The sequence below is a fragment of the Poecilia reticulata genome, chromosome 17 (assembly GCF_904066995.2).
Source record: "Poecilia reticulata chromosome 17, P_reticulata-male-v2, whole genome shotgun sequence".
NCBI classification, from domain to species: Eukaryota; Metazoa; Chordata; class Actinopteri; order Cyprinodontiformes; family Poeciliidae; genus Poecilia; species Poecilia reticulata.
In genome coordinates this window covers 22,887,034-23,014,605 of record NC_088846.1, presented here as the reverse complement: position 1 = coordinate 23,014,605, position 127,572 = coordinate 22,887,034, and the positions used below count along the sequence as shown (strand labels likewise).

The window sequence follows — 127,572 nt, the reverse complement described above, 5'->3', positions numbered from 1 at the left end:
AGTCCGAGTAGGCAATGCACCTCTGAAAATGGCCAACTATGGACAGAAACACAAAGAAAGATTTGGTTTCAGTGTAATAAGAACGTGCTGCAGCCCAACAGGTTACGTTTGACTTTTTCAGGTATTTAACCTAAAATTCCCACTTCTTTGCACTTCTGTACACATATTGAAAGTTCAAATATTGTATTTCTTTCCTGTTGAAGCTATACGAGTTTTTGGTGGTTATGACGTTGAGAAACTCACATGGTTGTCGGAGGAATCTGGCAGCGATACAGGCGTTCTTATTTCGTTCACAAGTCTCAACGGAGGTGTGACAGGTTCCTCCGGCCCGACTTGGGACGCAGCGATGGCAGTCCAGAGCTCCGCCTGGAAACAGGAGCAAAGATTTCACTCTTTTGCTTTTTTTTTTTAGGGATTGTTAAAATGTGTCTAATTACATATGAATAATGATGTTTTATGCCAGCAACGTTTATGGATTAAAAATAGAAACATATTTACCGTCTCTTGCAAAAGTGTTCAAACTTTGAGTATCTCTTTAAGTATCTCTCTACTCCATTTTCACATCCAGACTAACATTCTTACCTGCTCGGTAAAATAGTTTGAGCTCAGTCAGATTGGTCTGAATAGCAATTTTACAGTCTTGAAACTGATTCTGAAATAGATTTTTTCACTGGACTTTGACTGGGCCATTCTAACATGAGCTAAACCACTCCACCTCTGCCCCAGTCTCAAATCTTTTGCTTCGTTGTAACAAGTTTTCCTTCACGTTTGGTTTGTTTTTCATCTTCTCGTCAATTCTGACCAGCTTCCCTGTCCCATGTAGAAAGGCAACCCCACAGCATGACACTGCCACCACCATATGTAACAATGAGCATTGTGTTGAGTGTTAGTATTCTGCTGCAGAATGTAAGAGTGTGCCAAAGTTCAAGCAGTGTGAATACTTGTGCAAGGTGGTGAACGTTGATGTCGTAATTTATTGCAGAAAGGTACTTCTCCATACTGTTGCATAGCAGCAGAGGTTGTATTTGTCCAGTGGACAATCAGTGACAGACTCACCAGCTGTAAACAGCAGGACGACGGCTAACGCCAGGATCAACAACTTCATCTTCCTGCTCTGCTCTGCAGTCTGATCCAGAGAAACAACACACAACATGAACCGCGTTTCAAAATCTAGTTTTCATAGCAAAAGAAACAACAAAAAAAAACAACTAAATGAATTCAAACAGTCTGTTCCTGTCAGACGTGAGCTGATTTCTGTTTTACAAAGTTCAAGTTGATCGGATTGTTAAACTGGCGTGTTCTTCCTTTAAACATTTAGATTAAAATTGTTGCATTTATTCAAATCCGTGTACATACCTCACTGGTTTGTCTGCTTCAGTTTCTGTCAACGACTGAGGTGCACACAGTGACCTTTCCTCTTTTTATACTTCTCCATACTCCAGTCCCGTCCTGGTTACGCCCCATTAGGTATAATATCTCTGTTAAGTCTGTGTGCTCGGCTCCTCACTCACCCTCGGTACACTGTGTCCAGGGTTTTCCCAATGCATTATGCAAGAGCAGTCGACTCCTACCTCAGGACGAAGTTGTCACAGATAACAATGTCTGCATTCGTCTTAGACTCGAATAAAGTTTAAGTAGGCTGGATGCGACTAAAGCCAAAGACAATGTGTGTTTGCTTTGGGTGGATTATGGCAGACAAAGTAGAGCTGGCTCACCTTCACCTTTAAAACGAACATCATATAAGAGTCAAAAGTTGGACTTCAAAATCCCTGGATTTTTTTTGTTGTAATAAATCTTTATCTGAGGCGTCTTTATAACATTTGGGCTGATGAAATATCTCTGAATTGGGTGCATCTGAGAGAAAATGTCACACATTGGCTTAAACTACTCCTTTAGTAAATGCCAAGTCCAATTAGAGTATTTAAATTTTTTTTTTTTTACTTATTTATTCGCTGCAGATAAAATTGAAATAAAACAAAGGAAAGTGAAAACAAATATTACATAGCCAAGATCCGAGCAAAATAAGTAGCTGGTCAAACAGGCAAGGGTCCCCAAGAGAAGTAAAATTCACACGTCAGGTTTATAAATGTAAATGTAGACATTAGAAGTAATGATAATTTAAAAAATCCTGTGGGTTTTATTTAATTATCACTGGAGCCAACTCCAAAGAGTTTAAACATTTTCAGCACAATCAACAATACCTCAGATGTGAAGATAAATTGTTTCAAACTACTTTGGCAGCAGCAATAAGAAAATTGATCCATATTCAAAAGTGTATGGGATCAGTTTTATAAAATAAGATGTGAATCAATATTCTGTTAATTCTGAAGATTGCCCTTCTTTTCTCAGTCAGTACAGATTAATGAGTTCTAGAAGCCACGCTCTAATACGAGCATTTTTTAAAGATGATTATTAGTATAAATATGTAACCTTTAACTAAAGTACAATGAATAAGCACAGATCATGTCCAGGCTATTCATGCCTGAGGCGTGGATGTTTTTCCTCTTTGCCCTGCTGTTCCTGCTGCGTCGCGCTCTCCTAAAGTGGGCGTGGCCAAGCTAATGGGAAGCCTTCACACCTGAGCTCCATCTCCTCATCGGACTGGCATTAGGAGAGGATTTGGCAGGTGTGTATGACATTTGTGTATTTGTGGTAACCTTCCAATGGTTTGCTCCTTGTGTCTGTTCTGTGGTCCAGATTTGTGCTCCTTGTTCTCACTCTGAGTTTCCTCTGCAGATGCTCAGTACTCTTTTGGGAAACTCCAAGGCAAACTTTCAGTGCCTACCTGGATTCCCGGTTTTCTCCACAGACTTCTGCTTCAAAGCCTCGCCTCAGGTCATCCTGTAATTATCACCTCTCCCTGCCTGCCCTCCAACGCAACCTCTGGACTCGAATGTAGAAACCTAGAAAGAGACATTCCTATGATCTTATTCAGCTCAATCATTTAACTCAGACCTCCTTTGTACCTCCACCAACGCCAGTCGCTCTGTGCCTCTCCTCCCAGAACATTTCCCAGACTTTTTGTGTTTAATAAATTTAACTGTTTTTACCAGCTTGCACAACCCATAAAGTTATAATTTAATATAGTGTATGATTTGCAAATCGTAAACAATAAGACCAGCTGTCTCTGTGACACAAGAATAGATTTCCACTGAAGGATTTTCAGAAAGTAGATTTTAAAAAGCTGCTCTGTGTGCTTTAGGGTCAATGTTGAAACAAGAATCGTTGGTCAACTGACAATCAAACTTTCGTTCCAGCCTTTCTGAAGGGAAAATTAGTATTTTGGGGGGACGACTGTTCCTTCTTGTTTTAGATAGTGGGTAATTAAACTGCTGTTTGGCAACCATAGCAACACAATGTTTAAACAGGGAGGAGTTGAATAACATTGGAGAAGCTGAAATAAAACCACAACTGGAGCCAATATCTAGTTTTTCTTTGGGATCAATAAAGTATTTTTGAATTTGAATCTGAATATGAGCAGATTTGCTCTACAGCAGTCTGTATATGAGTGAAGTCAAATATTTTTGGAGTTCACGCTCTACAGCAGGGGTGTCCAAAGTCGGTACTCGAGGGCCGGCATCCTGCATGTTTTAGTTCTCTCCCTAGTGGTTGTAACAAACTCCTCATCAAGTCAGTGTTCTGCTTAGGCCTTCTAATGAGCCATCATTTGATGCAGGTGTGTAAAACCAGGGAGAGAACTAAAACATGCAGGATGCCGGCCCTCGAGGACCGACTTTGGACACCCCTGCTCTACAGGCACTAAACGCTGCATCTGCTTCGATGCTGCATCCGTCTGAATGTTCCTTTCAGAGTGAGCTGTTGTAAGGCCTCTGATCACTTTAAATCTAAATAAGCTGCTGCTGCTGGCCACTCCCTCCCCCCAACTCAACACTTGTACTTGTACGTGAAATTGCTTCAAATATGTCTGTGCAATAATATAGCCATACATCTTTGAAAAACAGAAGTATAGCCTCCTGCACGCTCAACAAGAATGCAGAAAGTGGTTTAAAGATGGTAAGTCAACAACAAAACACTTGTCTTGTCCAGCAGCCATTGTACAGTGCATACAGCAGTAAAACCAGCTGACCAAACACCCTGGAGATAATCTTGGGTTGCTAGGTGACTGATGGCATTCTGCTGGGGTTACTAGGTAATGGGACTGGGTTTAGCTGGGATTGCTAGGTGAGGGACAGTGCATGCTGATGCGACGTTATATTCAGTAGGTTTTTGAAATAAAACACTTGTTTCGAGACATGAAAAAACATTACATTATTGCTAAGAAATGGCTCGGTGTTTTTTGAAAGTACTTCAATACAAAAAAAGGCTAAATGGGAATTTTGCATAATAGGTCCCACTACAACCAACAGACTAAGGACTGCCTAGAGGCCCAAATAACTATGAAGTAGTTCCACCCAAAACCTGGACAATTTATTTTCCGCAGAAGAAGTCTAGTAAGCAACCCATCCAAGCGCCCACCAACACTTTGCCTACAATTGCCTGCACCCTCTCTGGTCACCACCCCAGCCACAGCGGCCACTTGGACACAGTGCACCCAAGTCAAACCATAAGACAAAGGCCAGAGAACCCCCTGAAGTAACAGACAGAAAACACACACATATGGCCCCCGACCACCCACAGAAAACACAGAAAACCACAAACCACAACAGACCCAGACCCCAGAAAGAATACAGGTGAACACAGCAATATAGAGCCGCTTAACCTGCCCTGCCCCTAACTCAGATCATCACCCCTATGCCCAGTATCCCTTACCTTAACCCTGGTATAGTGTTTGATGTTGTGACTATGAGGCTGAATCCTAGGTTTTCACAGGTCAAGGTCTAAATTTATCCAGAAATCTCTGTGGATCAGTGGACGAGAAACATCAACACAGAGGGATCCCGAGAAAATAGCAGTGGGGCTATCTGGTTTCAACAGAGACATTCAGGTTGCTGAATAAATAGTTTGAAACTGCCTTGGGAGCCTCATTGGTGCTGCTTGTCAGAGGATGGTTTATTGTTAGAGTTGTTCCTGCCCTCTAACCTCTGCTCCTCCGGGTTGTTTTCCATTCCATGCCCCCTCATTTGGACGTGTCCCAAATGTTACACTGCAACCCCCGGCAAAGTCCAGCATCACTCCCAAAGCCCAATCAAAGCAGAATCTCACCCAGTCCATTGTTTTGCCCTCCTCTGGGGGCAAACTCCAATATCAGCAGTGACACATGTAAGGGAAAGTGTCCATTTGGCAAAATGTCTAAACCCCTCCATTGTTGTGCTTTTGTTGTGTCTGCCTCTCGATGCCGGCACTCTCTCTGTCCGCTGTATATATCTCAGAGTCCAAAATTTCCCCCTCTTGAATTGTGTGAATAGTTTGGAGGACTTTAACAGTGGAAAATGTCTCAGTACTCAGGAAAGGTGAGTACCAGTTGAAGGAGCCCTTTTCCCCAAAAATTGTTACTAATCTTGTTGATTTGCACAGATACATGTATCAAGACATTCCAAACATGTGAGACGGAAAAGTAACATTTGTGCAAAAAAAAAAAAAAAAATTGACTTTCCTTATTAAATGGTGAAAACAGATTGTGCTCTACGAGGGCAAATGCTTCACCGGCAGGAAGCTGGAACTCTGCAGCGACTGCGACAACTTTCAGGACCGAGGTTTTATGAACAGGGTCAACTCAGTCCGTGTGGAAAGCGGTGCCTTCGTCTGTTTCGACCATCCTGACTTCAAGGGCCAGCAGTACATTCTGGAGCATGGAGAGTACCCCGAATTCCAGCGCTGGAATGCTCATAATGATCACATGGGCTCATGCCGACCAATCAAGATGGTGAGTTTATGTGTGCGTTTGAAGGAGACCCCTGGGGCAGAGAAATATTCAGCCGGTAAAATAGACCGGCAAAAATTCAGCATCATTTGTTTGACAAAAAAAAAAAATGTTGGCCTAATTAAATAGCAGAACCTTACACACTACAGGTGCTAAAGAAGTGGTATTTATGGAAGGAGCTCCAGAGAACTCCAGCTCTTCAGAAACAGACTTTCTCATATCTTCCTCCACACATCTATAGGTGCACACATAATGCAGCTTCCGTCACGAAACGGGCTCGGTCATTTACAGAAAGACAAAGTCTAACCTTGCTGTAAAATGACTCAGCCAGGATGCACTTCTGCTTCTGTTTACCTCCACAGCACGGCGAGCACTACAGGTTGGAGATGTTCGAGGGAGACAACTTTGCCGGCCAGTGTGTGGAGCTGTGTGACGACTGTCCGTTTCTGCAAGCGCGAGGTCTGACCAAGAACTGTGTCAACTCCATGAAGGTCTATGGAGATGGAGCGTATGTATCTTTAACCCTTTCTTCCTTGGCTTTTGTATTGTGCTTTGTTCTGATGTGTTTTCATTCATCTTCAGGCATTAATGAAAAAAAAGTGTTTTTTTTTTGTATTCTTTTCATAATTACTCAAGAAAATATATTCAGACTGAAGAACATTTATGGAAACAAATTAATAGGACTTTATCGTGAAAACTTTAAAATATTATGCATATATAATGTGAATGCATATTTTACTACTTTACAATACTGTGCGATATCATGAAACTCTGTCTGCTCCTGTTCCTTTTGATTCTTTGTTCTTGACCGTTTAAACCCGTCGTTCTTTTTCATGTACTTACAAACAAAAAGCATTTTTAAATCAGAGGAGCATTAATTTGTTGGCCAATGCTTAAAAGGTTCAACTTCCATATCATCTAAAGAGATGAATTAGTTGTCTCACTAATTGGAAGGGAAAAATTACATCAAAAATATTATTAAAAGGCCTAAGAACTCCTACAATTTTAATTCAACATTGTACGTTGCATAAAATCCCAGCCTTTTTATCATTCCCTGTCTTGTATTTTATGGACTCTATAGATAATGGAGTGATGTTTTTACTGCTACATTCATTTCTCAGAGAATAGGATTGGGCCTGGAGCATTGCTGTGTCACCAAGAGACTATAACTGTGTAGCATTTTACTTTGTTATTAGATAGCCTAAATGTGGCATTAATGCTGTCTTACATTCATTTAGCTTTTCCAAAACATTTATGGAGCTACTCACTTCTGTCACCGTACACTGCATCTTGTGCTAGCATCCAGTGAAAACAAATAGCTGCACTTCCTCAGAATCCTTTGTGGTCTGATTGCTTGTTTATAATACTCTTAAAATCCAATTCACTACTCTGACTCTGAGAGATCAAATTTTAAAGAATCTATTGCTAATTTTCTTACAGTATCTTCATTTCTATCTCTTCTGAAATTGGTTGTTTTGGTTATAGTTTTCCAACTTATCGCGTTAATCACTTGTAAACATACTCACTTTAAGATATAAAAAAACTGGCTTCTTTCTGTGGCTTTACAAAATTGGAGGGGAAAATAATGACACTCTGTACATTTAGTGAGTTCCTCCTTCAGCTTGTACATTTTTTTTTTTACTCTCCAAACAGCTGGGTGTTGTATGAGGAGCCGAACTATCGTGGCCGCATGTACGTCGTGGAAAGAGGAAACTTCTGCAGCCATAAGGAGTGGCAGGCAGAGAATCCCACCATCCAGTCTGTTCGCAGGGTGGCTAACTACTTCTAAACCTGCCTCCACATGGGAGGCAGAGCGATCGACTGCTGACGGAGTAAATGTGCCACGCTTTCAGGATATATCTCACAGACTCTGTGGAGGTGTAGAATAATAAAACAAGTGGAAAATGTTTAATGCTGTTGTTGTATTTTTGTTATAGGTTATTCAGAGGCTGAAATAAAATAGTAATCCTGTGTTATTTTCACTTTTGGCCATTGTTTTTTTCCTCTCCTCTTTTGCGCTCACTCTGTGTGAAGCTCATAGTTAGCCGTAACATTTCATTGTAGAAAATGGCATCAGGCCTATTATTCAGGTAATTGCTTCCCATTATAAACCACACGTAGAAAACCTTCAAGTGCCGGGCTTTTCCTCATCCTAATGGATCCATTACCAAAGCTATATGAGATATTCTAAACAGCGCTGAGCACAGATTATTTGACATACTTGGATTTCGGTTGTTCAGAAAGACAGTAAAAGAAACAGCGTGCCCAATAATCATAAGACAAAATGTCTCAATTAAAACATAAAGCCTTGTGACACCCACACAGAAAAAAAATTGGTAGTCACCAGGCAACAGCAGGGAAATAAGCATCACCTTCACATGCGAGGTATAAATCAGAAGTGAAAGTGGGATATTGCACAGGTCAACAGTGTCGGTGCACCTGCCCAGGGGAGCTCTGCTACCACCTAGTGTCATTTATCTATTTTACTGCGTTCCTCACCTCGGGGCTTTCGGAGGGAACTGATTCAAACACATAAAGAGCTCTTTGCATTAAATTCCAAGCCGGAAAACAAATCCTATCATTTTTCACACATTTGTATTTTTTATTTTATTTTTCTTTCACTTTTGTTATGATCAAAACTTCCTGTGAATCTGGCCGTTACGCTGTTAGTTTGGTTTAGCAAGCAAGCTGTGATTAAAATGTGCAGACGTGTAACTTCAGTTTTTCATGATGGTTTTCACTCGTGCACTTATGCAGCTGACCAACAATAGATACAGTAAAATAAAAAATGTGCATTCTGATGAGGCTCCATCGTCAGACTGAAAGTAAAAACCTTTAAGCAGGCATTACAGATATATTTCACTGAGCCCACATTTATGTATTAAAAATGTCTTATTTATATTTATCTGATGTAACATTGTAATCTTAAATGTTGGTTTTCATTAGCTGAAAATCATCATAATTAACATAAATAAACGCTTGAAAACATCAGCCTCTATTAAATTGTTCTATATAATGTTTCATTTAATGAATTCAGTTTCTAAAATGAATACACTTTATCAATAATGTCAATAATTTATTCAACATGACTGTAATTGCAAGAGATTGACAAACTATACATTTATGTTGCCGAGGATTGTCGTTTAGAAATCACTCCACTGAGAGTTTCCCAGGACTCCTAATTCTTTTAGCAGGAACATTTAATCAAATATTGATGTGTGTGTGTGCGTGTGTGTGCGCGTGTACTCAGGAGTGTGCAAAATGCACTGGGGCACATATCTATAACTGGGTGTGAAAACAACCAATAGAAGCTTTTGTGTGATGCCCCCCCACATCATACTGCCCTGGGAAGAGAGCCATATCACCCGTATCATTCAGCAGTGACTAAGGGTAATACTAATAGATGTAAATCCTCAGGATTGTTTCAGATCAAAGAAGTGTAAGACTTTAATGCATTGTTTTTACACGGATAATTTAAGATGCAATGCATACAGTTTCGAAATAGCATTTAAATATTCATTGTTTTTTCTAAAGCTCAAAATATTGTGTTTTTTTTTTAATTTTATTTATTTATTAAGGAACAGTGGGCAAGCGATACTGAGGCAGAAAGGATGCCCTTGTTAAGTCCCAGCTGTGCCCATTTATCACAGTGACCTAACATGGACGGCTCAGTGCCATATTGGCATGAGCTAACACACAGCGGGTCGACATCTCAGAATCTGCTGAGTGACAACTCCTGTACGAGGAAAAAAAACCTTCCAGCTCTCTGCTGCCAGCTCAGAGGAACATCAACCTCCGACTCCCATTACACCTCAATATTCATTGGTGTGGAACAGAGGCACTCTGATACCACCTTCATGGCCAAAGTGTCGAGTTAGTCAGATAACTTGTGGTTATCTTGGCCAAATGTTGTAAATATATAAGTGTTGATGGGGCTGAATGAATCCAGGGAGTAAAGAATCAAAACATAAAAATGGAGTAGCTACGGTGTGTTTACTGCCTCAGACTTCCTCAGACTTTAAAATGACCATTGCAGTCCACAATATAACTGTATTATATTAGTATTAGCTGCAAAAAAGAAATACGGCTAAATGTAAAGACCCGGATTTACTGCTGTACCTAAACGCTACTGAGAAATTACGGTGTGTTCCTGCCTAGTAGCCTCAGGCAGCTGGGTGTTACAGTATGTCTCTCTCTCACAGAAGAAAAGGTTTTAAAAGTATTCAGTACCATGAGCAGTTAGTTATCCGACTTCCAAATCCCAGTGCGGACCCACAGAACTTTTTCACCCTGCAGACACAAAAGCAGACTTTTTTTTTTTTTTTACTTCTGAGGGCAGGAGGGTCTCTTTGCTCATATGGTTCCAATTAGCAATACAACTGATTTACTTCATGTCGACCTCTTTTAGACGCTTATCAGCTGCTACCGTTTGGATTTATACCTGTATATTCAATCTAATTTTAAACTTTAATCTCCCACACAAGCAAAATGTGAAAATAAACTGTAAACGACACAGAAATGCCAGAGAACACAAACTGACACTCGGCTGCGTTTGCTTTCATATTTTTTATTCATTTGAGCAGTAAAAATTCAAAGAATACTGGTGTACATGAAGAGATAGTCGCACATCGTCACTTTTCAAAAAATAATGGCCTAAGTCATTTTTGCCAAAAGTTATTATTTTATTTTGCCCAAATCATCTTTTGACAATCCAAAGCGAATGACTTATTTTTTACTTTTATTTTTTTCAAAATCACTTTTGGAAACAAATGACTTATAATAATATCTTAGGAAAGGTGATAATAGCGCACATTTTCTGTTTATGTTGTTAAACATGCAGGACAGTAATAGTAAGAGTAGACTGCACCACAGACAAAGCTTAGTTCATTATCATGATGAAAAAAATACCAGTTGTTGAATCTTTCTGTATGACAGTTTATTTATTACACTCTCATGCAGCCGCATCTTCTCTGTGCTATATGGATTGTGATATTAAACCATAACAGTGCATCCTTATGTTGAACAAAGATGTTATATATTGTAAGCACATCCATCTCTTCCTCCTCCTCCTCGCTCCTACTCCGACGGGCATTATCCTGTCCCTCTTTTACAATTCCTTGACCACAGCTGGCACTGACTTTGTTTGCTGTCTAACAGCAATAATGAAAACGTTTCAACTTAAGAAACATGCTAAGCACTCAGGAAGTGAACTGCTGAGTTTTTGTATTTTTCTTGACCTGCTAAGAAAAGCTATGTGGCCTAAGAATAATAATTTAAAAAGAACATGGGAACTAGATTAGACTATACACTCTGATATTATCTTTTAATTTTGCAATAAAGAAATGCGAGCCTTTTTCTGTTCAGCAGGTACAAATGGATTTGAACTGATTAAGCAGATTAATTATGCTGCAGCACAACTGACAGGCTACCTTTATTGTTCTGCGTGCTCTGAACACATCCAAAAACACAAACACACTTTATGCCAAGTTCTGGGATGGAAGTGCTTGCTAACCTGCTGCAGTGGTAGCTTGTTGTTGCTGACCTTGGTCCCTCCTCCACAGAAAATATCTGTCTTGGTAGATAAACAGTTGTGCTGCACTCTTGAATAGATTGAATAGATGTTCAAAACGTAGAGACGAATAATTTTATTTAAGGGCATCATCATTAGAAAGGTTGATCGCTAATGTACTCTAATCTTTTCCTATTTTTCACCCTATTTTTCAAAACTCAAAACCATTTATTATATTCCTTTTAATTCATAGATATGCAATATTTCCACAAATAAGTAGAAGTTTTTGGTCGCAATGTGACAAAACGTAACATGAAGAAACTTAAGGCACTCTAATTCCTTCTGCACAATGTCTGCATAATGGGGCATCATCTTACAAACATTCTTGGACTCTTGCTATGTTTGCATCACTAGTAAATATGAAATTGTGGTCACTACAATGTAAATGTTGTCAATATAAGTCAATCTGACAACAGAACCATTAAAGTAAAATAATAATTCATTGTCAGACAGATCACTTTGGACACATTTTGGAGAAACTTCATTTTGTGTTGTAGTTCTTATTCTTACTGTTAGCATTATTACTTTCTGTTTTACTGGAGTGCATGGTTTGTATTGGTTTTATTAAGTCTAATATCTTTACTTCCGTTATTCTTAACCCAGTTTGTTTAGACCTACGACTGTCTTGTTAATACTTTCAAAATAAAGTGCCATCAAGCGGATGCAAGTTGCATTTGACATAATTTCCTTCCAGTATTTTAATGGCACTGCACCGTTTCCTGCATGCCAGATTTTTCTTTCTACCAATGTCACACCGTTGTCATTAAAGCCATCGGACTTTTAATGAGCACTCTTGTGTTTTCTCTACCAAACATTACGAAAACAGAACATCTATCTTTTCAAGGTTTCGCTCAAAGCCTCGATCGTGTTACGGGGTCAATATGTGATAGCCGAATAAGGAAATGCTTTGTCTTGAGTTATACCCAACAGAACTAGTTAAAGGCAGTTTACCTATGACTAACTCTATTCCAAGGCCATTTGCTGCATGAACCGAGTGCCACTGTAGAGCCTCTAGTCTAGACGTCACAGAGAAGAATGTGAGCAACACCGTAATGGCGTTTTAACAATGTCCTCTTTGATTTCTACAATCATGGGTTTCAGCTTTTTAGAGCAAAGGAACTTCATTTGAAAAAAACTATGTGACATGAAAGTCTGAAAGAGAATTACGTTCTGCAACCCTTTATTATTACAGAGGATAATTTTGACACAAATACAGCTTGATTATTTCCTCTAATAGAGCTAAAGATGTCTTTGTAAATGGTGTACAATCAGAAAAGGTATTCAATTAGTCAAACGGGAAAAACATTCAACCATTACTCTTTTCAGAGAAATATTTTTAAAAGTGGTTTTCTTTTTGCAGGAGGAACTTAGGAGAGAGTGACCACGCCAATCCACCCTTAAACGTTTTATTACACCACGTCAAGTCAATCCTACCCTACAGAGGTGTAATACTGGCCTCACTGAGCGCAGTGACCAGAGGAGGGTAAAGAAGTCAAAAATTATACTCAAAAAAAAGGCTATTCAAGTACTGAGTAACTGTTCAATTCCATCTGATTTAATATGTACAAAATAATGTATTCAGACAAAAAAAAATGTAAAGTTGTGTGCATCTTCTGGTATTTCATATATATATATATTCAGGGGTGAAAGTAAGGGGGGTACGGTCGGGTACTGCGTACCCCTAAAATATTTAGTGGGGGTACACAGTACCTGCAAGAGAGGAGAGCAGCTATCTGCTGACTGTAAAGTCAGTGGATTCACTGTGCAGCTGTGACTGATTAGTTTTTCAAGAACAATCTAAAACACGACTTAATCAGTTAATAAATAACTTTTTTCTAATTTCCTATTGTTTCTGAACTCTTTGAGCTTTGCTAGAGCAGCGGTGCAACACGTTGATTGCGGAAGGTTTTGAGTCGATCTCAGCATGAGGTGACAAACTGAACGCCGCCAGGACGCTGAGAGCAGCACGTCCTCCTCTGATTTGGCTTATCAAAACGTTCATAACTTTATTAAATAACACAGGTCATGATGCTAGGCTACTGATTATCCTTCTGTCTGGACACAGGATCAATATTAAAAGCTAAAACGAATGGTTATATGCCAGACATGGAAAACTGGGATGCACTCCATGCCATGATGTTCAGAATTTAGGTCTCGGCATCTCAAGGTGTCAACATTGCAGCTAGTAGGCTGAGGGAGGAAATACAGCTTGATTTTGTAGCAATTCAAGAGCTACCCAGCTTTTATCGCTTCGCAAAAGAATTAATCGGCACAGAAACTCCAAAGCACACAAAGAAGCAGTTTTTATATATCCATCCATCCAATCAGTGCGCCGTTGTTCAGGAGCCTGAGGGAAGTGGCTCCACATTTAGAGCAGGAGTCGTTGTCGTACAACTCTCTCTCTGTGCCACCGCCAAACGAATCCAGCCAGACCAGCACAGACTCCAGCAAACTTTTGATGTCATAGTCCTTTCCCACGCCTGATGGCAGCTTCTTCTCCCTCAGCTCCATCAGAACTGGGGAAAGGTCTTTCTGACAAAAATGCTTGCCGGGCTGACGGACAGCTGAGAGGATGAGACTCCCACAGCAGGGGATGGACGATGCCTCCAGAAAAACCCTTTCCTTAGCGAGACACCGCTTGGTGACGCTCAGGTTTAGGATGCTCTGGAAAGCAGCGTTCACCCAGCTGTTCTGGAGCTCATTGGAGAACTTGAAGAAGTTCTCCTCCGCTTGTCCTCCCTACATCTGGCAGATCCGAGCCAATGCCAATGGCCTCAGATTTGGAGGCACTGAGCCTCATCCCAGCCGCTTCACACTCGGCTGCGAACCGCTCCAGTGAGAGCTGCAGATCACGTTCCGATGAAGCCAACAGGACCACATCATCCGCAAAAAGCAGAGATGCCACCCTAAGGCCACCAAAACGGATCCCCTCAACACCTCGGCTGCACCTAGAAATTCTGTCCATGAAAGTAATGAACAGAATCGGTGACAAAGGGCAGCCTTGGCGGAGTCCAACTCTCACCGGAAACGAGCCCAACTTACTGCTGGCAATGCGGACCAGACTCTGACACCGGTTATACAGGGACCTGACGGCCTGTATCAAAGACCCCCCCCCTCCCCCCCCCCCGAGGGACACGGTCGAACGCCTTCTCCAAGTCCACAAAACACATGTAGACTGGTTGGGCGAACTCCCAGGCGGACCACCACCCCAGTCTGCCAATCCAGGGGAGCTGCCCCCGATGTCCATGCGATATTGCAGAGTCGCGTGAGCCAACGCAACCCTGCAATGTCCAGAGCCTTAAGGAACTCCGGGCGGATCATTCAAAACCTTTGGTTGAAATGGTGCGTTAAATTCAAGTCTCCATTACAGACCAGAGAAAACTAAAGAGAATGCAAAGTTGTGTTCATCCATTTGAGGAGCCGGCAGTTTATCTTGAGGAAATAAATGACGACGCAGAAGTTAATTAGACTGTAACATGCGCAGTCCGCTGCTCAACCACTGCGGAAGCGGCTACGCTGCTGCGAAGAAATAAAAACCCCTGGAAGTAACTCATCCAGAAGATTTAACAAATGGAGCCTTTTTGGTGCAAGTTACCCAGGAGAGCGGCGCTCTGGAGGAGCTGCAGACGTAACATCTGTCCGTTTCGGAGAAGCGAAAACACGCAAAACAACAACAACATAAAATCCTGGTAAAAGCGCAAACCGGACCGCACAGGGTAAAACACTGACAGAAAGTGTTACAGAGTGTTTTATCCTGACAGATCCAACTGACTGATGAATTAGCGCAGATTTGTCTGCAGATGGGAACCAAGAGGAAATGCATTCAGACCCCAGCGGGTGAAGTGATGCTAATTTAAGTGAAGCCGCTTAATTTAATTTATTAAAAGTTATTGAGGCCTCAGACAGAGGTTTTTGTCTCTACGGAGAAAAATGTAGATACATTTATCTGCATAATTTGTGATGGGATCTGGATTCACGGTGAATATTAGCTAAACCGCATAAAATGCGGCTAAATAGCCGATGTTAATATGATTGTAATTTCACGGATTAAAATAGTACATGAACGATTTTTTTTTTATGTTGTCGGTCAAGATAACGGATAATTAAAAAAAAGTCTAGCGCCACCTGCCGCCCTGACACCAACTCACACACATCTTCATTCACAGTCTTACTTGTAACTCGATGTTTCTTTTCTTGGAAATGTTGATGTTAGCTTGTCGATGTCTCAGTTTTATTCGCTGGGAAAATCAATAAGCAGCTTGAGGTGACTCTGCTGCTCTCTAGTGGCGAGAAGCCGTAATGTTGGCTGGTAATCGGAATGCATTATGGGAGATGTAGTTTGTAGTCAATTCGTGCTGAAAACCTATTTGAAGTCTATCATGGGCCTATAAAACGCTGGGGGGGGCACATAAAATGACATGGCGGGCCACATGTGGCCCACGGGCCTTGAGTTTGACACATGTGCCTTAGTAGGTGTGTGTGTGTGTGTGTGTGTGTGCGTGTGTGTGTGTGTGTGTGTGCGTGTGTGTGTGTGTGTGTGTGTGCGTGCGTGCGTGCGTGCGCGTGTGTGTTTGTGTGTGTGCGTGTGCATAAAACGTTAGATTCAGGCACAAGAGATACACGTTTCCAAGTCTATTTTTCTTGGAATGTACAGCTGAAGCCAGTTCATGAAGGAGATTATGTTCATGTGTTAGAACAATTCAAAGCAATGCCTGACATTATTTACTGTATGTTCACATGATCTACAAATAAACCAGCAGGCTCAGCAGATACAGCAATCTATTTCTTTTCATATAAAGGCGACAGTGTGGGCTGGATGACTGAAGGGCTTCGCTGTTGGGTGCTTTAGAGACGAACACAGATGAACCCTGCTTTAGGAATGGATACGGTAGGCTAATATTAAACATTTAACCTTTCAAAAGCTCCAACTTCAACCCTTCTAGAAATGCGTGGACTATTTTTCAAAAGCCGCATTCCTTGAAGGAAACAAACTAATTTGAATGAATGCAACCATTTCTGCAAAGGCTGCAAACATGCAGCCAGTTATAGCAGAAGCTTGTTGGTGGCTTCACAAAGCATTTGGTTGAGATGCAAATCGCTAAAGGAAGGCCATTCAACCAAATATTTGAGAGAGTGAACAAATATTGACCCTGTCTGGACAAAAAAATGAATATGTACACACAATTCTTATTTTAAAATGTGCAAATACTGTTATTATGATTATTATTATTAAATAATTATTCATTCACATGATGAACCTATTGGTAGTGCAATAAGACTAAGCATTGTACTGAACTATATTACAAAGAAAGGGATTATTTTGTGCAAAAGAGCAATGGACTGAGGCAGAACAGTGAGGTGTGCAATATTACAAAACACAAATAAACAACAGATTAAATGGGACTATTAGCAACCAGAATATAAACTCAGTATTTATGGCATATAAGATTGTATTTTTTGAGTCAAATTAATCTGTGAAAAATGACAGACTATGAAATAACCTGAATATTTGGGAACATAATTGCCATGTAGTTTCTGTTTTAAAATAAGACAAGTTTCCTTTCTTCTAATATGAGCCACAATATAGTCCTTTTTTCCTTTTTTTTATTTTTGGTAAATTTAATGTCTAGCACTGTGCAGAGGTGAAGTGGGAAAATGGAACGAATGCATTTTAATTAGCATTTATTGTATCATGTTACTCCAAACTGGGGCAGCTATTTATAGATATGCCACTAATGCATAAAAGATCATTCAGACAGAAAAAAACCTCAAAAATTATCCTAATCTATGACCTGTGGCATCTTTACTGGAATATCACAAGAAAAATGCCAAAAAATTAAGATTCTACATTAAATGCATACATGTTTTTATTTATTTTGGATTAAACTATAATGTATATTGGACTAAATATTAGTCTATTCTCTATATTCTAATAGGGTGAGTTTATTATATTAGACTCAGTAGAGTAGATAAAGTTGGTTGCCACAACTGACACACTCCAGGTGCTGTGACTTTCTGACAGTGTCACACATTTGTCCATTTTGCGGTGGTTATTTTATGGATCATACACAGAGCTTTGAAGAAAGCTAGTATTTCATTACGTTTGTAGATCAGAATTGTTTTTACTCGGTTTTGTTTTGCATTAAATGCTAACACAGCAATAATCATTTGAAAATCATATATTGAAATCTGAGAGTAAAAGCTTTGACTTTATTTAGCTTTCCTCTAGAAAGCTGAAATCATACAGTAGTTAGCTAAAATGTTTGTCAAGAACTCGGATATGATTGGTTGAATTGGGTTTGTATAGGAATTTAAACATGCGTTCTATTGTTTGCATATTTTCAAGACTTAAAATGCTGTAAATTCCTTAGTTTCTGTGTCCGTACATAAAATCGAGGTAAATTATCACTTTTCCAAATTAATGCTTAAAATTCAGAGTGCATAGAAATGTATCTAATTTTGTATTGATTCGTTATCTGACAAGAATAAAAGACTTTTTTTTTAAAGACAGTATCTAGTGGAATATTAATGTTTCATCAACAAATGCACACTGACCGAAAAACACAGATGGGTAATGAAGCATTGAGTTCCATAGCAGGATTTTAAAAAGTTGCCATGAGGAACAGACTGCTAATCCTGCTTCATGAGTATTTAGGTAGATGACATCACAAGAGGTAGTTTTACTGAACAACGTGATAGATAAGTGTATTAAACCCACATCATGCACAATTTGAGCATTTTTATACACATTTTTATCTTCAAAATGTGTAAAACTATTACTAAAGCTGTAAACTAACATCCATTTAAGCAAACTGGCATGACGAGGTTTGTTTGTAGCACAAGTACAAAAGGATGAGCAAAATGTTGATACAAATTGGCAAACAGGAAAACTGTATTGAAGTTGCATTGTTGTTGTGCCTCAATATCATCAACCCAAACCACAAACAGGAACTGGTAAGACATTTTATTAAGTGATCTTTATAACAGCAGATTGTGCAAAACAGGAAATTGACAAAGACCCGACTGCACAACTGTGTTCTTATTGTTAAGGTAGCTGTGGAAGAGAAAAAAAAAAAGCACTACAGTCACTTTAACAACATTATAATGCTTATTTTCCTCAGATAAAAATCATCATTTGGGTTAGAATTGGATACCACCTTTCATCTAATTTTGATTGATTGATTTACCAAAAAGTCTGACCAGTAAAAGAAAAAAAAAAAACATAATTAAAATTTTGTTACAATTAAAAATATTCTAGCCCAGCAGCTTAAGTATTGTTTTAATTAAGGAATCATTATGTAGGTATTTCCTAATTATGAACAAACTATAAAAGCGTAAAAACTATCACAACCAACCGCGGTCTCCCTTAAACATTAATAAAAAAAAAATAAAACATTTAGGTGTAAGAACTCAAAAGTACAGTGGAAAATCTTCACATAGATAAAAGAAAGCCCAATTCCCCTATCGCTCGTCGATATAAATACACCGGAACTCACATTCCTCTTCGGCGCTATACTATTCAGCCTGAGTGTGTAAAGAAAACGTGATAATCATCGACAGGACGTCGGAATAAAGTCATAATTTGAAGAGATGTTTTTTTTTTAATCCGCGGTGTCGCGTTAAGGTCACTCTGTGGCTGCCTGAGTTCCCCCCTTTGTGTTTACACATCCGGGTTTCCCTGTTTGCAGCCCATTCCCCATTTAGAAGCCATTTTGGACACAGATCAGTAACATGCATGTAAACCCCCGACCGACCTCCCCGACGCAGCGGTGCTACTATTCCAGCGAATAACCTCAAAAAACAGCGTCCTGACATCGATCCGGACGTTTCAACTGCTTCGTGGAGCCGTTTCCGATGCGAAATGCGGCACCTTTTCGCGGACTAACACCCCGGCAGTCAATTAATCGCTCCTTTTCTTTGCAACATTGTTGCAGCGTCGCGGCTATTGATACGCGTTGTGGTGGTGGTGGAGGAGGAGGAGGTGGTGGTGGTGGTTAGGCTGCTGGAGGGACTGGATAGGCCTGTGGTCGGCTTGATCCTGGACTGATGTTTTTGGCCAACCTGAGTTTTAATGTTCGCGAAAGAAAGAGGACGAAATTTCTGTCCTGTATTTAAAGCGGAACATGTCTTTTTCATGGCTGACTTGCTCACTTCTTCTGGGAACTTTGTGCGCAGGTAAGCAGCTGTTATGTTCTGTTTTGTTGTTGTTGTTGGTGAATATGCGAAGGTTTCCGTCGAAAAAAGATCGCAATTGTCTGAAATGTCGACCCTCGGTTAAACTTTACTGGCACTGCCATTCAGCCGGGCTTTAAATCTCTCGGTCATAATCTTCTTTGACCGCTACTCTAATTTTCTCTCTTGAAATGTATTTACTAGAAGGTGCGTCTTTATTTCGCCCAAAGCTTAAAATACACTTAACACGATAGTTCTGTGTTAAGAAGTTGAACAAATTTCCAAAATTAAAACTGTTGCTCGCCTTCCTCAACGGTGGCAGGAATAGAAGGCAGCAGCTGCATCAACATCCTGAAACCTTATACACTATAAAAAAAGAACTTTGGTGGGTATTACGTTTTACCCATGGACATTTGTCTGTTTTATTCAAGAATATAAATTGTGAAATCTTAAATTCTAACATTCGCTACTTTTAATTTGGTAATAAATCCTACAATTGTTTTATTCGCTATGGATTAGCCTGTTATACTACACCATTTTATAGTCCTGCATTGACATTTATCTAATTCTACGTACATTTTGTATGTAGAAATAAAATCATTGCAATTCTGTGCGCTTGGCTTGTTGAAAAGTATTTCATGTCCCGTTCACTCTAAAGAGCTGATTATAAGTATTGATCAAACCAAACCAAGTTTAATCAACCTGCTGTTGGTAGATATTTATTGGAGTATGTGAGCAGATTATATGATGCTACTTTTTATCAGCAGTTGAACATTCAAATACCAATTGTCCCCTTGGTGAGTACAAATTGATGCACAAATTTCGCCAGTGGGAGCCTTCATACTTTTTCTCTTGGTGAAGAAAACAAACTTGTATTTTTTTTTTATTGCATTTTTAAACATAGTTAGATTCTATTGTCTGGATTCCTTGTCTTGAGTGCACAAACTGGGAGTCATTCTGATTTAGCAGCAGTGCTAATGCTAAAGTCAAAATTGCTAGCAAGCTGAGCTTTTACATGGCATCCTGGTAACAAAAAAGACAATGGTGTGACAAAAGAGAGAATTTCTTGTGAAAGAGAAGGGAAATATATTTCAACTGATACAAGGGTTATATGTTTTGGTTTAAATTATAACCTAAATGTTGTAATTTTGGGGTAGTTTATGTCTCTTAATTTACTTTGATAGCTGTGCAGTGTTATGATCCATAATCACAAAACAATTGACTTCTACTCTTGACTACAACATCACCTTCTTTACTATGAAATATTTATTCAACATTAAAAATGGTGACAAACAGTGCTATATGTTAAACAAAAAAATCTGCTGATATTTTTCAATGTAAACCTTAATGCTACATTTAAACAATGAGATGGAACAGTTTCCATAGTTTGATAAAAACCAGACATTTTGTGGACTAATTAGGCATGTGCTCATGTGCAAACCTATTGAAAACCTCATTTTTAAGCCTTTTAAGGCTGTCGACTCATACGTATTTCCAAACAAAGAGCTCACCAAAAAGTCTGTTATCGTGATAGATTGAAAAACTTAACTCATTCTTCAGATTTTATGTCTCAATTGTCAGTTTGTCTTTTTATTTTTGCATGGAAATACAAACTATACAATCAAAATGATCTTTACCATCATTCATTTGAATTCAATTCAATTAGTTGGTTATGTACCTTCTAAATAATATGCTAGTATTGTCATAATTTCCATAGTGAAATCAGAATCCAATTTTTAATGTTTAAATCCAACATTATGTTTTGCGAGTGTCGTTTTCCATCTCTTGTCCTCATTTCTGTTCTGACTACGGCCTGTGCGCGAACCTGTGAAAAACACTTCTGTCAGGATTTCATTTATTTATTGTTCTTCGGTAAATCTGTGGTATTTGATCAACACGGACAGCAGCTGATTTAGGGGAGAATTATTTTCGGCTCTGAAGTTACCATTACACACCCTTGGAACCATGTGAACTAAGCATGGATGATTGTTTGTTTCTCCCTCTCTTATTTAGTGAGTTTTTGTGACCGTTCGCCCCTCTTGCCCCACATGTGAATACACTATTCTGCCTCAGCTTAAGCTCAACAGATATATTTTTATGATCAATACATTTATCCTAGTTTTTTTTTTTTTTACAGCTGGTGTAGAAGCTGTTTTAGAGATTTAACTATCTCTGCCCCTAATACCTCCATGGCTTATAGACCCGGGCATGAAGAGTAGGAAGGATATATAAATTAAGCTGCTTCTCCAGAATTCATGTTTGTGGTATAAAAACCCAGTAAAGTGACAGAGGGGGAGGGAGGATTCGGGGGGGAATGATCTTGTAGTAAAAGTCCTCTTGGATCACGTGACCACAGATATCAGAAATGCCATCTCGGCTCAGTGGAGCATTGAGCATCACTGCTGTAAAAAGAGTGTAAATGAATGCGTCTGCTTGGCTTTAATATCTTTTCTTCTGTCCCTCCTGCGTAATGAGCATGGTGTTTGGTCATTTCATGCATCCCCTGTATGATGGAATAAAGTCTATTGTGTGCTGCTGGACAGCTAAATGTGTGTGTGTGTGTGTGTGTGTGTGTGTGTGTGTGTGTGTGTGTGTGTGTAATGGGTTGGTGGGGGTGAAGTTGGGGGATGGGCAGGCTCCTATAGGCAGGGATTTAAAGAGACAGGCTCTATTTTTTCCTTCTGAACAAAGATTGAGCCTGAATGTCCAAGCTATATTCTGACTGACGTTCACAACATGTCATCTGCTTCTGTACGCTGTGTGTTGAGTGTGTGTCCAACATCAGAGTCTGTAGGGACATTATCTACAGCTTTCTATTGTTGCATTTAGAGATTGGCTTCTCTTATCTCTTATCACATTTCAGCTGAGGCAACGAGCGCATTTATTTTAGAAACATGTCATTTAAAGAGCACATTATCTGCCCTTACAAACACCATTGCATTTTTACTTGGTGCCTTATAAAAGTATTCACACCCTTTGAATCTTTTCACATTGTAACCTGACATTTCAGTGTATTTTATTGTAGCTTTATGTGATGCACATGGTAGTGGTTAACTGAAGGTGGAGGGAAAATTCCATTTTTAAAATGTGTGGTGCATAAAAAAGTATGAAAGTATGACATTAATTATTCATTTAGCCTTTTTGCTCTGGCACACCTAAATAAAATGTAAAACTAATGAGGAAATGGAGTCCATTTTGGTATAAATAAAGCTGCTGTGTGACCATAAAGACCAGGCAACACAGCTGCCAGATCAGGGAGAAAATTTCTACTGTAGAATTGTTTAATAAAGAAAACATGCCAATCTTTGAATTAGAGCAACGCGTTATATCAAATTATAATCCTCATTGCAGTATCACATTTGCAAAGAAGAGTTTTGAATATCTTTTAATACATTTGGCCAGTTGAATGGGCCTTTAATGGCCATATTGGATGTGGCTGAGGTTCTAAAACTTATGGATAAAGTAACATGTCAAAATTTTGGCTCAGAAACATATCGAGTTATAAGGATTTCTTATCAATCAATATCAATAATTGTTATGTTTTTTGTTTTGAATATCTGAAATACTGCTAAACTTTTGCTGTGACATTTTCTGTTTATTTCACAATTTCCTCTAGAGTTGCTACACTCATTTTCTCCTTTCACTCCACTTCGTTTTTTTTAAACTATTAAGTAGTTATGATGCACGGTGACGGAACATGAAACTGCTGTTGCGTAAGTTACTCAGCAGGTTGTTGCTAGGTAACCAAATTGAGAGAGTTAGTTGATGCCACTTGCCTTGCTTCCTCTGCTTACATCCCCCAGAATGCTGTGCGATTCTGGATCAGAGTTCAGCGAAATTATTGAACATTCTGTCAGACGTATTTTCTATTGATATTGATCAAACGTCTATTGCAATATATCTGTTGTTATTGATGAATTGCCCAGCCCTAGTTCCTCAATATCATTGGATTTTTTCCTTTTCTTTTGGGACATTGGATCGCCAGTGAATATTTCCCTGCCGTCCTGCGATAATCTCATGATACACTATTTATCCACGGTCATCCATCAAAACCGACAGGCTGGGAAAAGTCAAACTTTAACAGAGAACTGGCCAAGAAGACAAGAACTCTAGAGGAGTAGGAGAGTCTGTTGCCAAATGTGTACACCAAAAAAAGTAAAAGCTGATTCTACAAAGTATTTGCTCAAGATGTGTAAATACAGATACATGCCACATCTACACATTTTGCAAAGTTTTGTAGCATTTTCTGCACATTACCTAATTATAACAAAGTTCAATGAGGGAATATTTTAGGAAAACATTATAGTAGGAGTAGTGTTGGACTGTATGCTAGGTTTCTATACAACAGCAGGCAGATCATTGTTCTATAGCTAATTAAATTTGATAATTTCTCTGAGCATTTAGCTTTTTTCTTCTCTCAATAGATCATTTAGTCAATGGGATTATGCTGAGCCAGTATTCAGCAACATTTTCTTAGCCCAGAGGAACTTCTTTTTTTTCTTGTTCATTTTTACCAGAGAGCTCCCAAAACTGGCTACGTGCCAGAGAGATGATCGTCTCTGCTCCACGATGTTTCGTTTGTAGCGCAGAGCGAATCCTGTGCCATTTGTCTCTGCTTCCGCCCGCTCCGTTTCAGTTCATTGCGATGCATTGCTGACCAAGACTTTCTGTCCACATCAGGGTACAGTCTGGGAGAGGTGGAGACCCGAGAATGTGTGTACTACAACGATAACTGGCGAACAGAGCGGACCAACCAGAGTGGATTTGAGCGCTGCGAGGGGGAAAAGGACAAGCGGCTGCACTGCTACGCCTCCTGGCTCAACTCCTCAGGGACCATCAAGCTGGTGAAGAAAGGCTGCTGGCTGGATGACTTCAACTGCTATGATAGGTCAGGTCAACACATTTGCATTTTTATTGTGGGGTGTCTGAGTTTTACCCAAATCAGCAGACAGCTGGGGCAGCAGAATGAGCATCTCCAGAATCCACATTTGGTCTGGGGGAAGTTGTCCCAACTCCATTGTTCAAACATTACAAACAGACGTCGATAGTTTCATAACAAATACAGATTTTTTTTGTATTCTATCTCTTTAAGCCTTGGTGCCTTGACATACACTTGTGTTGTGTTTCCAACATGTTTAAAATGCATCTTGACTTGTTTTTTTTTGTAAATTTGCAAAGGTGTAACATCCCAAATCATTAAAAGATAAATTCTGTCAGCTCGGTATTAAAAACTCCGAGAACGTTTAAATCATTCTTGTTCAATTATGGGACTCGTAAAAATGATAGAATATGTGAGTCACTTTTAAAAGTGGGCAGTATTTTTGTTTTAGATGCTCTGTAAACAACACATCTCCCTCCTATTTCTGCCTTTGAATAATTTGACATTCTAACCTTATAGAGAATGGCTCTGTTCTCTCAGCCAATCACTCCAGATTTTAGTGAGTTGGGAGAAATATTGGCTACAAATTACGTGAAATCTTTGTTGCTTTGGTACATTAGCTTGATTTTAACATGTTGTTAATTGCATTAAAATTACAAAGCCTTATTAAAGTAACTCTTTCCAGGTCGTTCTTCCAGCCCATACTGAAGCTAGGCCTTGGCATGCATGCATTTCTCACACTGTGACAGGTTTTTTTTAATCAGTAAAGTAACAGTTATTCCTATTGTTTAGAAGTTGATACACTGACTATTACAGGTTACGAAAAAATTTAATTTCATTTTGATGCTATAGGCTGCTCAAAGCAGTGTTTCTTTAATAAGAGTAAGGTATGGCACTTCTTTAGCGTCTATATCTCAGCTCTCACGTTTTTAATCCTGGAAGTATTCTTGAAACAGATTTGTCTGTCTCGTTAGTATGGTCAAAGTTATTCCCGTTTCCACCGCAAATTCAGGAAAAAACTCCAGTCACTCTGACACTTTGTTTTTTTCATTGAAAAGTCTTTTACATGAAAAGTACAGAGGATAGGCTGAAAATCATTTGGGTTACTGAAACCCAAAGTAAAAAAAAAAAAATCTTTCTATACCTTCATATATATTGCTTAGTTCAACTAAAAACAATGTTTTTCATTCCAGAGGGAATTTGCGCAAAGCAAATAATCATCTGGCCAGAACACAGTATGCTAAACAGTAAAACATAGTTTAATGAAATAAAACATAGTTTAAAAATCGAGTTCCTCGATTCATTTGATGAATCGTTGCAGTCCTAGTTTGAACTTCCTCCCCCCTTTCTCTGCTCTTTGGTCTTCTCAGCATCCGTGAAGCCTCCTTTTCAACTCCTCTGGGATTTGGGGCTGTAGTTTTTGAGATGCTAATTAGCTGCTCCCAGTTGTAAAAACAATACATCGTTGCTATGGTTACACATCATAACAACTGTCAGAAAGTAAAAGAGATGAGAGCAAAAATCCAACAAGCTGCACAGCATTCAAAAACTGAGAGAAACTGTCCAAACATTTATAACGGTAACTAACCTTTACGTAACTGATCGTTCCGTTATCTGAAAAAACATTTTTTCTCCCTGGTTGGTTTAAGATCGGAAGTTGCTGTTAGATATTTTAAGCAAATAAAGAACAGGAAGCATAGAGAAAAAAAATTCTTGCCAGTAGAATTTATTATTGTATTAAAAGTTGTAGTTTCTTGGAAGAGAAAACCTTGAACTCCTGGTTTTGAATGAAAACAAGAATGGGCAAAAATTGCATCTCTGGGAGAGAGCCAATTTCAGAACCTGTATAACGAGACTCCACTGTCAGATATGCTTCTGACGAAACAAAGGTAAATGTGCTGCTGCACATCAGCTTTATGTTTGAAGTCTTTTATTCTACTTGCGCAAGTTCAATAAGTTTGACTTGCGACAAAACACTAGAACAAGATGTGTGATTTATAGCAACTAAATGAGATTTTTTTTGTTTTGACAAAAAAAAAAAAAGTTTAACATAAATCAATATAAAATATAATGGTGCAGTCCAGGCTTGACTAGCCTGTATATTGCAGTTGTTAGGCTTGGACCCAGTGGTTTAAAAATGGAAAATGTCACAAATAGAATAAAAGTCATATTCATCTTAACCCGTGTTTTTAAAAAACTGAAATAGCCATCTAGTTTATGACACGCAGTGACTTTCAGGTTATTCTGAGTGTTGGAAAGTCATTTGCGTCTCTTCCTTTTTTTTTTTTCTTCCCCTCTGATACCTAAAGTACCTAAAGATACTGCAAAAATAAATTAAATGTGATCAAGGCTATTTTATTGCCTTTCAAAACGGAATGTTTTCAACCAGCTCAGTGAGAAGTCTTTATTTGTTGACTTTGTCAATGTAAGAAGGAACATCTTTTAAACATGAGTGTTGAATGTAAATACACCATGTCAGAGTTCGCATCCTTCATACCTGGACTCATTTTAATAGGTTGTTGACACACTGACAGCAACTGAATAGTACTTTGCCAGACACTTTGACAAGAGTTACTGAGATGTTTTGTGCTACATTATCTGATAGTCCACCAAAGGCGTTCAAAGTCACAGTTTGCGAACGAGAAGTCTGGTTTGTGTTCCTTTTGTTAGTGTTCAGAGGATTTTATACAGCAAACGACAAACTCCCTTCTAACTAGTTTCAGCTGGCTTAATTTATGAAACACCAAAAATGTATTTATTTTGGTCTTCTGTCATATGTTTTAGGCAAGAGTGTGTCTCTATGGAGGAAAACCCTCAGGTGTTCTTCTGCTGCTGTGAAGGAAACTACTGCAATGAGCGATTCACTCACCTTCCTGACTTGATTGGCAGCCGGAGCCGAGGTGAGTGGTGATGAAGCCAGCCTACGCACAGCGAACGCTGTTGATTATAACACGACATCACTTTTGGGTCATAGTGCTTTATTATTACGCACTTTAGCAGCTGCTAAATGGGGCACTGGTTACAATATCCACTTCTTTGCCAGTGTTGTCAGATTTTTATGGTGATTTTCTGTTTTTTAAAGACTAAAGTTGATCTTGAATATACATTGTATTATATTTTTTTAAATAGTTTTTTTTATTCCTAGTTGACAATGAAACAAACTGATGAAAACTAGGTAATAAATATGGAATAGCAACATTTGAGTTTTTAAGCTGGTAAAACTCTTGACTGGGATGTTGTGATCTTTAACATAGTGACTTATTTCACCTTTTTGATTGCTTAGTTTCTACGTGTTAAATTCGTCTTGCAGCGTAGCAGATTAAAAACTAATATGAAACATCTGTGCTGTCATAAGTGTATTTAAGCTGTTGGTGTATATTTTAGTTTTTGTATTTAATCTTGAATTACACAGAAGCTACTTGAATCTGTCACAGATGCATGCAAGAATAGGCTGCTTCTCTATACTGAGTCATTGTGCGTCACTTCATTAAAATCAGTATGTATGCTTGAAAACTCAGTAGCTTTGAAGTGCCGTAATATCCCACGCTGCATTTAATCAGTATAATATGGTCTACATTAGTATTGTAATTGTGCTCCATTGGAGTCACTCATATTTGATGTTTTCAAAGCTGCAGTCTCTCATTTTCTTGACAGCGACGGCTTCTATGGTTACGAGAGTAGTAGGGCTGCAGCTAACGATTATTTTACTAATCGAGTATTCTATTGATTAGTCTGATTATTGGGATTAAAAAAGGACACATTGTGCAGATTTTTCATTTAACCACTTAAATTTATTTTATACTATATAAAAATGAACAAGTAATTCAACTAATTCATTTAAAGTAAGAAAAATAAACATTTTATTGCCTAAAATGCAAATGCATAATTTCTTTAGTCTGCAGTTTAACATTTTGAGGCAAAGGACAGTTGGAACATATTTACTGATAAAGAAGGTTTTTTGTTAACTTCAATTGAAAATGTATACGTTTTGTACAATTATGGCTTAATTGCTACTGACTTAGTTGCTCTTTCGGCAAATAGCCTTAACTCTTATGCAATAAATGGAATAACTTTCAATAACAGATTAATTACAATTTATTTGATTGATTATTTCAGCTCTAAACGGTAGTTTCCACTGGTCAGTTAAATTTTCCTGAGCATGTGGGAGTGGACGATGCAGATTCAGTGTTTAACCAGGTCACTTCTTGTTCCTGCTCACATTTTCATATGGAAACTTTTGCTTCAGTTCTAAGTTTACGCTTGAATGTTTATTCTTAATTTGACTTGTTTGAGAATTTGGCTCATAGCATATTTTATTGCAGTTCCATTCTATCCTCCATTCCTGCTCATTTCTTCACCAGATGCAACAGGAGCAAATGGTCTTCTCTTCTGTTAAAATTACTATAAAAGTTTAAAAATATTTTAGAAACACCTCATCAGTGGAAAAAAAAAAAAAAGGATTCAAAAAAAAATATTGGCTGCTGCTTACATCACATTTGCTGGTGGCCTAACAGCACAAACAGTACACCATCAGGTATCTAGACTTTTTTTATTATTATTATTTGTACTGGTGCTTTAGTTATGGTGAGCTTGCATTCCCTGCAGAGTTACTGATGCATTTAATTTATAAAATAAAAGGTTCTTACAAGAAGTTTTATTGATTTTTTTTTTTTAACCCACAAGCTGTATTTGGTTAAGGCATTAAATGGGACAGCCCAATTCAATGATAAAGAAAAAATAGAATCCTGGGTTTAGTCTGAAATAATTAAAAGTACCTGCCCGAAATCTGTAATGATGACGCACAACGTCTGTTGGCTAGTTTGAACATCTCTAAGTGGTGATCAGCAGGTAAAGCACTGAGTTTATACTGAAAGCATCAACGTCAAAAAATAGAAACGTCATTTCAGCCTGCAAACTCATCAACAAACAGAATTTAAAGAATCTTGTTTTGAGTTTATATTTTACAAAATTCTATAAATGTCATGGACATGTGATTTGAATTAGAAAATACTTTCTATATAAAGGAAACTGCACCAAATGTTCTGCTTTCATGGCCAACGTCTGCTACATTCCTACATTAATTCATTAAATTAATGTTTGCGAGCATTATGTTCTGAGAAGTCTGTGTCAGTCTCGGCCACCTCCATTTATTATCTCCAAGATGCGTAAGTTCATGTAACTTTTTGGTGACAAAAATTAAATATTAACAATTTATTAAATGTCAGTTGATGTTAAAAGTCATTTTTTTAAATCAGTAACATCTCTTTTTTAAAACCAGGTCTCGTTTTCTTTGAGGAAGTTTTGAAAAGCTGTCTAAAGCGGCAGGTCATGTAGCCGACACTCTGAAATTGCTCTGCTTGTCGCTTGCAGTGAAAATTCGGCCTCCACCCCGCATGCCATCAATGCTCAACGTGTTGGTGTACTCTCTGCTGCCACTGTGCGTCCTGTCCTTGGCCCTGGTTCTGGCGCTGTGGATGTACCGCCACCGCAAGCCTCCTTACGGCCACGTAGATCTGAGCGAGGTGAGACGGGCCACTCTCTACTCTGACTTTTTTATAGAGATGATTGAAAATGTCTAAAATATTGCGTAACTTGCTATAGGTTCTTAATATGTAGCCCATTATATGTGTTTTTATGAGTTTAGTTGACTTGAAACTTGTCTGTTTCTTTGATCAGGATCCTGGACTGGTCCCCCCGTCCCCTTTGGTGGGTCTGAAACCACTGCAGTTGCTGGAAATCAAAGCCAGGGGGCGCTTTGGTTGTGTTTGGAAAGCACAGCTAATGAACGAATATGTTGCCGTAAAAATCTTCCCAGTTCAGGTACAATTGAATACCAAAATGCTGAAATTTTCTTAGAAATTTTTGATTTTCCATCCCTGTGTATTAAGTAATAAACCTACGGTGACAGAAGGATTTATTTGAACCAAAAATCTCTGAACACGAATGCTTGTTTCTGCAGGATAAGCAGTCGTGGCAGAACGAGCGGGACATCTTCTTGACTCCGGGGATGCGACATGAAAACATTTTGCGTTACATCGCCGCAGAGAAGCACGGAACCAATCTGGAGACGGAACTGTGGCTTATTTCAGAGTTTCATGAGAGGGTGAGAATTCAGTTTTCTATCTCTTTACAGAATATAAGCAGACTTCTACATGATGAAGAGTTGCTGGGTAGTTTTATTTCTTACCTGATAAAAAAAAAACAAAAACAACTAAACTTTCTAGGGAAGATTTTTAATTCATACCATTTGTGTCAGGAAAAACTACAGTTGTGTTCTGATTTATGCCACAATCTTTGCAAGTTTTTCTAAAAATATTCCTTCTTCTTTAGTTGTCAGCCACTTAAATTTGCTTATTTTTTTCTAACAAAGCCACTGAAATGGTAAATTTTTAGGTTACATAAACATCTTTTGCTGTGAATATTATTCAGGGCTTAAGTATCTATTGATTTAGATACCTTTGCATGCTTGTTACAATTAAAAATATCACCATTTTTGCTTAATTTCTGCCTAATATTGCAGTTTATTTACTTTACAATGGTGCAGGCCAGTGATTAGAATAGCATCAAAATGTTATTATATTTTTCTAATTTAGTTCAAAAAGCAAAGCTAATGATTTATACAGTTTCTTTGTGTATATATATGCTAAGCATGTATTTATAATGATTGGTATAGGCATTACAGCTAAATAAAACAAAAAAAAAAATCAGTTGATCATACATTTAGAATATCACACAAATAAAATAAGTAAAATAATTTAAACACTGAAGGATATGTTCTGTTGGAGGAAGACTGCCGGTCTGGCAGTTGTCTAGTAAAAAGTCATCAACATTCTTAACAACAAGCCAAAACTTTTCACTGGTAAAGATTCTGATTGTGTCAAAGTATAAAGAAAACAATGTTGAGCAGCATATAGGATTCATTGAGTGTTTCAGTTGGCTGACATTTCTGTGTTAAAAATCCAGAACTTTCTGACTTTGTGCTCTAATTAACAGAGAAATGAACTTTTGACTTTTTCAGAAACTTTAATCCATAATCAGCAAAACTAATGAACATACCTGATATACCTCGCATTTTGTAATGGATTTATGTTGAGGGTTCACATTTTCTGAGTCGAGTTCTGAAGTAAATTGACTTTCAGGTGCGATCCCATTTCATGTAGATGCATCTTGAACATTTGCTAACTCTTGGTGGGTTGAACAGTCTGTCTTTGTGGCTCCATTTTTGACAGCTTTGCAGCATCAGTCTGTTTCAAAATGGATTAAAAACCCCTGTGTATGTGTTCACACCTGACCTGTTGACCTTTGGTCCGTTTTGTGTGTGCAGGGCTCATTGACGGACCACCTGAAGGGCAACACTGTGACCTGGACTGAGCTGTGTCACATAGCAGAGACCATGGCCCGTGGCTTGGCCTACCTTCATGAAGACATTCCCAGCTACAAGGGGGAGGGGCCCAAACCTACTATTGCACATAGGTAAGAAAAGAAAGAAAGAAACTGACGAGCACTATTTCAGTTTAATGGATGACATGCATTCATTCCTGATGTGCTCTCATACAAAACCCTGTTCTTTTAACTTTTAATCTTCTACGAATGCTAGGTTTTAAGGACCTGCAGTTTTAAAAATGCATGTTTGTACATGAAAATGGAGCAGCTGTTTTAGATACACTACAAAATGTTCTAATGATTGTTTGGATGCATTGTAAGTTTAAGTCGCACCTCAAAGTCCTTGTTACAAGGAGCTACGCAAAATCTACCTACCCTTTTCAATCATAGATTTTGTACACTTCTCAATTCAGCTTTTATGATTCATGCTCAATGGTGTAAAGCATGTCGTATGCACCTCTCAGCCTCTCTTTGCTACCTGGAATAAGCCTTTGTATTTCAATTGGTTGTTAGGCTAGAATACGAATAGTATGCTGAACTGAAGTCAAGCAAAAAAACTAAAAAGAAATGGTGCACAATAGGCATGTATCATGACCTTGTGTAAAAATGCCATCATTTCAAAGCAGAACTTGATTGACACGAAAAGTTAAATAAGTAGATCATGAACATTTATTCAACAGAAAAGCAGCAGCTACTGAGAATGCTGCTAAAAGGAAATTACAGCATTATTACGACTAATAATTCTGATATAAAACAGACATGTAGACATCTGCTAAATTGATTTGCTCTTGCTCTGCATGTCAAATTGGTTCAAACTTAAGTAACAAAGCACATTTTTGTGTTTTCTCTGTATTATTGGCAGGAGAACCTTTTCTAAAATTACTTGCCGAAATGTGATTTCTTTTTAACTCCGATTGGTGTAGTTTTAGTTTTTCATTGTCGCATCTTTCTCACTAAGCTGAGAAAGTTGACGACAAAGTGGAAACAGTGTCAGAGAAAATGCATTGTCTTTGCAGAATCTTTAGCCTGATCATACTTGAGCCATGCTCACCATCTTCTTTTTAATTTTGTATTTATTAACAGCGTTAGTCCCACCTTTTGACACGGGACGTTGTATGAAAGAACCTAGACTGCAGTTTTTCAGATGGTGTAGATGCAGTTTGTCTTAAAAAATGACTTAAATATATTTTTATGAAAAGAAACGGATACTAGAGTATTAAAATTACACTCACTCTGTTTTGTCTACATCTGTTGGAGCATCTGATCAGAAATGGAAAGGTTATTTGGTGCATAATTAGTTTTGTTATGAATCGCTCCAAACATGACTTTTTTTCGACTGCGTTTGAAAAAAAATATTTTCTCAACTTCTTTCAAATACAATGGTTACATTCCTCTTGCCATCTCTGTTGGGTACAAAATTCTGCGCCGATTTGTTTTACATGAATCGCTTTTCTCTTCTCTGTTTGACGTATTTCGGGATTCATCCCCTTTAAATCTCTGATGGTTCCCGTTTGATTTATTTCAGATCAGATCTTCCCCTTTCCAGGTTGTGCTTGAATGATTTGTTTCCCTCTCTGAAAGCATCTGCATTAAATTATGTGACTGCTGTGACCAAACGCCTCCATTAAAAAAGGTATTTTAATGGCTGCTGTGAAATAAATCCTCCAGGGACTTCAAGAGTAAGAATGTGCTACTGCGAGATGATTTAACTGCAGTCATTGGGGACTTTGGGCTTGCTGTGCGATTCGAACCAGGAAAGCCTCCTGGAGATACTCATGGCCAGGTAGGATGAACTTTATGTTGGGTTTCTTATTATTGTCACCACTATACATGTAGTGCAATTTATTCATGCGCCTCAAAACACAAACTTCAGTGTATTTTATTTTGGAACCTCATGTGATAGACCACTACAAAATGGTGTGTTGCTTTCACACGTTCAATTGTGGGGCCACATTTTTGGCAATATCTCTCTATCACCTCTGTTGATCTCTAAAAAGAAAAAAAAATGCAGTTTTGGCCAGCCTTCTTTGCGAAATAGAACATCTCTACAGAATGTAGAATCATTCCTGCTTTTCAAGAAAGAGCTTCCTGTTGTTCCTGTTCCATAAAGGTCAGACCTGTGGAGTATGAAACCATTAGTTGTCATGTGAACAGATTGTTCCACCTGAGGTGTGGCTCTCTGCGGCTTCTCCAGAGTTATTTTGGACGTCTTAGCTGTTACTCTGATTAAGGCTACAATTACCTTACCTGTGAGTTTCAGTGGATGACCAAGTCTGTATATTTGCAGTCCTGCCAAACATTTTCTGTTGTGATGTACAAAGCTAGAAATATTTGATTCATTTACACATTCTGTTCATTATACATGGGGCCGCTGAATTTAATTCGTCATGTTTGACTTTATTTGAGGAAATTAAAGCATATGCTGGAGCAGTTTTTTTTTTTTTTTTTTTTTTTTTTAACACCTTCAGATTTTTGTTTGTAAAAAAAACGTGGAAAACCAAGTACAGGGGCATCTTTATAAATTATTATTGGAAATTAAATTTATTCCAACAACCCAATTCGTTAAGTAAAACATATTATATGTATTAATTACACACAGACTGATGTTTCAAAGCCCTTTTTCTGTTACTTATAATTTTTTGTTGCTGACAGCTAGTGAAAACACATTTAATTTCTTAGAAAATTAGAAAATTACATCAAACTAAACATTTTCATAAAGAAACGCATGCTTCCTGCCGTTTTCAAAAGGCACTTTTAATCTGACAAATGAGTCTGATGGGAGCATTTATTCTTATTTGAGATGCACCTGAAAGCACTACTTAGTGTTGGTCTAGAAATAATATCATAATGACAAACATTTAGGATTGTGCTTACTACATGAGTACTTTTACAGTGGACTATATTTGGAGCACCTCTTACTCATTTTTTGTACATTTGGTTGCTGTAATTTGATTTTTTTTTTTTTCATGAATCATTCAAACGACTTAAATTATTACAGAATGGGAGCATTGAGGAGTCTGACTCCCAAATCCTGGGGTATAATTTAAGAGTTTGCAACATGTCTGTTTTCAGAAAAAGCTGCTCTCGTTCAGACTATTTGAAATGCGTGTCTTTGTGAATTTGAAGATTGTTGAAGTCTGTTCTTCTTTTCAGGTCGGTACGAGGCGTTACATGGCTCCGGAGGTGCTGGAGGGAGCCATTAACTTTCAGCGGGACTCCTTCCTGAGGATTGACATGTACGCAATGGGATTGGTGCTTTGGGAGCTGGTGTCCCGCTGCTCAGAGACAGACGGTAAGTCAAACAGTGCAGGAATGTTACTTCACCAAAGGGTGAAAGGTCATCTTGCTTTAGGTGGTATTGGCAAACAAGGGGTTTGTTTTTATTTTGTCTGTGGAGCTGTCCAATCAGGGCCAAATACTCAACGTTAGACGTTATTTATTCTCTGTTCTGATGGTTGTTTGTTGTGCTTCCACTCTATCAACCTGTTGTTTCTCCTCAGGTACAGTTGGCGAGTACATGCTGCCGTTTGAGGATGAAATAGGTCAGCATCCTTCCCTGGAGGACCTCCAGGATGTGGTCGTGCACAAAAAGATGCGTCCAGCCATCAAGGACTGCTGGCTCAAACATCCGGTGAGTAATCATGGAGGAATTTCCAACTCCAGCACCAGGATGTGCTGCATCCGTATTTCCAGTAAATCCACTTAAATTTCACACTTCTCTGAACTCGTTATGTTTTTGTTCATCTGTAATGAATGGACTATTAAACTGATGAATGTACTACGGATGTAGCAAAATTTCCCAATACTTAAACGTCACAATATGCCTTGTCAAAGTGAATGCTGTCACTCTAACTGCAGTTGCTGCCTGCACGATTTTAATTACTGAAGTTTGAGCATTATGACCCCTGTTAGTCTCATATTTTGAAGAAACGAAGAACATGGTTTTGAATAGATTATAAGCATTTAGTATTTTACCTAAAATAGATGGGGGGGCTGAACCAATGGCTAGTTTGTAAGACGCAATATTACGGTGTGGTGAGTGAGAGCTATTATGAGCCCTGGACGGTAAGGTAGGTGCTCTCAGCTGGACACTCGGCTTAAGATGCTTATTTTGAGGTATAAAAGGAAGTTGTGTTGATGGAGTCTAACAAACACAGCGTTAATCTGGCTGACGGCGTACAGGCCTACACTTGTATATGATAGACATTCATTATTTAGAGTGAAATATTTCAAGCATTTATTTACATGTAATGTTGATGATTATGGCTTACACACAGTGAAAACTCCAAATTCTGTCTCATAAAATTATAATATTCATAAGGATAGCAAGCCACAAAAATGTAATTGCTGAAGAAGTAGAAATAATGCTGTGATGTTATAGATGGTTGAGTGGAAGGAAAAAGTTGGGTAAAAAAAAGGCCTGACAGGGATAACCACAGCCTTGACAGGATTGTCGAGCAAAGTCCATCTCAGTTTGTTGGAGCTTCACAAGGATTGTCGCCATGGCATTCTGGATTGATGCAGTAACTTGTGTAAAAAGTTCCAACCAGCTGTTCGTGCATAGAAATAAACAGTTTTCAGAAACTTGACATTTCTCTTTAAGATGTTCTTTTTATTGCTCTTCTGCATGTTTTCCGAGACACAGAAGTTTTTTTTATATCTATTAGCAATGATTACAACAAATAAGTGCTTGAAGTATTTCACACTGTGTAGTAGTATGAAATTCACTTTCTGAAATAAGTGACAAAAAATGTGAACTTTTTTTATATTGCTTTTCTAGATGTACCTGTAGGTAAAAGTAAAACCTTTTCGCTATTAAGCCGTTTATGTGGTACCACTTTGGTTATTAAATACTTGAATAGTGTTTATTAAACACTGGAAAAATACTCTAACTGGCTGTTATCCACTAATAGCACGAAAGTTAGCATCTGTTGTATAACATCCAACCAGGCCTGAGGTGAATGTAGTCTTTTACGTTTTTACCAAAGATGCCACTGAAACCTCCCGCTCCGTCTTTGATTGCAGGGCTTGAGTCAGATGTGCGAGACCATCGAGGAATGCTGGGACCACGACGCTGAGGCCCGACTGTCAGCCGGCTGCGTGGAGGAGCGCATCAGCCAGATCGCCAGGACGATAGGCAGCACTACCTCAGACAGCCCCGCCTCCATTGTGACGTCTCTCATCAACGAGGACCTACCTCCCAAAGAGTCCAGTACCTAAACGGGTGACACCTTGCCTCACCTGAGCTCTTGACTTTTCTTTTTTTTGTTTTTTTGTTGTTGTTTTTAATTTTCAAACCCAAACTCAGCGGATCTTCGTTAATATTTAACAACTCAGTCCCACCTCCCTTCCCTGTCACCCTAGCAACTTATATGCAGCTGCTATTTTATCTCAATACTGGTATTTTGTTTCTGTTTCATGTTCCTTTGTGTTTACTAACGCATCCATCTGCTGTAGTTGAAATAGTAATAAGCTATGCGATGGACACATCCTACACCCACCTCTGTGTCAAACCTTAAACGTCGTCGGTACCGCATGTACTTCTTTCACGTTTTAGTCTTTTTCTTTCTTTTTTTTTCTTTTTTCCTCATGAGTTGCTGTCTTTGTCGGAGTTCCCGTCTGCGGCCAAATTCTGGAAAAACCTTCGCTCCAAACCTCAGACAACACGCTGCACACCTCGGAGGAAACATTGAGACTGTTAAACAAAAATATATTCATCTTCCTCAGGGGTCGAAGCTTCTCGATTTATACATTTGGAGAGTGCTCCCTTCTTTCTGACCTGTGAATTCTTCAGAATGAGATGGAGAGAGAGCGAGCGGGAGAGAGAGAGAGAACGGAGCACAGCTTTTTTCTTTTTAAAGGGAGGGAGCAAAATCCAAACTGAGCAGTCACATTGGACGTTTTGGACTTTCTGAAGATTTCGGGCAGATGTCTTGTCCTTGGAACTACCTCTCAGGTATCCAGCAGGCTTCTTTGGAACATTTCTATAAGTTGAGAGCCAAGCTATCCAGCTAGCTAACATGGACATATTCCTGGATTATTATTATTGTTTTTTTTTTTTTAATTGCTAAAATTCAGAGTTACTCCTTTGCCAGTGCCAGGGGCATTGACGGATGCTGTCTGGAGTTGCAATGTTACACATTCTTAATTTTATCTGTATGCATTTGTGTGAGCGCGAGAGAATCCGAGTGATTTGAGACGGAGAGTGTGTGTTTTTAAAGTAAGGACGATGAACAGGTAATTGAGGGTTTATCCTTGTGATTGTCATGCATTCTTTTTTATTTTTTAAGTCATCTGTGTTTGGTTACTAGACTCAGTCGGACACGGGTCCACAGATACCTCAGTCACTGTATGTCATGCAAGGAGAGCTCAAATTGGTTGCCTTTGTCTCAAATGCAATGCCATAGTTGTACCATAATATGAATACCATACATTGAATGTCCGTTATGCTGCTGTGACTATTCCAGGATACTCAAGGATTTGTAGATGTACATGTATTGTTTGTTAATGTAACACTAACTATCCATGATATTATGTGAGGCTAATAACCTGTTTTTTTTTTGTGGGTTTTATTGTTTTTTTTAGTTTAGTTTTTTTAGTTTTGTGTTTTTCCTTTTGACTGGGTAAGCCTTCAGCTGCTTACTCTTCCAGACTGACCTCAGATATTCTGACAAGTACCTCAGGCTTTTTCTACATGTATATCGAGTTGTGTTAATGTATTTTATTGTGTTTTAGTAGTTGAGAGGATTTATTGCAGGTGGATGGCCTCTGTCTTTATTTGGATTTAATTTTTTCCATTTTTGATAGAACCTGACCACTTTTCACAATGTATATGCCCTACAAATGTAAAAAGAAGAGAGGCAGATTCCTGTAAATATGCTTATACACAGACGCCTAATACTTAAATATTATTTTTCTTTTATTTTACATTTTATATACAGGGGCATCTTGATAAATTTGAGTATCTTCGAAAATTCATTTAATTCAAATAGTGAGGCTCAGATATTATTAAAATTCACAGAAGGAAATATTTTATATTTGTATTTTAATGTTGATTGTACATTACAGCCAATGAAAACACAAATTGTAGTTTCTCAGAAAGTTTGACTACTACATGAGTAATAAAATTTTTTTTTAATAGGCAGTACAGTATATTCCCCTCAATACTTGGTCAGGACAGCCGCTGTGCCAATCTGTGCTTCTTTTTCTGCTATATGTTTTCCTTCCACTGGACTTTCCATTATTATGCTTCCACACAGGACTCTGAACAGTCAGCTACTTTTGCAATGACCTTTTGTGGCTTGCCCTCCTAGTGGAGGAGTTTCAATGACGGTGTGCTGAACATCTGCCAAGTCAGCAGTCGGCTCCATTATTGTGTTGGCCTCAACATGGCCACGACATTTCTGTATTAAAATTAAAAATCCTAAAGGTCACTAAAGAAAATGTCTGTTCAGTGTTTTATCCCAGCATTTTAATGGAAGGAAAGAAAAATGTTTTTATTAACCTTAAAAATACTTTTAATTGATTTCATTCAACGTTTTAACTTTCTGAGAAACTAGCGTTTGGGTTTTCATTAGCTGTAAGCTATAATAATAGGAGTTAACAGAAATGAGCAACTAAATTACAAGAACGTGTAACAAACCTGTAATTTGACTTTTTGATTATATTCCAATTTTCTGAGATGCACTTGTAAAGAATCAGGGCATTTGCAGTTCTGTTTTTCAGTTACAGAAAGAGATTTATTGACACTATTGCTACCAATCCATCTAAGTTATCTAGCCCTGTGGTTTCTGCTAATTTTAAGAGAAGTGTTGCTGATCTCAGTGGTTTATGATATTGACTCATCTTATTTAGAAGTTGTGAGGGTGGCACTGGCATTTAAAAATTAGCGTGTATATCACCAACAAAAAGAAAATCGAACAAATATTTTTATGGTTTGGTGTGGCGGCTTCTGTGATTGGCCACTTGTTTGAACAGTATTGCCTCAATAGTAACCTGCTGATGTGATGTTCTGACCTGTTTATAGTGATAGTTTAGCCACGTTGGACAACACACAGGCTCATGTGTTGTGCTTTGATTAGTGGTGTGGAAAGGTAGTGATTATTTTTCTTTCCTTAAAACAGTGGTCTGTAGCTCTCGCTGATGTGCAGTTTTGGTAAAAAGGAATTCTGGGGAAAATAATCAAGTCGACACTGAACAATGTTTTTGAGTGTTTTTTTTGTTTGTTTTTTTTTGGGAAAACCATCATTGTGTTTGTAGCCACATGACTGACTGATGCAGCACCGTCGGGATTCACGCTGACAGTGTCCATGTGCATGGTCCAAGGGTCCAGCAATATTTACTATACAGCAATAGTTAATAAACTCAGCTGTGACTTAACAGTTATCTTCTGCAGATCAACACAGAACAACTCCTCACACCTGGATCAACCTCTGATGGGCGTCTGTTGATGGGCAGGACAAAGAAAACAAACCCACACGTTTAAAACTTTAGTGCGGAAGCTGAACGTGGCCCAGGTGCTTTTTTTTTCGAATCGTGCCAGGCAAACGGCGCGTCATGTGGTTAAAATCTGCCGTGACCGCTTGTTACCTCCAAATGCTGTCTTACACCCAGCTCTTCTGAACCGAAAAAAACCATGTTACCTCATGCAGTATCTTTAGTAACACTTAACACGGAGTCAGTCTCATCTTCAACAAAAAATATATTAAAAAAGTCAAGTATTGTATATATATTTACTTGCTAAATGTAAAGGGTTTCTTCCTTTTCATGTGTGGATCCTGTGAAAGCAAAATCATAGTTTTTATTTTATTCTTTTTCATTTGCAGTCAGCATATTTTTTTTTCTCTTATAGTGTGAACGAATGTTGGAACTATGTGACCTTCCCTGTTTATGTGAATTGTGCGTGTGTGTGGGCGCATGTGTGTGGTTGTTGGTTGGTTTCTTTAAATCGGTATGAATGAAAACTATCTGTGCATTGAAATGCTTAGAACTATAAACTAGATGAGAATACATTCATCTTTTTGTATATGAAAATAAAGATAAATCCTGATAATACAGTTTAGTTGGATTTATTTTTTTGAATTTGTTTCATGATTAACTGTGTGAAGGTACTGCTACATTGCTGAGACAGTTGGAGTAAAACTAAGGTCTATGGGTGCTCATGTACACTAGATGGCAGCAGGGGTGTCAGCAGTGTTGGTTCTTAATTTTTAACTGGGACAATATTTGGAATGGATTTTGTTTTTTGTTATTTTCTTAAATAATCCTTTATATTAGACACATTTTTTATTACAGGTTGCCTGCACATTTTTCCATGTAAAACTGTCATATTTTTTCGAACAAAAACTTCCCAAATGTTTAGCCCTTTTAAAGTGTTCAAAGTTCACTTCAAATATACGACAGATGTTCTTTTAGTCAGATGTTATGAATGAATGTACAGACCAAAACAAAGTAGCACTTAATTGTGTTGTAGATATAAATTATTTATTTATATATACAAACAAATGGCTTTAAAATGAAAGAACACTTCTCAGACAAACTGATCAGAGCTGATGGGAAGATAATTGACCTTTTACCTCTGACAGTATTAAGATCTATTTCACTTTTCAGCTTAAACAAGATGAGTGAAGGTATCCATCAATAGAATCGTTCAGGGTTCATATACATTATGTTACATTTCAAAACCTATCCATACTTAAATTTCCAGTTTCCTACATTTCTATAGTATAAGTACAAACGTAAAAGCCTCCAAAACGACAAGGAATAAAGGACAGATTGAAAAGTAATGGGAAAACTGCTAGGTAAGATGGGTAATGTATGAATCATGGACAGAATTAATGCACAGATACATGGCTGGATAATGGGCTCCGGATGGATGACTGCAAGAATGAATCAGATTTAACTGAAATGTATTAACTTTGAAGTTTCTATATAATTGATTTAATTTGACTTCATATAGATATGTTTAAAAATAAATGCAATTAAAACTGAATTTAATAAATACATTTAATAAATATAAAGGCGATTAATCCATCCATCCACCAGGTGGATGGATTAATGGATTAGATTGGGAAAAAAAATCTAAACTTTTCCCAGAATATGTACATTATCCGACTAGAAAAAAAACCAAGCATACATTTCAACTCGTCTGTTCTGTTGACACGTGTTAATATATAAGTGTACTCCCTAAAGTTATCATTAGACGCTGTTGTTATTCAGATGAACCATAAAATTGGACTCGCAAATAAATATAGCAACACGTCTTTTAATCAGTTAATAAGAAAAAAGTGGTTTTCTACCTTTGACTTAAAAATCTCCGTAGGCACCTGAATGCACCAGACAAGAGAGAATTTAACCAATGAGAAGGCAAGTCATCCGTCACGTGACAACTAGACTAGTAAACTACGATTGACTCCAGAGTTGCTGATAGTCTGCTTCTTGTCGATGTACAGTTGGTTTTCACGAACGTTCTGCCTTTGTGAGGATTTATGTTTGCCTAACGGAACGTCCCGTGGTTTTCATTGCTTTGAACAAGATTTAAGACATTGTTTTGATACTTTTCTTACTACTATGTTTCTAAACTGCCTGGCAGGTGAGTTTTAAAAAGGCGCAGTTAACTGTGCCAGCAAAGCAGTTTCTGACCCGGTCGGGCTGTTTTCCAGGCGGTAGGCAGCATCACTTCAGTCGGCGAGAAATGAAAAGCTGAAGTATTATTGTTTTTAAGCTAGGGTTGTTTGCTTCGCTTGGTGACTTAACTTGTTGCTTAATTTTAATGAGTGAGAGCCTATTTTTGTTAAAAAATTATGATTGCTTATGTTATTTTATGTTATTAACGTTGGTTAGTTATAGTGAAACGTCTTCTAACGGTTGGATTTGCTAAATGAAACGAAGTAGAAACTGGTGTAAATAAGATGACTTTTATTAAAAAGGTATTTCTTGCATTGCATGCAAATAAATATTAACTGTTTTATTAACGTAACGTATATTAATCTGAAGTTGTACATCGATTTAAACAGTTTACAGCGCAACACTCAGGGCCGGTCCGAAGTTTTTTGGGGCCTGAAGCAGAATTTGATTATCCAGCACTGTGCTTAACTGTTTGGACAATAAACCTTAAAGTAACTATTACTCAAAATTGATTGCATGGCAGAATCAGTTCTGTTTTACAGTCACTTAAATCAGATTGCGTTGTTTGGTAAATACAGTTCCTTATAAAACTAATTCAGATTTAAAAATTGTGAAGTGAAACAAAAATAATGCATGGCGTTGCACATACATACATATATACACAAAGCTATGTGGAGGATAACTAACTAAACTAGAGATAAAAATAAGGATTATCTTGATAGTTGATAAATCTATTAGTGTTTCTCCATTAGTTCATGTCTGCTTTCTATGTGATTCACCATCTGGTCTGAGAACCGTATATCTTTAACCTCTCTACCTTTTTAAGTCTGTTCAGGAATGCAGACCTCCATAGTTTTACATATACTGTACTTTTAAACTATAAATTAAAATGATATTATATTACACAGTTTATTCTGCTTTGTGAAAAAAAAAATTAATTCAAAATGTGCCTGTCCAGAGTTTGCACACTCTGCTCGCAATTTAAATGCACAGGTATTGCAGTGGTGCTATATGATTAAAGAACAGCTCTGTTTTGCACAGCCTGCAGTCAGCTTGCCGGTGGAGAACGGAAACTGTAATGTCCCCACAACTTCCTGTCAGGCATTGCATATAAGGTGTTCTGTCTGTCTAAACAGTTTTTTTTTAGAGTCAAAGTTATTGGTTGGTCTTATTATTGCAGTCTTTCCCCAGAACACGCCATCCTCTATGTGAAACATGGTAGTGGCAGCTTCATAATGTGGGGCTGCTTTTCTTCAGCAGGGCAAGGAAAGGTGGTTCTACTTGTTGGGACAATGGATGGAGCTAAATATAGGACAATATTAGAAGAAAACCTGTTAGGCCTTGCAGAACAGATGGAGGTGGAGTTTCCTCTTCTAGCAGTGCAATGACATTAAACATGCAGCCCGAGCAACAGTTTAAAAGTTTACATCAAAGCATGTGGTTAGACTTGAAAGTGACCGCTCGCAGACGCTCTTCATTGAATCAGACTTGAGCTTTTGCAAAGACGAATGGGTAGAAACGCCTCTCAGTTGTCACGTTGTTCAAAACTAATCGTGACAGCTTTACAAGCAGAGCTGTAATTGCAATTCTCTTACTTTAGCTTCACAGTTTTGTCCTACCTTTGATTACTTGTTGGGATTTGTTTACATTGTGCATTAGATGTGACCCCAGCTTAGATGCAAGCTGTGGAAATGATTTAATTGTCAGCATTGCATTATTGCTGTTTTTACAAAACTACTTATCTATTCAATAATAAATATTTTGTATATATTTGTATAATTTCAAGCGAGACATCAGGCAATTCTTGAATCTGAATATCAATCCAAAAATGTCTGAGTGAATTTGAGTCTGCCCATTCTTGACACACATGATGAGAAAATACTTCAAATTTAAGAGCTCATTCAGTGTTCATGTTGTGGCGCCTCTAAGCAGCAGCCATATTTACTTAGGCCTCAGGCCAGCTTTAAATATACACCAACATAAACTCAGTTACATCAGCTCCTGTTTTTACCGACGGTGCTCTTTCTTTCAGCCGTCCAGGGACGAGGACACTGTGGTGAGTTCAGGGGCTAGCCGGTCTACTGTGCCACCTGTGAAGGGTGGCGGCTGCCCTGACTGCTGGGATGCTACGGAAGAGCAGCAGCAGTAGCAGCACCACCAGCAGCATCGGTGGAGGCACTGGGACGAAGCAGGTCCAGGAGCTTCCACGGCCTGCCTCCAAACCCCAAGAATCCGTATCGCCCAGATCCACCAAGACTTGGACCATGGGTCGCAACACCAAGAACCCCAACCCTCTGAGCAACATGGGCCTGCCAACCCGCCTCATGGGGGCCCCTGGTGTGGATTCGGATTACTTTCTGCAGCTACTAAATGATGTTAGGTGGTTCGCTGAGGTGCTTCTGAACCTCAAGGATGCTTTCCATCACAAAGGTGAGCTCTAATAGAGTTGGAACATGGTGTTTTTTTTTTCCTTAAATGTTATGTCTGTCGTTGGGACTGTTTGGGGAAATTAGTGTGAGTAAAGTTTATTCTTTTGGTAGTTGCCTGCTTTTGTTTTTGGTGACATTATTTTGGTAATTTATTTGGCAAACTTGTCATGTCTCACTGTAAAAGTAAAACTTGTATAACTTCATCTAATCTTTTTTATTTAAAACACAAAAGCAATGGTTAGTTTTACTGCCCCTAGAATAACATGACAAAGATTATGATAGTAAAATCTAATTTCTGCTTTGCATTTCTGAACTGCTACTCCAGCATTTAAACATGGATGTTCAGCTCCAGATGTTTACTTACATTGTACCTATTTTTCTGGTTGAGTGACATTTCATCAGTCTAAACATTTACAGTTAAAGATTGTTTTCATTAATACAATTAACATTTGCTAAATTCAATTTCTTTCATAATTCAAATTCAATAGTTTGCTCAGTATTTGGCAAAACCGTCTTTTAAACTTTATGACTTTGGTGAAACATTTTGGTATCAATTCACAAACTACTCACAATAGTTTACCTAAATTTGCCATTTAAGTAAACTAAAGTCAGGTTTGTAGGCCACCCTGAAATATTTATACCAGATTTTAATATTGAACAAAATTCACGTCAGTAGCTAATATAAATATTGTAAGTTAACCTGTCAGAAGCTAAGAATACAATATGATAATCATCTGGATTTTCACAAATTGTTCAGAGGCATGGGAAACCAAAAATTCGTTCTCATTATTATGCCAATTAACAAATAGAAATAATTCTGGTCATCCTAAATGACCTAAAGCAAACTATATTTGTCTGACTTAATGTCAGATGGAGACGTTATAATGTAAGTATCTGGCTGTGGCTGTAAGTACAAGTATTGACGAGGTGTTGTGTTAGCTTTCTTTGGCCATTTTCTCTAAAGGAAACTCAAATCTCAGTGTTTTCAGAGAGCTAGCACTCTGCAAGCAGAGTTGTTTTTGTCCAGATCACTGACAGGCAGCAAAGCGAACCAGTTGTATCTCTACTTTGCTTTAAGAGAAGCCACATACAAGGCTCTGTTAGGGCTTCAAACAAAACTGACACATTTTTTTGTATTGCTCCAACTAAAAGTCACAATTCACCATAATGTCAATCAGCCAGAATCTCCAGTCAAGACTCCAGATGTACTTTTAACACACCGAAGAACTTTCTACGCCGTCATCAACTCCACTCACCCACGCATTAATACTTGCACACAAATGCACAAAAGAGACAGACTGTAGATAGGAGACAGGTAACGCAATTTCTCTTTGTTTTCCTGCTTACTTGATGGCTTAACTTTTTGTTTGCAGACTCATACAAACATTCCACCCACACATATGAATATTATGGCACACAGTTGTATAAACACTGCCAGTGGGAGGCTGGCAAGTCTTTGTATAGAGGAAAGAAAAGGTTTATTTCACTATGAGTCAGTCTCTGTATATCTATAGGTTGCTATTTAAAAAGAAAAAGTTTCTTAGCTCTAAAGCAGCATTATGAAACGGCTTCATTTCAATCTGTTTAAAATTATTGATGAGTTGGATACTTTTTAATTAATAAGGAATGTTCCACTAATTAGGGCTTACGCCACCACTCTGCAAGATGCATACCCACAGAAACAAACATGCAGGGTCCGACTGTATATCGGGCAGAGGGAGTGAGTTGTTTAGTCATTCTTCTCGCTGGAGGAGTGAGAACCTTGGCTTCTGTTGTGCTGAGTATTACTCTGAGCCATCACCAAAAACATTTGGGGTATTCGCCTTTCAGTTAACAACAACCCCCTTATTCAGCAGGTGGGTGAAATCATACCGCACGACCCCAAACTGTCATTTAGACTGTGGCTTTTCACTGAATTTGTTTCCAGTTTCCAACGTTTTAGAAAAGCAAAATATTGGGTAACCGTTGCATGATGCTACCGCAATCGTGTAAACCACTTCCTCTTGGTGTAAGTAATCATTTTTTGTTTTTTTACCTGCTAAATGGTATCAAGAAAGTGTGAAGTTCTTCAAAGTAAATTAACTTTTCGATCAGTAGTTATATAACACGAGTAAACCGCTAATAATTCTGCCACCAGGAAGCAACTTATCACAAGTAAAATCTGATCTAAAAGCAGATTAGTCTGCAGATCAAGTGGCAGTCGATGAGTTATGGATTCCTCTTTTGAATTTCCTGAAGCCTTGTGCAGTGTAAACACTGGGTATGGTTAGCAGTCCGTCTGGCTCCTGCTTCCTGCTAATGGACCATTACCGGCAGGTTCCTTCGTCTCAAAAAACAGACACCCGTCATCACCTGTGTATATTTTTAAAGCTGGGTTGTGGAGTGCATGCGCTCTTCCTCATCAGACAGACACAGAGGTTGTCACGTGTTACTGCCAAACTGCAGAGGACCTGTGTCATTGAGGCCTTGCCTCATCCTTAATAAGCATGCTTCTAATTTGCAACGTGATGGCTCCATGGTTCAAGCTTTGCTGGTCTCTGTGTTTCTCAAGCGGTCATCCATCTTCACTTGTGCGTTCTCATGCTCCCATTCCACAGTAGTTGGAGGACATGTGGCTTTTGTCTGAAGGGTCATGAAGGTTCCAAAGTCTGGACAAAGTTACAATTGAAGGTCTGTTTTAAATCGCCATGTCTGAAGCCAAGGTGTAAACAAATGAGATGAAGAACAGACTCAGTGAAAGAAGGACTTGGCTATAATTGGATATTGTCTTTTATTTAGCTTCAGCCTTTTGTTTCTTATTATCCTCAAATCTTCATTTTTTTCCCGCCCTGGAAGTATTTTCCTGTAAATAAACCCTAAGATTTAAGCCTGAGAGACGTCATCAAAAATATTTAATAGGAATTATTGTTATGGCAAAGCTAATTCCAGGCAGCCCACGATCTCACCCTGTCAGATTTTGTGTTGTGATTAGCAGCACGTCTCCTATGATGTTTGCTTCAAGTATAAAACCACCTAACAGAACCAGCCCCTCGCTGCGGTTAAACAACGTTGCAGAGGCAACGTAGAGAGGAACGTGGTGAGGTTAGCAAAACACATAACATCACAGCTGCTTTGTTATTATTTTCATTCTCTGAAAGGTTTGTCACTGGAGTACTGTGTGAAATTAAGATTGTTTTGAGACCCTGCAGAGTTTCATTCCAGATTTCAGACTCTGTGCTTCACTTTGCTCTCTGTCTCTGAAAAAAAACAAAACAAACTTAGAAGTTTTGCTTGGAAGATGCTTATTTTGTCTCCCTGAGCTCCTGCTAGTTTTTAGCTGGAGGCAGCTGAAGAGGAGTCTGCATTTGGCTGATGGAAAACTACAGGGAGATTCATTGTTAACTGTAAGCTTATGTTAACTGGACTCATGCCATTTACAACCACAGTTTTGCGCTTGAGGTTTTTTTTTTTTTTTTCAGGGATCTGATTGTGATGTTGGCTTTCCCTGTCTTATGTAACTGCCCCCACAGGTCACTCTGTGTACAATAAGCTGGTGTCTAAAGACTGCGGAGGAATTTAATCCAAGTAAAAGGTTGATGCTTAATGAGTTATGTTATTGCAAAAGCCCAACAGCTTAAAACCTGTGTATAATTTTTCTTCTGCTTCACAATTATTCACTACATTGTGTCAATCCGTCACATGAAAAAGTGTATATTATCATGGAATACACACCACAGTGCATTCTAGATGCATTCTGAGGTTTTGGTGGCTACCTTGTGGGTACGCTGAAACACAAAATGTTGGCAGCATACTAGTAAATGTGCAGAAAACATAGTGACAGGCTTTTAAAAGATGCTAGAGTATTTTATCATCGACATAGTTTTCTTCCTCTGATTTTTCTGCTGATGTTTCTGAATGTTTGCCTACATTTGAAAAAAAAAAAATCCTTTAAAATCCTTTGATTTTTTTTTTCAGCAAACATATTATCAATGTGCAGAACTTGAATGCATGAGTCTTAAAATATAATATCCTACCCAATATGGCATCCCAGTAAGCTTTTGTAATCGAAAAATTGCACACAACAATATTGCAACACCACAGATTGTGCAGTAAAATCCCAGTGGATTTTACTTGCTTATAATGCAACGCTGTGTGAAAAAGTTCAAGGAGTATAATTAGTTTTGCTAGCCTCTGTAAACACCCATATGACCCTCTGACGCACCCTGATTTATGAACCCTAGTCTGTTGCTTTCCCATAGTTCTTTAAATGATCAAAATTGTAAACCGTGAACTTTACTAATAAAAAAACAAAGACAACATAACTTCATCTCACACCTTGTAAAAATACACATCTAGTTATGCGTCAAACCATATTGAAGAGAGCAATTGTTAAAAGTTATTGAAGTTAAATGTTTTATTTGAGTTGATTTTAGCTTTAAACTATTTAAAGAGGTTGCAGTTCCCACAATGGCTGGGTTAGCAAGAATTTAAGTCACGAAGAAAGAGCGTTAAGTGCACAGTGCTGTAGGGCTTGAATTAAAAAGAGATATGTAGGAGAAATGCCAAAAGTTCTTCATTCACAAATTTTCATTCCAGATTCCTTTCATTTGAATAAGACAGCTTTGTCAATGGCTTACGTCGGCATGAAGAAAGAGTCGTCTACAAGTAGCACCGTGTTCCCTTCCCCCCACTCTCCTGCATACTCTACATTCCTCTTAAACAAATGCTCGCTTGTAGCCTTCAATTGGCTAATTGCAGGTATGAGCCACGTTTTCTATAAAATAAATTTATATTTGTGTCAGAATCTGAAATTCAAAATGAGTATTTAGAACCTTGAACTCATGCGAAATGGGAGGAAACTTTCCCCTGTGTTGAAGTAATCTAAAAAAAAATGATAACACCTGCAAGACTCAAAACAGCACGAATGTGAATGAAGTCTATGCAAGACAAAACTACAGCACAAAAATCTCTGGAGAAAACTAAATAGTTTTGTTTAACAAGCACTCAATCCTTTGTTGGTTTTTACTATTTAGCTTTTCTTTTGTTTTTGTGCCCTCAAAAAAAAAAGAAGATAAAAATAGCATTAAATTTAGCCCTGAAATGTTCTTTTCTTTTCCAGAACTTGTGGAAATTTTCCAAGAAGTGTTGTGGTTTGCCCTCTATAGAGCCCAAAAATTGCAGGAATGTGTTTTAGTGTGTGGTGTACATTAGAGTCAGCCTGTATAGACCGCCGCTGCTGGGTGGGCAGAAGTTTTTAACTCCAAACTTCTCTTTATCACGAGGAAATAATAATCAGAACACTACCTTACATTGTATCACTTTCATATTTGCTTGAGAGAGATTAGTTTAACTCTTTTAATCTTCAGACGTCACACTGACACCGTTTCGCTTGACGGTAGTTCAAATATTTCAGTGCATTGCTTGCAAGTCCTGAAGTAGGAGTTAAAAGCTTCCAGTATTTAGTTTGTGATGTGGGTTGGACATTTGGTCAGAGATGAACTGTTCTAAAGGACATAGTTCAGTGCTGTGTAAGAAGAAGTGTTGAATGTCTTGGACTGAGGAACAAGTCCTGCTGACTCACAAAATAAAAACGTGTGTCATTGTTCAGCTGTGGGTGTCATCACGATGACGGATGGGATTTGGCTGAACTCCAGTTAGGCTGCATTGTCCTGTGCTTTAGAGTACCACAATGTAACTGAGTTACTGTCCTACATTAGGGCGCATGTTGAACACATTTGAAATGTTTTTGGGGATTTTTTGTCTTTTAAGGAGAGGCTAGTTTTTTAACTTCCTGTTTAAAAATGAGTTCTGTGGTCAATTATGTAACCACGTGGGGGGGGCGGGGGGGATTAATTTGTCTCCACCTCCTGACCTTTTCAGTGTATTTTCCTGCAGTGTTAGGATTTATACATTTCAAGCAGCTTAATTTATAGAAGCATAAATTAATCGAGTCACATTTTTTCTTGATTGGCTCTGATATCTTCAGATGAAATGTAGACAATTTTAGTTTTGCCATTTATTAAAATACATACAAAAAACTTCCTGTATTTTCAGGCCAAGTTTGTACTTTGATGCACTATTTTTGAGTTCACTAAAAATTATGTAAATGTAGGGACATGTGATTTGATGCTTTAATTGGGAAAATCTTTTAATTCTTTTTCGGTTGGATTCAGAACTGTTACATGTATTAAAGAACCAGCAGCATATTTTTGACTTTTGTGTATTGTTGGTGAAAGACAAGAATTAAAATTGGCCAAAATAGGAGTCGCCAATTCAGAAACTGATAACTGGTATCAATCAGGAAAAGCCTAAATGTCCTTTCCTGATTGGAGAATCCGTTTTAACACCGGATTCTCTGGCCGTTCAGCCACCACTGCTTTAAAAAGCCTTATCTCATCAGTCATATCTTCTTACATAAAGTTTGCCTGATCCTCCAGAAGAGACCACTTACAGGTATTAGCTTCAATCAAAAGAAGTCAAATGTAGCACATTATATCTTAACGGTTTACAACTTATTGGATAGATGGGAGAGATTTGTTGGGCAGTAACTTTCCTGTGTGATGCTGAAGGATGTTTTTGTGCAGGCTTGTGGTGAGGGTGTGTATCCCAGGCTTCAATTTATGGTTGAAGACGCTGGATTTTTATGTAGAACTTTGGTCATGAAGAGGATTGTATTTGACACTTGGGCTCCTGCTAGTGAAGGATGTTGCATTCAGTGGTACTGAGTTGAAGTTTTGGAAGGAGCTTTAGCTTTTTGGATGTGTACAAACACTCTTTACAATTTTTTTTCCTTCTTCAGGATAGAATGTGTTTAAGATTTGGCTTGAAAACAGGGATTTGAAATATTGGTTTAAAATTTGTTACAAGAAACTTGTATGAAGCTCATTTTATGCTGCATAGAAAGTTAAAGTTGGTTAAGACTTGAGTAAATAATTGAACTAAATCATAAATTAACAAAATAATTTATATTTTATAATTCTTGTTGGCGTTAGATTTAAATCCTATTGGTCTTAAAAATGCTTGAAAAATATATTCAGTTTCACTCACTGAAAGATGCTGCTATAATGTCTTTGCCAGTATCAAACATTTAGCTAAGCTTTAAAAAGCACTTTTGCTTTTTTTTTTTTAACAAGTCTTATGACAAACTGTTAATCAGACAAAGTTTTTTTTAATGGAGCAATCTGAAAAGTTCTCCAGCACATTTCCTCAGTCATTGATTAAAGCAGCAAGCTGGGGAAATTTTAAGTAGTTTAAAAAATGTCGAAGAAAAATGGTGATTTGTCACTTTTTGCCACAGGTTTCATCAATCAGATTAATACAAGCTATGATTGCTAGTGATTGGGAGCCATTATTGTTGAGTGTCATTTTTGAAAATTATAAATTTTTGAAATTATAAGCACTTTGAAGTTGAATATTTTCCATATTTAAGTTGTTTTTAAATATGAAGGTTGTCCATCATTTTAATGGATTACAATTTCCACCCCTGACTACTTGCTGCTGAAGTGGTGCTTTTAATCCAGCCTCCAGTATAGCAGCACAAACAGAACAGAGAAAACTAAAGAGAGTTCTATGTTGTGTTAATCTAGGCAGTTTAGCTGGAACGTGTTAAAGAAAAGCTATAAAAAGGAAAAGTAACACTGCTTACTCAATCGTTGCTACAAAAAAGAAGGCAGTAAAAGCTTACTTAAAATGATATGTCGAGTTTAATTAAAGTTAATTAAAATTGCATAAGGCTCGGACACAGTGCTTATGAACTTGGTCCAGTTCGGATGGGATTTTTTTAACACAGATTTGTTTTCCGGATGTGGACCAGGAGGCTGCATGTTCAGACCACAGTAGGTGAATTGTTCATAATTTAAGCGGTGTAGTTTGATTTAGATGTGTATATCTGTGTTATGTGTAATGGGATCTTGATTATCTGTTCAACTTATTGAATATTAATTAAACCAAATGAGAATTAAATGCAGCGGAACATCCCATGTCATTAGTAAGATTATAAAAGACGGAATGTTTTGGATGCCATCAGTCAAAATGACGGACCACGAAAAAGTCTTGCCAGCCTCATTTATTTGGCCTGTTGTTTCACCAGGAGATCTTGTACAGTCATATTTGATTAATTAAAATATTATTGAAATGTTAATTCAATTAAGTAACTAAGTTCACATAACATGGATTAATAACACTGATTTTCGTTTTAATTAAGATTATCTTTTTACAGTTAGAAAACATGACATTTGATTTAGAATATGAAGTCAGACCAATAAAAACACATTTTTAATACAGAAATGTGGACTTAATGAAAAGTATGTTTAATACCTTCTTAAAGATTGGTACTTTCATTCTGACAAACAAGCCTCATCACATATTCCCATTCTTACAACAGGATTGTAAATTGACGTTTGCAGTAAAAATGTCTTAATTAAAATACGGATGACCCATCATACCCCTCACTTCTGAGAGCATTTTATTATTATTCCTGTCTAGAAGCCCTTAAAACTTGTGATTAACCTTGAAGCACAGACCTCACACAGAGTCATAGTTAGAAGCAAGTTGCTGTTCAGATTGGTGTTTACAGCCTGTGTGATGCTATAGCTCTCTCTCTCTCCTAACAAGGTATGGGATCGATTGAGAACCACCCGGCAATGCAGCGTTTGTTTGGACAGAGGGGAAAATTAGTGCTGGGAGATGGAATCCTTACCAAACAATTCCACCTGTAGCCGGCAGCCCAGAAATGCAAGATGTATCTGTGGCGTCAATCCTCTCTCTTGTGTGTTGTTTGTGAGAGAAGAGGCTCATGGCTCTTCTCTCACCTTCTCTTACCTTTTTTGTAGTTTATAAATGCAATGGAAAGAAAGTGATCGTTTCCATTTAGAGGGGGCATTATGATGCCGCAATGAGTTGACTGATAACAGCAAGTTGTGCGTCACTAGTTTGGAATGTGGTACACAGAAACGCATCTGAAAAAAAAAACAAAAAAAATGAAATCATCTGATGGTTCAGGTGTCAATGTGTCACCCCTACACCATCTGAAATGGAAGAGGAGGAGGGGGAAGTAAAATGCCTCCTTGGTCTTTCAGTGAAGCCCTGGGGCTGTTTCCCAAGCAGCACCGTGTCAGTAGAGCTGCCAAGGCTTGTTTCATGTGGAGCAGATCGCGTGTCCAGGCTGGCCAGTTGATTGCCTGCTGTTATCAGTGGGGGGAGCAGAGGCTGTAACCTCTGTTAGGCCGCCTGGAGATTTGGATTAGATTGGTTCTTCTCTGCACCAGACTCAAAGGGAGCTGCGTCAGACACAATGGGACTCCCACGCACAGTAATTTAAGAGGCAATAATAATTTAAAAGGAACATGGTTGAGATGCTGCATGGTATTTCATTTAAGTCAGAAGTAAGATGTGTGCTTTTGCAGTAACTTGTCGTGACATGTTAGAGTGTGTCACCACACTGGGGATACAAATTGGTAGCAACGGAGATGATTGTTCTGGATGACTTGTTTGAGAAGTTTCTGTTGATCTTGAAGCACTTTGTTGTGATTTAGTGTTATGGTTTGCATGGTGAAGAAAGTTCTAAAGTTTTAAGGCCTGCCAATAAATCTTGTGTTTAAGGGGTTCCAGACAGATCATAAATACCGATTCCACCTTAATCTGTGTCTAATTGTTTTTGCCTCGAGCCTTTTTCTTAGAGAGTAAAATATGTTTTTTCCTCAATTAGTGGAAAAAATTGACAGCCCAACTGTTGGGAGCAATTTGGATGTCATTAATTTAGGAACACTGGATAAAAACGTAAAAATAGTGACTTAACGGGGTTTTTTTAACCATAAAATTTAAGCTGTCCCCTAATAGCTGACAGCTAGTTAATATTTGCATATCATTCTAAGAATTGTTTTTGTACTCTTTCCACATGATGTCTATGTTAAAAGCAAACCCCTGAAACAATAAAAAAGCTTGACTTTAGAGGCAACTGATCCATGTAGTAATGGAAAGTGGTTTTCATAAGGAAGATTCACTTTGAGGAGCTTATTAAAGCCAAAAATCCTAAAATTCTGCAGATTTCTTTACATTAAGTTACATTTTATTTTAGATGAACAGACTTTGACTTTGCTGCTCAAAGCAAACCATTTTTGAATTTGGACAGATGTAACTGTTCATTGTTTATGCATGTTTGCTTCAGTAGCGAACAACAGCTTGTGGTAAAAAAAAAAAAGTTGAACTACATGTTTTTGTCTGCAACAGTAAAATAATTCCAAGGTTGTTCCTGTTTCTCTGCCTGTCAGCTGTGAGTGGCGTTGTCAGACAGCATCGATTAGGAGAGGTGGAGAAAGAGTGGAGCTGTTTTTAGAGACAACGTTTTTAATAAACGGGAGCTCAGTCCCATAGAGAAACGGCTGAAATAAAATAATCTTCAAACGAGGCGAGATCCAAAAAGTACAGAACCCTGTGTGTTAATCACACTTTCCCAAAATAACACAGTTTACCAGGAATTTTAGTAAGCGCGCAATTAAAATGTTAACTTTGACAACCCTAATAAAAACTCCATAAAATTCTTTGAAGATTGTTGTTGTACCGTGACAAAATGTGGAAAAGTTAAAAGGGGGCATTCATACTTCTTCAAGGCACTGTAAATGTTGTAAAAAGAATTAAATATGTTCCTGTTAATACTTTCTCATTTAGTTAAGTAAACATATAAAACGGTGAGTAAAGAACATCTTGTTCTTGTAGCAAATTAATGGTTAAGATGCATCATGAAACGTGGCTGCAACTGATGTGCTTGCTGCTCCAAAAGCAGCAGGCAGATTTGGGCTGCGCTGGCTTTGGTAGGGGGTCTTCCTTTAAACGATACGCCTCAGCTCTGTTATCGCTGCTGGAACAATGGACCACCTCCCACACTAAACCTGTAAAATTTCCACTGCATCTCTTGATGACATGTTGTAGCAGAACCACTGACCACAGCCTTCGTGTGGAAGACAACACGACTCACACATGTATGACGATGTGTGAGCCTGCATGTCTGGAAGGCTTCATTACCGTTTTAGATAATGAAGTTCATCTTTGCTGATTTATAAAAAATTCACATTTAATTATTTTCTAAAATACGGAAGGAGTTGGGGCTTTAGTTCCCTGACGTCTGGTGCATGTTGTTACTGTAATAGATGTTTGAGGCTTTACTCTAATTAGCACATGACTGGTCTTTGTTTGCAGAAGGTCAGTATCGGTGGGTTTACCTTTCACTCTAAGGGTCGGCTGCTGTTTATTTGTTTCATCACAGCGGTTACCTGCTCTGTGTTCTGCTGCGTTTGATAGTGGGTGACTGTAAACAAAGGAAGGCAGATTCATCTAATTAAATTCCTGTTCGTAAAAAAGGAAATGAGTGATCCAAATAGCCATCACTTCTGTAATCCCACAGCAGCACCGTCAGTCATGCCCCTCTGGTTTCATGCTAAGTGCTAACTCTCAGGTGTGCATTTGATTAGGACTGGCTCTTATATGCTAATCACTAACCCACACAAATCTTTGATAGGAGAATCCTCAAAAGCCCGAGAGCTAAGCACTAAAGCCTTGTTGATCACGGCTGGAGGGGAGGGGGTTGAAAGGAATGGGAGGACATTTATTGAACATCCATTATCCGTGTCTATAGGGAAGCAAACTTCAAAGACGGTGCTGAGGTGTCACTCACTCTCATCTGAGGACAAAGAAGGAGTGAAACCCAATTTAAAAGACATTTTCCTTTATAACTACACAGGAAGGTTGGATCTTTCTAAATCTGCATTTATTATTGTTTTCATATTATTGGTCTCTTCTACAAAAGTACTCACATCATGGTAGTTCTATGTCTTTGCTGGAAATTATGTATGCTTTACACCAGAATGCTGAATTCTGGTGTAATTCTGGTGTATGTAAGAAGAAGGAGAAAGGGTAACACACACACCAAACCTTCGCCTTGTAACTCCCTCGGCAAATCCTTTTAGCACTCCTATAAATTCTGCCTCTCGTCTCGCCCTGCTACTCGCTTGGGTAGCCTTGACAAAGAACAGATGACTTTTCTGCCCCCGCTTATTCCAAAGCAGTAAGTTAGACATGAACTCACCTAATGTCTGGTGCCAGCTTCTACACCGCCTCTGCTGATGAAGCTAAATCAAACATTTTACATTTTTGCTTTTCGCATCTGCTTTTTTTGGTGTTTCTTGCGTTACTCATCTCGGCTTTTATTTTGCTCTGAAAGCTTTATTGTCATATAGAGAATAAGCACCGTGTAGAGAGCCAGGATAGTTACACAAGTTCTCCTTTAAACGGGGATTTTCCTTCTCGCTGCTGCATTTGGTTCCGCAAGAAACGGATGCCTTTCATAGCAGAGGGACTGACAGAATGTGATATGGTTGAAAAAGTGGAGAGAGGGCTAATCTGGACACATTTTATACATTCTTCTTCTCCGCTGTCATCTTGTGTAACCTCACTGGCGCTAAAGAAATCTTGCAAGATCTTTACTTTGCATGCAGCTTTTTCTCGTTTCGACTTCTTTTTTTATCTTCAAATAGAGACATAGAACTGTTTAATTGCTACCATATGTGTCAATTTACAACCGAGTTTACGATGAGTTTGACTTGATTTTGAGCTGTATGATGCAAATAGTGCAGAAAAGCACTATTTACAAAAGATCACTTTTTTTCAAATACTCTCCTTTTTAAGTTCATGAATTTCCTAACCATAGCTGACACAGCTCTACCTGCAAACAATACAATATTTCCGTTGTAAATGGTGTGAAGGGGGAAAAAAAAAAAACATGTGACATCACCAGCACTTGCATACATCTGTGTTTGTCTCCTAACCACAACGATCTCCTTCTTCCATTTTTGTTGCTTGAGGCTCAGATAAATAACAGCAGAGCATGTACTGTATCTTTTACCCGGAGAAGAATTTGACGATAAGGCATCGGGGTTGCCAAATGACTAAGTGATTGTGAAATATAGCATTTGGCTTTGGAAAATTAATTAAAGCCTGGCATGTTTGTGAATTTACTGTGTGACATTAGTTCAGAATTTAGATTACCGTGATTCAATCCCAGAATTGTGCAACTTGGTTTATTTTTCTCTCTCTGTTGTCCCCAGACAACCTGGAGGGTCTTCCGGAGTTGGTGCAGGAGCGCTTGGCAGAGCTGCTCCGTGTTCTCAAGACCGTCATCGGCAAACACCGGACCCTGAACTCAGCCGATATCCTTGGAGCTGCTGGCACTGTCATTGCGAAAGTCAAAGGTGACAAATTATTTTTTTTTTCTCTCTGGCAGATGGACATGCCAATGCACCCAAGCCCAATTCTAATGTTATCTGATTATCTTAGCATGAAACATATCGCTTGATCAGTCATTCAAAGTGAGGGTTCACCGAAGGACAACAGTTCAGACAAGGATTGTTTACCTTGTGTTTGTTAAAGATGTGCTGTAGATTTGGCACTGGGAAAATGGCAGCAATAGACTTTGGATTCCTGAAACAGCAGATACGTCACCATTTCTTGTCAATGAACTCAAAAAGTCTACTCATCTGCTGGAGATGTGACCAACAGACAAATTCCTCCCCAGACTTGCACTCGGGATCAGCGGAGGCAGCAAGGCTGTAATTTTCATTCCTTATTTCAACGTCTCCAGAGGCCTCTTTTCAGGGCCTGTCCATTTTCTGTCTTTTCTTCGCCTTTGCTAAGCTGTGAGGTATTTCGCTGTCTGGTCACCTATCCTGTCTCTGAAGTGTGACTTAGTCCTTAAGAATGCTCGTCTGCATTCTCTTGCCTTTTCAGATAAGTGTTGACAGTTTTCAGAATGCAAAAAGAAAACAAAAGATTTCCAATAAGGCTAAAGATTATTGACTAACTTACTTAAAACGTACACAGAAATAATTTTCTCAAGTTTTTTTTTTCTTTTTTACATTATGTTAAAATTATTTTATTCTATATTATTATTATTTTTTAAATGAGAACACATCTTTATTTTATTACACTTTTATGACATACACTAAAAGACATTAAACTAAATGTCAAAATATTTTCTGTTTTCTAACACTGGATAAAAATATACGTGAACCATGTTGACAAAAACATAAGGGATACATCACAGAAAGCTATGATGTGTGCTGCTGTTTTCTTCAATTTTCTTGCTCCTTTTGAGTCTAACTGTCCACAAGGGGGTGCCTTGCATTACCTGACTCCTCAAATGGACAGCCCTCATAGCCAAGCATAACACATAAAAGCATGACCAAACTGACAGCGACAAAGAGCCGGTGAAGGAGCATTCAAAAGACAGATGAATCAGTGAGACATGATAGAGGAAGACTCCATGGTTTAGATGATAACAGGCCCTGTGCCCCTCTCTGTGTTCAGCGTGTCGTCTTCTCACCTGTGTTGCTCTTTGAAGCCTGCACATGACACCTGGGGCATATGTATGGCTGCCATAGTGGCTCCTCCTTCTCCACACACATGGTTGTCTAACTAGTTCCAGATGAAACAGTGTCCACTCCAGCTGTTTTCCTTGTATTTATTTATTTTTATTTAACACTTTATGCAGACTGTGATAACTCAGGAACAATGTGATTGTAATTAACAGTGTACTGACTCAGTTTTTACTCCAGATAGAAGCTGCTATGTTGCTTTTTTTGTCTCACCGGTTGCAAATCAGGAAAAATGCAGGACCTTCCAATGAAAGCTTGAACTTCCTTTCTTTGCTAGTTTTTTATTCTCCTGTCAACTAAAAAACATGTGCAGAGCTGATTGTTTTTTTTTTCTGGTGTTTTTCATGTGTAGCCTATTCTAGATTCATCCTAGCTTCTTTAAGAATAACAGTAATTATTTTATACATTTAAGTCTTAGTGTTTTTAAATTAGCTCACAGTTTTAGAAGTGGTATTGCAAAAAGAAGACAGCAAAAGTATTTATACCTAGCAAATTTTGCTGGACGATAAATTGTCCCAGTAATTGTTGCGATATAGTTGTTTTGAGACCATTTTCACAGATGTACCATATTGATAATGATATATAAATGCAAGTTTGCCCTCTCAAAGACCAATAAACGTTATTTTTGTAAAGAACTCTTAACACTGGAACAGAAAGACATTTTAAATATCCAAAATAAAACATGACAAAAAAACCCCCAAAACAATAAAGAATATGAAAATAAGAACCACACACACGATGTCTGTGTAAAATTGCTTTTCTAAAAATATAGATATTAAAATGGACATGATCAAGCTCATTTTAATTTATCATGCGATTAATTGCAACAGGCTTATTGATACACCTTACCTTTTCAGCTTGTAACATTACAAACAGACTTTATATTTTTGTTGGGGTTTTATGTTATTGAACAATTCAAGATAAATAATAGTAAAATTGTAAAATTGTTCGGTAGTATAATTGGTATTTTTCAATCTATTTTCCAAAATAAAAGTCTAAGTGTTGCGTGTGCTTTTGTACTAACTCCACCTAACTTTGACGTCCGTAATAAAATGCAGAGCAACTGTGTGGACAAACGGCATCATGGCGACCAAAATACAACGCAGACAGGTCAGCGATAAAGTTGGGTATATCCAAGACTTTGAGTAATTTTATTAATGCTCATGTCCTAGTTTACAGTCAGTCATGAAAAAAAAAAACAATAGGCTGTATACTTGAATGATGCAGTTCCCAAATTTCAGCTATGACAAGGGAGGCAGAGGTCTGGAATCATTGTTAGACCCACAGGATGTCCTGAGGAAGAAGCCAGTGCAGAGCTGTGTGTTAGCATTCAGAGACGGGGAGGTGCACAACAGGGAGGCTCGCACCGCGCCTCCTCTCTTCTGGTGGCCTCAAGAGTCTCCCTGGAATGTGGCGCCGTTCTTGCCCGGGATTCCGTGACCTCTCGGATTTTTAATCACCCGTCCGTTACTGACATGGACTGAATTTGCTCCAATCAAGATAAAAATGGAGAAACAACAGCTCGAGAGCACTCTGGAAATTGAAAGTTCCCTGCTACGTATTCAAAATGCTGCATTTTTCTGGTTCCATTTGCAAAACAACAATACCGGGTGGGGGAATGAAGAGGTAAGAGCTGTCACGCCTGTCTGTAGTTTTTACATGTCACTGAATTCAAGCTGCGCGAGTGTTTCCTGTTGCGGGGCAGACAGGAAGTACTCCGCTTAGTTGGATTTCACTCACTGTGTCTTCGGTTCCTCTGATTGCTCACTGCAACTGTCATCTTCCTGGGCATAATGGTTTGTGTGAAGAAAGCGTGGTGCACAAGTTCACAGAGAATGTCAGCTTGGATGGCTTTCTAAAACTGCCGGGGACTCTGTCAACAGCAGCTTTCAAAAAGCTGCAGTTTTTTGAGTATGAGCAGCATGTATGATGGACCGACGGACTCGATCACTTTTTACCAAAGGAGGGAAAATTTGGGATTGTTTCTGAATATTCCTTGAATTTTCCACCTTGACGACCGTTGGGGCTTTTTTAAAAAGGGGCGCTTTGAATTGGTAGGATGACATACAGACTTCACACATTTCTTCTTCTTTAGTTTGTGTATGTTGTGCTTTTTTGTCATGTTCTTTAAAACTTTTGAATGTATGTAAATGCTTACTAGCTCTGACAGAAGCTAACTTCTTTAGTATGGCTTAGGAGGGTTATTAGAAAAAAAAACAGTAATAGATTTGTGCCAGTTCCAATTACTCTTCGTGAAAGCAAAGATTAAAACATGTTTTCTGGCATTCCTGCCCTAAACAGTCATTAGTTATGTTAGAAACAAATGCAAAGAGGAGTCACTGTAAAACAAACAAAGTGATTAGGAAATTGACATTTCAACCTTTTGGAATGGGTAACTTTAATAACTATAAACATCAGTCTCTGTTCCCCTGATGATGAAAAAGTCTACCTTTATTGTTAGCCATCCAAAAGCCTGCCAACATCGTGCTGAACAAACAGGAGCTGAAAGCTTAGAAGAGGAAAACGGAGAAACTGTACTGTAACACATTGAGCCTTCCTTTTCTCCTGATGTCTGCTCCATGTTGATTTGCTTCTTCACCGGTTTGATTAAACTAATAATTCCATAGGCAGACGGCTTCTTTTCATACCCAAGAAAGTTTCTAATGAAAATAGTACAAATACAAAATGGTAAAGGAGTACACTGGCAATGTGTTGTAGCCATTTGAAAGATTGGCTGACATGTCTCTGTAGAAAATCCTGTTAAACCCAAAATTGTTTATAGCCCTGGCAGCTTTAGCTTTAGATGTTTTATCAATTAGCAGCTTGTTCCTGATAAGAAGAGGAGACTGGCATCTTGTAAAACATGATGAAACAAAGAAGTGTTACAGAAAAGTCTGTCTGTAATGACATTTTTTTAAAATGTGGATGTAGAGAACTGTTTTGAATGTTGAAAATAATTTACATTATGGCATTCAGATAATTCTTATGATTGCTGCTTCTTATGAAGCTTTTTGTATGTGCTTTTATTTTGTTGATTCGTCTTTGTGATGAGCTAAAACTTTCTGAGTCTGGACAGCCTTCTCGCCATCACCCTAATCTTTAGCTCCCACCACAGTGATGTTGAGACTCTGGCTTGAATGTTTCACTCCTTCTTACTGGAAGTGATGTTAATTGTACCATCTGCCATGCATTTGAATAATTTTGGGCTTGACTTTATCTTTTGTAAAGGTTAGCCCAGAACGTCTGACAGTTGTAAACATTTAGTCATTAAAATTGAATATTTGATGTGAAAGAAGGCTAAAATGTTTTATTTCTTCCTGCGTTGCCTGAATTTCCCACTTGTGTTTTTATTGTTATTTTTTTAATGTGTTAAAATCCCATCGGCTAACCATGGAGAGCTCACATTTTTAAGTGGGCAAGGTCAGGAAAGCGGTTTTATGATTCTGATTTTTTTTGTCATTGAAGTTCTAGCTCACCTTTACCTCTCTCCCCAGGCATTAACTTCAAGGAAGTGAATTCAGAAAACAAGCAGGCTATATTCAGCGAGATACACACATCCATTGACACTTTGGCATTCACATTTGGCAATGTGTGAGTACTGTGGTTCAACGGCAATATTTTTTTTTGTTATTTTTGCCCCAGCTAAATAGAACCTGAAAAGGCAGGAGCTTGTTGGTCGATGGACTACTCAATCTCTCTTCTTTACCATGTTTACGTCACAGAGTTTCTGACTTCCTTATGGGAGATGAAGACAGCAGCTCAGGGTTGGGGATCCCCCAGACCAGAAGGAGCAGGGTGAGACACCACCTGTCTATTTTCCACCTTTCAGACCTCATATTAGTCTAATTTTTGTTTTGAAACATGAAGGTTCTCAAAAGGCACACTAATGGCAGCAATTTCACCCCGCCTCTATTTAAAAAGCCTCAAGACCTTGTTTTCTTTGGACTTAATTGGAGTGTTGAAAACCCCAGCTACTACTGATGTGTGACTTTGATTGTATGTGTGCACTTCCTCTTCCTTCTAATCTCAAACCTCTTTTTCACAGTCTTTTGACAACCTCTCTGTGGATCCTGAGGGCTACGTTCCGGAGAGCAGGGAACTCGCTGGTAAGTTAGCCTCACAATCACTTATTTATCTTTGAGCTATATTTGTGTGAAACACCTTTGACCTGAAATGTGAGGGGTATTAATGGCTCTTTTACAAAGCATGTAATTATTGCTTTATAGCTCTGGGCAGTCTGAAATGTCAGTTGTAGCTGAGTAATTTAGTCTTCTGAGTCTTGAATGCCTGAGGTAGACCCGCCTTAAACCTCGACTTCAGCCCCTGTTATTTCTGCAGCTCTTTCCACACTAGTTGCTCATTTCAATGCCTGTTGAAGAGTAGTACTGTGTGGCCGGCGGCTGAGAGGGTTGTCTATTCTGACACATAAAAGGAACATAATGCTACCAGACTGTGTCGAAGTGTTCCTGGTACTTTCATACCCTCCCAACTTCACTGATTTTGTTCTGTTTTTTTTAATCTACCTCCCCCCTACACGTACACACACGCATACGCATACATATGCTGGAAAGTGGAAGTGAGATGCATACATTTAGCTTTGGGGCATTCTAGTCACACCACATATGTGATGTCTGCTTCTTCTCCTGGTTCCACAGGCCCAGAGGTGTTGCTGTCAAAAGAAGAAGAGGTCGACTTGGCTCTACAGAAGAATGAGAGTGGGGTTGAGTCCGCTCTACTCTATGCAAAGACCTTGTCAAAGTACATTAAAGACCTCCTGGGGTGTATGGAGAAACGGCTGGCCATGGGTGAGACATGCATGACGCTGCTTTTGATGAATTTATACAACGGATGTGACAGAAAAACAAAATTATGATTGTTGGTCCTAAAATGTTTGAGTGGAAGAAAAATTAAAAAGTGCCTTGCTGATAAAACATGAACTGCTGCATTAAACTGCTGAATTCGGACGTTGAGCTGATGGAAGAGTTCAGACTTGGAAGATCAGTTCTTCAGTTCACTTTTATTTCAAATTGTTAATTTTCCATCGAGAAAATGTTTAGTGTTAAATTGTTCCTATTCAACAAGAGAGGAACAATTTCTTGGCACTCTTGATTTTCTGTAAAATCTGAAGAAATATAATAAATAATATTTGCTGTACAGTTCATTGATCGCTTTCTTCTTCTTGTGCTGATCTTTTCTGTCAGATATCGAGTATGCCAAAAGCTATGCCAAAATGGCTGAGTCTGCAACGACGCTCGCCAGTCAGCAGGTAACAAACTTAAGACTTTATTTGAGGCACTGGTCTCTTGCTGAATTGGTGTCCCATACAGTTATAAAACAGAGGGAATCAAAAACACATGAAAACGTTGCTTTCTCCATGTTTCCTACAGGATTACATGCCTCTAAGTGACATCTACGTTTCCACGTTCAAGAACGAGATTGAATACAACCAGCTGCTCGTTCAGACTGCGTTGGCTCTCCAAAGCAATAAATTTATACAGGTAAATGTTCATCATTATGTTAAAAAGAATTGCTCCGTAACCTTTGCATTTGAGTCTGCTGATTCATGTTGCCAAAACAAAACATTGAAAGCATCATTATGCTAGCGCTATCATCCATTTGAATCATTTTTAATACTTAGTGCAATGATGTAACGGCACATAAACATCAATTAATTTGTTAGTTTCTCTTCGTTTTTATTTTGATGACTCAAAATGGCTTGAAAGCTTTAAGTTTACAGTGAAGTTATCCAGAGACTAAACTTCTTGTAAAATGCTCTTTCAGTAACTCCACGCTGTTGTTTTCTTTGTTTACTTTCAGCCTCTTCAGGCTCGCAAGAATGAACTGGACAAGTTGAGGAAGGACCTTAAGGAGCAGTGGCAGAGAGAGCAAAAGAAAATGGTTTGTTGAAAGTCTCTGCACAGACACTTGAAACATACTTAGGAAAGCAAAGAAGAGCAAACTTTTCTTTTAGCAAACTGCTCTGCTAAGCTATTCTTAGAATTATACCATGCAGAAGAACAGAAGTGGTTGGTTTGTAGAATCTGTGATATCCCTCAAGCTTTTATGCTTTTATATGTTTTGCTCCACTAATGTTTATTTCATTGTTTTCATATCGGAATGTATTAATGTCAGTTTCTTACAGTGCTTCTTTACATGCAGGGCTAAAAATTTAAAAGGGCATGTCTGATTGTTTCTATGGTAACTGGTGTGTACATTGTCACAATAAATTAAATAACGTGGCAAAATCTTTTGGCTTTGGCAGCAAGAGGTTGACACAACCTTGCGTAAGGCACGAGCTTTGAACGACCAGAGGAAAGAGGAGTACAGAAAAGCCCAGTCGTCTACAAACCGCTCCCAGGAGGAGCAGTCTAGCACTGGCAACAAACAGTTGGAGAAGAAGAGAAAGCTTGAGGAAGAGGCTATGCAGAAGGTTTGCAAGGGTTACAACACAGGGGGATTGTAGTTTCACCTATTTGGGACGAGCAACTTCCATAAACCATTGTCTATTGTTTTTGAGCAGGCTGAGGAAGCCCAGTACCATTTCCAAAGCTGCAGGGCTGACGCAGGCGTCAAACGGATGGATCTGGCCAATACCAAGAGCACAATCCTCACACAGATCCGAGAGATGATCTTCCAGTGTGACCTCACACTCAAAGCTGTAAGAGAGACCAATTCATTCTTTCCAGATGAGAAATTAGCTGGACTGTTAAGGGATGCACAATATATTGGCACTAACATATCGGTATCGGTTAGATAAGTTAAACTAGGTCAATATTAACAACCTATACTTATTTCCATAGTTTTACCATTTGTTTCTGAAGGTGAGGAAGTTTGTCTTGTGACATTTGTTTGGTCATGTGACGGTGACAGTAACAACTAATAACATTACTAAATCTCTTCCTACTCTATGTAGATTTTCAGTCAGGACCGATGAAGATTCACTTACCTTAGCATGCTAAGTGCTTGAATTGTCGCCACAAGCAACATTATCTCCTGTTGAAAGATTTGTAAAGTATATTTAATAAATAAAATATTAGTACATATTGGTTATCAGCCATGGCAGCAATATAAATATCAAATATTGGTATTGACCCAAATTTTTCTATCAGTTCATCCATTCTGTTCAATAAGTTTTATTTGCTTCCCATGCAGTGATTAAAAGCATCAATATTTTGTAAAATGCCGACCGTCTTTGTGCGTTTCTTTTTTAATAGGTGTCAGTGAACTGGTTTCAGATGCAGCAGGTGCAGACAGTGTCGCTCCCAACCCACTTCCTGGCCCTGAGTGAGAATGCCAAGTTGTATGAACCAGGTGGATGCTATGCTAACTTTGTCCGGAACCTGCCTAGAAACCTTCCTAAAGAGCATCTTCAGCCAGACTCCTTCTCTGAAAATTTCAGGTAAGCTACAGTAACCATAAATGTTATTTTAATTTATGACAAACTAGAAAATAAAGGGAAGATTACTGGACATTCTATGGTGTGTTCAGGCTGATGTGCTTTGTTTGTTTTCAAGCCAGACATAACAAGAGCCACTTGTTCCACATTTTTGCTGTGTCGAAAAAATGCCAATGTGTCTTTTGGCTTTCTTTCAACAATGCATCTCTTTTTATCATTCTTCCATAAAGGCCAGATTTGTGGGGTGGAATGGTAATAGTTATGTTGTCGACAGATTCTCGCACTTCAGCTGCAGATCTCCATATATCTCTTCCAAAGCCAAACGATATAGTTTTTTGGTTATAATTGCTTGCATTGGATTTTATTTTCTAGATTCATAATAAAGGAGACTGAGTACAAATGTATGTCAGATGTATTATTTTCCTTCCGCTTCACAATTGCGCAATACTTCAAGTTGATCTTTCACATAAATATATGGAAGTTTTATACTTGTAAGGTGACAGTTTGTCAAAGTTTAAGCTTAATTCATACTCTTAAGGAGCTGTATTTGTGTATTTCTTGTTAAATTAAGCCTGGTTGACACATAATCTTGGGCTCTTTTCGTTTAACGTTGCTTAAAACAAACAAACATTTCTTTCAGTGTTTCTTCATAGCCTTCCCCTCCCATTTTAAAGTTGCTCAGTTCTTCTTTCAGCAGAGGTAGCAGTGAGTCAGAGTAGGAGGAAGAGAGACAAAATCTGGGAGAGACAGATCGCGTGTTGAATTTCTTGCCCTTCCTCAGGAAATATCTGTGTCGCAGGCTGAATGCTGCAGGGAAGATTGCAAGCGTGAGAGTTTGGCTCTGGTTTCGAGGTGCCCCCAAGTTTTCACTCTGAGCCAGACAGTTGCTAGATTTTACACAGAAGAATAAACAATGTTTCATAGCCCAGTTTAACAGCATGAATTAAGATGAGAGGTTAAATGTGTTATTTCTGTCAGATTTAATTACATATATCAAAACTGAAAAGAAAAATGATTGGAATGTGTGTACTTTTATTATTGTGAAGGTTTTTGCTCAGTTATGCAGTTTGCGGTAGTAATCTGCTAACTGGTCTCCTTTCAGTTTTTGTTCCTTCTCTTTTCAGTCAGACTCAGGTTTTACGTTAAGACAACTTATTTTAGAAACATAATTAATCACTTTTGAAGAATAAGAGAGGTATTTTTGCTACCTCTCTTATTCTTTAAGAAAAACTTTTTCTTATAAGTGACTTACCCCTAGCTATAACCAAATATGACAGTCTGAGTATAAAGGCAAATTAAAACAAATAAAATCTACTGGTCCATCCGTGTCCCCCTTCCTCCGCTCACAGTTGATTGTCTCATTATTTCCCTGAAAGGCCTGAACAGGAATTTGCTGTTCAGGCCTTTCAGGGACAGATGCCAATCCCAATGCTGGGCTTTGCCAGTACTGAGCCCCAATCTGACACAACACTGAAGTGAATTAAAGTCAACCTGATAGATCTGCTTGAAAACTTAATAATTGTAATCGCTACATTTTATCAGAATTTGTGATTTACACTTGTATTGTGATGGTGCAGCGCTCTATTCTCTTGCAAGTGATGTTTAAGTTCCTACATTTTGTTTCTCCTTACAAATGTCCTAACCGTAGTTTTTGAACATCAGCTTTTATCAGCTCCATTGAATAATTTTGTGGGTACCCAGTCACAATTCAGAAATGGTACAAATCTGGACCACCAGCTTAATTTTATGAAATAACAGCTGCCTTTTTTATTACATGTTTTGTTTTTATTTTAATTTCATAGAAAGTAGAACTTCCAAACATCCAGCAGCTTTTTTCTCCAAATAGTTTTGAATGCGCCTCTCACTAAATTTGGCTCTTAAACAAGCCTTTTTTGAAGAAAGACCTGCATCCTGTTTTGGTTTGTGATCTTAGCCTAAGTTTTTTTTATATAGAGCAGCAAATTAGGGAACACTTGGCCTCAGAAAGGTAGGAAAAAGTCTTTAAAATACGGCAAACTTGGAAATATTTCCTTTTATATAATTGAGATTTAAAATGATTTAATATTCCTTTTTCTGCTTATTACAATGTTGCATGTTTAATGTATGTTTAATCAGTTAAAAATGAAAAACTAGACAAATGTTTTGCATGTTAAGTGAGAAAGGAATAACATTTTTGTGACCCATGGGTTCATTCAACTGGGCAAATTTGCCTGTGTGACAAAACATTTGGACATTACAGACCTTAACTAGGATAAGAAAGCTACTTTAACTGTGACAATATGCCACCTGCAACATGCATAGCTTTATAATTTGTTATCCTAACCAATTAGGTCCTAACCACTGCTTATCCTGCAGTCATTGATGGTTCAACTGGTAACGTTTTATCCTCACAGGTATTTGTGTGGGGAAAAAAGCTTGTTCCACTGGTTGATAAACTGAGCTCTTTGCTTTCAATTTTGCAAAAGGTTTGTACTTTAGCTATACCCTCTGCAGCTCTGCTACACAGCAATAGCACAGAGAACAGAGTACGTACCATTACAAACAGAGAACCAATATAGTCTCTGTCACACAAGAAATTGCTTGGGAAAGGCTATGTTCACAGGAAAAAGATACAACACACATCCTGCAAACCAAATGTACATGCTGTTCAGTTGGAAGCTTGCTAATTGTTGCTTTTGCTCATTGTGGCTTTGCAGCTGCATTCGTTGTGCAAAATCAGTTGCACAGCAAAAATGCTAAATGGTTGCATATCAATTGTGGAAAATCTCAGAAGACCTCAAGCCTCAAAAACTGAAAAAAAGTAATCTAGATATCTTTTTGCCAATAATATAATCTTGCTAACCATACATTATAAATACCACTACATTTTTCTACATAGTTGCAAAACACCCCAACTGCAGTGTTCTAGAAGGTTTATGCTTTATTTATGATTAACCTGTATTGTTCATGTTAGTGTCTAGAGTTGGTTAAATTCATTCTGTTCTCGAAAATTAAATGCAATCAGTTTTATTCATTTTTTTCCCTATGTCAGTCTTGGTTCAACATAATGTAACAACGCTGGACTGACTGTAGGATGCTAAAAGGACAACTGCAACTAAAATCAGAAAGCATTAAAAATCAACTTTTTGATTTTTTTTCTTTCCCAGGTCTGGGTTTACCAAAAGGTCTCAAGGCAGCACCCATTCTTCCCATGGCAACCTGTCGCAGGGCTCCATTACTTCCTGTGACGTTTTGAGCGGAGACGACGTAGACCACTCTCTTCACCGGCCTTCAAAGATCAGTGAGCGAAGATCCAACAGCAGCACAGACATCCCAGGTATGCATGTCAGCACATGTGAGTTTCTGGAGTTGATTTTCTTTCTTTCTTTTTTTCTTTATGAAATAGTTCTTGCTTCAGGAGGTTAAACAGCTCATGACAACCTATTGGTTCAATTTGCTTCTGTCTTTATCAGCCTCAGAGGGGACTTACCCCGACTGCTGATTCATGGGAATGTTTGTTTTTTTTTTAAGTCTAAAGGTTGTGTGCTGCTTACTCATAAGTCTAAAATACGAGGGTGACTGAAAAACCACCAAAACAAATGCCGTTTTGTTGAACCTTGCTGCTTTTCTTTTGTGTTTCTGAAGCGCTGAGGAGCCAGGCGCCGCTAAGAGCCTGGACCTCCAACAACCAGGGCAGCCAGGGCGGGATGTGCAGCGACTCAGAGAGTGCTGGGGGCAGCAGCGAATCCAGATCCATGGACTCCCCCACCGCTAGCCCAGGCATGAAGATTTCACATTTATTCCCTTCTAAATGTATTTAAAAATATATAGATATAGATATATCTATATATTTGTTTTCATTTCATTAGAAGCTATTGAGGATGACGTATTATTTTGTAGATGTAATTGCATAAATTAAGATGAATACTTGACAGAGAGACAATTTGTGCAGGATTGTATCTGCAAACTATTAGAAGAATTATATCATTTCAATATTTTTTAGACAGTGCTTCTCTTTTTAGTAACGTATTGACTTTATGCAGGGGATAAATGAACACACATTCACTCCAAATTTACTTTCTTCTACTGCTAAAATTTAATGACACACTAATTACGGGTTGTTGTTTTTTTAAAAGCTTAATGTACTCATGTGACCATCACAGTTTCTCTTTTGTAGTTGCTGATGGTAGCTTCTTTTAATCTTAGTCAGTGGTAGTACATCGTAACCTTGTTTTTAATGACTGAACAGGTGATTTCAAGCGGCGGCTGCCCAGAACTCCCTCCACTGGGACCATGTCTTCAGCTGACGATCTGGATGACAGGGAGCCTCTCTCTCCTTTTGACAACGGTAGGAAACATCTATTTGTCCTCTTAAGTGTCTTTCACTGGTTTGCTAATAACAGCCTGCATATTAGTTGACATGGGGAAATAAAAATGTCTTGAGGGGATTGCATAATCTTCTCTCGTGCATAGCAGATTGCCTCATTGCACTGATCGGATGTCAGTTTTGCTACATGTAATATTTTCACTCCCTATGTTTTTTTTCTGTCTGCAGAGAATAATTGATTGGGGTTACATTAGTTTTTGTGCTAGGTTTGAGCATCAAATAAAGGGAAGAATGTCTGTACGGTTAGGTGACAGAAACAAAGCCCAGAAACTTCCCCAAAGTTAAGCTTCAGTTTTTTCCCCGGGAAGTTATGTTAGTTTTCTTATTGGGAAATGTTGAATAATATCACCTGTTTATGTGCTCTTTTTTATTTCCACTGCTAGGTCTGGTAGAGATGGTGACAGAGACTTTAGGTTCTCCTGGTCCTTTCCGAAATACTCAGATGTCAAAAGCTGCTCAGACACATAAGCTAAGAAAACTACGAGCCCCATCCAAGTGCAGAGAGTGTGACAGCCTGGTTGTTTTTCATGGAGCCGAATGTGAAGAGGTACAAGTCATATTACTTTCAACTAACTGTTAAACTTATGTGTCTTATTGTTGATACAGTTAAGCTAAAAATTATTCATAACATTGGTAGATTCAGGTGTAAAGTCATCTCATCATTTCTCCCAACATGTTTCTTCTGATTGGAAATATTGTTTTGATGGATTTGAATCAGTGGAAATAGCTGAGATTAAGGCAAACAGGCCCCTCAAACTCAAAGACATGGAGTTCAACAGCAAAGAGAAACAGACAAAATGCCAGTGGAAACTATAGACGCCAGTTAACTGAAGTGTCAGTCAGTTGTTTGTTTGTTCCAAATCTATTTTTTAATAAACTGTAATAAAACAAATACATTGTTTCATAATGTTTTGAGAAATGCCTGTTTCATTTCCTTTCAGGAACAAACTTTATAATTGAATAAACATGATTTAAAATCTAAAATTTGTCAAGGTCACGGAATATTTTGGACATAACTCTACAGATAGATCAGGACACAAGTGCTAATAAATTAAAGCGTTAATATTGTGTCACCTAAGTGTAATTTATGCATCTTTTTCCCAGTGTTCCTTGGCATGCCATAAGAAATGCTTAGAGACACTCCCTATCCAGTGTGGTCACAAAAAGCTGCAGGGCAGGCTGCAGCTGTTCGGTATCGACTTCGCCCAAGCAGCGAAGAACTGTCCGGATGGAATTCCCTTTATAATCAAAAAATGCACTACTGAGATCGAAAGCAGAGCCCTCAACATCAAGGTACTTTCATGGGTGTTTTATTCTCCTCAATAATTACATGATCAGTTAACAATAATCTTTTAAACTGGTTTATGTATAAGATAACTATGAATGTGCCTGTTTTACTCCTGTAGGGCATCTATCGTGTGAATGGGGCCAAATCCAGAGTGGAGAAGCTCTGTCAGGCGTTTGAAAACGGGAAGGACTTGGTTGAACTGTCTGAACTGTCACCTCACGACATCAGCAATGTCCTCAAACTCTACCTAAGACAGGTTTTTATCAAATTTCTACTGATTCCTACTGAAGATTTTTTGAAATTAATGATTTATGTAGACGCCTGTTATTATGTTCAGTTAAATCTTCAGCTGCTGTACCAATCAGAAATTCAGATACTCTCATCAGCATGAATGGCGTCATGATTTTGGGGTTTTATGATGCATGTGGGATGTATCATAAAACCCTTTCTAGTGAGGAATGACTCTACAACTTTTATGGGGTTTTTTTTTAAGTCTGACTTTATTGTGAATTTCCTCTAATTCATGCTGGTCCCAAAATATACATACATCCCCATTCAGACTTGGTAGGAAGTACCACAGGAAGTTGCAGAGAAGCAGTTTCAACTGTGTAGATTTAGGGGGAATTTAAAGAAGTTTGACTTGGTCATTATCTTAGTCATCAGTGCCACAACAACACACTCTCCCAGGGTTTTCGAAGGGCATTAAAAAACATAAACCATGTCGCCACACATTCATTTCGAGGCTGGTGTTAAACTTACTTCACCATGGATACTAGTCAATTGATATTTAGTTGTCTTTATAGATTTGGTTGAAGATGGACAGACAGTGGTGTTCTAACAGGAAAATTCTAAATATGCATTTGCATTTTAAATGTGCTTTACCATTTCTCTCAACGAAAGTGGTCCAATACGCTATCAGAGTTATGCAGTTTTAAATTAAAGTGGTTTTGAACAAACATTTCTGCCCTAAAATCAAATGCATCAACAGCCCCAAAATTAATTATATTTGTCTCAATATTGATGGTTTCATTCGTTTTCATCATTAAATAATTTTTTTCTTTTTTAATCGGAAGCATATAACTCATTGCAGTGTTATTTCCAACAGCTGCCAGAACCACTGATCCAGTATCGATTCTATAACAACCTTATTGGCTTGGCCAAAGAGTGTCAGCGAGCGATAGCAGAAGAAGCTGGTAAACCTCCGAGTTCTCAGACGGGAGAGAAAGGAGCACCAAGTGCCCAGATGAGCAGAGTCCTTTTGAAGATCAAAGATCTGCTGCGTCAGCTGCCCACAGCCAACTACAGGACTCTGCGTTACCTTATCACGCATCTGAACAGGTACGATCTGGAACTAAGAGACAGGCTTTGTTTGCTATGTCGCTCTTTTTGCAGTCACACTGACTCGCCAACTTCCTCATGACACACATGGGGAAACAGTGACTTCCCTAAAGATTGGCAGGAACTGTTAGAAAATGACAGCATAAAACCTGTGGTTTACTCAGTATCACTGAACTGGTTTTCAAACATACGCTGGCACCAGTGTGTCGTGTAGTATTATGTGATGAGCACGGAGGATATTTTGTATTCTTTCTTGATTAACATCAACATGTATTTCCAAGCTTTATTCTTGGCTCCATTGTGTATAATATTCATTGCACCACTGCATTGCTGACACGCTTTAAAATAACTTTTCTTTAAGTTTTTTATTTTAAAAAAAGTGTTTTTGAAGTCCCAAAGAAAATAAACGGACTAAAAGGAAATTACTTATCAAGCTCATTGCTCCCCTTTGCATTCCCAGAGTGAGTAAACTGGCCGACGAGAACAAGATGAATGCAAGTAACCTGGGGATTATCTTCGGACCCACTCTGGTAAAACCAAGACAGATCGACGCAGAGGTGTCTCTCTCCTCTCTGGTGGATTATCCATGCCAGGCACTGATGGTAGAGATGATGGTGAGACACTTTCACACGATCTTCGATGCACCTACTCCATCTGGCTCCGAAATCACCACCAGCAGCAGTGCACAAGCGTCTCCCAGACTGACCCCACAGGAGAAGGTGCGCCAGCTAAGCAGACACTCTACCTCACTAACGGACATCAAGGAGGTGAGGAGGAGTTAGACGGTCACCCTGACGGTGCAGTTTGATTCACATCATTCAGATTTTTGACCTAACATTATTTGTAAAGTTACACTGAAAGATGTAAACAGTTCATGGGATGTAAAACAACATTGTTAAAAATGACAAAAATTTGCTAAAAAAAAAACTGATTTAATTTAAATCCCTCCATTGTAGAGGCCTCTTTAAATAGCTCTAAAATAGACATGTTTGACATAAACATAAACTGTAGTATACTATCATTAAAAAAGGGGAACTTACAGGGAGAACAGGTGATAGAATGGAGGTAGTGAAATGGAAAACTCCAGCAATGAACAAAGAAAAACGGTGAGTTTAAAGACTGAGGCAGTTATGGAAAATGCCAACCAGGTGACCTAATAAGGGGAGATGAAAAACAACTGTGGCAGAATCCAAGCAGGGAAACTGAGGGAACAAGACTGAATAACACAGAGAAGCTAAACTTAAACTCAGAGAAACTATAAACCAAGGGACAAAAACAACACTGATCTAAGAGATAATTTCTTTCAGTAGCAGGCCAAGTCTCCGTCATAACAGTTTAGATTCTACCTACATGTCAACAGGTTGTTTGACAGCGATACCAGATGACTAAGCACTGTTGATTGGCAGGACAGGCTCATACAAGTGTCAATACCTTTGCCTGAAGTCATTTTATAATTTCTAAACTTGCAGGGTTTTTTGAAGTCCAAGTTTAGACTTTTCTGGTATGTTTAGTTTGAATTTATGCTGTTGTAATAAAATGTAAATGTGTTTCAAGGCCTTTTGCTTACCTTAGCTAGCAGATAATAATACATGGGCTGATGCTTGTCCTTCCTTGTTCCTGTTCTTCCATCTGGCTGTTTTTGAGTTGTATGTTGTAAAATTTTGATGGGTAAATGTGATGACATTGTAATCCTCTTTGTCAAATTTGTGCCTTCAGAGTGCCAGAATATACAAGAGATACTCCTCGGTAATCCCATCATCCCACATCCTGGGTGAAGTGCAGGAGGTCCAGGCCGGAAAAGACCAATCGGACTCTTCAGCCACAGAGAAGCTAAACGGGTTGCACACGTCGAGTGGACGCGAGGTCCAGAGATCAACCTTGGCGCTTAACCGCCCCAGCTCCTCGCTCTCCTACCACACCAACACCTTGCCAACGAAGGTCCAGCTGCGTAACCAGGCCGGTCGGCACGTTTCTCGACCGATCAGCATGCCGCTGGAACGCCTGCCGACGCCTGCTCAGATTCTGGAGAGGAATAACCGGAACAAAACGGATGTGGTCGATGGAAGCTCCGCTCAGAGGGACACAGAAACGATTCAGGAGATCCCGGAGCCTGAGAAGGCTCGACAAAGTGGCTCATCCAGAATAAGCACGTATTACATTACACCGTTTATCGACACACAGACGATGCAGAGAAGGACATGGGATAAGAAGTACAAGCACTATGACATGACATCCAGAACTGCCATGATAGTCGCCAATCTGCCGCCCACCAGCTCCGGGTTGCAGCCGGTGAAGGCCACGCTGCCCATCACGGTTGGTGCTGCTGCAACCGCGGCCTCTGTGGTTACGGCCACTAGCAGCGTGAGCACCATGTTCTCCAGCAGCCCCAGCATGCTGTCAGTTAAGTCTGTGTGGAGCTCCAAAAGGGAAAAAGATGCAGAATCCTCTGCCAGCAGCTCGCCAAACGTTTCACTAACACTCAGGGCTCCACGGACTCTACAGCCCCCACCGGGAACCTTCTACATCCCCCCGGTTTCCAGTAGCAGCAGATCCAGGACACTTTCCAGCTGGACTACAACCACAGCCACCAGCGCGTCGCTCACTTCTTCCAACACTTCCCCAGCAGCCTCCCCTTCCACAACCCCAGTAAAAACACTTCACCAGACTCAGGACTCCACAGACAGCGCCATTGACCCCGGGGTCTCGGCCTCCCCCACTCTTTCTCCCCCCCAGTCCCCCTCTCCAAGCAGCCCTGATGACCTCAGCCCCACCGGGACCAAACCCATCTACCAAAGACTCAGACTGCTGCAGGAGAACGAACACAGAGAGGCTCATTTTGTCTGAAAAAATAAAAAAGGAACAAAAATCTATATTTGTAAATATTAATATGTCTATGGTGAATGGGAGAACATGTTGGCAAGTAAAAATAAACCATGAAAGTGTTCAAAGTACTAATATATTCCTTTTTACATGTTAAAGACAGAACCAACAGCAGTTGGTCAAAGGAAGAAAAACAAATACTTAGACTCTGGTGCCAACAACAACGTTTACTGTCTGCTATATTTTTAAACAGTATATTTGCCAAAAAGAAGTTATTTTCTGTTAGCTGTAAGTCAGTCAGTTTTCTTGTTCAGTGTTAATCTGTTACATAAATGACACTTTACATGTCGCACTTCCAGGCTTAAATGCTGATGTCCCTTTAATTTTTAAATTTAAATATGTACTGAATTTCACATTACAGGGAACAATTGGAATATTTTCAATGCAATTTTCTTAATATGATTAATTGAAAATATTCCCTTTTAACTAAATGTGGCCTGTGATTGGTACATCTTCTCTCAGTATGTAAGCCTTACAGTACATATGTGTAAATGTTTATATATTCATGCAACAGTTCTTGCTGCAAATTAAAACAAAAGTTATTTTAAACTTTCTTGTTTTTTGTTGTTTTTTTTTTTTGTTAAATGCATTTTTTCAGTAATTTTTTTTAAATTATATCTTGACTTAAATAATTTTTTTTTGGAAAAATAACTACTAAGCAGAAAAAAGTACAGGAATGAAGTTTATTTGTACCTACAGCACATCAGGATAGATTCTCAAACATTTACAGTAATCCTTCAGTGTTAAAAAAATTCTAATTTATGTTTACATTTATTTTTATTAGAACCTATTTTATTTTATAATACAAGCACATTTATGCAAAATTCTAATTTGTCCTAACAAATAACTGCTGGAGATCGGCACCAGACCTGTCATGACTCAAATGGATGCATTTAGATTTTTAATCTTTATTTTATGTATTTACTTTAAAAAACAACAACAAAAAAAAAACAGACATGGACTTCAACCAACCATTTTTTGAATATGGTGAGATTTCAGATATTTAGAACATGAATAAAATGCCGAAACTCATAAAACTACTGGCTTTACTCACAGCTTTGTATTTTTCCTTTCTTGATATATTTCAGTCATGCATCCAGTTGGATTGTTTTCCCTTTTCCTTCTGCATTTGATGGATTTCAAATTTGCTCCAACTCGAATCGATTGTGGTTTCAGGATGTTTTGCGTCTGCTGGGGGCTCAGCTGGCTTTAATGTCCTACTTTGAAACCTTCACATTCTCCTCAGCTAATTACTCATGTCACCTGCGCCTTCTCCGCTCAGAGGAAACTCATTTCAGACACAAAAATTGAAACAAATGCTGCCGTATCTTAGTCTCTCGCCTTTGCTCCTGTGTCCTATAAATCCAAACTCCTAATTTATTCTGTAGGTGTTTAGCTGTGGGATTACACGCTGGTGCAGTTTCATTTCTGCTCAGGTTATTTTCTTTGACAAACATATTTGCTGCTGCTGTGATGAAGACCCACCTCCCGCTTTTCTCTCCGCCAGGTTTCCCTGCTTTTCCTTCTCCTGCAGGTATCTGCCTAATTCTACCTCAAAATGGATGACTGTTGTCTCTTTTCTGCCTGCCCATGTTGAGCCGGGAGATTAGAGCAATCAGATTAGGAGTGCTGCTGACCTGCAGCACAGACAGAGAGAGAGAAAGAGAGACAGGGTGGGCAGCTCGGAGTCATCTGAAGCACTTCTTCTACCCGGCTTAATGTTTTGCATTACTTCAGCTTGTTTGTGAACCCGTTTCTCTTGATGTTATTCGACTTTGTTGTGATCCGGTGAGAAGGTAAGCCTGAGAATCAAACTGATGAATCTGAAACACCTTACAAGACCCGACAGGTGTGTGAATGTGTGTGAGTGTGTGTGTGCGCTTGTTATTGCTGACACAGTTGAAGTAATGTATCGCTTGTTGTTTAAGTTACTTTGATAGGTTGCGACATGCTTGCGGGGTAATTTCTCCCTGAATTCTGCAGAGCTGTGTGTAAAGCAATCCTGTTGTGTGTAATTTGTGTTTTGAGTAAGAAGATGCTTTCCGAGAACTCAGACATAATAACAGCTTTTAGCCTCCTCTGTTTTCTAGCTGCAATTCCCCTTTTGTTTTTCTCTTCACAAGTGTTGGTCTGCCCGTATTCTCCATCTGGCCGTCTACAGTAATCTACTGGACATGTTCTTGCGCTATGTGATGCTCCATCTGTGAATAACTTGTGCATAGTGATTGATTTCTCCAAAATTAATTTGTTCCTTGTGGGGGAAAAAAAACAACAAAACAATAAAACATGACGGATCAGGTTTGAATTGTAGTTGTCATTCAGGTGGCATGTGAATGCAGACATGAAGTCATCCTTAAATTTTCTCAGCAACTTGTGTTTTGGAGTAACAGATTGATGAAACAATGGCTGAGTGAGGGTTAGGAGCTGTTTCTCAGGAACACCTCCAAAAGGCTTTACTTAAAGTGGTTTAAAGGTGTGAGACAAGACAATTCCAGCGTTAACAGTAAGGCCTATTACAAGCAAGTTGGATCGAAAGTTGGGTCACATCCAAAAGGAGGTCAAGGCTGGCGTGAAACAAACAATGAGTATATTGCTCTGAGAGAGTAAAGCTAACAAGCCCTTCGGTTGGCTCTTTGTAAACTAATAAAGGAAATGCTCATTTTGTGTTTCAAGATTTTTGTCTCTTTCTCGCTCGTAACTTTTATGTTTCCAATTAAAAAGCTTCATTAGCAGAAGACGTGTTACTTCACTATGACTTGTTTTACTTTCTGCAGGTGCGTCCAAAAGTATTCATGCTTCAAAGGCTGGACTATTCGTAAAATCTAAATGTTCAGTTGAAGAGGGATGATAGGCGGTTATAGAGAAAATAAATGGATAACTGTTTGTGATCAGTAGCCCCGATCAGGACCACCTCACACTGGAAATCTTTGGGTTTATCTCTCTTCTAATTTTACACATCCAGCTGCAATTTTTGCCCATATGTCTTTGCAAAACAGTTAAAATTTCATTCAGATTTGATTCAAAGAGTTTGTGAACATCAAGTTTATATATTTTTTCCCCCCACATATTTTCTTTTATATTTAGATCTGGACTTTGACTGGGCCATTCTAACAAATGATATATCAGTCCCTAATAGCTCTGTCTGCATGTTTAGGATCACATCTTTTTGCAGCCTCTCTACCAGGTTTGCCTTTTTTTTTTAGCTGGATCCACTTTGACCAGCTTCCCTTTGCAAGCTGAAAAAAGTATTCCCACAGCATGATGCTGTCACCGCTATGGGGATTGCGTTTTCACTTTCCGTACTTACATTACAGCCTGTACCATCACCCTCCAGTCAACATCAGAGAGAAGATGCAAGATAAAAGTCCCATAAACTCACCAATCAGAAACGGACATGTTAAAGTAACATTTCTGTTTCCGATGGACCGAAATTCAGATAGAATGAAGCCGAATTAGAATCGCGTTCAAGGAGAAGTTGCAAAATTTAACATTTACTCAATTAAACAGTGGCAAAGATGTATGGCCACCAATCAGATGGAACATTTTGAACAACTACATAAGCAAATTTGCACTTCTTAAGTTGTATAGATGACCTCTTTGATCATCACCACTTCTTTCAGCTTCAACAGCCACAGCAGGCACATTATGATTTTTGGGTTTCTTGTACTCACTTTGGTTCAAGCGCATACATTTGAACTCATTAACAATCAAATGCTTCAGTTATTGTTCGTCCGGCATAATGTGAAATAAAAACTGATGATGAGCTAATTTCTTGAACCTTTTGTGCTCTCACTGATGCAAATATACAAAAACGTAGTAGTACACTTATTTTTATTCAGTTCAATTTTTGAATCTTTTTATTTTGTGGAATCTTTTCATTATATTGTCAGCAAGTGCATTTATTAGTAAAAAATAGGAAATCCCCCACTGTATTTATTAAACACAGGTGATTATACAGGCGATAATTTAATTACTTAACCTAACTGGCCTGTTTCCGTCAATTCAGTTACTCAATAAATATAAAAAATAGAAATATCTTTATATATAAATACGAACAATAAGCTGTACACCAATGGGAAAATAACACACTGTGCAGTTTAAACAATAACGTACTTTGATCCTGAGGGATGTATTTTAGAATATTTTAAAAGCTTTTTACCATTTCCCTTCATCCTCTATCACATAAAATTCTCACAAAAGACATTCGAGCTAAACAGGTAAACAGGTTTAAACACTTTTGCAAGACACTGTAAATAATCCCTCGTTAATCCCATGCGTCATGTCTTGGTGTGATCATTTCAGACCCCTTCTTACCGATAGTTGCTCCGCTCGCCGCTGACGTTTTGTCTCTGCAGATTCTTCACAGTCTGATGACCCCGTCCAGGGGTTGAGCTGCAGAGCGATGAAGACAGGCTCCCAAATCCGCCTGTTACTATGGAAGAACTGGACTCTTCGCAAAAGGCAGAAGGTATAAACCTTCCCTGATTTGTACACGGGTTTTTGAAAAAGCCCATGCACTGAAACATCCCAAACAGAATTCTTCATGATGCAGCATCTTTTAAGCTTCCAGGGTTTTGTTTTATGTTGTTTTAGTGCTTCCCGGTAATGGACTGTTTCTCTTCAGATCCGCTTCCTGGTGGAGATCTTCTGGCCCGTCTTGTTATTCATTGGTCTGGTGTGGCTGAGGAACGCCAATCCTCTCTACCAGCAGCATGAATGTAAGAAGGAACTTCTTGCTGAGATTCATCACCAGCAGCTTTCACTGCAAACTCACCCTCATGTATGAAAACATATTGATATCTGCTGCAGTTCTTTACATGGAAAGAATAACACAGGGCAGCCCATTTGGAGAGTCTTTAATAATCAGATCCTGAGCTTTGACATTCCCTCTGAATGTCTGTTTCTTTAGGTCACTTCCCCAACAAGGCCTTGCCATCGGCAGGGATTCTCCCCTGGATTCAGGGTATCTTCTGCAACGCCAACAACCCCTGCTTCAGATACCCAACACAGGGAGAGTCACCGGGCGTCGTTTCCAACTATAACAACTCCATGTAAGGTCAAAACAGCACTCTTTAAATTCACTGTGAGCAAGCACTTATTTAAAGCTGTTTCGTTATTTTCGACAAACTTTAGACTGGCACGATTCTACGTTGACATCCAGGAGCTTCTGCTCAATGAGACAGAGGTCCGGCAGTATGGCAGACTTTGGCGTGAGATGGCGTCCTTCTCAAACTTTATGGACACGTTGCGCAACAATCCGTCCGCCGTTGCGGGTAAACAGAAAAACTAGGAATGCTTCAGTCAGGATAATAGCCAATGCTCTAGCGAAAATGATTGTTTATAACCAGGCCTAACGTTTTCCTGTGAATCATTTCCTTGTCCAGTGTTGCTCTGGCCAATATTGTTCTGCGTGCGTCTGATCTTTCACTATCAATGTTAATGGTTTTCCTTTTAGGCCGTGGGCTGAAGATTGATGACATTCTGAAGGACGACGAGATCCTTACGGCCTTCCTGCTAAGAGACGCAGGCCTCTCGGAGTCCATTGTTTACCAACTCGTCAATGCCCAGCTACGTCTGGAACAGGTAAAACTTTAACCTCTGTGTCAGGATGCTCTACAGCTAAACTTGAGATTTAGTTGGCAGGGGGTACAAGGTCCAGGTAGGAACCCTGCCCGGTTACACTCTGCAGCTCGTTCAGGAGGATCCTAAGATTTTGTCATAATAGAAGGACTATATATTCCTTTGGGCTGGTTCACCTCTCAACCAATTGAGAACTGGTTCTTAATCGACTTACTTGATTAAAAAGATAGAAGAAAATAACACAGACTGTCCAGTAAACCAAGACCTGTAGCTCAACTTTTTCTTCACCACGATAGACTGGAACATTTCCTGCATTTGAGCAGACAATCCCCAAATCGGTCTATTCATTTCCTGCTCCATCCAACCATTACTTGTGAATATAACACCAAGCAACTTGAAATCCTCTCTTTGGACAGAGAAGGGTCAGTGACTTGGAAGGTCAATTCAAGTTTTTAAGTTAAGAGAGTTCAGCTTCCATCACCTAGAGGTCAAACCTTGTCTCCTGGCGTTCGGCTAGTCTTAGGCCAAAGAAATAAAAGAAGCATTAGGTTTGGGTGCAATCCTAGCTTTATGGTGGGCCTTCCTTTCTTTTAGAACAAGTCTGCTTAATGAAACCCTAAAAATGTTGTGTTTTCTTTAAAATGCACACGTTTTGAGCAGGTTTTTTCCTTTTTTTGTGTTTCCCAGTTTGCTTTTGGTGTCCCAGACCTACAGTTGAAAGACATAGCATGCAGCCAGGCCTTGCTGGAGCGCTTCATCATCTTCCCCAGTCGAATGGGACTCCACGGGGTGCGCAATGCCATGTGTGCCCTCAGCCAGCAGAGACTGCAGAGGATTGAAGACATCCTTTATGCAAATCTGGACTTCTTCAAGATCTTCAGACTGGTTGGTGGTTTACTTAAAAGGGAAATTTCTCAACAAAACAGTCCCTCCTATAAAACCCCCCTGGCATTGTTTCTGCTGTAATGTGTGCAGACAGTGTGAAGTCTCCCTTTTGGTTTATTTTCATGCAGAAATTTATTTTTTCAAAGTCTTTTTTTCATGAATGCCTTCCTTTGCTGTTACCTTTATGATTCATCTGAATGGCAATTTAGGAGGAACTTTAAAAGGCATTTCACAGTTTCAGAGTCTGGAGGAGTGCAATCTCATGGCAGCAGGTGTAATTGTGGTTCCACACACTGCCATCATTTATCTTCCCACTCAAACTTAAGGCTACACATTCTTTCTAATGGTGTGACGCACTTTCATGCAGGAGTTTTTTAAAAAGTGAATGCATGCTTTTGCAAGAAGAAGCATTGAGATCGGAGTTTGGAGAGTGCAGTTTGTGTGTTACAGCGCCTAGTTTGCAGAAAAACACACCGCATTTTTCTCAGCTTATAACCGTAAACCTAAATGAATTAATTTCATGTGCAGGAGACCATCACAAAGTGCCCATAATTGTGAAATAAAAGCAAAATGATTTGTGGTTGTTAACTGTTTTTTTTTTGTTTTTTTTTACATATGAGCATCAAACTTATCAGATTTTTTTTTGTGTGTATTAACTTTGATACCATAGATAAAAACTGATTTTCCCCAGGAGTCTCCTAATTAGAAGAGTAATTAAAAATCATTTAATTTCAGTCTTTAAAAGTTTCTTCATGGTTTTTTGATGTAAAGCACTTTGAACTGACGTTTTGCTGAAAATGCACCACACATATAAATGTGAGGGACATTTGTAAAGAAACAGCTTCATGCAGACCCAGGCACAGAATTTTGAAGCCGTCTTAAGCCGATGTTAGTTCTTTGCAGTAGTGGTGTTTTATCACTGTTTTATCAATAATCCAAAAATGGAATGAAAATGGCACAAGACAAGGTCATCCAACAAAACTGATTGAACAGATTAGAAATGACCAAAAAGATTCATAGTAACTGCTGAAGCTACAGAGAGCCAGAGGTCAGATGGAAGGACTGGTCATCTGTTTGCTGTACAGTCTGACCAAGGCCTTTTTTGTGCTTTATTTCACAGCAAATATTTAATGGAAGATCCTTTGGTTGCATTTCATCGACATTGAACGTTTTGTGTAACGATAGATGAGCTTTTGTGGGGATGCTTTTCTGCAGTGGGGTCAGAGAAGCTGCTACAGGCTGGTAGAAAAAAAGGAAGGAATTTCACCTTCCAGAACAGACGTGACCTGAAACCTGAGAATGGCCCAATTAAAGACCAGAACGCAGTTCAATTGGGAATCTATGTTCAGACTTGAAGTATGGTGCTTAACGACACGCTCAGTCCAATCCGACGGAGCTTTAGTGATTTTTGTGGTTGTAGCGTAACAATGTGTGATAATGTACAAGATATGCGAAAACTATCTTACCAGAGAGTTTTTATTAGCAACTGAAAACAATATATGTCAGATTACCAGCTAGTTTCTGTCAGTGCTGGTTTGTCCACAACATAGCGCGTCTCACTGCAAATGAAACCATGTTTGAGGTTTCCTTGTTGAGGTTTGCTATCATGTTTCGTGAATGTGAAACTGATCCTGCCGCCTTTGTTCCACCTGGATTTATAGTTTCCTGGAAATTGAACGAGAGCTTTTATTTTATTTTGCATTATTTTGTTCCATCAAGTGCACATGATCAAAGAAAACAAATGTATTTCTGGTATTTTGAGGAAACTTGTAAATGAAAAGAAAAGATGAGGCAAAATCAAGCTACAAACTACACAACTGATTGAACTGTCTTTTATTCTTTTTTTTTATTGTGATGACACCCTGTGGTTATTAGTATATGCAGGTATTCAGGTTCAGGCCGGGTGAGTCATCTGACTGGCTCAATATGGTATTATCCGCATTGGCCTGTTTTGCTAATGGGCTTAGCTTGGATGTGCATACAACCTGTTGGGCCTTCCTTAAGAGAGCATGCTGCATCTGGTACTCCACCATCACGTGTCGCCTAACTAGTTCATTCAAGCTCACAGCACACTTTGCTTTAAGGTTTGCAGAAAATCAAATAAAAAAAAAAAACAAACAAAAAACAGTTACCTAATTCCTGTACACTTTTCAGTTACAATTGCAAAAATATTTAAATTGTTTTTACTGAACCTATAAATACATAAATACATTTCTGACTGGGTTGTGTAGTTAGACTTTGGAGTGGCTGTACAAGTTTGGGAAACTTTATAGAGGAGTACTTTTCCTTTTAGGCTAGTTTAATTCTTGTTGTCTAACTGCAGTCTCTGTAGGGTAAAGCGATCTAGAATATTTTTGCAAATACTTCATGAATTCATACAGACTTCTGCGCAGAAGCAGTTTACTGTACACAATTTCCAGCAACAGCCAAACTCAGGAGTAAAAAATGTTGCACATGTCTGAAAATATTTCCTCTTGCTGCATTTCTAGCTGCTTCTACGAGAAGTGTTGATTGATCTCTAGAAAAATAAAAAATAAATACACAAGGAACTCTATCTGATTCAAGCTGAGTGACACTTGGCTGACTTTCAGGTTGCACATTTCTTTTCTTTAGAAATCCAACAGTGATGTTGGCAGGAAACTTCAGATTGTTTTGTTGTGTTATTCCTCTTCTTCCTATTGGCTTCAGACAAAGACTAAACTAGTCAGTCAGCTTTTATTTCAACAGGTATTAATGATTCCCTCTTCTGGAAACGTCCCTTTTCCCTGTTTACTCAAGCGGCTCCCCATTATCACACTCCCACCGCTGTGCTTCACTGCTGCATTTCACCGCATTAATGCTGGTTCTCTTTTGACCTTGTTTTGCTTCTGATGTTAATCAGTTTAAAATGTATCCTTGAACGCTTGTGCTACTGTGTAACTAGGCTTCATTTGGAAACCATCCAAGAAAAACTAAGTTGTAAAACAGTTTACATTTATAATGAGACATTCTTTGCTTTTGAATTGTTGAGACATGTTAGTGTGGGTGAACTGATTAAGAACCCTTTAACCCAGTAAGAATTACAGCAAATTACAGCCTCTAACTTCAATTCTTTTTTTTTTATTGCCATTTGTGTGATGCACCATCAAAAAGTGTTGTAAATAAAAAAAAAATTGAATTGAAATTCCCGTTAAACACCTTTTTAAAAAGCATAAGTTCAGTCCAGATTGTATTGCGAGGGTTTGTGAGTATAAACTTTCCTGCCGCGGACCGCGACCGGATTTAAGTCCTGACTTTTTTGACATGTAAAAGTTTTGCTCACCAGTCACGTTGTAGCTCTGCTCATATGTTTGTTGTGTATTTAGTGGGAATGTCATGCTGGATGGAAAACCTCTATCTCAGTTTCATTTTTTCAGAAGCTTCTTCACTGTAGAAGCTTCACTGTATTTAGCTATTTAGCTTCAATTGGCTTTTCTCCCTGCTGTTACAGAACAGAGATCTCTTAATTCTAGCAGAAAGAACGTTGGCTGGTTTTTGCTGGCGACAGCCTCCTGTCTGGTCCCACCAAGCCGACGGAGCAACAGCATGGAAGAGGCAGCTGAACACTTGAACGGTTATTCTTCACAGGAAGGGAAAACAAGTACAGCTTGACTAGCAACTCGTTAATTAACCTACCATTAGTCATGCTCTTCCCCGGAGCCTGTGTGTCACACACTCATCTGTTCTCCCTCTTTCTTCTCTACATCAAAACATAAAACATCGCTCTGTACTGGCTCCCCTGCCAAAAGTGGATTTAGTGGACTGTTGAAGTGAAGTTTTCCTGCAGTATGGTTCTGCTACCACCACGTTTCTCTGTGTGGATGAAGTTTCTGGTAATACTGCTAGTTTTCTGCTTATAACCCAGAAAGTTCAACTCTGCTCTACTCTGACCCAGGCACCTTCAGAGCACACAGTTAAAGCACATCTAACACACACGTCATTAATTGTTGTTGCAATTGAAACGCCTAAAATGTAACTTTGCTCAAGGGCGTAACGCTTCCTCCACTAGATTTATTTGAAATGCAAATATTTAAATCACACCCTTTTACTTTTGACTGTAATGACCCCTGGCCTATCTTTCCCACCATCGTTACGCTCCTGACTCCCTTCTCCATCAGCCTATCTACTCCTCCCTTCCTATTCCCTTTGCTTTTTCTCTCCCCAGCCCTCGCCACGCTGCCTCACTCCTTCCTTCGCTCATTGAAATGCAGGCACGAGGAATGCAAGGAGGAAGGATATCACATGTATGTGTTTGCCTTGGCACACAGGGTTTCCTTATACCCTCAGCAGTTAGCTCTGACCAGGCGATTTCTAACACCTTCTGCTAATGCTTTCCCATAAACACAAACCCTCTGAGGACGTTCTGGAGAGAGCAGAGCTGCTTTGATTTCATATCAAATGATTGGTCTCAGTTTTAAGATTGGCTAAAAAAAAAAAAACTAGCTCAGGTCCTTTGTTTAGTAGATAAACGGTGCATTGGGATGAATTTGTTAGGTTGATTAGCCTTTGTTCCAGTAGGCTGCTAATTGCAATTCCTGTAAATGTACAAGGAAAGCATGCAAAAAAAATGTTTCCTTCCTTGGAATAAAAACACTTCTTAGAAGTTTCCAGCATTTAAAAGTAGTTAATAAACTGCAATCTCCTGTCTAAACCTATCCCATGATGCAACATTAAACATGTGCGTATCGTTTTGACAAAGAAGAACAAAAGGACACTTGTGTTGACATCTCTAATTTTAACTCATTTTGTTCTTATTCTGCTGGCATTTTCCCCTCCCTAATGCATCTTGTGACTTTGTCTTCACAGATGCCTCAGGTTCTGGACGGCCAGGGGATCGATCTGCATTACTGGGGTCTGGTTCTCAAAGGGGCGTCAGAGAAGATCCAAGTTGTAAGTACTCACAGTGTTTCTGCTTCTGCTTGTCCTCTTCTTCTCATGAGTCATGCAGGGTTCAGAGGCATCAGTATTTTTAGTTCTGCAGGAAACTCGCCTTTTCCGCTTCTCTGTGTTTAAGACGTTGTTCTAGAGGGGCCTGAGGGATGGTCTCTATAATGCAAGGGGTTACATGTGCAGGTGACCAATCTATCTTAGTAGTGCGTAAAGTCATGGGAAGCAAAGGGCTACCTAAAGGCTTGCGCACTAAATGCATGTGGTTTTCACATGCAGTTAAATAATACATGTGCACTGATAATCTCTCCACCCACAGAAAATTGGAAATGAGCCAGGAAAATAAGATGATCAGCTCTTACAAGGAAATGATCGTTTCTAGAAAATCTAACTTAATGACCCGTCTAAAAATGAACGTGAAATAAGAGCAACAGATGCACCTTTTAATCCAGGGGTGTCAAACTCCATTTCACCGAGGGCCACTTCAGCATATTGACCACCCTCAACGGGCCACATTGACGGTACAAATCAGGAGTGCCCAGCTGCAGTCCTCCAGACTGCAACTTTTAGATCCATCCCTGCTAAAACACCCCACACAAAAGGTTGACTTTCCTCATTAGCAGCAACTCAGTTCTGTAGAGGCTGATAATGAGTCAATTATCCAGGTGTGATGGAGAAGGAACGCATCTAAAGTTGCAGATGGCAACTCTGGAAAACTAGGCTTGGGCAGCCCTAGCATAAATGTATGAAAATACAATGTTAAAAATAGATTAAACACCTCATATTGTTAAATAACGCTTTGGAGCGTCTGGTTAGGAAGCGCATTCAAAACCTTTGGTTGAAATGGTGCGTTAAATTCAAGTCTCCATTACAGACCAGAGAAAACTAAAGAGAATGCAAAGTTGTGTTAATCCATTTGAGGAGCCGGCAGTTTATCTTGAGGAAATAAATGACGACGCAGAAGTTAATTAGACTGTAACATGCGCAGTCCGCTGCTCAACCACTGCGGAAGCGGCTACGCTGCTGCGAAGAATTAAAAACCGCTGGAAGTAACTCATCCAGCGGATTTAACAAATGGAGCCTTCTTGGTGCAAGTTACCCAGGAGCGGCGCTCTGGAGGAGCTGCAGACGTAACATCTGTCCGTTTCGGAGAAGCGAAAACACGCAAAAAAATAAAAATAAAAATAAAAATTCTGGTAAAAGCTCACGCCCGGACCGCGCACAGGGTAAAACACTGACAGAGTTCAATTGATCTGTTTGGATCAGACAGATCCAACTGACTGATGAATTAGCGAAGATTTATGATGTTAATATGATTATAATTTCATGGATAAAAATAGTAAATTTTTTTTATGTTGTCGGTCAAGATAACGGATAACAAAAAAAGTCTAGCGCCACCTGCCGCCCTGACACCAACTCACACACATCTTCATTCACAGTCTTACTTGTAACTCGATGTTTCTTTTCTTGGACATGTTGATGTTAGCTTGTCGATGTCTCAGTTTTATTCGCTGGGAAAATCAATAAACAGCTTGAGGTGACTCTGCTGTTTTCTAGTGGCGAGAAGCCGTAATGTTGGCTGGTAACAATCGGAATGCATTATGGGAGATGTAGTTTGTAGTCAATTCGTGCTCAAAACCTATTTTAAGTAAATCATGGGCCTATAAAACGCTGGGGGGAGGGGGGGGGGGGGGGGGGCACATAAAATGACATGGCGGGCCACATGTTGCCCGCGGGCCTTGAGTTTGACACATGTGTTTTAATCTGTACCAGATTACTGACAGATGCTTGTAGATTGCCACAGAGAGCATGTAGTCAAGATGAAATTTACTTTGGAGTATTTTACCAAATATTAGTGAGAGCATGTATATGTTTGAGCCTGTTTGTTTAACTTTGGCCTTGTGTAATTTACATTAAAGCCATAGTAAATTAAGAATAATCTCGTCTTAAAATTAATTGAAGTGGGGTCTTCATAAGATCATATCAAACTTGGAAAAGGAAAGTTTTAAATTAAACTATTAAGAGCCCATTAATAATGCAAGATTAATGCCCATGTTGGCTAAATAGGCTTAGCACATCTAACAGGAACTGTAGTATATAAAAGCACTGAGTATATAACAGGGTTGAAATGTTGTCATGCATCCCACAGCCCTTCTGTCTTAATTTTCTCATTGGCATGCACACTCAAAATACTTTCATTCAATTTCATGGAAATGAATTGGCCTCAGGAGCCTTCGCAGACACAACTGTTTGCAAATTCAACACAGTTACTCATCCCCAGTTTTTGGCTGTTAATCTTCTTTATTATAAGTGCAAGAGTGACAACACATTTTCATGTAACACTACAGTATTCCAGGAAGAGAATAGTAACATAAAAACCTACTAATTCCAGTTGAATGAAAGTTTTTGCATTGCAAAACCTTCCTAACGTTAGTCAGCCTTTATAACAAGGGATGACCCAGTCCAAATGTTTTCAACAATACTGACCCAAGTTCTTAAGGATGAGGTGTTGGCCTAAAACTGGTTGTAATACTTTATGAAAATGAATGAATGAATGAATGAATGAATGAATGAATGAATGAATCAATCAATCAATCAATCAATCAATCAATCAATCAATCAATCAATCAATCAATCAATCAATCAATCAATCAATCAATCAATCAATCAATCAATCAATCAAATTTTATTTGTATAGCACATTTCAGCAGCAAGGCATTTCAAGGTGCTTTACATAATTAAAGAAAAAATAAAAACAGCATGTGACATTGAATAAACAGTAAGAAAGAGATTTTGAAAAAAAAAAAGATTAAAAAAGACAAAAACATGCTTTTGTTACGGAATTTAAGCGCCTGTCGTCGCCTGTCGTCGCCGGACTCCGCCGGACTCCACCGGACTCCGCCAGACTCCGCCGTCCGTTTAACACGGGTATTATCCAGGCCCCGTCGCCTGACAGGACAAGGTCTCCAACCTTGCAGCACCAGGCTCCGTCCACCTGTCACGCGAATGTTTGCGCTAGGACTTTACCGTCTTACACGGATTTTTGTGCACTATTTTTTACCTGTTAGAGTCTAGAATTTACAGGGTTTTTCTGTTACTTTTGTTACGGAATTTAGGTTCACACAAAAGATGAAAAAGTATATATATATATATATATATATATAAAAAAAAAAAAAAATTCCCTTCTCACCCTCCGCGGGTGGTCTGTTTCATCCTCTGAGCTCGGGTCCTCTACCAGAGGCCTGGGAGCTTGAGGGTTCTGCGCAGTATCTTGGCTGTGCCTAGAACTGCACATTTCTGGACTGAGATGTCTGATGTTGTTCCTGGGATCTGTTTGAGCCACTGCTCCAGTTTGGGGGTGACTGCCCCGAGGGCCCCGATGACCACAGGCACCACTGTGGTCTTCACCTTCCAGGTCTTTTCCAGTTCCTGGAAATGGGCGAGAGGTGAAAACATATATATATATATATATATATATATATATATATATATATATATATATATATATATATATATATATATATAAACAAGATTAACAATAATAAAAAATACATCAGAATTATAAATGGCGTACTCCCAATGGCCCAGTAGTAGTAATATTGCTTAATATCCCCCTCTGCCCATGCTGTCTGTGGTGATAAAGAGTCACTCACATCGGCATACCAGATGCTTGAAACTGAAACTGTAACCCACAACTTGATTATTTTGTTAACTAATAATAATCAAAGTCATAATCATTTACTGAACACTGAAACTTTCTGTCAGTTTGACATAAAAGTAAAATATAAATAGAAAAAGGAACATTCTCCACAACCACTCAAAAAAAAACTCCCAACAATTTACTTGTTGATAGACATGTAATTTGTTTTTCAATGTGCCAGTATAGCCTAATTAAAATAGGTGTGACAAAAGCATTTTTTTATTTATTTTTTATCAATATAACATAATTTTATAGGGAATGCAGGAGAGCCTCATACAACTGATGGAATACTGCGTTTCTGGATGTTTGGTTGACCAGAATTTACTATTGCCTCACTAATTTTCTGAAAACAGATACGGGAGAGAGATACAAAACAACTCTGCTTTCTCTGTCTAATTTTACTGTTCTCTGCCAATTCAAGATTGCGGAAGCTTCTAAAGGTTTATGAAAGCTCAAAAAAAAAAATCCTAACCTCTAAAACACCTGGGATGAGATGTGTGCTCCGTCACGTTCTCTCTTTGTCCCAGGAGGGAGTACATCCCAGAAACACTTTGGCAAGGGATGACAGAAAGAAAGAGACTGGTGGGAGGTGCATGTAGACTGTAGAAAGAGAGGGGGTAAAGGGACATTCCTTCGAGGTGACACATCCTGTAGGTGGGACCTTTTGTGTCACCGCGGTGACGGAAAGGCGAGCCAGCTATTCTCATTACCCCGTTACCTATGTGTGCTTTCAGCTCGGCGTATGTGTGAGAAATAATACATTTGAAAAAATGAAGAAAGAGGGAGTTAGCGAGGCCAAAATCAGGGGCGTGTCAGACCGTGTGTGACAGTTTTCATGTGTGCACTTTCACAAGGTGCAGCTTGGAGGATGCTGTGTGGAAAATAGCAATAGATCACTGTCAAGAATTTTGCTGACAAAATTGGGTTAATTGTAATTACCCTCAGGAGAAGTCTACCTCTCTGAATATTTGTTTTTGCATGAGATTGTTTAAAGGGTAAGTTTCCAACAGCAGCATGATGTATGGAGGGAAAACTTTCTATCCTCCAGCTCTTAATGCTTTAGGGAGGAAACGATACACATTGGGGAAAAGACTGAAGTTATTTTTGTCTTGTCAATAGGAGGATATTTGGCCCGCCCCCGTGGCTATCCTCATCATGTGAGGAGAGGCGTCTGAGCAGCATGTTTGCTTATCTTTCAAACTATTGTTTTCATGTGATCGTTTATGTAACGAAGCTCACAGGGCATGAATGAATATGAGCGACGTAAATATCCCTACCATGAATGTAATTACCTGTTAAAGGTCAGACGCCTCAGAAATAATTGTTTAGATTCCCAAGGAGTGAAAAACATGTATTTATCTTGGCGGAGGCAGTGTAGGATGGAGGATATTTACTCTGACCTGCCAGCACTGGTGAGAAGACTAAATGTCTTCCAGGTCAGGTGAGCTCAGGTGACCTTACTTTGCTTTATTTTAGACCATAACGAAAGATCTTTTTTTTCCTCAGAAGAATTTTTAAGTAAATGTATATTTTGATGCCGCATAATAATTTCACACTATAGATAAAAGTTTGAAAAAAAAAATCCAAAGTTTTATTTGAAAACTTATATTGAGTGATTAAAATAATTCACCTTGATAAAATACGTATTTTTTATACGCGATGTTGCATGTGCTACGATACATTTGTGCAAACCCCTTTAGTCAGTGGAATCATATTTTCCTGTCATTTGATAAGTTTGGAGCATTCAGACAGAGATCTTATGACATTTGCTGCACTTGCTTACATGTGAGTGGACTTTTCCCCGTCTGCAGAAACTGCATGTGCTTTATGTAAACCATTTCACAGTAGGAGGACAGCAGCAGGTGCAGGCGGCTCTTAAGATAATCAAAATAAATTACATTACAGAGAATATCAGTTATCTTTACAGCGTCCTGATCGATACAATTCTGACCACTCAGAGAAAATAACATTTTCATAATTTAAGCTAAAATATTTTACAAGAAATATCCTATTTGTAGAGTTCTCCTGATTTTAGATTAGCAAACAAAAATGGAGATTTTCTCTGTCCAGGTGACGCTGCTGCTTGAGGAAAACGTTGCTCCTCAGAATGTCCTCAGAACGCTGAAATGTGGTCTTTCTTGCTGTTCTTAATAGCTGAGAAAAATATGTGTTTATGTTATGCCATATTTATAGCCCATTGAAACAGGACGTCTTTGATTACTGATTTAAGTTTAGTAAAAAATCTGATTAATTCATAAATCTGAGGAACATTATGGTCCTGCAATAAAAGAAGAATCAATTTTACCATGGATGGCAATAGTTGTAGAGGATACTGTATGTACTTAAAAAAAATACAGCTTAAGAGTTATTATGTTTATTTAGATTTAGAAGCTTTTTCTAACCATACGGTAAATAACAGAGCAAACACATGAAGTCAATTTGTCCGTTTTTGTGTCTTCCACAGCTGCTGAAACGAGAGAGCCTTCAGGAGCTCCTCAGGGTGGCCTCCTCTCTGTTCCAAGCTGGGGGTCCGTCCTCCTTCACCCAGCTGATGTCCGGGGTGTCCAGCCTGTTCTGCGGATACCCAGAGGGAGGGGGCTCCAGGGTGCTGTCCTTCAACTGGTACGAAGACAACAACTACAAGGTGTTCCTGGGGGTGAACGGCAGCAAAAATCACAACTATGTCTATGACGACGCCACTAGTAAGTAAAGAAGTCATGAACGATTTTTTAATTAAACTCCTTTTATCAACAGGCGGATCACATCCATTATGTTGCTGTGTGAAAAGATCAGTTTTCAGGAAACTTTTCTGTGCTCTTTCTTCCATATAAAATGCTACTATTTTCTCAAATTCGATTCGAGGAAACAGACAAGTTCAGCTCAAGGAGAATTCAGTGGATATTTCAAGGCGTATTATTACTGCAAGTCTGTTTCAAAGAAATGCACTTGCACATTTTTATAGTGCTGCAAGCACCCAGGTTAATTCTTGCCTATCAAAACGTGAAGATTAAGCTGAAAGAGCATTCTTGGAAAAAGCACACATTGATCCATTTATTAGCCGGGTTTCTTTTCCTCTTTGGTTTCCATGTTTCAAAAAGTCATGCATGACAAGAAAGGGCTGGAACTAAACGGAGAGTTTGAAAAGCTCCTGTCACAAAGAAATGCATAGCAACGTGTCCATCTCTTAGTCAACTTGAACCATCTCACTTCCTTCCATATAAAATGTAAAGAAAGGCTCCTACTGAGAAGCCGCAAATATCATTGAGTTTAATGGGACTTCACGTCACAGAGGAACAGACATACACAAAATACATGATTGCAGAAGTGTACTTGCATCTGGCCCATTTTACATTAATACCCCTAAATAAAATCCAGTATACCCGATTGCCTCCAGAGGTCACCAATGAGGGAATAGTGTCCATTTATGCGTAATTCAATCTTTATAAATTCAGCTGCTTTGTGGATGACTCAAAGGATTATTTCTTTTTTTGTTTATTTTGAGATAACATTCATGACAAAACACCATCCTGAAGAGTAAACAACACAACGCACAAGTCAGGGGGAATAAAGGGAATAAATATGAGATGACATTAGAAGAACCTCAGAGGTTGAAACTGTGGTGGAGATTCACCTTCCAGCAGGACAATGACCCTAAACATGCAGTGAGATCTGCAACGCAATGGTTCAGATAAGAAAAAATGTGCAGCAAAAACAAAACAAAAGAAAAAAATCTTGATTACAATCTGCATCAAATCTGATGGAGCTTGACCTGTTTCACAAAGAAGAATGGGGAACAACTGCAGCCTCTGGAGGAGCAAAGCTGATACAGACTTAAAGCAAATCACTAAAGGTCAAAGGTGGTTCAGGGTAGCTGAATACGTATGCTAGGCACAAACTGTTTTCAAAATACATTTCTTTCACTTCATAATTATGAACTACTTTAAGTCTCAATACATTGAGGCTTGTAGTTTTAACATGACAAAATGCGAAAAGGTTTAGCAAGTGATTATTTAGATTATTTTGTGTCTGCATAGGACATTCAGGTTGAGTTGAAGGAGTTCAGGGTTGCAGCAGAAGTGTCAATAATACTTTTTTTTCACACTTTAACCAACTGTATTTTATTAGTAATTTTCTTCTTGGGAGAAGTATTTCCCACCCCCCCCAACATTCCTTCTTCTTCTCTGAGCATCTTGGCCTTTTCTCTGCCCACAGCTCCGTTTTGTAATTCCCTGATGCAGACCCTGGAGTCCAACCCCGTCACAAAGATTGTGTGGAATTCAGTCAAGCCCCTGCTGATGGGAAAGATCCTGTACACGCCCGACTCCCCGGCCGTCCGACAGATATTAAAGAGCGTAAGAGAGTCCACCTCCAGCCTGACCCTTCGCCTCTTTTATTTCCTCTACACACCCTTTCTCTCTTTTTTCAGTGTTTTTTTCTCTAACACTCTTAATGTCTTTCTACTCGCTCAACCCCCAACTCAAACTGACCTGAATCTGAATGTAAAGGATAGGTGGGGAAAGTCTACAGGGGGAGACAGGGGAAGAGGAAAATCAGATTAATAAACTGAATGTGTGGGTGGAGGAGGTAAATAGATCTGTCTCTGCCATTGCTTTTTGCACAGAACACATCAATATCAAGCAACTGTTACAGGAAGCTAGTTTGTCTTTCTCGCTTAGTTCGCCATGTTGTGTAAATTAAAACTGTTTTTTTTTTCTTTTTTAGATCCTTTCTAGGTTTTAACGGTACCTTGTGATGTTATCCACACAAATAACAAAGAGCTTTAGTAGCAGAAATTTTATGAATTAGGGCTTTGCAGTTTGTCAAGACCAAGATTATAAATAAATTAAAGTTTATATCAAATAGAGGCTATAGTTTACTTTGGTTTGGTTGTTTCTACAGCTTCTAAGTGACTATTATAGTGACTGTTTTATTGTCAGTGAAGATCATGTACAGTTTTTGTTATTTTTCCTGTTTTAATTACAATTGTGACACACTTTGCAATCTCTATATATTGAAATGTGCTAAGTAAAGAAATGCAATAAAGTTTTCTTACTTACTTACATATTAGCACAAACAGCTCTGTGATCCTTTGCCAGAAAACTCTCCTTGGGTCCACAAAGTTTCATAACGTCAGTGTTAATGCGCTTCTCTGGCTACCAAATTGAGTTTTTTAAACCAGCAAACCTCATGTTCTTATTTGTTACAAACACAACCAACTGCGGCCCTTTATTTAAATTTCCGTGATGTAAAAACAACTTGTAAAGCTTGAACCAGACAGCATGACCTCGCCTGACATCCAGAGGTACAAACAACAAAAGTCAGATTATGTGGTTTTACTGCAACTGTTACTTATGCTACAGAGCCTCACAAAAGAATTATACTCCATGAACTTAACATTTTGGCATTTTAACATTTTGCACTAACTAGGGCTGGTCTTCACATTAAATCCTGTTAACATGACTGTATCAAGAAAACATAAATAAAAATAAAAAAGTTAAAGAAAAGCAAAGCTCTGTTGTTCCAAATCTAGAACTCATCTTGGTGTGTATTTTTAACAAATGATAGACATGTTTTAGTTTTAGTTCTAATTTGACTTGTTTCTTTTTGGATCCAGGCTAACACAACATTTGAGGAGCTGGAGAGGCTCCAGAACATGGCCAAGGCCTGGGAGGAGGTGGGACCTCAGCTCTGGGCTTTCTTCAACAACAGCGTCCAGATGAACATGATCAGGGTACGGAGACAGTCATTCTGATCACAACTTTCACTGCACATGTCAAACAATAAGTGCCAAAAGGTGAAGTAGAAGTAGAGGTCATTTGGTGGAAAACATTTTTGATATACACAGAAAAAAATCCCTTAAAAGTTTCTTCAACCCGGTGCCACATGTGCTACATGAGCCAGATGTTTTAGAACTAATTAATGACCCTCTATTATTCTGTTTGTTCTCAGGATACCCTGAGGAACCCGACAGTGATGCACTTCATGGACGACAGTCTGGTGGAAAGCGCGTTTTCAACTAGAGACATTCTCAACTTTCTGCACAACGGACCAGAGACGGACAGGGAGGAGGGGATGCCAAACTTGGACTGGCGGAATATTTTTAACGTTGCTGACCAAATCATACGCATGTTCAACCAATACGGAGAGGTAAGGAGCCCCGTTGCTGCGGCTGGGATTTGTGCAAATAACTCCTATTCGCCTGTACAAGCAGAAGTCAGTCAGGGCTGCTCCTTCAGGTTGCAGCAAGGCCTTTTCAGACAGATGGAGCCACTTATCACAGCTCTATAGGTTCTCTCCTGTCCGTCACTCTGAAAGGTGGAGAGAACAAGTGTGCTGTCGCCTCCTTCCGTCGCCTCCATTGTGAGCCGGTGATAAAGTAGAGGGTAGGTGGGAATGAGTCACCCTCCTCAGGAGCTCAGACGTGGTTCAGTGTACAGCTCAGCATTGAAACTAACCCCCTGTTCTTCTTCAGAAAGTGGACAAATCACTCCATCTATCCTCCTTTCCTCACTCACTCCATCCCTCTCTTGTGGGATTTAAAAGGAGCCCAGGGTTGTGGTTTTAGAGAGAGTCCTATCTTTGCAGGAATCTAAATCTGTCTTTTGTCGCAGCACTCAGAGCCAGGACCCTTCAGAGTCCTGCAAACAAACCAGGCAATTTAGCCAATTAGATACAGCTGTCAGCTAGCACTGGTGCATTGGGCGGCTGTGGCAGCTAACGTCAAGTCCCCTCACTCTGTCAGGAGTGGATGTTTCTCGCACTACAACTCCACTGGAACATGTGTATCACTGAGGGCCTTTCTCCTACATCTATCTTTGAGTGGGCATTGATGTACTCCCATGAAGATGAATAGAAACCAGGGCCAGTAATCCAGATGGAGACTTTAGACATTTCATATGCAGAAGGTTCTGTATGGGCTGTAGACAAAATCTTCATGTGACAAACATGCATGTTTTATGTTGTACCTGTGAAGGAACGGTGCATGGAGTAAAAGTTGCGTAAATATGTGCTGTAATGAATATGTCTGGGTTCAGTTTATTTATCTTCATATTTATCTTTGCATAATACATACAGAATGTGCAACAAACGTCTTTACTCTAAAGAAAAAGTGTTTCTAAAAAAAATACCCCGCTGCCAGGAGAGCTCCCAGTAAAGTTCAAACAGTAAATAACTTCCCCACAGTTTTGTCACTTTATATCTGCAAAGAAATATGATAAATAAGATAAATATGTATCTTAGTTATCTTATCTTATCTTAGTCTATTATTATTATTATTATTATTATTATTATTATTATTATTTTTATTTTTTATTTTTCAAATTATGGGCTGAACAGTACTTTGTGACACGTTCAAAGGCTGTGATATTATTTTATAACCTTAGCAACACTTTAAATTTTAGACCTGGCCTGTTTGCTGTTTCCTTCCTCATAATGTGGGTTTATTTAATGCGATAAAAACACAAACATGTGGATCTATTTGATAAATTAGATAAAGACAGATCATTGCAACAGATATTATTTGAAAACCAATATTTTCAGAATGGCCCTGGTTGCACTTTATACACATTCACACCGCACTTTTCAGATTTAAAGATCATGAATAATTTCTATTCCATTTCAGCCCCATAAGAATTAGCCTTTGTGTTCTTTGATTCTTGTATTAGCCTTTGATTCTTGTATTTGGTGTTAAATTAATTAGAAGTTAAATGAAGCAATGAAAAAAATCACTGGATCCTAAAGGTTTCCAAGATAAAAAATCAAACCCACCATTGTGAAAAAATAATATTTTAGCACATTAGCAGGAAAGACTCTAGATTTCATTCTCCAAGAAAAAACAAACAAACAAACAAACAAACAAACAAACAAACAAACAAACAAACAAACAAATATTCATCTTTAGGTGCAGCCAAGTCAAGAATGATCTCTATCAGACAACAATATAAAACCTCAAAGTCATCAAGTATGATGTTTTAATAAAGATAAATATCAAGAACGTAGATCAAAAACAGAAATACAAGCAAAAATAAACAAATAAGGAACACAATATTACCCAAAGGTTGAGAGATTCTTTGGAGAAGAAAAAAAACCCCATCATGATCATTTGAACCAGAATGTGGGGGAAAAGGGCCAAGAAGATGAGGAAAGAAAAGTAAATCATGCCACGCAATTTGTCAAACACAGAGGAGGTCGTGTACAACTGCCAGTAAAAGTAGGTCACTGGTGTTTATCGATGGGCTGATTGCTGGAAGAACAAGCAGCTTCAATTCTGTCAAATGCTACAAAACCTGTTTAATGTCAGTTAGTCTTTGACCTCAGGGGGAATAATCCTTTAGAAACGTCATATATGTGTGTTGTCTGATTTAATAACCGTGCCTCTCAGAATGGAAATTTTCCTATGTAAAAAAAAAATATTACCATGACTCTGGTAAGCAAATCTTTTATTCTCCACTTTGGCCTTTTCATTCTAGGAGAGGAGAAGTGGATTTCATTCCTCTGTTTTATTCTAACTGCAGTTCAATAGAGGAACACATTTTTATTGCAGCGTTCGATACGTTTCGCTGGACAAAAAAAAAAAACAAAACAAAAAATAAAGCAAGAAGAAACAAAATGCTATGTCTGAAAGATTTACTGCTGTTATCTGAACAATAGCTTCCCAGTTTGACAACACCAAATCCATAGCTGTCTTCCCAACTATGTGTGTGTCTGCAGTGTGTCAGCCTGGATAAGTTTGTGGCTTACACGGATGAGTCCCAGATGATCCATCAGGCTCTGTACCTGCTGGAGGAGAACAAGTTCTGGGCAGGTGTGGTTTTCCTGGACATGTATCCCTGGACCACAAGCGTTCCTCGACACGTCCAATACAAGATCCGCATGGACATAGACGCAGTGGAGAGGACCAACAAGATTAAAGACAGGTCTGTAAAGCTTCTGTAGACATGGTGTACCTAAAATGTATAACTTCTAATTGTTGTGTTTATGCATTTATTATTAAAATGAGATTATGATATAGCTCCTTTTATACTTACTTAAATGTTGAGGGAAATCCGTACTTAGCCATGTACTTTGTGCAACCACCTTTTGCCAGATCTCTACAGAGTCCTGGATCCTTCTATTTACTCTCATCTCTTCCCTGATTTTCATGACAGACTTCATGATACCATAACATTGACCCACAGCATCACTGATCCTCCACCGCACCCGAACACTTCATCTTTTGGCTCACACCAGACAATGTGAAGAGTTTTAGTTAAAGCACAAAAATCATTAGAAAATCAAGAAGTTTTCTGGTGGTGGAAACATACAAGTATTTTTCCTGCCTTGCCTCCTTTTACTAAATAAAAGTTTTCAGACACAAGATGAACTTAAACAAGTCAGGGATGAATAATAAAAATCAATTACATTTGTTTGTAGAAATTTGAGGGTTGCCAGTATGTGTTGTACCTATGATTCTGCTAACAGCAAGATTTTCGGGGGTTTGTGGCTAAAAGTAATAGTTGGATTTTCCTGATTATTTTTTAGTATTTTTTTGCAATTTAGATCAATTTATTTTCAAACTTCTTATAAATCTTTACCAGTGTTTTGTATAGATGAAGTGTCTTGTAAATCAGATTCATTGTTTTACTAACTGATATAAACATATCCAATGATTTTTGTGTGAGTTTACTGATTTTCTTAAAAGTCATTTATATTGAGGTAAGTGATCCACAGACAATCCTGATATTAAACAGCAGAGAACTGACATGACTTCAGGTTCAGCCTTGCAGCATCAGACTCATCCAGTCCCTTGGCCTTTTGTTGCTTTTCCTACTGTTGCCACCACATCAATGAACCATTTCATATATACTTGTCACATTCTCGCTGAGAGGGAAAATCCTCACCAGCTGCCTTTATTGCGTCTCACAAACTTTGTTGGTGGTTCACATTAACTCATTACGCATCCTTTAATCCTCCCCACGTGCTGCACTTATACGCATTTCTGTTTTGTTTGAGCTCCCATTTATAGGCAGACAGTAACATCCCCCCGTGAACAGGAGCGCAAGCACTTTGAGCTGTTTACAGCTCACCAGCGGGCCGTAATGGACCCAGTGGGAGTCCGGCCTCTATGCAATTGAATAATCAGATTGTAACAGAGCTCTGTCTCACAGTTATCCGCTTATCAAGGGGATGCACATGTGTCGTATGTGGCTCTAGAGGCTTTTGGATGTTCTTTGAGTTGCAAATGTTTGAATGAAATCAATGCTTGGGATTTTTTCATTAATCAAATATCCATCAGAAATCAAAGGAACCTTCTTAACCTCCTGTTTAATTCAGTTGATGTAAAAATATATGTCGTAGGTACTGGGATCCCGGCCCCAGAGCGGACCCCATGGAGGACCAGAGGTACCTGTGGGGTGGCTTTGCGTACCTGCAGGACATGATCGAACATGGGATCATCAAGCTTCACACCGGAAATGACTGGCCACTGGGGGTTTACGTTCAGCAGATGCCATATCCTTGCTACGTCGATGACCTGTGAGTTGACCTATCAGCGCTCTAGCTATACTGTAATAAAGATATGAAAACAGGTTTCCTGAAGTACTGAGGATTAATTCCTTCACATAGATCATATCTAAGAGTTAAATACTTTAGGTAAGACAAGTGAATTGTAAGCGATCTTCAGTGATCCAGCTGATTAAATAAACCAGTTAAACCATTTAAAAAAAAAATGTCAACACACGGGTAAAAGTGTTTTCAAGTTTCCTTCTGATACTCCGTTCCATCTAGATAAATAATCCCTTCTGCGGTTTTGTTTTTGGTAACTTTCTGTCACTTTTTTTTTTTGTCTCTTTCTATTCTGCTGTTTAGCAAATTCAGATCATTTTGTTAGTCCTAACTGACCTGAAATTGAAAAGGCTTAGTCAAATTCATTGTCAAAAAATAAAAGTAGGAGAAAAAAAGTTATGTTTTAACACAGTGTATGTAAACATCTGGTTTATGCTGCATATTCCGATTATAAAATGTTTTCTGACCACAGTCCAGGTAGTTCTGTTATTCTTTTGTGCGTCTAATTATAAATATTTTTTAATATCTTGCTTCATTAAACGTTTTAGTGTATTGAACAATTCCTGTGAACGTTTGCTTTTCTTAAAGCATCATAAGATGTTTGTTGTTGTGGAGAGACAACATCATCTCAGATAGATGGATCTTGATATAATTTTTCCTGCCTCACTTGTTCTGCAGCTTCATGATCACATTGAACCGCTGCTTCCCCATGTTCATGGTCTTGGCCTGGATCTATTCAGTGTCCATGACTGTGAAGAGCATCGTCTTGGAGAAGGAGCTGCGCCTCAAAGAGACCCTCAAAGCCATGGGGGTCAACAACGGGGTCATTTGGTACACATGGTTCATCGACAGTTTCATCATCATGACTGCAAGCACGGCGCTGCTGACAGCCATCATAATGGTGAGAGGACAGTCGGTGAAAAGTGGAAATTTCATTTGTTTATAAAGAGTTCTTTTCTTAAAGGGAGTAATGCTGCCCTCTTGTGGGCAGTATTAGAGTGAAATATGTTTAAAAGAGGTGGGTTTTTTTCTTGCAGGGCGGAAAGGTGCTGAATTATAGCGACCCACTCCTTGTCTTCTTCTTCCTGCTGATTTTCACTGTGACCACCATCATGCAGTGTTTCCTGATGAGTGTGTTTTTCAACAAAGCCAACCTGGCTGCTGCCTGCAGTGGAATCATCTACTTCACCCTCTACCTGCCTCACATCCTGTGTTTTGCGTGGCAGGACCGCATCACCAGGAACATGAAATTGGTGGCAGTATGTTTGGTTATTATTCTTGAGACTGTTTTTTTTATTTTATTTAAGGTGTTTTGCAAACTCAAGAGAGCATAGAAGGTATTTCTAAACCATTCCGTCCTTCCTTTGGCTGACTATGAACACACATCTCATGGCTAAATGCTTTCAGACACACCTGCAAGAACAGAAATAAAGATAATTTATGCTGTTTGGTTTAAATGTGTCAAACCCATTCCTGTAGGATCAATAGGCATTTTAGTTTCACTTCTGAATTAGTGTTGTTTGTGGATCCTGTTTGCTTTCCTAGAGCTTGCTCTCTCCGGTGGCTTTTGGCTTTGGGACAGAGTACCTTTCACGGTATGAAGAGCAAGGTTTGGGTCTGCAGTGGAACAACATTCAGACCAGCCCATTAGAGAAAGACACTTACTCCTTCCTCACCTCCATCCTCATGATGGTGTTTGATGCCGTCCTCTATGGATTCCTGGCCTGGTATCTGGACAACGTCTTCCCAGGTCAGAGTCCTATTACTAAGCACTGCACCGTAACAAACTTATTTGGCTTTTATCCAATTGAGTATTACAGCAAAAATGTTTTGCTTTACAGGACAGTATGGCATCGGTCGACCGTTCTACTTCCCTCTCCAACCCTCCTATTGGCAGAAACCTGCACCGTCGTATCAAGAACAAGAAACGACCGATCAAGGTTGGTCTCCTGTGGAAAATCTGTTTGAGGCAGTAGAGCTGTGCTACTTTTCTTTAAAATAATGAAGGACCTATTATTTGATCTAGCAGGTCATATTTACTCTATGTAAATATTTTTTTACAACACCTTTATTTTTTTACTCTATTTTTTTCTAAGAGCATAGCTCTTAGAAAAAAATAAAAAAAACTTAGAACTTATTCCCATTCTGTCACATTTAGATTTCAATGTATTTTCTTAAGATGTTATGTGGTAGAGTAACATAAAGTAGCGCAGCAAGATGAATAAGATTAAAAGCTCCTGTTGCTCGAAATATTTTTTACAAAGTAGTATCTAATTAGATCACTTTTGCAAGGATGCACACATACAGAAATACATGGTGTTTCCCAAAAACTGTTAATATAATTTATTATATAATGTAAAATAATGTAAATGCAAGTACAATGCTGTCATTATATTTCAGAGCCAGAAAGTCATTATTCAGGGACCTTTACTGGAGTTCATCTTTCACAACCAGATTCCAAGAAACCGGAAGCAGAGAACCAGGAGCTGGACGTTGAGAGCAGAGGCACGCCTGAGACTTATACCTGCAATGGCTCAGCCAGCAAGAAAACCTGCAAGCACCAAAGTAAGAGAGACCGCCTGGAGAGAGAAAGGGAGCTGCTGAAACAACAACAGGAAAATCCAGTCCAGGAGGAGGAGGACCCGAATGCTGGGAGTGAAGGTGAGAAATAAAAACCCCAAAGAGGAATCAGACTTCTGTTGGAGAACTCTCTGAAGCCATCTAGTGGAGAGAAAGGGGAACTGCACAACAGCGTTAAGGTGAAATGAGACTTACAAAGGAGAATAATTTGAATGATGTTTTATGATTACATATTATTTCAGTGAAGATAAAGGTTTCTTTTTCTCTAGGAAACTAAAATAAGGAAACTTTAGCTGATCTGAAACTGAATTTCTTCCCAAGAGATGAATCAAATGATGCTCTGATTATTTCCAATGCAGTTTTGTAAATACTTTCATCTTTTTTTCCTCCATACAGGTCCGGTGTTCTTTGAGCAGGATCCCCTGGGCCTGGTGTTGGGGGTGCAGATCCAGGATCTGGTCAAGGTGTACGACGGCAGCTCTCGTCCAGCCGTGAACTGCCTCAGCATCTGTTTCTACGAAGGGCAGATCACGTCCTTCCTGGGGCACAACGGGGCTGGAAAAACAACAACACTGTAAGCAGAAAAGAAACTGAGCACATTTTCAATCAGATATGGAAAACTAATACATAGACTGATCAAAATATCATGAGAATTTATCAGACTTATAAAAATCCATTCTTTCTTCCTCTCTTATTCAGTTTTTAAGGAAGTTATCAACTCCCACCTGCCTCTGTATAGGATTAATATGGAAATCTTTATTCTTTTCAGGTCCATTCTTACTGGTCTCTATCCTCCCACATCCGGCACAGCCTACGTCTATGGAAGAGACATTAAGACAGACATAGACATCATCCGTACATCTATGGGCATGTGCCCTCAATACAACATCCTCTTCAATCAGTGAGTTGGATCATTTGCATTTCATTGCAAAAATTATTCATACTCTGAACTTTTTTTTTCCTGCAACAGATCTCCTGTATATTTCATGATTTTGTCTTATAGACCAACACAAAGTAGTGCATTATTGTGAACTGGGAGGAATATGATGAATGATTATCAAGATTGGTTGCACATTGTTTATTCTACATGCATAAAGCTGCACAAGAAACTTTTGATCGTGATTGTTCTTTACAAACGACTAATAGTTCTTGAAGACTTACCCAGTTTAAACCATTCCTGCAACATTTTATTCTATTCTTTTCTCAAAATGATGGATTCCTGCGGCCATGTTGGTGTTCCAGTCTCACGGTGGAGGAGCATATCCTGTTCTACTCGCTGCTGAAGGGCCGGACTCCAGCGGAGGCTCAGGCCGAGGTGGAGAACATGCTGTTGGACCTTGGTCTGCCTCACAAGCGAGACGAAGAGGCTCAGAACCTTTCAGGTCTGACACTTGTGATGTTTATGGGTCAGAAAAGGACAGAGAAGGTCAATTTATTTGCTCCCTCTCGTTACTATGTGTTTCTGCACTTTACAGGCGGTATGCAAAGGAAGCTGTCTGTTGCCATGGCATTTGTTGGAGGATCCAAGGTTGTCATTCTGGACGAGCCCACCTCGGGAGTGGACCCGTACTCCAGAAGATCTATTTGGGATCTCCTGCTGAAATATAGATCAGGTGAAAATCACTGATTCAAATAGCACTTTACAAATGTTGGCCAAGATTTTATCACTCAAGACATTTTCTAAAGCTCAAACTGAATTTAAAGAATGAAACAAACTTTTTTGGCATTTTCCAAACACTCTCTAATTTGGTAGTGAACTTTTGAAACTGTAAAACTATCATTCAAAGCTGTTGAAGGAAAGAATGAAAGTAGAATTAAAACTATTTATATTTATATTTCTGTTACGTTTTTAACAGAGTGAGCAGAAATGTTTGTCACCTTAGTGAAAGTTTGGTCCTTGTGCAGGCCGCACTGTGATTCTGTCTACACATCACATGGATGAGGCCGACTTGCTGAGTGACCGAATCGCCATCATCTCCAAAGGACAGCTTTACTGCTGCGGATCCCCACTTTTCCTCAAAAACTGCTTTGGAGTCGGCTTTTATCTAACACTCGTACGCCGCATGAAGGACATCAGGAAGCGGGAGGTGAGCAGCGCCTGCAGACGAAGAACAGCGTTTCCTCCTCTTCTGTCAGGATATATGCATTTGTTGTTGAAAGCGCCTGTGTCTTTCCGTGTTTCTGTCAGAATGAATGCGACTGTGCCTCAGACTGCTCGTGTTCCTGCTCCATCTGCACCAAATACAAAGATCAGTCTCAGAATCAGCACCAGCAGCTAGACAGAGTTCTGGAGGGTAAGAGTTCATGTTCTCTATCAGCCTTTCATTTACATGCTCACAAGCAACACTTCCTGCAGAAGTGGCATTTGCAGTCAAGTCTGTTCTTATTTGTTGTGATGGACATTATCGTGCTATTCTTTGCTGTAACTTGTCTGTGCTGTTAGAGAAAAGCTGTTAAGCAAAATAAGCTGAAGGTATTAATGTAACTGGAAATTACAACAATTATATTTTTGAAATGTATACATTGTTTTCAAAACAATTCACGGATAAACCAATCCCAGGGTTCTTAGAGAGAGAAAGACCCAACCGCTTGCTCCTCCTGTATCTTCTGCCAAAAAACTATAGATTTTGGGTGAAACAAAACTTTGCGTTTGTAAGAGCATTAGCTTTCAGTTGATTTTATAACATTAAAAGCAAAGGTGACGGGATTATTATGAAGCCTAAAGTGACCAATCGGGTCCCCGCAAAGACTGCAACCACTGAACCACACCTTTACTGCAGGAGCTCAAACTTACACACGCGATACGTCTCAGAGAGACAATGTTTTTGCTCATTGTTGGCTCTTCTATGCTTAAAAAAAATCTAACTCTAACTGTTTGTATCACATTTGATATGCATATTTTCAAGTTTTCCCCAAAATAACATTTAGTGATATGTTATTTGTTGAAGTATTCTATAAAAAAATCAGTTTATAAAACAACATATATTTTTAATATCACCTCCTATAACCAAAGCAGTCTTACTTCTGGCATAAGTGACGCCCTGGGCGATCCCCTCCTGCTGCTGCTCCCCAAGCTACTAAAATACTACCTGAAATTAAATGACGAGAAGTCTCAGGCGAAGTACATTACCGAGTTTCCCTTTTCTCAAGTTAGGGTGGGAGGCAACTACTCAACAAGCAGGGGTGCCGACTTTAGAACAGAACTAACAGAGAAGTTCTAGTTTTTTATCTGGAGCTCATGTGTCTGCCCTTTCTCATGCCGCCCTGGGCCACTGTCCATATGGCTCATATCCAAAATCATGTCTGAACTAAACAACTGACTTTAATTTCCATGGATAATAAACAGCCATTTTGGATTCTTGAAAAAAAAGCTAAGTTCTACTTGTGATATTTAGTCCTCCACTAGAGGGCGGAATATCTTGGATGTGTGTAATTTGGTTTTATGATGTTACAACTTCCCCACATTTGTCCCAGCAGTAATCTTAGATCCTTTAACAGTTTTGAACATGAAGACAGGTTAATAAAGGTAAAATCAGACCTCTTGCATTTTTTATGAAATTTTGCTGGTTTAATTCAGATTAATGTGTTTTCTGTATGGAGAGACATAGCACTATAAACCAATATTCACATAAACTATAAACATATTCAAACCAAATGACAAGAACCTCTTCTGCCCACAAAAGAGTGGTATCTATTCAGGTAACAATGTCCTCTAATGCCTCTCTTGTACACTCAGAGGCACATAAAAATCGAAATCGGCCTTTGAAAAAAGCAAACATTAACACATTTTCCCCTTATTTTTCACTCCTATCAGAAGCAATTTGTGAGTAATGGTGCTAACAGGATCTTTTCACAATTTCCATCACTGCATCTCTGCTGTAAATCCTAAAACAGGCTGGAACAGCTCACATTATTTACAGACATTAATAATTTAGTAGCTATATTGACACAAAAGCCTTTTTGCTCCTCATCTGCCTAAGGAGATGCTGTTTGAGATGCTACACCACACAGCTGCTCCAGCACAGGTTCTCTCTCTTGAATAATAGTGTTTGTTTTTTGTTGTGTTTTGCTTTTCAAGCAGTTTTTCTTCTTTTGTTCTTGTTTCAGCTTCTGCTGCTTCGGGAAAACTTTTCTAAAAGAAAAGTCCCCAAATCTGTAACTTTTCTGTCTCTTTCCCAGGGGACATCGACTGCATCACCAGTCTGATCCACCATCACGTTCCGGAGGCAAAGCTCATTGAGACCATCGGACAGGAGTTGACCTATTTGCTCCCTAATAAAGGGTTCAAACATCGAGCCTATGCCAGCCTGTTTAGAGAGCTGGAGGAAACTCTTGCTGACATGGGTCTGAGCAGCTTTGGAATTTCTGATACATCCTTAGAGGAGGTAGGGAAATTGGCAGTTGAGGATTAATATCATTGATAAATGTGAATTTTTGGCCTAAAATGCTTGACATTTATCATAAAATCCAGGCTACTGAGCGAACCTGAACTTCGCGTTAGCTCTCAGGTTCAGTCCCAAGGTGGTTCAGCAAAGTTTGCCACCTTGTAGGTGACAAAATCCCCTCAAAGTGGTGTCTTAGTGCAGCTGAGATGCCTGCTGATGCTTTTTTGAAACATACCAAAGACTGATTTTGAAGCACATTAATGCCATCTGGTGGCCAGCATGTGAACTACCTCCAGTTTTAATTTTACAGTATTCAATTGAATTTAACTTGTGTCATGGACCATTGCATGTGCTGTGTTCAAATGAAAATATCTTACATAAGTTAGAATCCCTTAGCAGAAAAAAACATTGTCATTTTCTAAAATTGTCAATAGATTTAGGATGTAAGAAGTTAAGGTTGTGCTAACTTGTGCACCACCTCAATCCTCCACCCATACACCTACAGTCCCCCTCCACAAACCAGATCTATTTTATGTTAATAAAAGGTTATACATAACTCAAAAATAAGGAATTTAGACAATCTCCAGCATCCATCAAAAGTAAAGCCCAGCATTTTAAAATAATTTAAAAAACAACTTAAAGTTTCCCTCTTAATTTCCAGAACTACGCTGCTCTGTTACAAACTGGACCAGAATCACCAAGATTGGATTTAATGCTTGTAAACAAAACCTCTCTAGAGACTTGTCATCACTTCACTTGAAAATTCAAGGCAGTAGGCAGCCCAAGCCTCCAGAAAGCTTATACAACCCTCACACTGCCAACTAGCTGACCGGCAGAGAAACCAGCTCCCTTCCCAGCTTTATACTTTCCTCTTCAAGGTCAGAGGAGAATCATTTGTTTCCCCCCATCTGGAGAAATCTAACACCATCAAAAAACAATGGGAGAAAGAATCTCTGACAAACCTTGCTGGACTAAACAGTTTATTTTTTTGTGTAAAATGTACATTATCTCGCATTTTATAAATGGCTTAATTTGGCCAGATTTTCTTAAATGAAAGAAACTTGTACTTTCAAGTTTCACCATAGTTTTGACAGCAGTGGGTAAAATTGTCTATATTTGTTTTTTGTGATATATAATTCAATTCAATTCAATTCATTTTATTAGACCGACACCTTGCACTCTTATGACCATCACTTGAAACCTTAAACAAATATCTTGGACTCTACTTTAGTTTAGCCATGAATTTCCTGCTTATCCACCTAAAGTAGCAGGAATGTTGGCAAATTTTTTTTTTACATATCATTGTAGATTTATATTTAAATACTTATTAAAATAACTGACTAGAATGTTTTGAGCGTTAAAGGATGATCTTTTTCCCTTTCCAGATATTTCTAAAGGTCACAGCAGATGGAGAAGCAGCAAATAATGCCACCACTGCTGGTAAATGCCACCACTGATATTCTGCTTGACCTTTTCCTGGAATTAAATTCCAGACCCATTTGTCTGTTTCTCCAACATGTTCTTAATCCTTCCACCGCACCTGCATGTGTAATGTTGATGTAAACGTGCTTATTGTAGTCGAACTATGCAGGTGTGAGCTAAACTGTAGCCACATCACTTTTGTAAAACGTGCATCTGTTATGTTTCATAACCCTGTAGTTTGTGTTTGTTTGCCTCACCTCTAGAACAGTGGATGTTGCAAGGAAGACAAAATGGCAACAAAGTTGGCGTAGGCCAAGAGGAAGGTCAGGGAAAAAGGAGCATTTGGACAGAGCTTCAATAAAAATGCAGTTACTCCCCTCTTCCTCCCATAGAACCTGCTGGACCTGGGTTATGTAAATGCCATGTTTTATTATTAGTACAATCTTGCATTTCTAATTTGAGGGAATTCCTAAAAAGGTCTTCCATTAAATTGAATAATTATAAAAACAAATTTTCCACAAAACAACCCAGTTCTAAGGGGTTCAGTTAGCAGCTGCTGTTCATTACATGCTCTTTCTTTTCCTGCTGCATAAGCTTTCAAAGCTTAGCAAAGCATCACTTAATCTAGAGATGCAAACATTAAGATCAGAATTTAAGCTAATATTAATATATTAATATTAATACTCATCTTTTGTTTTCTTGTTTATAATAGAGAATAACGGTGTAAATGGGATTACCTCTGACAACAGTGCAGGGAAGGGATCCAGACAGGTGAAGGGCTTTTCACTGATCCTGAAGCATTTCCACGCGTTGCTGGTGAAGAGATTCCATCACGCTACGAGAAGCAGAAAAGACTTCCTGGCACAGGTACTGCTGGGCGAAGTGAACATGGAGATCCACTGATTAAAATGGGTGTTATTTTTCTGAGTTTCACATTATTTTAGCAGACATAATCTGCATCCAGAGGGAAGACATTGATATCTATATTTATAATGCCATTAGATTCTGATCCTTATTTAAACATGTGACTGTGGTTTCAGATTGTGCTTCCCGCCACTTTCGTCCTTATTTCTCTGATCTTCACGCTGATTGTCCCTCCATTTGGAGAATATCCCAGCCTAACTCTGACGCCCTGGATGTACGGACAGCAGTTTACCTTCTTCAGGTCAGACAATAATGCAAAACATACTGTGAAGCGTTTTACCAAAGTATTCATTTGCTTGTAACTTTTTTTTTTAAATTTATTATTATTTTTTTTTTACATTTTGTCAAGTTAGAACCATAAACTTCAGTTCCAGGCTTTTAGGATTTTATTTGGTAAACCTACACTGGGTAGTGAATCGTTCTGAAGTGAAAGGATAACAATAAATGACTTTCAAAATCATTTACGAATAAAAATGTGGAAGTGTAGCCTGCATTTATATCCAACATAGCTGAGTCAATACTTAGAAGAATCTAATTTAGCAATTGCAATTACATCTGCAAGTCTTTTTGGGGTGTGTCTCTATGAAGTTTGGAATTTGTGGTTTTTGTTTTCCAGGAGGACCAAAGGTTCAGTTTTGGTGTCATTTTATTGAAGCATCTTCTTCCAGATGTTTGCTGTGCCCCTTCCATAACTTGTGACAGATTGCAAACAGGATTTCTGATGGCTTTGACTTTTCTTGTTCCCAGTATTCTATGCAGGCTGTTTATGATGTGCAATAATAATAATGGTTGTGGATCTCTGCAGCTTTTCTAGAGTTACCTTTGGCTTCCTGGATTCTTCCCTAAAAGATTGAAACCCATGCATAATTTCCCCCCATATTTCATAGTTACGCACCACTTTATGTTCGTTTATGTAAAAAAAAAAATCCAAATTAAACACTGTGAAGTTTTGAGTAGTGTCACAAGTACTATTCAAAGCCACTGGATCATCCGAGTCTCATTAACAGTAATCTTATCTTTTTTTCTTTAACGTTTCCCTCTGTTTTTAGCAACGAGCGTCCGTTTGACCCCAGAATGAAGCACTTCACAGATCGCTTGTTAAGCATGCCGGGCCTTGGCACACGATGCATGCAAAGAGAGCAGTCAGAGTGAGTATCAAGGCAATGTGCAGGTTGAAAAATATCCTGCTTGTTTCACTACCAACTCTATCCTTTTATACGTATTTCAGTGTCAAATAATCTTCTGTTTGCATTAAAAATGTGTGCAGAAATAACAATTCTAAACCTGCCTTGAATAAGTCTGGGAGGCTGTGCCAAAAGCCATGAGAAATACTCTAAATCATAAACTAAATTAACGTTAGCACAACTGTAGCACAGATCATTATGTGTCCTCCCTGTCTCTGTTTTATCAAGGACGATGTGCAACACCAGTGTCTCAGACTGGGAGCAACCTGGCGTCTCCCCTGTGGTCCACAACATATTACAGAGTCCTGAGTGGAACCAGCGCAACCCGTCGCCTTCCTGCCAGTGCAGCACCAGCAAGAAGCTGACCATGATGCCCATCTGCCCTGCTGGGGCGGGAGGCTTGCCCCCTCGGCAGCGGGTGGAGGCCACGGGAGACGTCATGCTGGATCTGACCGACCGGAACATCACTGACTATCTGGTGAAAACCTACCCCAGTCTCATCAGAACCAGGCAGGTTGGACTGGAACAGCAGAGAATTATCCTAAAAAAAAAAAATGCAAAGGAGTTGTTTTACCTCTCTCTCTCTTTTTTATTTTTTTATTTTACCTTTACTAACGCTTTTTCTTCTTTATCATTATTTTGCAGCTTGAAGAGCAAATACTGGGTGAATGAACAAAGGTACCTGCATTTCTAGTCTCACTCTGTGTCTAGAAGTGGGAGTTTCTCTCTTTTAATTCCAGGTTTGAATCTTTTCTGCCATCAGGTATGGAGGCCTCTCTGTAGGAGGTCAACTTCCCGTCCTAGACGTGGATCCTAGAGATATCCAGAACGTTTTCCGCCAGCTGGGACGGATGCTCAACATAACGGGGGTAATGCTCTCATTGCTTTCACCTCTACATTAGACAGTAATCCATCCAGTCGGCTCATTCTGAGCTCCCTTGTTCACAGGGTCATTACTCCAGACTTGCCCTGAGGGAGATCGGTACGTTCTTACACTTCATGGAGAGCGAGTTCAATGTGAAGGTAAGTTTTATGAAGAAAGCTTACCTGCACTCGACGTATAAATATTTCTGTTTGGATGTGTTGTATTGCCTCTACAATCCTCTGTCAGGTGTGGTATAATAACAAAGGCTGGCACGCCATGGTGGCCTTCATGAATGTGGCCAACAATGCCATTCTGCGAGCCTTCCTCCCTTCGTTCGCCAAACCTGTGGAGTATGGGATCACCGCCATCAATCACCCTCTGAATCTCACCAAAGAGCAGCTTTCTGAAGTCACTGTGTGAGCAAAGCTGCGCCTTTGTGTTTATTTTTTGTTTTGAAGGATTAGAATTGCTAAGCCTGAAACACTGTGTTTGGTTTTTGTATCTGCTTTGTAGCAAGTTTTGAATCACAATTTCTCAAAAGCAGTCTGAGTACGCTGTGGGATCAAAAATTACCAGCGTTAGTAAAGATGCGTAAAAAGTGTTAATGTAAATAGAATTTGAATTGCCATGGAATAATCCAACACTGAAAACGATAAAGAATCTGGTTGCTTTTATTCAGTCACTGCATTCCAGAATCTCATAGAAACAAAAATCCAACCCAGACCAGAGCTGTGATTTCATTTTGCTCCTTTCTTCCTGCAGGTTGACCACTTCTGTGGACGCCGTTGTGGCGATCTGTGTCATTTTCGCCATGTCCTTCATCCCCGCCAGCTTCGTCCTCTACCTCATTCAGGAGCGAGTGACCAAAGCCAAACACCTGCAGTTCGTCAGTGGAGTGAGTCCTTGTGTGTACTGGGTGGCCAACTTCTTCTGGGACATGGTGAGTAAGATCGGGCTCCGTAAATGTGTGTGTGTTTTTTTATGAATACTGTTTTAATTAGAGAGTTCCAGATTGAAAAAGAAGTTCTTAAAATATATTGTGATGGTATGAGTTTTATATAATCCTTAGTTTGTTGTTTATTTGCAGTTTTTTGTTGCAGATGTTGCTTTATAATCTCATTGTTTGTTTCTCTCTCAGATGAACTACTTCCTCAGCACTGTAATGGTGGTTGGCATTTTCATGGCATTTGATAAAAAGTGCTACACGTCACCAACCAACCTCCCGGCATTAATAGCTCTTCTTCTTTTTTATGGGTAAGCTGCTGATTTTTTTTTATGTAGTTTAATTAAATATAACATAAATGTTTAAAGCATTTTGAAGTAAAGTGCAAATTGTGTTTCTGGAAGAGATAGGTTGGAGAAATCCAGCCCTTCTCATCCATATTTATAAATTTATATAGAGAAATTTAACGCCTGAGAGATTAAAAACAACTAATTTCAACAGATTTCTTTTTTTTCCTTTTCAAATGTGTTTAGATGTGTTGCCCATCACAGTAATGGAAAAAATTATTAAACAGTGTGGCAGGAAAAAAATGCAAACACAAGGCAGCCGAAAAGGCAGACAAGAAAAAAGTGATCTATCTACCCAAAGTTGATCTCAGATAAAAGTAGTAATGATAAAGTCTCTATGTCAAAATTGACTTCATAAAGGGAAGATTTATACAAAATATATTTGGCAGGGAAAAGAAAGTCAGGAGAAATGTAGTAGTTAAGAGACCTAAAAAAACACCCAATATGGAGGAATTCAAAAAAGCAAAGTCTGTAATTAAAGAAAGTTAATGTTAAAGATGCAGGAGGATCATTTGCATAGAAAAGTCATTGATATAGAAAACTTTATTTGTCTGACACCAAAAGTTAGCAGGATCTGTGAACATCAACATATTCTACTGACAGATTACACATAAAATAAAAAGTATGATGTAAAAAAAAGTTTTTCTTGCCTAAAAGATGATTATGCTCACAAACACCAGGCATGGTAGTGGCTTTCATTTGGTTATTTGGGTTTTGGTCAAACTATTAACTGTTGCCATGGCATGAATTGTGTTTTGTGCTAACCTGTGAGGTGTGAGCTGTTCCTGTTCTTTAATCCAAGATTCCCGTTGCTTCATGGGGCAAATTGGTGTTTCTCACACAGAGAAACACTAATTTGAAGAGGAGAAATCTGCCATCTTTGCCTGTTTACTTCAGTGCAGCTCACCCACACTTCCTGCATAGATGATCCTTGTTGCTGATTTTGTGTGTTGTTACAAAGGGGTCGCACATCTGTTGAGCATTTTATGGCTCTAAAACATGACATTTGCCTTTTAAACATGCTATTTTCATAATTCTCAGTCTCTCCTTTCAGGTGGTCAGTGACACCCATGATGTACCCCATGTCCTACGCATTTAGTGTCCCAAGCACTGCGTACGTGTCTCTGTCCTGCATCAATCTGTTTATCGGCATCAACAGCAGCGCCATCACTTTCATCCTGGAACTCTTTGAAAACAATCGGGTAAGGTCACACGATAACCGAAATATGAACAAAAGGAAAAGCTTGTTAATGGTTTGACCTGAATTATTCCTAAAGTTCTGATCATTTTAAGGTGAGTGAGGAAGATTTACTGTGACAAAGCAAAATTTGCTGCATCTTCATTAAAGTTAAGGACTTAATGCGGGTAAGAAATAAAATTAATGAGTAAAAGTGGCGTACTTAGCAACAAGTTGCGGAAGAAATTTACAATTTAACTTAGAGCAGAGTCAAAAACTCAAAAACTTAATGTAATCAGATATTACATGAAGAAGCCAAAAACTATGGAACAAGAACCCACAGCTAGACCTGCAATGATGCATGTTTTGCATTTACAGTTCAGATCAGGTCACATCCCAGTTAACTGTGTAAGTGTTTGTTAGTTTTTAAGTAAGTTTTAAAAAGACGAGTTGCAATTGTTTAACACTCCTACTTTCCATATTTACCAAGAGGTGTCAATTTACTGTGGGCAAATCTATCTACCACAAACAATTTGATTCTTGAGTGAGTTTTTCAGTTATTACCAAACCACATGGGACTCATCCCACAAAACAATTTACTGCTTTATTTAAGTACAGAAATGAAAACTGTCATGTTGAGGTCTGTTTCTTCAGTGTATTATTTCACACAATAATATTAAGAGACCGTTTTGCGTGTGATTGTGGATCGTAAATAGATTATGCTATTATAAGGGAAACATTATAGATCAGTATCTGTCATGTCATCGCTGGGGGGAAAAAAATTGACTTGCAGCTAAAGAACTCGTTTATGCAAATTCCTCCTGTTTCTGTTTCGTACTGTTGCCCACGGCTGTAAGAGGCAAATTATTTCTCAAAACAAGCCGTGTTTTCTAAACGTCTGGATCCCCTCAGTTGCAAGTAACATAAATTGATTAATGCAAATGTGGACTAAAGTCTGCTGTGAGGCCTCGAGGGCAGACGAGTGTCTGACAAACCAGAAAGGAAAAAAATATCAAGAGGGGACAAGGAGATGCTAATTAAGATCGGACTCAAACTTGTATTAGCCTGCGTCAAAGAGGAAACGGTAGATTTCGGTGAATAATGTGGAAAACATTTTAATGAGGCCTAAACATTCAAGGTTGAGTGTGGAAGACTTTGTTATCATTTGAGGCAATATTTGACTCTGTCCGGACAAAGATATATGCAAACACCTGTTACTTAAATGAGTTTATAAAAAAAAAATTAAAAAAAAGGGGGAGTAGGGTAAAACCAAAGCTGGGTGAAGTTTGTAAATTGCACTCTCATTGTAATCTACTATAATAAAAACATAGACGCCATTCTCCAGCAGATGGTCGTCTCCTCTGAACATCTGCGCTCCATTTTTCTCACCGCAGATGAGTCATGAGAGATGCTCTCCAGGTGGACTGAGTCGTATTAATGTTTGTTGATATTTCTCAAAAAGTAGTCATAAAATTGTGCATTATAAAATTGCCATCATTCTTGCCAAGTTTGAAAAATTAGCTTCATTAAAAAAAACTTATTTTTCCACACAGAACCCCCCCCCCCCCAAAATGAGGACATTATTTAAAATGGGCACACACAAGACAAATCATTACTTGAGATTGTTTTTGTCTGTTTACAGATACAATTTTACAGCAAGTCCCAAGCATGGCATCATCATGCTGTGTTTTGCAGACAGTTTACAAATGGAGCATAAATATTAACTCGTATTTGTCGCAGAGCTCTGGTTTCTATGCCATCAGATGTATTTTCATACCGCTGCTGCTGGGACGTGTTCCTGTGTTTTCAGGCTCTGCTGACGTTTAACGAGTGGCTGAAGAAATTGCTGCTGGTGTTTCCTCACTTCTGCCTGGGGCGAGGACTGATAGACATGGCCATGAATCAGGCAGTAACTGATGTCTACGCCAGGTTTGGTAAGCGGCGCATGGTGCTTCACTTGTTAAAAGTGTTGACAAAGAATGTGCAAGAATATATTAAAAAGTTTAAAACTCGTCAAGTTTCCCCGTCACTCTGGATGAAGAGTTTCCTCACAGATTGATTCTGTCACCACCACGGTATTCTCGGGGTGACGCGCAGTCGTAGTTTTCACTTTTGTCCTGCAGGCCATCCTACCCGATAACTTTCTACTAAATGTTTTGCTGTGTCCTCTATATGGCTCCTCCCCTACTTCAAACATTACTTCTTGTGGTTTCTTTCAACAAGGCTTCATTTTTATTTTTCTGTTTGCTGTGTACGATGTTCGAAGCTTAGAATCTTTATCTGCTTCAAGCTTCTCCACAACTTTTACCCCTGATCTGTCTGCTTTGTTCCTTGGTTTTCATGATGCTGTATGCTCTCCAACAAAACTCTGAGTATCTCACAGGATTTTCACAGAGGTTGCAAACTCTGTATGCTTTTTATGGGAATTTGGAAATTTATTATTATCTAAATAAAGACATTAAAAACAAATTTACACTGCTTCTTATTGTGATGTAAATGTTGAAATTGATTTATCATCTTACTTACAATTGAGAATTATGCACTGCTTTGTCTTGATGTACTACAAAAATAGCATTTAGCTGCACTCAAGTTTGTTGTTTTAATGAGAGAAAATAATAAGAAAAAAAAAGGGAATAGGAATTTGTGACAAAATGATAAATTGTTTGTAAAGCTTTGATTTGTGTGTGTGTGTGTGTTTCATTTCACAAGTCAAAATAGTTTGATATGTCTTTCTTTTTCTCTTTTACAGGTGAAGAATACAAGATGGATCCTTTCCGGTGGGACTTTGTGGGAAAAAACATCTTTTTTATGCTAGTGGAAGGCTTCGTGTACTTTGGTCTCAACCTTTTGATCCAGTATCGGTTCTTCTTGGATCACTGGTAAGAGCTTGCAATTGACTAAACACACACAAGTAACATGTAATGCACTGAATGGAAATATATTAAAACCGAATAGCTTGAATTAGCTAATTCAAGCTAATTCAGCTTTTGAAAAGGCATTTCTCTGGTCTTGTCGATTCCTCCTTAGAGGACTTTATTCTTTATTTCTCAGGTTACCAGACTGTAAACAGACTGTAGTACAAGATGAGGATGAGGATGTTGCAGAGGAAAGGCAGAGGATGTATGAGGGAGGAAGCAAGAAGGACATCTTGCAGATCAGGGACCTCTCAAAGGTAAAAATCTTTAAATCAAACTTTTCCGTATCTTTACTAAGACATCCCCATTCCCTAAAGTATTCTTACTACTTAGTGAATTGAATACTAGGTGTTTGCTCACATAAATCACATGAATTAAACAGTCACCAAACAGTAATGTTTTTATGATACCATTCTACCAAAAGCTATTTTCCTTCTGGCATTGCATTATCTTGATAAATATAATAATCTACCATCTGACAAAGGCTGTATAAACTAACAATAGTCCCTGATAGCTGCAGCCTCCATCAGCACCACAAAGCTGCTAAATACACTGAACTGTTCAGGAACGATCTGAGGAGTGCAGTTCAGATCTCATTTAAAGGAACAGGATGACCAAAAACGTTAGCAGTTTTGAAAGCGTAACTTGATCTTGTTGTACTTTGTCCATGCCTAACTACAGCAGCCATGTTTGAAAAGAAAAGGATGGTCAAATAAAATACTTGGTGCATTTGTGAACTCTGCATATGAAATGTATACATACCAATATTAAATAAAACATCCATTTTCTGTACATCCTTGTCCCTTAGTGGGGTCAGGAGTTGCTGGGGCCTATCTCCAGCTACTGTTCTGGACGAGAGGCGGGGTTCACCCTGGACAGGTTGCCAGGCAACACAGAGACAGACAGGACAAACAACCATGCACACACACACACACACCTAGGGACAATTTAGAGAGACCAATTAATCTGACAGTCATGTTTTTGGGCTGTGGGAGGAAACCGGAGTACCCGGAGAAAACCCACACATGCACAGGGAGAACATGCAAACTCCATGCAGAAAGACCCCAGGCTGGGAATCGAACCCAGAACCTTCTTGCTGCAAGGCAACAGCTCTACCAACTGCACCACTGTGCCCTAAATAAAACAGACACAAAAATAAATAAATAAATGAAGTTTTATCTAATATAAAAAATGGTAATTTGGAAATTTGTTTTGGTTACATTGGACTGTGTCATTTTTTTTAATGTTTTTCACAGAATAACAGATTTTATTAGATTAATTCTGGAGGAAATAATTGTCACTGCTCAAGTTGCTTAAACGTAATTTTTTTTCCCTTTACAAATCAAAAGGAGTAACATAAAGTGGACACTAAAGAAAGATCTTCAGAATTACATAAAATTGTTCTTAACTCCTTTGTCCACAAACTGCATTTCACTCCATCAAACAACAAAAAAAGAATCTCAATTTACCAGACTAAAATATATGAAATTATAAAATTCAGAAGTCAGAACACTGCACATGATTCACCAATTTGGTGTTTTTTAAAACATATTTGTAGTCGCTACATTTGCTTTGGTACTGCTCCAATAAAATGAGATATTATCGTTTCTCTGCACAGACGTATGTGGGCAGAAAGAGGGCAGCTGTGGACCGGATTTGTGTGGGAGTCCCTGCAGGCGAGGTGAAGTCACTGAGTTCATCCATGCTGAGATCTATTTCTATCTTTTCTTTTTGCCACAAGTTGTGTCTGTTTGTCTGTGAAGGCTAATAGTTAAAATTCACAACTTTAAATTGATTTTGTTTTCATGAAAACAGTTAAAATAGATATTTATACACAATATAAAATGTCATTCAAATCAGTTTGTCTATGATGAGGGTTAATGATAAATCATCTCAAAGCTCTTTAAAAAACAAACAGATCTGATCTATATGTAAAGTATAAAGTCAAATCAATCCAGTCATGCTGACAGATTAATATTCCGTTTAATCCTACTTAGGATACAGTGCTAAGCTGATTGGAAAAACATTTTCCATCTAACCAGTGACAGCAAACTGCATTGATTCATTGACAATCCCCTGACCTGAGAAAGCATTGATTAGTGGGTGAAGCCATAAGAGAGAAATCATTTGAGCCTCTTGATGATATTCATTCTTTATAATAGTGCCACAGTTTTCTGTGCTTCTGGTATTAATGGCGTCCTTTTGTTGTTGTTAGTGTTTCGGCCTTCTGGGAGTTAATGGAGCTGGGAAGACGACAACTTTCAAAATGTTAACAGGTGACACTGATGCCAGTTCTGGAGAGGCTTCTGTGGCTGGGTACAGGTAGGTGGATCTCATTTGTTGAATAAAAAAGGCATTTATGTCCCTACTTTAAAAGCAAAAACAACAAAAAAACTCTTTTTAAGACAGACACAGTACCTTGCAACTGTAGTTATACCAACTGACCCACAATCTTAAATACATTTTAAATGACTTTTATAAAATAGACCAAGAAAAAGTAGAGGATAATTGTAAAATTAGATTTTCAACATTTTCAACACACAAAAATCTACAGAATGCATTGGGCTCCTTTTACTCTGACCCCAATAAACACAATTTAATGTCCAATTAATTAATTAATTAATTTGTTGCAAACCAATTAATTGTCTTCATAATAATGCATTTGGTAAACAGTGTCTGTGTGGTATTCAGTCTCAAGGTTTCAGAGGTTTTGTAAGAGAAAGTTGATGAACAAACAGCGTCACAAAGACCAAGGGGGAAAAAAAACACAGATCAGGGAAAAAGTTGAGGACAAGTTTAAATTAGATTATACATTTTTTTTTACAAAACTTAGCAATTTTGCAATGCACATCCATAAAACATTTTAAAAGTTAGTAGATCTTTTAAAATGCAAGATAAAATGTCATGCAATTAGACAAATCTTGAAATTAAATTAGTACTTGAAGCCAAATGATTTTCAGATTTTCAGTTGAAAACCATGTTATTTTCCTTTTATGTCATGGGTTTCACCACATTGTTTCTGTGTACCGCACTCAAAAATATGATACACAGATCCCACCCCCCTAAAATACATAAAAATTTGAGAAGTATGAATAATTTTTCAGTGCTCTATGTAATGACAAAAGCTTGTTGCTCCTGGCTCATCCTGCATGTAGTTCCAGCTGGGTGAATCCTAAACCAGCTCTGAGAATTAGACCGTTTGGACACTGTCTGATAATGAAACTGACCCGCGTCTCTAAACACAAGTGAACATATGCTAATCAGGAGAGAGAGAAGTAGACTGTTGACACCCCACATCTGATGTTGTTTTGACAAATTTCTAACTGTAGAAATTTGCATCATGTCTCCATACAGCTAACACCATCTAAAAATGTTCCATATCATTTGAGCTCCTGCAGTATCTCAAGTAACATATTGTGTTTATATCGGCAGCATCCTGACAGAGATACTAGACGTGCACCAGAACATGGGCTACTGCCCCCAGTTTGATGCCATTGATGAGCTTCTTACCGGCAGGGAGCATCTCTACCTCTACGCCCGACTCAGAGGGGTGCCCGAATCAGAGATCCCCAGAGTAAGTGGGACTCCAGCTGCTTCACATATTGAAGCACCGTAGGATGTTCTACTCTGCTACACATATGGCAAAGACCTCCATCTTCTCTTCACGTTTTGTTTACTCCATCCCTATTTTTTTCCATCTGCTTTTTTTTTGGCATATTCTTTTGTGAAGGAACCAGTCAGTGATGCATTGAAGTGGCCTCTGAACTTAGATTCTGTTTCTTGTGCAGGTGGCAGAGTGGGGCATCCAGAAGCTGGGCCTGACAGAGTACGCTGGCTGCAGCGCAGGAACTTACAGCGGAGGCAACAAGCGTAAACTGTCCACAGCTATCGCAATGATTGGCTGCCCTGCGCTGGTCCTGCTGGTAGGGGAGCCAACGGCGACAAGCTACAGAGCCCTTTGCTTGTGTTTTTTAGATTTTATGCAGGAATTTATCAATGAAATAGTCTATATGGATCCAGATGGCAAGCCATATGGGTTCAGTCAGGCCTGGCCTGGAATGTTTTATATGTTGGCACAAAAACGACGCAGTTCAGTTCAAACTGGCATAAATCTGTGATTTTTTGCCATATGCTGATAGAGATAAGGACTTGGTCTCTGTTTGTGTGGCGCTATGTGCTCAGAGAGACAAGTTGTTTGTTCTGTGGCTGTTTTCCTTTTTTTTTTTTCTCTCTTTTTTTTTAGGATGAGCCAACGACTGGAATGGATCCGCACTCTCGCCGCTTTCTGTGGAACGCCATCATGAGTGTGATTCAGGACGGCAGGGCTGTGGTGCTAACGTCACACAGGTTCGAAACCTTGTGATGAAATAAAATCTTGGCCCACAAATATGTGTCAGCAGCTAACCAAGCACAGTTAGCCCGTTTCCAAAAGCATTAAAAAAAACAAACATTCAAGATATTATTGTTTGTGGAAGGAAAGTTCTACGTAGAATTAACATTTGAACCAAAACAAAAGTCCCATAAAAATCCCCTTATTTTTTCGAGTGCAACCGGCTGGCTCCAAAACTCACCTAAGTAGGAAATTCAATCCATTTGCGAGTCATTTATTTTCAATATACATGTACATTTCCTTAAAATGGGATATTTGTTCCATTGATCCTTGATACCTTTCAAAAGAAACACCTTAAAGCCTATGTTAAACAAACTTTTCATAAAAGCAAAGTTTGAAAACATCTGTTTGAATAATGAATAATGAATTGAGTTACAGAAGTAAATGAACTTGTCAATAATAATAAAATTTATTGACATATAAATGAACAAACAACATTTTAGAGATCATATGAAACAGCAGAAAGGTCGGGGATGAAGTTGGGGTTGGTTATAAAACAATATCAGTTTGAACCACAAACGTACCAAGGTCAAGCTGTCTATCTAAACTGACAGGATGGAAATCATGGACATCATTATTCAGAGTAGTAGCCAAGAGACCCAATTTGCACTTTACAGCAGAACAACAAATCCAAGAAGTCAACAATGGAATCATTTAGAACAAAGCATTATTCCTCTGCTACAAAGGCCCAGTCAGAATGCAAACCTAAATCCAATTGAGATTTTGTGGTGTGACTTTAAAACCAATGTGTACTAAAAATTTTCCTTCCACTTCATATAAATGCACTACTTTGTGTTCATCCTTTAAATAAAACTCTAATAAGAAGTATTAAAGTTTGTGGTGTGACACGGCGACAAAGGTCACAGACATGAATAACGATGGGTTGCTGTTGTTTTGCACCAGCATGGAGGAGTGTGAAGCTCTGTGCACCCGACTGGCCATCATGGTCAATGGGACCTTCAAGTGTCTTGGTACCATCCAGCACCTCAAATACAAGTAAGAGTTTGTTTCTTACTTACCCAATAACTGTGGTTCCAATCTGTGACTGTAAGTCTGAAGCTAGCGTTAATATATATATATATATATATATATATATATATATATATATATATATATATATATATATATATATATATATATATATATATATATATTTTTTTTTTTTAATTACCATCACGTTATAGATGACAGAAGCATTAATGTTCAGAGCTGTAGCCACCAAAGAAAGCAACATGCAGTGTTTCTGTGCCTTGCTTTTCTCAAACCCAGATTTGGCGACGGCTACGTTGTGACAATGAAAATCAAGGCAGCTAAAGCAGGCTTGTGTCCAGAACTGGAGCCTGTGGAGAACTTTATGGAGAGCTCCTTCCCCGGCTGTGTTCAGCGGGAGAAACACTACAACACGCTGCAGTATGAAATTGCCTCATCCTCCCTGGCGAGGATTTTCCAGCTGGTGGTGGCCAATAAAGACAGGCTCAGCATCGAAGACTACTCTGTTTCCCAGACAACGCTGGACCAGGTAACGCTGAGATGTGACAATCAAAACAAAAGCAATTGCACTTTTTTTTAAAAGAAAAAGATTGCAATGTGTTAAAAATTCATAAGAGCTGCTGTCAGATGCTTGCTAACAAGACATAATTGAGCATCGAATACCCAATTACAGAATGTAGAAACTAATTCGTCATTGTGTTGGGAAAACTAGTTCACTTGATCACTTTCAGTTCTGGCTTTCAGGAACAATTTACTCAGAAAAGCTCAAAATTAATTCTTGTGATGCATCACTGGGAAAAAATAGAGAAAGGAAGCAAAAATAGTCATTTAGAGACTGCAAGGTTGATGCCATTTACAGGCAAAACATTACTGTTAGGCAAGACTGGGTGTCTTCATATGCCTTGTAGGGGTAAATGGTTTAAAGGAGGTAGATGGGTTCTCCATTAATGGAAATTACTGAGCTAGAAAGACATCAAAGACAAATAATAAAAAATAACTATTTTCTACTAATGTGTAGTATGGAAATATGGATAATGTAAGCTTTTCTTAAGGAAACTGTGTTGTACATTCAAACTAGATTACAAATGCCAAAAAGAAAACCTGCCAGGACTTAACCACTTACCTAGTCCTACTACAACAATGAACTTAATTGTGCAAACTGGCTTTTATTTGATATCCTTTTCAAATTGTGCCTGTAATCTTTGAAATTCATTAAAGAGGACGTTTTTTTTTTGTCTTCAAAGGTACCACAGTTCCTTTGAAACCAGAGTTCATCCATGTAAACCAACACTTTATTTCCATGCTGTAAGCCTGTTCTCAAAGACACACATGACTTTTTTTTTTTTTTACTTGTTACTCCAGTTTGTCCAAAGTGTTTGATTCAGGATGATGCATACGCATGTTGATGTCATTGCCATATTTGAACACTTGATTGCTCTTTTTTTTTTTCTGGTGTTTTCAAGATTGCAAAAGTGGCTGAAGTCTGAATGAGGTTCTTGAATGTGCAAGAAACTAAAACTGAAGTGGTTTTTTGTGTTGCCATTCAGGCAATTTGAGCAGCAGACGAGCATTTTGACAAGAAAGTGTGTAGGAACTTTAGCTTCGCATTGCGGAGAGTGAATATGAGGCCAAAGAATGCTGGTATTAAAACATGAAAGATATGATTATTATTCATCTTGTTCATTTTTTTCACTTCTGTTGCAAGCTGCACAAGCTTTCTGGGATACGCTATTATAGACAATGGATGTCATTGCAAGTTGACTTTAATAGTTAACTATGTGAGAGCTGAACTTATACCTCCTAATGCTTCTTTTCTGTTTGGAACTGCATACGATTCCCATCCAGTCATTGGCGGGAATGTTAAATGAATGCCTGCGATGAGGAATTGGTGCAAAGTCAATGACCCAGAATGCCTTTGATCACATTCTGAATATCTTTCTCTTTTGTTCAGGTGTTTGTCAACTTTGCCAAGCAGCAGACGGGAGGGGACGACGAAGTGACGCTGCACAGACGAACAGCAAGAAAGGACATGAAGATCTCACCCGTGAAGAGGAAATAATGGGCAGCCACTTCTGAATACTCAGACGAAAACAGAAGGGTTTCCCTGCAGAGCAGTGAATATGATGCACATTCCATAACCCAGCAGCCTCGTCTCAAACTTTTGCTAACCAAGGTGTTCATGAGTTAGTGAGGCCATTCATCTGCCAAGTTGGTTCCTGCAGCCACAGCCAAACTACAAATGCCTTTGGCTCCTGATGTGGATTAACTTGACCTGATATACCAAGCATGTGTGACTCATGATTATGACTTACAGTGTCTGTTAGCCCACAGAGACTGATGTGGAAACAGAGAAAACCGCTCGTCAGACTGATGGGTTATTTAAATATGTACATATTGTATAAGTTATGAATTATTAAGCTTCCTAGACTTTGTTTTGTCTATATTAATAACACAAATCTATTTTATTAGGCATATGTACATGAAATATTTATTTGTCCTCAGACTGACTGAATGCAAAATATGTTTACCACTGCTTTTGTTCTGTTTGGTCATTTGCTAAGCATTAAAGTATTTCTTTATCTGCTGTGTTTTATACATTGCACATCATGTCGTCTCCCTGTTTGAGAAGAAAATCTCCTCATATCTCCGGCATTTGTTTAACCTCAGCCGTCCAGCCGAGTTGCCACAATTAAATCGTCATTACAAACAGTAAACAGTTTATAATGGATCCACAAAGCCCTGCGCTTACCTTCTGTATCGCAGTCATTGCTGAGGACTCGCCAAGCGTCTTGTCACAGTTTCCACTTCTCTGACAAACTGTCCAATTACTTGTCTGCTGCTGCAAGTTGTGGCGTCATTGCCTGAGGATGCCCACAAGCCCGAACCTCGCTGGCCACCTCAAGTAGATAGAAGGATGTTGCCAATGTACAATTTGGGTCCGCTAATGAATTCTCTGGAGGAGATCTCATGCCACTGTCTCCCCCATATGGTCATCTGAATGGGGCTGATGAGCACGAATAGAGACACAATGGGGGAGAAGGTGAGTCATGCTGTGGCAAGTTGTGAAATGTATATGGTGCTGCTGACCGCAACAAAAGACATCTTGCCATCTATTCATATTTGAACAAAGAATACTTATTCCACTGACTCAGTTTAAAAAAAATGACTTACCCACCAGGGCTGAACCGACAAAGCATAATGAGGTGATCTACTTAATAGTGTTATTTTTTCTTGTTTTATTTACAACTGTTCTTTTTGATCAACTGGATGGCTTACAACTTAATACAAT

The 127,572-nt window shown here is 38.8% G+C and overlaps 5 protein-coding genes across 9 annotated transcripts in view; 4 read left to right on the top strand and 1 right to left on the bottom strand.

The window, feature by feature from the left end:
* The window catches only part of ly97.3 (lymphocyte antigen 97, tandem duplicate 3), a 1,702-nt gene extending 203 nt beyond the window's left edge, over nt 1–1,499 (bottom strand). Inside the window, exons 1-4 of the mRNA XM_017310205.2 lie at nt 1,357–1,499; nt 1,057–1,126; nt 244–366; nt 1–36 (exon numbers count right to left, since the gene is read on the bottom strand). The exon at nt 1–36 is cut by the window's left edge and continues 203 nt beyond it. Coding sequence (XP_017165694.2) covers nt 1–36; nt 244–366; nt 1,057–1,105 — 208 coding nt within the window. The 5' untranslated portion in view covers nt 1,106–1,126; nt 1,357–1,499. The remainder of the gene's footprint in view (nt 37–243; nt 367–1,056; nt 1,127–1,356) is intronic.
* A 3,852-nt stretch (nt 1,500–5,351) lies between these two features.
* On the top strand, nt 5,352–7,660 carry LOC103479740 (gamma-crystallin N-A-like). Its single transcript, NM_001297478.1, has 4 exons — nt 5,352–5,411; nt 5,576–5,824; nt 6,184–6,329; nt 7,475–7,660. Exons 1-4 carry the CDS (start codon nt 5,391–5,393, stop codon nt 7,608–7,610), a joined length of 552 nt encoding a protein of 183 aa, NP_001284407.1. The 5' UTR covers nt 5,352–5,390; the 3' UTR covers nt 7,611–7,660.
* An 11,376-nt stretch (nt 7,661–19,036) lies between these two features.
* Nucleotides 19,037–40,878, top strand: LOC103479741 (activin receptor type-2B). The gene is made up of 11 exons (XM_008434361.3): nt 19,037–19,565; nt 24,243–24,450; nt 27,226–27,341; nt 29,812–29,963; nt 30,118–30,261; nt 30,401–30,544; nt 31,766–31,914; nt 33,493–33,607; nt 34,978–35,116; nt 35,325–35,455; nt 36,850–40,878. Exons 1-11 carry the CDS (start codon nt 19,514–19,516, stop codon nt 37,042–37,044), a joined length of 1,545 nt encoding a protein of 514 aa, XP_008432583.1. The 5' UTR covers nt 19,037–19,513; the 3' UTR covers nt 37,045–40,878.
* A 1,329-nt stretch (nt 40,879–42,207) lies between these two features.
* LOC103479742 (rho GTPase-activating protein 29-like) lies at nt 42,208–77,101 on the top strand. 3 transcript variants are annotated; one of them, XM_008434362.2, is made up of 22 exons: nt 42,208–42,415; nt 44,483–44,880; nt 57,956–58,099; nt 62,776–62,872; nt 63,004–63,076; nt 63,327–63,387; nt 63,937–64,086; nt 64,483–64,547; nt 64,669–64,779; nt 65,099–65,179; nt 65,544–65,711; nt 65,802–65,939; nt 66,496–66,680; nt 69,824–69,993; nt 70,302–70,436; nt 70,906–71,004; nt 71,427–71,590; nt 72,148–72,336; nt 72,450–72,587; nt 73,437–73,669; nt 74,130–74,436; nt 75,386–77,101. In XM_008434362.2, exons 2-22 carry the CDS (start codon nt 44,574–44,576, stop codon nt 76,511–76,513), a joined length of 4,143 nt encoding a protein of 1,380 aa, XP_008432584.2. In that variant the 5' UTR covers nt 42,208–42,415; nt 44,483–44,573; the 3' UTR covers nt 76,514–77,101. The 3 variants fall into 3 exon arrangements, with proteins under 3 accessions (XP_008432584.2, XP_008432585.2, XP_081454921.1); XM_008434363.3 differs by lacking the exons at nt 42,208–42,415; nt 44,483–44,880; nt 57,956–58,099 and adding an exon at nt 60,608–60,907; XM_081598795.1 differs by lacking the exons at nt 42,208–42,415; nt 44,483–44,880; nt 57,956–58,099 and adding an exon at nt 60,981–61,335.
* Nucleotides 77,102–77,534: 433 nt separating this feature from the next.
* Nucleotides 77,535–126,867, top strand: LOC103479744 (retinal-specific phospholipid-transporting ATPase ABCA4-like). Of its 3 annotated transcripts, none has more exons than XM_081598791.1 (50): nt 77,535–78,345; nt 80,905–81,017; nt 81,174–81,267; nt 81,459–81,600; nt 81,683–81,822; nt 82,005–82,132; nt 82,817–83,014; nt 87,839–87,922; nt 94,084–94,321; nt 95,832–95,971; nt 97,234–97,350; nt 97,569–97,766; nt 100,329–100,534; nt 101,955–102,131; nt 102,840–103,062; nt 103,199–103,420; nt 103,707–103,911; nt 104,003–104,101; nt 104,616–104,822; nt 105,138–105,315; nt 105,511–105,642; nt 105,984–106,123; nt 106,217–106,354; nt 106,647–106,828; nt 106,930–107,035; nt 108,921–109,126; nt 110,512–110,566; nt 110,812–110,871; nt 111,261–111,415; nt 111,589–111,713; nt 112,522–112,620; nt 112,885–113,166; nt 113,302–113,334; nt 113,420–113,525; nt 113,605–113,679; nt 113,768–113,937; nt 114,284–114,461; nt 114,660–114,775; nt 115,866–116,013; nt 117,799–117,922; nt 118,738–118,867; nt 119,040–119,160; nt 120,522–120,584; nt 121,119–121,225; nt 122,336–122,477; nt 122,692–122,826; nt 123,147–123,250; nt 124,197–124,289; nt 124,563–124,812; nt 126,235–126,867. In XM_081598791.1, exons 2-50 carry the CDS (start codon nt 80,952–80,954, stop codon nt 126,340–126,342), a joined length of 6,945 nt encoding a protein of 2,314 aa, XP_081454917.1. In that variant the 5' UTR covers nt 77,535–78,345; nt 80,905–80,951; the 3' UTR covers nt 126,343–126,867. The 3 variants fall into 3 exon arrangements, with proteins under 3 accessions (XP_081454917.1, XP_081454918.1, XP_081454919.1); XM_081598792.1 differs by having other exon boundaries at nt 80,852–81,017; XM_081598793.1 differs by lacking the exon at nt 110,812–110,871.
* Nucleotides 126,868–127,572: the final 705 nt, after the last annotated feature.

Bases quoted from the DNA above. Each gene is read 5' to 3' on its own strand.
- LOC103479742 (XM_008434362.2), top strand. From the start codon at position 44,574: ATGCTACGGAAGAGCAGCAGCAGTAGCAGCACCACCAGCAGCATCGGT. The intron at 64,548-64,668 runs GTAACAAACTTA...TGTTTCCTACAG, and splicing joins CGACGCTCGCCAGTCAGCAG to GATTACATGCCTCTAAGTGA. The intron at 71,005-71,426 runs GTAGGAAACATC...TTCCACTGCTAG, and splicing joins TCTCTCTCCTTTTGACAACG to GTCTGGTAGAGATGGTGACA.
- LOC103479741 (XM_008434361.3), top strand. From the start codon at position 19,514: ATGTCTTTTTCATGGCTGACTTGCTCACTTCTTCTGGGAACTTTGTGC. The intron at 29,964-30,117 runs GTGAGACGGGCC...TTCTTTGATCAG, and splicing joins GCCACGTAGATCTGAGCGAG to GATCCTGGACTGGTCCCCCC. The intron at 35,117-35,324 runs GTAAGTCAAACA...GTTTCTCCTCAG, and splicing joins CCGCTGCTCAGAGACAGACG to GTACAGTTGGCGAGTACATG.
- LOC103479744 (XM_081598791.1), top strand. From the start codon at position 80,952: ATGAAGACAGGCTCCCAAATCCGCCTGTTACTATGGAAGAACTGGACT. The intron at 104,823-105,137 runs GTGAGAAATAAA...TCCTCCATACAG, and splicing joins CCCGAATGCTGGGAGTGAAG to GTCCGGTGTTCTTTGAGCAG. The intron at 124,290-124,562 runs GTAAGAGTTTGT...TCTCAAACCCAG, and splicing joins ATCCAGCACCTCAAATACAA to ATTTGGCGACGGCTACGTTG.
- LOC103479740 (NM_001297478.1), top strand. From the start codon at position 5,391: ATGTCTCAGTACTCAGGAAAG. The intron at 5,825-6,183 runs GTGAGTTTATGT...TTACCTCCACAG, and splicing joins CATGCCGACCAATCAAGATG to CACGGCGAGCACTACAGGTT. The intron at 6,330-7,474 runs GTATGTATCTTT...CTCTCCAAACAG, and splicing joins AAGGTCTATGGAGATGGAGC to CTGGGTGTTGTATGAGGAGC.